Source organism: Dermacentor andersoni, chromosome 4, assembly GCF_023375885.2.
Source record: "Dermacentor andersoni chromosome 4, qqDerAnde1_hic_scaffold, whole genome shotgun sequence".
NCBI classification, from domain to species: Eukaryota; Metazoa; Arthropoda; class Arachnida; order Ixodida; family Ixodidae; genus Dermacentor; species Dermacentor andersoni.
This window is the reverse complement of record NC_092817.1, coordinates 138,514,989-138,659,167: the sequence shown is the minus strand read 5'-3', so window position 1 is coordinate 138,659,167 and position 144,179 is coordinate 138,514,989. Positions and strand designations below refer to the sequence as shown.

The 144,179-nt window shown below is 44.8% G+C and overlaps 1 protein-coding gene and 1 non-coding gene across 2 annotated transcripts; both read right to left on the bottom strand.

The window, feature by feature from the left end:
* Positions 1-39,059: 39,059 nt before the first annotated feature.
* On the bottom strand, positions 39,060-131,941 carry LOC129386474 (venom metalloproteinase BumaMPs1-like). Its single transcript, XM_055074473.2, has 14 exons — positions 131,835-131,941; positions 131,231-131,394; positions 119,447-119,536; positions 107,429-107,561; positions 105,044-105,103; positions 104,624-104,745; positions 97,320-97,394; positions 88,333-88,478; positions 77,077-77,126; positions 64,175-64,283; positions 50,291-50,458; positions 50,071-50,215; positions 48,236-48,337; positions 39,060-39,188 (listed from the first exon to the last, which is right to left on the bottom strand). Exons 1-14 carry the CDS (start codon positions 131,908-131,910, stop codon positions 39,126-39,128), a joined length of 1,503 nt encoding a protein of 500 aa, XP_054930448.1. The 5' UTR covers positions 131,911-131,941; the 3' UTR covers positions 39,060-39,125.
* Positions 100,921-100,995, bottom strand: TRNAR-UCG (transfer RNA arginine (anticodon UCG)). The gene has a single exon. It is a non-coding gene; the product is annotated as a tRNA-Arg (tRNA).
* Positions 131,942-144,179: the final 12,238 nt, after the last annotated feature.

Here is a 144,179-nt window from a genome sequence, read left to right as displayed (position 1 = left end):
GGCTCTCTTCACTGTACTACACGCAGAGACAAAGAAACAGCGCGCGCATGCGATCCCATAGATGAGATGAATATATATATATATATATATATAGGGAGAGAGAGAGAGAGAAAACTATCAGTCATAGCTCTCGTAGTATAGCCCTCTGGGCCGTTTCCTTTTTTTTCGAAAGTAGTCCTATTAGGGTTATTATAATTACACGAAGGTATTTCGCCCTCATCAGCAGCAGTCCTTGGTATAGCTATTCTGGCGGCTAGCTTCCCACGCTATGCGTGCCGCCATCGCACCTGGTTAAGCTTTTCCTAGACGCTAGAGTTAGGCTTTGTCCGCGCAACCTTGAGCGATCGGAAAGCGCGTTTCCCCCTCTTGGCCGGCGGAGAAGGGAAGCTTCGTTCCGGCCGCGAAGCTCTCCACATCTCTGTAAGGTGCCTTGGGGATGTCTCGTGCCGAAGATGCCCTCTCGGTGAGCGCATATTTCACCCCTCATCTTTTAAGAGGTTCAATACATACAAGCATTTGCCTAGCAAACCAGATTTTTTTTTTTTCAAGGGAATTTTCCACGTCTCAGTAATTTCTCTCGTCGTACTCGAGTGCTGATTGCCGTGTTATAGTTTGTTAACGAAGCTTTCCCTCAAGTCTAAATATTTTAAGGCAGTTTTCCTAGCCTCTAAAGCCGCTCGAGTTGGCTCTTCTCCTTGAGCGGCCATTTTTCCTAGAAAGTATGCCTTCCAACTACTCCGCCCTTAAACTGGCTCTCTCAACTACTACACGCAGAGACAAAGCAACAGCGCGCGCATTAGATCCCATAGATGAGATGAATATTTACAATTAGTATTAGGGTTATAATTATATTCGAGTGCTGATTGCCGTGCTATCGTTTGCTAACGAAGCTTTCCCTCAAGTCTAAATATATTAAGGCAGTTTGTCGTGTGCGTATCATGGCTACGCACGCTTATATCGCATTCCGTTTCTCTACCACGGGTGCGCTTTAAAACCACGGCGCTGCAGTTTTTGCTTTTCTCTTCTTTCTTCTTCTCCGCCCTTAAACTGGCTCTCTTCACTGTACTACACGCAGAGACAAAGAAACAGCGCGCGCATGCGATCCCATAGATGAGATGAATATATATATATATATATATATATAGAGAGAGAGAGAGAGAAAACTATCAGTCATAGCTCTCGTAGTATAGCCCTCTGGGCCGTTTCCTTTTTTTTCGAAAGTAGTCCTATTAGGGTTATTATAATTACACGAAGGTATTTCGCCCTCATCAGCAGCAGTCCTTGGTATAGCTATTCTGGCGGCTAGCTTCCCACGCTATGCGTGCCGCCATCGCACCTGGTTAAGCTTTTCCTAGACGCTAGAGTTAGGCTTTGTCCGCGCAACCTTGAGCGATCGGAAAGCGCGTTTCCCCCTCTTGGCCGGCGGAGAAGGGAAGCTTCGTTCCGGCCGCGAAGCTCTCCACATCTCTGTAAGGTGCCTTGGGGATGTCTCGTGCCGAAGATGCCCTCTCGGTGAGCGCATATTTCACCCCTCATCTTTTAAGAGGTTCAATACATACAAGCATTTGCCTAGCAAACCAGAATTTTTTTTTTTCAAGGGAATTTTCCACGTCTCAGTAATTTCTCTCGTCGTATTCGAGTGCTGATTGCCGTGTTATAGTTTGTTAACGAAGCTTTCCCTCAAGTCTAAATATTTTAAGGCAGTTTTCCTAGCCTCTAAAGCCGCTCGAGTTGGCTCTTCTCCTTGAGCGGCCATTTTTCCTAGAAAGTATGCCTTCCAACTACTCGGAATCAGCATAAACCGACTATCGCGGACAACATGAGTCTCTTTCCACGTAAGTGTGAGGCTCGGAGCAGGAGCTGTGTCGCTTGAAAGTAGCCTGGGACCTGACGAACCAACCGACTGAGCTATCTTTCTGGGCAACATCGAAGGGTCACGAGTTCAAATCACCTGTTATGTTCCTTTTTTTTCTGCCCCTTTTTCTTTCTTTTTTTTCTTTTTTTTTCTTTCTTTTAATGTCTTTTCCTTTATTTTATCACTGTACGGGAACCCTCCTAAAAAAAAATATATATATTTATATAGATCTTCAAATATTTATGGCCTCACACTCACATGTGCAGGTCATAAATACCAGGTTCTCTAGCCGGGTGCCATCCATGCGGTATAACCGAGCTCAGATTGGTCCACCTTGACTGACCAAGTAGGGCACCACTGTAGGTTAAATGAGGCGTACAACTCCTGCGGGACCCGCCGTGGTTGCTCAGTGGTTATGGTGTTAGACTGCTGAGCACGAGGTCGCGGGATCGGACCCCGACCACGGCGGCCGCATTTCGATGGGGGCGAAATGCGAAAACACCCGTGTACTTAGAATTAGGTGCACGTTAAAGAACCCCAGGTGGTCGAAATTTTCGGAGTCCTCCACTACGGCGTGCATAATAAGAAAGTGGTTTTGTCACGTAAAACCCCATAAATTAATTTTTAATTTAACTCCTACGGGGACGGTAGAGTATCCGTCTCCAGTGCAAGAGGACCGTGATTCAAATCCCGGTGCCGCGCTATTCTCCACCGGAAAATACAAAAAAAAAAAAAAAAACGTGTGTTGAGAAAATTGCACAAACAGGCCTGGAGTGCGGCCTGATCCCGGTGACCAGAACCGGTAACGCACTCTCTCACCAGAGCAGGATTGGCCACCCTGGTGCAGTACTTGGCCACAACCTCCTATATGAATACAACAATCAAACCCCGGCCCTCAGTCCCCAGCAGCCGCGAAGCAACTGACCACGGCGGCGGTCAGATCTGTGACGCTGCAGAGGGTGCTAAGAATACCTGGCTCCGGACAGGCCGCCATTGGAATCTGAACCTGGCAACGTTTAACGTTAGAACGCTATCTAGTGAGGCGAGTCTAGCAGTGTTATTGGAGGAATTAGAGGGTAGTAAATGGGATATAATAGGGCTCAGTGAGGTTAGGAGGACAAAAGAAGCATATACAGTGCTAAAAAGCGGGCATGTACTGTGCTACCGGGGCTTAGCGGAGAGACGAGAACTAGGAGTCGGATTCCTGATTAATAAGGAAATAGCTGGTAACATACAGAAATTCTATAGCATTAACGAGAGGGTGGCATGTCTTGTTGTGAAACTTAATAAGAGGTACAAAATGAAGGTTGTTCAGGTCTACGCTCCTACATCTAGTCATGATGACCAGGAAGTCGAAAGCTTTTATGAAGACGTAGAATCGGCGATGGGTAAAGTCAAAACAAAATACACTATACTGATGGGCGACTTCAATGCCAGGGTAGGCAAGAAGCAGGCTGGAGACAAGTCAGTGGGGGAATATGGCATAGGCTCTAGGAATAGCAGAGGAGAATTATTAGTAGAGTTTGCAGAACAGAATAATATGCGTATAATGAATACCTTTTTCCGCAAGCGGGTTAGCCGAAAGTGGACGTGGAGGAGCCCGAATGGTGAGACTAGAAATGAAATCGACTTCATACTCTGCGCGAACCCTGGCATCATTCAAGATGTAGACGTGCTCGGCAAGGTACGCTGCAGTGACCACAGGATGGTAAGAACTCGAATTAGCCTAGACTTGAGGAGGGAACGAAAGAAACTGGTACACAAGAAGCCAATCAATGAGTTAGCGGTAAGAGGGAAACTAGAGGAATTCCGGATCAAACTACAGAACAGGTATTCGGCTTTAACTCAGGAAGAGGACCTTAGTGTTGAAGCAATGAACGACAATCTCATGGGCATCATTAAGGAGTGCGCAATAGAAGTCGGTGGTAACGCCGTTAGACAGGAAACCAGTAAGCTATCGCAGGAGACGAAAGATCTGATCAAGAAACGCCAATGTATGAAAGCCTCTAATCCTACAGCTAGAATAGAACTGGCAGAACTTTCTAAGATAATCAACAAGCGTAAGACAGCGGACATCAGGAACTATAATATGGATAGAATTGAACAGGCTCTCAGGAACGGAGGAAGCCTAAAAACAGTGAAGAAGAAACTAGGAATAGGCAAAAATCAGATGTGTGCGTTAAGAGACAAAGCCGGCAATATCGTTACTAATATGGACGAGATAGTTCAAGTGGCTGAGGAGTTCTATAGAGATTTATACAGTACCAGTGGCACCCACGACGATAGTGGAAGAGAGAATAGCCTAGAGGAATTCGAAATCCCACAGGTAACGCCAGAAGAAGTAAAGAAAGCCTTAGGAGCTATGCAAAAGGGGAAGGCAGCTGGGGAGGATCAGGTAACAGCAGATTTGTTGAAGGATGGTGGTCAGATTGTTCTAGAGAAACTGGCCACCCTGTATACGCAATGCCTCATAACCTCGAGCGTACCGGAATCTTGGAAGAACGCTAACATAATCCTAATCCATAAGAAAGGGGACGCCAAAGACTTGAAAAATTATAGACCGATCAGCTTACTGTCCGTTGCCTACAAAGTATTTACTAAGGTAATCGCAAATAGAATCAGGAACACCTTAGACTTCTGTCAGCCAAAGGACCAGGCAGGATTCCGTAAAGGCTACTCAACAATAGACCATATTCACACTATCAATCAAGTGATAGAGAAATGTGCAGAATATAACCAACCCTTATATATAGCTTTCATTGATTACGAGAAAGCGTTTGATTCAGTCGAAACCTCAGCAGTCATGGAGGCATTACGGAATCAGGGTGTAGATGAGCCATATGTAAAAATACTGGAAGATATCTATAGCGGCTCCACAGCCACCGTAGTCCTCCACAAAGAAAGCAACAAAATCCCTATAAAGAAAGGCGTCAGACAGGGAGATACGATATCTCCAATGCTATTCACAGCATGTTTACAGGAGGTATTCAGAGGCCTGGAGTGGGAAGAATTGGGGATAAAAGTCGATGGAGAATACCTTAGCAACTTGCGATTCGCTGATGATATTGCCTTGCTTAGTAACTCAGGAGACCAATTGCAATGCATGCTCACTGACCTGGAGAGGCAAAGCAGAAGGGTGGGTCTGAAAATTAATCTGCAGAAAACTAAAGTACTGTTTAACAGTCTCGGAAGAGAACAGCAGTTTACGATAGGTAGCGAAACACTGGAAGTGGTAAGGGAATACATCTACTTAGGGCAGGTAGTGACCACGGATCCGGATCATGAGACTGAAATAACCAGAAGAATAAGAATGGGTTGGGGTGCGTTTGGCAGGCATTCTCAAATCATGAACAGTAGGTTGCCACTATCCCTCAAAAGGAAAGTGTACAACAGCTGTGTGTTACCAGTACTCACATATGGGGCAGAAACCTGGAGGCTTACGAAAAGGGTTCTGCTGAAATTGAGAACGACGCAACGAGCTATGGAAAGAAGAATGATGGGTGTAACGTTAAGGGATAAGAAAATAGCAGATTGGGTGAGGCAACAAACGCGGGTAAACGACATCTTAGTTGAAATCAAGAAAAAGAAATGGGCATGGGCCGGACATGTAATGAGGAGGGAAGATAACCGATGGTCACTAAGAGCTACGGACTGGATTCCAAGAGAAGGGAAGCGTAGCAGGGGGCGGCAGAGAGTTAGGTGGGCAGATGACATTAAGACGTTTGCAGGGACAACATGGCCACAATTAGTACATGACCGGGGTAGTTGGAGAAGTATGGGAGAGGCCTTTGCCCTGCAGTGGGCGTAACTAGGCTGATGATGATGATGATGATGATGAGCATGACTGCTTGTTTCTAAGTGTTGCAAAGCAATTAGACTCGTAATGGCAATTCTGAGAGAGCAGCGGAAGCATATAGACTGACCTCAGCGAAAACTGGACGGTGGAGTGCCTCTCACCAGTGCTAGCGTTTGAATTTGCTTACATCGATACTGCGCACATGATGCCTCACCTCCCGAGCTCAGAAATCTGAGGTCACCTAAGCACTGCTCATCAATTGCGGATGCGGAAACATTATTGTCCAAATCAATGCCTCTGATCGGGACATCGAGTTACGTACTCCTCGCGGGCAAGCGAGCCTGTTGAGACACTTGGCCAACGCCTCCGAGATCGCACAAAGCGGGTGCACTTCGATCCCTGACGTTATGCTACCTTGCACGACTGCCATAGGGTCTAATGGCGACGCTCCTGAGCAAACGGCTGTGATTCTGACGGCACCACTTTCGTCCCGCCGGGCATGGCAACGGAAATTTCTGTGCAAATAGCATGATGCCATAAAGGAAAGTGCACAGGCCTGGTATCTTGGAGGCGCAGGTTTAGCTCAGTTGGTAAGACACGCGACTTCTGCGCGTAGGGTCATACGTTTGAAACTTACCACTTCAATCTTTCGAGTTTGTTCTTTATATACCTATTGATTTCCTGATAGTAATTATCAATGTGAAGGTAAAGCGCAGGTGACAGCTTACGCGGACAACGCATGCTTGGCGCGCCAACCTCTGGCGCGCCAGCCAAGCGGCTATTGTTTCGTTTTGGCCGCTCTGCTGCTGCCATGTGCGCCTCCGCACTGCGGAGGCGCACATGCGACCTGGCGTCGCAGGAGATGTGAATTGAGGTGCCGTTTCGCTGCTGCGGACGAGGGCGTTTACACTCAATGGGCAATTTATTGTTTTCGCATGAATAAGCCACAACGGACTGAATTCTTTTCTTATCAATTCTGTTTCGAATGTGCAAGGAATGACAGCTGCTATTGAAGTCTGAAATGGGAGAAACGATGGGAGTGAGCAAATTTTCGAATTATTATGGTGCAAGGGTGCTTCAGTACTGGCCACAGTTCCCGGTTGAGTGCACGTGACAGAGAAATTTATGCTGCAGCTTTATCGCGGTCCCACAAGCTTTGTCGATTTTTCGCTGTCGTAATTCTCTTACCCCTAATAGGTCTACCCAGCCTTCATATGCATTATATGTTGCAGTTGGGTTCAACTGACTGTCACAAACCAAGCTCTGAACTCAGGATGGCTTGCTGTTTACACGTGAGATTTTACAGTCTTTCTCGCTTTTGGCAAAAGGTACGTGATATTTCTTGGCGACTGCATACCGTGTACGGTTATGCAGCCATCCCTCATATCTCGTTCTTAGCTGTCAGGGTTGTAAGTGCTCAGATGGAGGTCCAAGTGCATGATTGGGGATATGATGAGTTTATCAGTCCGTTTTAACCGCCTTAATGACTGTAACGCTACATCCTACGACCATTGCGTTTATTATTAATCATGCTCGTGATAAATACGTAATTTTTTGCATTTACTTACCTTACGTACGTAGTTGCTGGGGTACCACGAGTGCTCAGCTTTCACATTTCTATCTCTAACATGCACTCCTTTACATAGGGCCGCAGAGCCAAAGAGACAAGCGAGCTGAGGATAATAAGCAATGTATTACGCAATACACTGTGGCTTGAAGTTTCCTTATTATTACACAAGTATGGGGTACCATCGTGGAAAGTAGGACCCTAATGGTGCAGCATAGCATGGTTGGTATGTCGCGCGTGATTATAATAGTTCGTTGCTCGTCATAAACCATGACACATTTTTCTTTCTCATTTGTTGTAGCGAGCGTCCGTTTTTGTTACTGTGGCTTGAGAAAATGGATTTACATAGATGCTTCATGAAGCACCCCAGCCTAGATGCTCGAAAGGCACGCAGGCAGCATAAACTTAGAAGCGTCAGCCTTTTTCTGTGCAACGTGTCCAAATTGTGTATTGCAGACATGGTAGCTCAGGCCCACTGTGAAGGTTCTCAGCCAGACAGCCTAAAGGCTTCGAGCCAACAATGCCTGATCTTTGATGGAGCCAGTGTCGGAACTTCTTTATTTGCCACTTAAGCGGAAGAAAATATCAAGTGCAAAAATCCTCATATATGAGATATTACCCTTGCATTAAAATAATAATTGGAGGAATTTCGTTTGTAGTTCTTTCAGATTCTGTCTTTACTGATAAACTAACATTTCGTAGTGCTGTTTTTTGTATTGGAGAAGAGCGCGAAATGTCGTGATAATTTATTTATTCTCATTTATCTTAACTACTGATTGTCGCCAAAGCTTACAGGACTGAAGAGCATGCTTAAATTTTACTTGAGTTTTTTGTGGTAGCTTTTTATTTCTTGGTGATTTATTTATGCCTCTTTCCTTACGTGTTAATGCGTGTTGCTTGCGGTGGGACATTAACAAGTAATTATACAATGTTAACATTACCATCAGCTTGTTGTAGGCTACACAAACCAGGAAGGAGATCAGGGAAATCAGCTACTTATACACTGACCACCAACAGACACAATTGTGCTCGCAACAAGCATTCCGTTGAAAGTCTAAATCTTCAATATATTGGTGATTGAACATATTGTACTGGAATGTTCAATATTTTGGTGTATTTGCAAGTTTACTTTTGCTGCTGTGGAAAATTGTGTTATGAAGGAGCGCAGTGTTGAAACGACTTTTCACTAGTTCTTGATGGCCACGTTTAATAAAGGAAACAGATTTAGGGAAGTCAGACAGAGCAACGCAATATGAACTTTTTTTAAGAATATCTATTTCGGTGTTGTAGTTGTTTGAAAGAAAAATGTAGGGCTGCCTTGTATTGTGTTTGCAAATAGAGTAATAAGAGTATTTTCTCTTAAGGTTTTCTATCAGCTTCTCTTCTCACAGCTGCTGGCCACATCATTTCACTTGATTTCACGCGACCGTGTGTAATGCCTTAGCGTTAAGAAATGTATCCCTTTGTACTATGAGATTCCGAGCTTACAGCTATGAGATATGACGTATCATACCATAAATACTGATCAGTGGAGAATTCCGCACTGTCAAAGTAACTACGGCACACAAGTGCCCAAAATTGTTTTTCTAGAATGCTTTCTCATTGCGTGAAGTCTGAATTTGATTTTGAAAACATCAATTTCACACAAATAGCCATCCATACTGGTAAATAAAACAATCGGCACGAGTGAAATGTTTCTTATCACTGACATTTTTAATTTACTAACAAATCTCGCCTGCAATGTTACTTCATGCACTTGCGCGATAAGATTGTGGTTATCATCATCATTATATTTTTCACGTTGCCTCAATGTATCGTACGTTCCAGAAGAGTGCTTGCCTTTCTCTTTTTCTTTTCGTTTATTGACAACATTGTTGTTGATTTGCCGTAGCTGTCCAAGGAAAACAAAATGAAACAAGGATTTCCTCAAACCATGAAGTAGTGCCTTATGTCTTTGGGGCCTTCAGAATAAGTAATTGTGAAGCACAAATAAAATGAATGAGTGAATGACTGAATAATTATGGAAGCCGCCGCCTCATATGGCCATAAAATTAGTCTCTATACAAGCAATGTTGCATGCGAAACGCGTAGTGAATCTCACAATGCTACTTTTTCTGAAGTCATTTGCCCGGCTACTACAAAGTATAATTATTAGTATTCTGACTGTACTGTTATGATTGCGCAGGATCCTGTTTGCGGAAAACTATCAACTCATGGTCCGTTGGTAAGCACTATACATCGCGCCAAACTTGCGCACGCTGTAGGCGCCTCTCCAAAAGCAGCTTACTGTACATTTAATCAATTACACTGTTTTGCACATTTTATACAAAATTGCTACGTGGCAACTTATTTCAAAAGTAATATGTTTTATGAATCGGGTCTTCTATACTAGTCACTTCACGCTGTGTTGTGTAAACGTGAGTAGGCGACCTGCAATATAGAATGTTAAGGCAGAGAAGCAATTTATACGGTGCAAGTTGCATTGTCTTTGTATATTAAAAATAACTACTTTCAGACAAAATGTTTAACTTGGCTGAACATAACGTATAGCAAGCTCAACAAAAGAATATCAACTATAAACATTTGTACGAAGGTTGGCAATATTTCACTGACTAGCGTGTAAAGTATCAGTTGTCATAATGTAATGTCAGAAATGTAGTCTTTCAGCACTACGAGCATAGTTGCTTTGCAGGAAGCATTCCACATACTGCAAACCACATACTGCAAAGCGTTGCATAAAAAGCATTGTTGTGTCAGGTGAAATATTTTATAGAGAATTTATCTACAGGCGATGCACGTACAATGCCTGAAACAGCAATGCATTTCACTGCACATTCTGGCTACGAGTTTTCTTTTTTTTTACGTACTGTTGCTAGGCACAGTTTATAGAAAATGCATATGCTTTGGGCTCTGGCTGGGCATTCAATCTATCGATGACATGTCTCATTACTCTATGAAGTAGCTAAAGAAGAAAATGTTCTATTTAAATAATCGCGTTGATGATTTCCTGGAAATTCTGACTTCTGCCGCTCCTACGGAGAATTTGGATCAATCAAATATAATTTTCTGGTGAGTTCTTCAGTTTCAATATTTTACACAACTATCTATGTTCAAGAATTTTGGGCCCACCGCCCTTCTGGCCATCTTTTAGAACCTTTTTTGTATTGCAACCTTTCGTCTAGGCATTCAGTCGTACGTATTTTTACTAGCGCGTCCTTCTAGTTATGCGCATCAAAATTGCACATAGTTCCTTAGGCCGCCATTCAAACTTCACCGCGCTGCACTAGCGAAACACAGACAGTCGCGCCTGAAAAAAAAAAAAAAAAAACATTTCACAATATCGGCCGAATTTCAACAACTTCAGTTCGCGATGTCCGAAGGACAACGTTTTCAGCATATGTTTTCACCGCATTTATTGGTGACTTTCCTGCTGTGTTCAAGCAGCGTTTTATTCCTGACCAGAACATTGCTATACCACAGCAGAAAAAAAGAACGACTAAGTGTCGCCAATGGATATGTTATCAGAAGAAAGCACCTTTCCGAAATTGCTAACAGAAGGTTGTTAGAATATTGGGACGATCTTTTGAAATACTATTTTCATAAAGTGCTGGTCAGTAAGTTACGCTCTTGCATTGCGGTGAACTTTGAGGGATGGCCCAAGGAGAAATGGTTGAAACTCATGGTCATTCACAAAAGGACCCACAGGTGATGACTTGCCAGTTTCTTGCTGAGCGAAAGGTTATTATATAGAAAGGTTATGGGAACCTCTAAGTAAAAAGAAATAAATATACGTGCAGTAAATGTTACTATATGTCTTTTAATCTACACGTGCATAAAACAGTGAGGATATGTCCCTGTAGTAACGGTTACTTGAGTTAAGATTACTACGTAATTGTTAAATATATGTGCACAGATTTGTGAGAAGATGCCCCTTTAATAAACGTTGCCATGCTAACAGTGTAATGTCAACGTCTTTTCCGCGTCGGTATTATCTGCCTAGTATGACCGGGCCTGAGCAAATATAAGCCGTTATGATGTGCAACTTATACATATGCGAAAATTATTGCGCGAAGTGAAGCCTGGTTACCTGCGCTTCTCACCAATCCTAAATATTTGACGATGTCGCACAGATTTTTACTTATTCCTGCAAAGGTAGTGCGCGCACAAATGACCATGATGTAGAAACTGTCTTGGGTGCCGCTAGTTTTGGCCATAAATAAGTTATCACAGATGAATTCCTATAGTTTTTCCCGTGTAGTAGCAACATTTAATAAGTAGATGCATGAAGACATCAATTTCGTTCGCACAAAACTCACTTCATCACCTCTCTCACTATCGGGACTGTTTTGTTTTCTATTCGAAGCTCGGAGCATTCAAGGTCATTTACTTTCACTCTGTTCGTAACAATGCAGTGATCTTTTTTATTAGTTTACAGTTTTTTTTTTTACATTGGGGCCGGTCTGCGTATCGTGTAACATACCGAAGCCCTCTTATCTGGTCTTCACAACTCGGCCTGATATTATTTCAGTTGTTACTTACCCTTCTAGTATAAGTGATCGTGGCTTGCGTGCACTTTGTCTGAAGAGCCGCGCTTCCAACACAAATAATATGAAAAAATTAACACAAAGATTGAAAGGTAATACTTATTGCTATATATACCGAATACACAGTATCTTTTGATATATTCTGATATATTTCCGCAAACTTTCAATCAAACGAAACTGGTGCATGGGCGGTACGCATTTAGCTGTGGCGTTCGTACGCGATTTTCTCGCAAAAATGTTTTTGAGCTCAGATAAAGCAGAAACCGAAGTGGAAGCGCGCTTAAAAACGGCGTCTTATGAGAGCGAGGAGGAAACGAAGCTTCGCTAAACTGATAGCATAAATGCACATTAGGCGGGTATAGTTGGGGTTATCTTCTAACAGATAATCACTGTACACTTCTGTTAGACAGCTTCGTTTATAGTGTCCATAGTACAAAATCACTAAATGTCTTAAGTTCATTACTAATCAGGGAAACGCAACGAAAAAAAAAAACGAACTCAGAACATAAATTTCATGTAGCCTCGAGGCAAGACCAGCGATACCCGAACATACATCAGGATGGTATGTAACCGCGCTGCCCATAATTAGAGATGCATTTCCAATGTCACGCATAGGCTCAATATCAGCTCCCTTGGTAGCCGGCGCCATTGCAGGTGCTGGTCGATGACGTCATCAGGCAGAACCTAAGGACGAAATGTACAAGCTGTTTGCATACGATCCCTGTAAAGGGCACAGAAACCTGTGAAAGCCGCCATGAAATGCAGCTACAGAAGGAACCAGTGGCTACCCACACTGCCAAATTTATGATAAAAAACTTCGCTACCTAACATTCGTAGGTGAAAATTTCCCTGTACATCGCATCTCCTTGGATTCTCTGCAGCTGATTAAACATGACGATGACTCGCACAAAGTCAAGAGTTCGTTTTACAGGTTCAGGCAGCCGAACTCCGACGGAGGCGACATGCACAAAGGTGCGTATACTGCAATTTTTTGAGCGGAGTAACACGCCTAGATCGTTGTTGATGCCAATGCTTGGAGCCTCTAACTACAGGTGTCTGTTCTAGCCCCGTGGAAGGTTTGGAAGTAAAGAATAATCATAGTGCGTCAACACCAACTTTTCTACAAGTTTACCGGCTTAATATAAGAACTCATTCAAGTGTACGTCGGAATACTGCGCCAGCACCGTGCACAAAGTACACTATGGTTGAACAATTGAGGTGGTCTCGGATCAAATCAGTCCAAGTCGGCAATCTTGCTGCACTGACACACTTTGTCAGGAGCCGTCCCTGCACATATAACATGTTGCCATGGTGGGGATTGTGGTATTGAAGCGGCGGAAAATGGAAGCGACGGCGGCATGCAATCATGCGAATGCGGTTTCGCATAAAAAGTGCGTTGCTGTTCGAGAGAAACAATGCCTTAAAATTATGGACGAATTTTCCGTACTGTAAAAAATAAGCAGATACTTTTTATGTTCATTGCAGTAGGCAGGCCCCTGCCAGAGATCCATATGACCTGCGCTAGCTCATTCCATGTTGTGCCGGCCAACTTTTGAATTTTATCACCGTGCCTGCTTTTCGATCGTCCTAAACAGTGCATGCTCTTCCTTAGCAGGCACTCTGTAATTCAAATGGACTGCAATTCACTTTTCTAACAAAACACGTGGCTTGACCAGCTTCACTTTTGTCGCCCTAATGTCAAGTAAAATATTGGCAATCCCCGTTTGAACTCTGATCAACACCGCTCTCTTCCTGTCTCAGAACGTTACTCCTAACATTTTCGTTCTCTCACTCATTGCGCAATCCTTGACTTGATCTCATTCCTTTTTGTTAACCTCCAAGTTTATGCCCCATATGTTAGTACCGGCCGAATGCAATTATTGTGAATTTTTCTTTTGAATATTTGGCATGATTTGAATAGTGGCATGATTTCGCCACGCCTCCTATATCAGCTACAGCTCACGTTTACTCTTCTGCATATGTTTCTTGTTATGATCTGCATCCCCAATGGGTAATTAACCTACGTAAACGTAGTCGTGTACTGATTTTAGAGGCTGACTGCCGATCAATATTTCTGATGTGCTTGACAAGCTTATTTGCATTACTTTGGTTCCTGGTTATTAATCCTCAACCTTACTCCTTCACTTTGTCGGTTTCTGTTATCAAAAATATCTTGCCGTGTATCCAAAATTTTCTTGAAGAAGAAATCGCAGTTCGTTCTCACTTCTAATTCTTCCCAGTCTCTCGCGGACGCGCTAAAAGACTCCATTATTCTGTTATCGGTATTGCGCGTGATGACATTGGTGAAGAAGTTTATGCTTGTATATGTGTTGTTGAAGCCCCCTTTACTTAAATGTAGTTCATTTCTATCTCAGTATGTTACTGTACAAATATGTATACCCACCTGTAATTATCTTGTGTTCAGGGCCGCCGTAATAATAAATAAATAAGTAAATAAATAAATAAATAAATGAATAAATAAATAGTTTCTTACGTATAAGAGTATTCGTACGCTTTTTTTGCAGACGATGGGCTCCATGATGACACATGCCCCGATTATTCCCTCCCCTCATGTGATGTGCCTTATTTCCCAGCGTCACGCTTGTTCAAGCAGTCCATATGATTTTTTTGTATCAATGATCACACGTGATTTTATTCGCTATTCTAGTTGTTTTATGTGTCAGCGTAATGACGTCCCGACTCGTATCATAGAGATGATCGCCGTTCGTCGTACGTATACTTTGACTCCCACAGTAAGTTGCACGCAAAACAGGGGACACAAACACTATGGAACTTCCACTTATTGCCGAATTGAAACGATCTGCAACATAACAGAGCGCTGAGGCACGCAAGGCCGCAAATTGTCTAATAATAACAAGTTTTGACAGCAAGAGATGCTTAGGCGTATTTTCGCTGTTTTGTCTTCCAGGCTAATGATAGCCTGAGAAGCGCCTGGAAAAATGATCATCCGCCACCCTTTGAGTAAGGGCAAGCTAAAATTAAAAAATAGTAATGCTGAATACACATAAAAGACAAACTTGGCGTTTGAAATCACGAGGAAGGCGGCAGATGGAAACTTGAAACGATGAGCGGCATAACACATTAAGGAGTTAATTTCATTATTTGCAGTTTTCGGTAATGGGTTCGCCACGGTCACTACACCGTGACAGTATCGCGAGAATGGGATAACGTGGGTTCAGCATGAACGCACCTTGTCGTCGAAACTATGAGCGCATTTTTGAAATTGAAGCGTTGTTATCTACGCGCCAAAGTATTGCGAAACCCCAGGAACCTGAACTTCGATCTGCAGCACCTATGCTTTGTCCGTCGCCAATCCGACGTTCATTTTCTATTTCCCTAAGGCATCGCTCACCATGTTCGCAAAGGCTAAAGTTAGTGACGAAGGGAACATTTGAGGTAGTGGTGGTAAGGAATCTGACTCCCCAAAAAGCGAAGACCCTCTATGGTTAATGCGGAGAAAAAACTGCCGTGACCCAGCGACGAGCAAGCGCTGCGATGGTGACGTTACTTTTGAGATGGCGAATTGGCTGCGTCGGTAGTCACTGGCGCGGTGTGCTCAGTAATTACTGGCGTAGCCGCTAGCAAATTCAGAAAGGTGTTGAGCCATGTTGCTGCATCTCAGATATGTAGCGCTAGGCAACGCTTACTCAACGCCGATGGAATATGCCCAGGATAAATCAGAAACAGGCATGCCATGTAGATCAGCAATGGAAAGTTCTTCCGGAGAGTTTCGATGATCTACTGTTACTTTTTGTAAGCGTAAGGTGCAATCATGGATTTGCGAGAATGCGCCGTGCCGTTTTCTAAGAGAAATGATGCTCCGATTGTCGATACGGAACAGCCACCTATTTCATCTATCCGTGTTGTGGGCGAACATGCGATGGTGCCGCCATGGTGCAGTATGACTGCCGTCTTGAAGGGACACTATAGGCAAATACTCAGTTGACGTGGACTGCTTAAGTACCATTCCAGAAACCTCGCACCGCTTGTTTCGGGCCAAGAAAAGACATAGCTTACGGGAAAATTGTACCTGAAGGGTCCGAATACCTATTTCGAAATTCAAGTCTCCCGCCAGTCATGCGGGGGAGTGGTGAAGTTGCATACGCCATCACCGTCCTTTGCTGCCGTCGGTGAGTAAAACGGTGCCCGACAGACGGCGGCACCGAGCCAAGACAGAGCGACGGATTCGCCGCTGCAGCTGCTTTTTGGTCAAGTGGCGTAGACCGTTCGGGACCCGCAACATCATATCTAGGTTGAATTCTCTGCTACTTGCAGTTTGTGCGAGTTTCCCGAGCCAGCAAAACCAGCGCAGCACTACGCCATCATCAAAGTACTGAAACGCGAAAGCCTTTCCGGCGCTGTGTCGAGTGAAAACGAAACCTTTCGACCACCCGCGTTGTTGTGAATGGTAACTTCAATGGGTTCTTTTTTGGGAACGTGAAATAGACCTGGACAAGTAGAATTTCATTTCATCTTACAATACGATGATGTTTTTTCAACGAGTAGTTGATTACTAATGACAGAATTGAACTGAGGAGTGCTTTCGTCATCTGACAAGTACTCCAATCTCCCGGGGGTGTCTATAAACATGTCCTGCATTTTCATTGATTTCGCGATTATTAAAGGGACAATAAAGTAAAACAACAAATCAGCTCAGACTAAGAAATCTTTGTTTGAGAACAATGCAGGCTGTCATTTCGAAATAATTGTTTAATAATTAGATGAGAAAATGAAGATCGAATTGTCAGTATTCAAATTTCGCACGGAAACTCTGACGCCGTTAAGTCAGTGTGTCGTCAGGGATTCCAAAGTATGCTTACGCATTTGGGCCGCATTGGCTGAGTAAATGTTTCCGAAACTTGCCATGTTTAATTTTTGGTTCATTTAGAACACAATGTAGTCAATCTGGACAGCTATATAATTAAGTAGGCCCTAGAAGTTGCCATGGTTTTAAAGCGCAGCCGTGGTAGAGAAACGGAATGCGATATAAGCGTGCGTAGCCACGATACGCACACGACAAACTGCCTTAAAATATTTAGACTTGAGGGAAAGCTTCGTTAGCAAACGATAGCATGGCAATCAGCACTCGAATATAATTTTAACCCTAATACTAATTGTAAATATTCATCTCATCTATGGGATCTAATGCGCGCGCTGTTGCTTTGTCTCTGCGTGTAGTAGTTGAGAGAGCCAGTTTAAGGGCAGAGTAGTTGGAAGGCATACTTTCTAGGAAAAATGGCCGCTCAAGGAGAAGAGCGAACTCGAGCGGCTTTAGAGGCTAGGAAAACTGCCTTAAAATATTTAGACTTGAGGGAAAGCTTCGTTAACAAACTATAACACGGCAATCAGCACTCGAATACGACGAGAGAAATTACTGAGACGTGGAAAATTCCCTTGAAAAAAATCTGGTTTGCTAGACAAATGCTCGTATGTATTGAACCTCTTAAAAGATGAGGGGTGAAATATGCGCTCACCGAGAGGGCATCTTCAGCGCGAGACATCCACAAGGCACCTTACAGAGATGTGGAGAGCTTCGCGGCCGGAACGAAGCATCCCTTCTCCGCCGGCCAAGAGGGGGAAACGTGCTTTCCGATCGCTCAAGGTTGCGCGGACAACGCATAGCTCTAGCGTCTAGGAAAAGCTTAACCAGGTGCGATGGCGGCACGCATAGCGTGGGAAGCTAGCCGCCAGAATAACTATACCAAGGACTGCTGCTGATGAGGGCGAAGTACCTTCGTGTAATTATAATAACCCTAATAGGACTACTTTCGAAAAAAAAAAAGGAAACGGCCCAGAGGGCTATACTACGAGAGCTATGACTGATAGTTTTCTATATATATATATATATATATATATATATATATTCATCTCATCTATGGGATCGCATTCGCGCGCTGTTTCTTTGTCTCTGCGTGTAGTACAGTTAAGAGAGCCAGTTTAAGGGCGGAGAAGAAGAAAGAAGAGAAAAGCAAAAACTGCAGCGCCGTGGTTTTAAAGCGCACCCGTGGTAGAGAAACGGAATGTGATATAAGCGTGCGTAGCCATGATACGCACACGACAAACTGCCTTAAAATATTTAGACTTGAGGGAAAGCTTCGTTAGCAAACGATAGCACGGCAATCAGCACTCGAATATAATTATAACCCTAATACTAATTGTAAATATTCATCTCATCTATGGGATCTAATGCGCGCGCTGTTTCTTTGTCTCTGCGTGTAGTAGTTGAGAGAGCCAGTTTAAGGGCGGAGGAGAAGAAAGAAAAGAAAAGCAAAAACTGCAGCGCCGTGGTTTTAAAGCGCAGCCGTGGTAGAGAAACGGAATGCGATATAAGCGTGCGTAGCCACGATACGCACACGACAAACTGCCTTAAAATATTTAGACTTGAGGGAAAGCTTCGTTAGCAAACGATAGCACGGCAATCAGCACTCGAATATAATTTTAACCCTAATACTAATTGTAAATATTCATCTCATCTATGGGATCTAATGCGCGCGCTGTTGCTTTGTCTCTGCGTGTAGTAGTTGAGAGAGCCAGTTTAAGGGCAGAGTAGTTGGAAGGCATACTTTCTAGGAAAAATGGCCGCTCAAGGAGAAGAGCGAACTCGAGCGGCTTTAGAGGCTAGGAAAACTGCCTTAAAATATTTAGACTTGAGGGAAAGCTTCGTTAACAAACTATAACACGGCAATCAGCACTCGAATACGACGAGAGAAATTACTGAGACGTGGAAAATTCCCTTGAAAAAAATCTGGTTTGCTAGACAAATGCTCGTATGTATTGAACCTCTTAAAAGATGAGGGGTGAAATATGCGCTCACCGAGAGGGCATCTTCAGCGCGAGACATCCACAAGGCACCTTACAGAGATGTGGAGAGCTTCGCGGCCGGAACGAAGCATCCCTTCTCCGCCGGCCAAGAGGGGGAAACGTGCTTTCCGATCGCTCAAGGTTGCGCGGACAACGCATAGCTCTAGCGTCTAGGAAAAGCTTAACCAGGTGCGATGGCGGCACGCATAGCGTGGGAAGCTAGCCGCCAGAATAACTATACCAAGGACTGCTGCTGATGAGGGCGAAGTACCTTCGTGTAATTATAATAACCCTAATAGGACTACTTTCGAAAAAAAAAAAAGGAAACGGCCCAGAGGGCTATACTACGAGAGCTATGACTGATAGTTTTCTATATATATATATATATATATATATATATATATTCATCTCATCTATGGGATCGCATTCGCGCGCTGTTTCTTTGTCTCTGCGTGTAGTACAGTTAAGAGAGCCAGTTTAAGGGCGGAGAAGAAGAAAGAAGAGAAAAGCAAAAACTGCAGCGCCGTGGTTTTAAAGCGCACCCGTGGTAGAGAAACGGAATGCGATATAAGCGTGCGTAGCCATGATACGCACACGACAAACTGCCTTAAAATATTTAGACTTGAGGGAAAGCTTCGTTAGCAAACGATAGCACGGCAATCAGCACTCGAATATAATTATAACCCTAATACTAATTGTAAATATTCATCTCATCTATGGGATCTAATGCGCGCGCTGTTTCTTTGTCTCTGCGTGTAGTAGTTGAGAGAGCCAGTTTAAGGGCGGAGAAGAAGAAAGAAAAGAAAAGCAAAAACTGCAGCGCCGTGGTTTTAAAGCGCAGCCGTGGTAGAGAAACGGAATGCGATATAAGCGTGCGTAGCCACGATACGCACACGACAAACTGCCTTAAAATATTTAGACTTGAGGGAAAGCTTCGTTAGCAAACGATAGCACGGCAATCAGCACTCGAATATAATTTTAACCCTAATACTAATTGTAAATATTCATCTCATCTATGGGATCTAATGCGCGCGCTGTTGCTTTGTCTCTGCGTGTAGTAGTTGAGAGAGCCAGTTTAAGGGCAGAGTAGTTGGAAGGCATACTTTCTAGGAAAAATGGCCGCTCAAGGAGAAGAGCGAACTCGAGCGGCTTTAGAGGCTAGGAAAACTGCCTTAAAATATTTAGACTTGAGGGAAAGCTTCGTTAACAAACTATAACACGGCAATCAGCACTCGAATACGACGAGAGAAATTACTGAGACGTGGAAAATTCCCTTGAAAAAAATCTGGTTTGCTAGACAAATGCTCGTATGTATTGAACCTCTTAAAAGATGAGGGGTGAAATATGCGCTCACCGAGAGGGCATCTTCAGCGCGAGACATCCACAAGGCACCTTACAGAGATGTGAAGAGCTTCGCGGCCGGAACGAAGCATCCCTTCTCCGCCGGCCAAGAGGGGGAAACGTGCTTTCCGATCGCTCAAGGTTGCGCGGACAACGCATAGCTCTAGCGTCTAGGAAAAGCTTAACCAGGTGCGATGGCGGCACGCATAGCGTGGGAAGCTAGCCGCCAGAATAACTATACCAAGGACTGCTGCTGATGAGGGCGAAGTACCTTCGTGTAATTATAATAACCCTAATAGGACTACTTTCGAAAAAAAAAAAGGAAACGGCCCAGAGGGCTATACTACGAGAGCTATGACTGATAGTTTTCTATATATATATATATATATATATATATATATATATATATTCATCTCATCTATGGGATCGCATTCGCGCGCTGTTTCTTTGTCTCTGCGTGTAGTACAGTTAAGAGAGCCAGTTTAAGGGCGGAGAAGAAGAAAGAAGAGAAAAGCAAAAACTGCAGCGCCGTGGTTTTAAAGCGCACCCGTGGTAGAGAAACGGAATGCGATATAAGCGTGCGTAGCCATGATACGCACACGACAAACTGCCGTAAAATATTTAGACTTGAGGGAAAGCTTCGTTAGCAAACGATAGCACGGCAATCAGCACTCGAATATAATTATAACCCTAATACTAATTGTAAATATTCATCTCATCTATGGGATCTAATGCGCGCGCTGTTTCTTTGTCTCTGCGTGTAGTAGTTGAGAGAGCCAGTTTAAGGGCGGAGAAGAAGAAAGAAAAGAAAAGCAAAAACTGCAGCGCCGTGGTTTTAAAGCGCAGCCGTGGTAGAGAAACGGAATGCGATATAAGCGTGCGTAGCCACGATACGCACACGACAAACTGCCTTAAAATATTTAGACTTGAGGGAAAGCTTCGTTAGCAACGATAGCACGGCAATCAGCACTCGAATATAATTTTAACCCTAATACTAATTGTAAATATTCATCTCATCTATGGGATCTAATGCGCGCGCTGTTGCTTTGTCTCTGCGTGTAGTAGTTGAGAGAGCCAGTTTAAGGGCAGAGTAGTTGGAAGGCATACTTTCTAGGAAAAATGGCCGCTCAAGGAGAAGAGCGAACTCGAGCGGCTTTAGAGGCTAGGAAAACTGCCTTAAAATATTTAGACTTGAGGGAAAGCTTCGTTAACAAACTATAACACGGCAATCAGCACTCGAATACGACGAGAGAAATTACTGAGACGTGGAAAATTCCCTTGAAAAAAATCTGGTTTGCTAGACAAATGCTCGTATGTATTGAACCTCTTAAAAGATGAGGGGTGAAATATGCGCTCACCGAGAGGGCATCTTCAGCGCGAGACATCCACAAGGCACCTTACAGAGATGTGGAGAGCTTCGCGGCCGGAACGAAGCATCCCTTCTCCGCCGGCCAAGAGGGGGAAACGTGCTTTCCGATCGCTCAAGGTTGCGCGGACAACGCATAGCTCTAGCGTCTAGGAAAAGCTTAACCAGGTGCGATGGCGGCACGCATAGCGTGGGAAGCTAGCCGCCAGAATAACTATACCAAGGACTGCTGCTGATGAGGGCGAAGTACCTTCGTGTAATTATAATAACCCTAATAGGACTACTTTCGAAAAAAAAAAAGGAAACGGCCCAGAGGGCTATACTACGAGAGCTATGACTGATAGTTTTCTATATATATATATATATATATATATATATATATATATATATATATATATATATATATATATATATATATATATTCATCTCATCTATGGGATCGCATTCGCGCGCTGTTTCTTTGTCTCTGCGTGTAGTACAGTTAAGAGAGCCAGTTTAAGGGCGGAGAAGAAGAAAGAAGAGAAAAGCAAAAACTGCAGCGCCGTGGTTTTAAAGCGCACCCGTGGTAGAGAAACGGAATGCGATATAAGCGTGCGTAGCCATGATACGCACACGACAAACTGCCGTAAAATATTTAGACTTGAGGGAAAGCTTCGTTAGCAAACGATAGCACGGCAATCAGCACTCGAATATAATGATAACCCTAATACTAATTGTAAATATTCATCTCATCTATGGGATCTAATGCGCGCGCTGTTTCTTTGTCTCTGCGTGTAGTAGTTGAGAGAGCCAGTTTAAGGGCGGAGAAGAAGAAAGAAAAGAAAAGCAAAAACTGCAGCGCCGTGGTTTTAAAGCGCAGCCGTGGTAGAGAAACGGAATGCGATATAAGCGTGCGTAGCCACGATACGCACACGACAAACTGCCTTAAAATATTTAGACTTGAGGGAAAGCTTCGTTAGCAAACGATAGCACGGCAATCAGCACTCGAATATAATTTTAACCCTAATACTAATTGTAAATATTCATCTCATCTATGGGATCTAATGCGCGCGCTGTTGCTTTGTCTCTGCGTGTAGTAGTTGAGAGAGCCAGTTTAAGGGCAGAGTAGTTGGAAGGCATACTTTCTAGGAAAAATGGCCGCTCAAGGAGAAGAGCGAACTCGAGCGGCTTTAGAGGCTAGGAAAACTGCCTTAAAATATTTAGACTTGAGGGAAAGCTTCGTTAACAAACTATAACACGGCAATCAGCACTCGAATACGACGAGAGAAATTACTGAGACGTGGAAAATTCCCTTGAAAAAAATCTGGTTTGCTAGACAAATGCTCGTATGTATTGAACCTCTTAAAAGATGAGGGGTGAAATATGCGCTCACCGAGAGGGCATCTTCAGCGCGAGACATCCACAAGGCACCTTACAGAGATGTGGAGAGCTTCGCGGCCGGAACGAAGCATCCCTTCTCCGCCGGCCAAGAGGGGGAAACGTGCTTTCCGATCGCTCAAGGTTGCGCGGACAACGCATAGCTCTAGCGTCTAGGAAAAGCTTAACCAGGTGCGATGGCGGCACGCATAGCGTGGGAAGCTAGCCGCCAGAATAACTATACCAAGGACTGCTGCTGATGAGGGCGAAGTACCTTCGTGTAATTATAATAACCCTAATAGGACTACTTTCGAAAAAAAAAAGGAAACGGCCCAGAGGGCTATACTACGAGAGCTATGACTGATAGTTTTCTATATATATATATATATATATATATATATATATATATATATATATATTCATCTCATCTATGGGATCGCATTCGCGCGCTGTTTCTTTGTCTCTGCGTGTAGTACAGTTAAGAGAGCCAGTTTAAGGGCGGAGAAGAAGAAAGAAGAGAAAAGCAAAAACTGCAGCGCCGTGGTTTTAAAGCGCACCCGTGGTAGAGAAACGGAATGCGATATAAGCGTGCGTAGCCATGATACGCACACGACAAACTGCCTTAAAATATTTAGACTTGAGGGAAAGCTTCGTTAGCAAACGATAGCACGGCAATCAGCACTCGAATATAATTATAACCCTAATACTAATTGTAAATATTCATCTCATCTATGGGATCTAATGCGCGCGCTGTTTCTTTGTCTCTGCGTGTAGTAGTTGAGAGAGCCAGTTTAAGGGCGGAGAAGAAGAAAGAAAAGAAAAGCAAAAACTGCAGCGCCGTGGTTTTAAAGCGCAGCCGTGGTAGAGAAACGGAATGCGATATAAGCGTGCGTAGCCACGATACGCACACGACAAACTGCCTTAAAATATTTAGACTTGAGGGAAAGCTTCGTTAGCAAACGATAGCACGGCAATCAGCACTCGAATATAATTTTAACCCTAATACTAATTGTAAATATTCATCTCATCTATGGGATCTAATGCGCGCGCTGTTGCTTTGTCTCTGCGTGTAGTAGTTGAGAGAGCCAGTTTAAGGGCAGAGTAGTTGGAAGGCATACTTTCTAGGAAAAATGGCCGCTCAAGGAGAAGAGCGAACTCGAGCGGCTTTAGAGGCTAGGAAAACTGCCTTAAAATATTTAGACTTGAGGGAAAGCTTCGTTAACAAACTATAACACGGCAATCAGCACTCGAATACGACGAGAGAAATTACTGAGACGTGGAAAATTCCCTTGAAAAAAAATCTGGTTTGCTAGACAAATGCTCGTATGTATTGAACCTCTTAAAAGATGAGGGGTGAAATATGCGCTCACCGAGAGGGCATCTTCAGCGCGAGACATCCACAAGGCACCTTACAGAGATGTGGAGAGCTTCGCGGCCGGAACGAAGCATCCCTTCTCCGCCGGCCAAGAGGGGGAAACGTGCTTTCCGATCGCTCAAGGTTGCGCGGACAACGCATAGCTCTAGCGTCTAGGAAAAGCTTAACCAGGTGCGATGGCGGCACGCATAGCGTGGGAAGCTAGCCGCCAGAATAACTATACCAAGGACTGCTGCTGATGAGGGCGAAGTACCTTCGTGTAATTATAATAACCCTAATAGGACTACTTTCGAAAAAAAAAAAGGAAACGGCCCAGAGGGCTATACTACGAGAGCTATGACTGATAGTTTTCTATATATATATATATATATATATATATATATATATATATATATATATATATATATATATATATATTCATCTCATCTATGGGATGCTTTTCTTTTCTTTCTTCTTCTCCGCCCTTAAACTGGCTCTCTCAACTACTACACGCAGAGACAAAGAAACAGCGCGCGCATTAGATCCCATAGATGAGATGAATATTTACAATTAGTATTAGGGTTATAATTATATTCGAGTGCTGATTGCCGTGCTATCGTTTGCTAACGAAGCTTTCCCTCAAGTCTAAATATTTTAAGGCAGTTTGTCGTGTGCGTATCATGGCTACGCACGCTTATATCGCATTCCGTTTCTCTACCACGGGTGCGCTTTAAAACCACGGCGCTGCAGTTTTTGCTTTTCTCTTCTTTCTTCTTCTCCGCCCTTAAACTGGCTCTCTTAACTGTACTACACGCAGAGACAAAGAAACAGCGCGCGAATGCGATCCCATAGATGAGATGAATATATATATATATATATATATATATATATATATATATATATATATATATATATAGAAAACTATCAGTCATAGCTCTCGTAGTATAGCCCTCTGGGCCGTTTCCTTTTTTTTTTCGAAAGTAGTCCTATTAGGGTTATTATAATTACACGAAGGTACTTCGCCCTCATCAGCAGCAGTCCTTGGTATAGTTATTCTGGCGGCTAGCTTCCCACGCTATGCGTGCCGCCATCGCACCTGGTCGCACCATCGCACCTGGACTATCGCGGACAACATGAGTCTCTTTCCACGTAAGTGTGAGGCTCGGAGGAGGAGCTGTGGCGCTTGAAAGTAGCCTGGGGCATGACGAACCAACCGACTGAGCTATCTTTCCGGGCAACATCGAAGGGTCGCGAGTTCAAATCACCTGTTATGTTCCGTTTTTTTTTTTTTTTCGCCCCTTTTTCTTTCTTTTTTTTTCTTTCTTTTTATGTCTTTTCCTTTATTTTATCACTGTACGGGAACCCTCCTAAAAAAAAAAAAAAAAAAAAAAACCAGAATAGATATATATCTTCAAATATGTATACGAGGTTCTCTAGCCGAGTGCCATCCATGCGGTATAACCGAGCTCAGATTGGTCCACCTTGACTGACCAAGTAGGGCACCACTGTAGGTTAAATGAGGCGTACAACTCCTGCGGGACCCGCCGTGGTTGCTCAGTGGTTATGGTGTTAGACTGCTGAGCACGAGGTCGCGGGATCGGACCCCGACCACGGCGGCCGCATTTCGATGGGGGCGAAATGCGAAAACACCCGTGTACTTAGAATTAAGTGCACGTTAAAGAACCCCAGGTGGTCGAAATTTTCGGAGTCCTCCACTACGGCGTGCATAATCAGAAAGTGGTTTTGTCACGTAAAACCCCATAAATTAATTTTTAATTTAACTCCTACGGGGACGGTAGAGTATCCGTCTCCAGTGCAAGAGGACCGTGATTCAAATCCCGGTGCCGCGCTATTCTCCACCGGAAAATACAAAAAAAAAAAACCGTGTGTTGAGAAAATTGCACAAACAGGCCTGGAGTGCGGCCTGATCCCGGTGACCAGAACCGGTAACGCACTCTCTCACCAGAGCAGGATTGGCCACCCTGGTGCAGTACTTGGCCACAACCTCCTATATGAATACAACAATCGAACCCCGGCCCTCAGTCCCCAGCAGCCGCGAAGCAACTGACCACGGCGGCGGTCAGATCTGTGACGCTGCAGAGGGTGCTAAGAATACCTGGCTCCGGACAGGCCGCCATTGGAATCTGAACCTGGCAACGTTCAACGTTAGAACGCTATCTAGTGAGGCGAGTCTAGCAGTGTTATTGGAGGAATTAGAGGGTAGTAAATGGGATATAATAGGACTCAGTGAGGTTAGGAGGACAAAAGAAGTATATACAGTGCTAAAAAGCGGGCATGTACTGTGTTACCGGGGCTTAGCGGAGAGACGAGAACTAGGAGTCGGATTCCTGATTAATAAGGAAATAGCTGGTAACATACAGGAATTCTATAGCATTAACGAGAGGGTGGCATGTCTTGTTGTGAAACTTAATAAGAGGTGCAAAATGAAGGTTGTACAGGTCTACGCTCCTACATCTAGTCATGATGACCAGGAAGTCGAAAGCTTTTATGAAGACGTAGAATCGGCGATGGGTAAAGTCAAAACAAAATACACTATACTGATGGGCGACTTCAATGCCAGGGTAGGCAAGAAGCAGGCTGGAGACAAGTCAGTGGGGGAATATGGCATAGGCTCTAGGAATAGCAGAGGAGAATTATTAGTAGAGTTTGCAGAACAGAATAATATGCGTATAATGAATACCTTTTTCCGCAAGCGGGTTAGCCGAAAGTGGACGTGGAGGAGCCCGAATGGTGAGACTAGAAATGAAATCGACTTCATACTCTGCGCGAACCCTGGCATCATTCAAGATGTAGACGTGCTCGGCAAGGTACGCTGCAGTGACCACAGGATGGTAAGAACTCGAATTAGCCTAGACTTGAGGAGGGAACGAAAGAAACTGGTACACAAGAAGCCAATCAATGAGTTAGCGGTAAGAGGGAAACTAGAGGAATTCCGGATCAAACTACAGAACAGGTATTCGGCTTTAACTCAGGAAGAGGACCTTAGTGTTGAAGCAATGAACGACAATCTCATGGGCATCATCAAGGAGTGCGCAATAGAAGTCGGTGGTAACGCCGTTAGACAGGAAACCAGTAAGCTATCGCAGGAGACGAAAGATCTGATCTAGAAACGCCAATGTATGAAAGCCTCTAATCCTACAGCTAGAATAGAACTGGCAGAACTTTCTAAGTTAATCAACAAGCGTAAGACAGCGGACATCAGGAACTATAATATGGATAGAATTGAACAGGCTCTCAGGAAAGGAGGAAGCCTAAAAACAGTGAAGAAGAAACTAGGAATAGGCAAGAATCAGATGTGTGCGTTAAGAGACAAAGCCGGCAATATCGTTACTAATATGGACGAGATAGTTCAAGTGGCTGAGGAGTTCTATAGAGATTTATACAGTACCAGTGGCACCCACGACGATAGTGGAAGAGAGAATAGCCTAGAGGAATTCGAAATCCCACAGGTAACGCCAGAAGAAGTGAAGAAAGCCTTAGGAGCTATGCAAAGGGGGAAGGCAGCTGGGGAGGATCAGGTAACAGCAGATTTGTTGAAGGATGGTGGTCAGATTGTTCTAGAGAAACTGGCCACCCTGTATACGCAATGCCTCATAACCTCGAGCGTACCGGAATCTTGGAAGAACGCTAACATAATCCTAATCCATAAGAAAGGGGACGCCAAAGACTTGAAAAATTATAGACCGATCAGCTTACTGTCCGTTGCCTACAAAGTATTTACTAAGGTAATCGCAAATAGAATCAGGAACACCTTAGACTTCTGTCAACCAAAGGACCAGGCAGGATTCCGTAAAGGCTACTCAACAATAGACCATATTCACACTATCAATCAAGTGATAGAGAAATGTGCAGAATATAACCAACCCTTATATATAGCTTTCATTGATTACGAGAAAGCGTTTGATTCAGTCGAAACCTCAGCAGTCATGGAGGCATTACGGAATCAGGGTGTAGATGAGCCATATGTAAAAATACTGGAAGATATCTATAGCGGCTCCACAGCCACCGTAGTCCTCCACAAAGAAAGCAACAAAATCCCTATAAAGAAAGGCGTCAGACAGGGAGGTACGATATCTCCAATGCTATTCACAGCATGTTTACAAGAGGTATTCAGAGGCCTGGAGTGGGAAGAAATGGGGATAAAAGTTGATGGAGAATACCTTAGTAACTTGCGATTCGCTGATGATATTGCCTTGCTTAGTAACTCAGGAGACCAATTGCAATGCATGCTCACTGACCTAGAGAGACAAAGCAGAAGGGTGGGTCTGAAAATTAATCTGCAGAAAACTAAAGTACTGTTTAACAGTCTCGGAAGAGAACAGCAGTTTACGATAGGTAGCGAAACACTGGAAGTGGTGAGGGAATACATCTACTTAGGGCAGGTAGTGACCACGGATCCGGATCATGAGACTGAAATAACCAGAAGAATAAGAATGGGTTGGGGTGCGTTTGGCAGGCATTCTCAAATCATGAACAGTAGGTTGCCACTATCCCTCAAAAGGAAAGTGTACAACAGCTGTGTGTTACCAGTACTCACATATGGGGCAGAAACCTGGAGGCTTACGAAAAGGGTTCTGCTGAAATTGAGAACGACGCAACGAGCTATGGAAAGAAGAATGATGGGTGTAACGTTAAGGGATAAGAAAAGAGCAGATTGGGTGAGGCAACAAACGCGGGTAAACGACATCTTAGTTGAAATCAAGAAAAAGAAATGGGCATGGGCCGGACATGTAATGAGGAGGGAAGATAACCGATGGTCACTAAGAGCTACGGACTGGATTCCAAGAGAAGGGAAGCGTAGCAGGGGGCGGCAGAAAGTTAGGTGGGCAGATGACATTAAGACGTTTGCAGGGACAACATGGCCACAATTAGTACATGACCGGGGCAGTTGGAGAAGTATGGGAGAGGCCTTTGCCCTGCAGTGGGCGTAACTAGGCTGATGATGATGATGATGAGAAGTTGCCATCAAAATTCATGGCGTCACAGCGACCAGGTGCGGGACTTCAAGGAGGCGTGGGCACCCGTCTTTCGTTCTTGAGCTTTTTTTGCTGTACCAAGCGTCTTATCGTAGTAAGAGGGGTGTTTTTGATGTCTAGAGAAGTAATTTATTGCTGCAGAAGGAATCATCTTTCTCTTTAGTGTCCCTTTAAGCTACTGTTCGCTATAATATTTGCGCCTTAGAGATTCTGGAGCACTAATCTATTACTTTAGCTTGACTTAGTATTTGCCTTAAGTGTTCCCTTAAGAAGGTATGTATTTCGTGGCTATAAGGGACTTGAATATGGTAATATAGGGCTAATAGCCGAAAAGCAAATCTCCGTGCCAAGAAGTCTAGTTCACCTCCATAACCAATGTGCAGTGATTCTTTCGACTAACATTGGCAATACTGCATCCAAGTTAGGAGGACGCTCAAGCTTCGCCTTTAACAGTGGAAAGCGATAGCATTCAAAGATCTCTGACTCATTCTGACGCTTCCAGGCAACTGCCGCTTATGCAAGCATAATGTTTACGGGGAAACGCTGGCCTTGAACTCTATGCAGGAAGGCGGCCATTCTAGTAGAAATGCGGCGTCTTGTGTCGGCCGCATGCGGCGGAGGCGAGCGCCATCTGGAGATGTTGCAAGGAACTATGAGTGCCGCTCTGTGGCCTCCAAGATTTGCGTGCGCAAGCATGCTAAAATCGCAGACGCCGTGGCCGGTATACGAATTGTTAGAGACGCAAGAAAAGGAGTTTGTTTGGGTTTCCGCGCAAAATAATTCTGTTTTCTCGTATATTTAAGTTACAATCCGACGCTACCATGTCTGTATATTCGATTTTAGTCGTACATTACGATTTTTCTCTGGTATTTTATTTTGAGAAAATCAATTAAATAACTTCATTGCACTACACAGAGGGTCGGCGCGGTTGGGTATGCGTAGTTGGGTTTGCATTGTTCGGAATGAGGTTTGCCGGAAGGATGGTGGACGCCGACGCCGGATTGTCAGCGACACGTGGCACCTAACCCTATTGTGCAAATACATGACGAAGAGAACAGCCACAGCGTATATCCACGACTATGTACAAATACCGCAGGACTCCACTCTCAGTGCACCTTTTATGACTGAAGACGGCGTCCTTGCCGCTATCAATATTGGATGAGAGGTAGAGCTGTTAGCAACACAGATATCACTGTGAGGTTCGTTAGATAGCTCGCTGAATGCTTCTTGCCTTCTTCGTAAAATCGTTGCACTCGCGTTCTGAAATGCTGCATTGTTGTTGAATAACTGGTAAGACTTGGCCGCAACTACCAGTAACGAGTGGCCCTCTTAGCTACGGCAGCGTTTGCGGTGTCCTCTTACACCTGCTGATTTTGATGACGTTGAGGAAGCAGACATCAACTCTCAACCAAGTAACTTTGGTCTTGGTGCCATACTTACTCAGCGGCAGAATGGAGAAGAAAAGAACAGTGCATGGGCAAGCCGTACTCTATCGAAAGCCTAGACGAGTTACTGAGGTACGGAAACGTAATCTCTAGCGGGTATATTAGTCATCAGAAATTTTGAGGCATTCTTACACGACAGACCGTTTCCAGCCATCAGTATTTACCATTCATTCTGCTGGCAGGCGAACTTTAATAGACCCTTTTGAGTGACTCGCTAGATGAAGCTTGTGCTAGAACGAATATGATATCACGCTCATTTGCACGTCCTGTCGAAAGTAAGATGATGATGATTGCTCATCACAAGCACCTTTTGAATCTGCTTCTGCTAAAAACAAGCAAGGTATGCTGTTACTTGTAGCTGTGAACTTATGGTAAATGGTTTATCACCATCGTGCTAAACAAACGTTATTCCTGCTCACCCAAACCCTGCATAGTATACGAGTTAAAATTCATCGCGTTAAGTTTGTATTTCCTTTGGAATAACGGCCTCTAAGAACGAAACTTCTAGCCGAGTAGTGGGACGTTTCTACTTGCCGTGATGACCCTTTAGCTGGTCACTTAGGCCTGAGTGGAACTCTGGGGAGAATCCAACAAAAGTATTGCTCACTGAAATTGCTAAATCCCGTTAAGCATTATGCCTAATCATGCCTGATTTCCCAAAGCATAAAACAACGCCACTCAAACCAGCAGGTTTTCTATAACCGATACAGCTACCAACAGCTCCAGTTGAACAGTTAGGAGTATATATGCTTGATCCATTTTTCATTCCATCATCAGCAAACCAGTGGTATGTGGCAGGAAAAAGTTGTCTGATCCCGTATGCTCATCTCTCACAAAAGGAAACCATCGTTCAAGTGGCCCAGTTATTCATGTTAAACATAGCATTCCGCCATGGCACACATGATGCATGGCTGTCATAAAAGGCAAAGGAACAACGCTTATGGCTTATTTGATGCATTCTGTTACTAAGCTAACTCATATTGATCATAGAACAATGACAGCGTACGATCTACAAACAAATCACAGCGCTGTACAATGCTCGCGGACATGGTCCCAGTGTAGGTGGACCTAGAATATCGGACATGGGACAGTATTATACCATTGCGCATAATACTGCGATAGAAAAACGACACATTTCACTCTCTTTGAACTTGTTTACCGTCGAACAGTAAGGACACCAGAGAAGATGTTACCTGTAAACCAGGGAAGCGAATACAACCCTGATGTCAATGAATCTGTAGAAAGGGTGGAAGAATCATGGCGTCCGGCGACGCACCTTATTATGCGACCGCAATACGTCGACACAAACCTGTACAAACTATGGCGAAGAGACGTGTAGTACAAAAGCGGGGAAAAAGTGGCGGAGGGGGGGGTCCATACGTGCGGTGTCTCGGAAAGGTTGCTACGTCCTTATTTTCATCCCTACGGCGTACTTTACCGGCTAAGGCTCTCAAATTGCGAGATGACTTCAGAAGGTGTACTGTGCTCAACCGATACTACGACTCGTGCAGGAGGCGTACACGTAGTACAAATGGAGCTTTGCTACGATACGCATTCACTAACAGAACTGGCCTATATGCTCAAAGTCAACGTCGATCATATTGGGAGCAGTGTACTTTTAAAAATGTTGGCCTCTGCAGGTATTTCTACGCATCGGGACGATTGTTCCTTGGAGGAGGTTTAATGCTGCTATGAGTCCGAGAACCGCAAGACGCCCGCTGTGTCCTGCCCCGAAAAGAGCTGCCCCACTACAAGCGCCAAACAAGACACCACAAAGTGACGGTGAATGTCACGGCTCCTGCCTAAGGGCCGGACGGTTGGCACACGACAAGAACGAGGCGGCGTTCTAAGGAGCAAAGGAAGGGAGACAGTTCGAGTGCTGAGCGTCTCGCGCAAGCCCACTTGAGGAACTAAGGAATATAACTTGCCCAACTTCAATTACCATTTTGATACAGTGGTTATATATTCTTGCAGTTTGCGTTTCCATTTGCTGTAAGACTTATGAACAAGCAAATCCAGCTGTCAGTAAAGGCCCACGCACCACTAATAAGGGTCTATAAAGCATACGGTGCGCCAATACGAAATAGGACGCCACATTTCCTCCTAGTACTCTGTCATCATTTGTGACCACATAAGCGAACATTCAGCTTGAAACACCTAGACGTACTTTATCTTAGAAGAGAAACACAGGCAAGGAAACTCGCGTAACGTTCTGCTAGCGTCGGATGTTTAAAGCTCTCTCCAAGTTGCAAACAGGCACTGGAACTACAGCCGGGCTCTGTTCGGTGAAAAATGTCTAAGCCGTCGAAATATTGCAGCTAAACACACAACTCACTTTGATGATTTACGGGCGACCAAGCACGAAGTGTTTCTGCAGAGGCTTGTGGAATGCCTTCTTTTGTGATATCAAAGCGCAATAGCGAGACTGTTGCCTTCGAGATCGCGAATGCGTCGAGAACCTTGGAGTATAACGTCATACGTTTTAGCGTCGGAAAGCATGAGGGAGCAGTAAAAAATGACCGATGCATGATATCAGTGGGAGGAAAACAGGGTATATGACAGGGCGCAATGTATGCAGCAAGAGATAAGAAGGGTAATGTCATCTGCAATTTTGATGATAATGTAAATGTAGCAGACGAATTCGACATTGACCTGTACTGCACCCACAGCTGCCGGGTTACCATCATTAGAAGTAGTGATGAACAGTATACGGACGCTCCTCGTAAACCTAAAGATGAAGTTAAAAGGGTTTTGACGACATGACCGAAAAAGACGTGGCAGGAAAAGAAATAACAGTTCATTTATTCAAATATGGAGTAGATGCTCAAGAAGCTTGCAGCATTCTATGCGCAATGCCTCGTGTCTTCAAGTGTAGCAAAGACGAAGAGAAATGCCAGTAATATATTATTTCATAAAAACGCATACATTAAGGAATTGAAGAATTATTGGCCGATCAGCTTGCTTTCAGTAACGTACGAAATACTCACAAAAATATTTTCCCAAAGAATGAGATAACCGCCGACTACAATCGACCAAGCGAACAGGTTGTCTGCAGCAAGGGATATTCTGTAATGCATCTCATCTATGTAATGAGTAATGTGCACAAAAAATCTGAAAAATGCCATGAACCTCTTTATATGGCTTTTATAGATTATGAAAATGCGTTTGATTCAGTAGAGATACCAGCAGCCATATGGGTTTTCTGTAATCAAGGAAACATCTTGGGAAATATTGAAAGGTTGTCCACAAGAAAAGTAGAAAATCACACATGAAGAAAGCGGTAGGCAAGGAGACGCAATATCTCCAGTGCTATTCGCGATATGCTAAGAACTATTCAAGCTGTTAGACTAGGAAGACTTAGCAGTGAGGATTAATAGTGAATCTCTCAGCAATCTTCGGTTTGCAGATGACATTGCCCTGTTCAGCAACACTTCAGAAATATAGCAACGAATGATTGAGGGCCCTAACCAAAAAAGTGTAACAATGGGGCTTAAGCTTATTACGCAGAAGACAACGGCAATGTTCAATAGCCTCGCAAGTCAGTCTCTAGGGTCTGTGCAGGGGTACGTTTATCTACCTAAATTAGTCACAGGTAATCCTGCTCATAAGAAAGAAACCTACCGGAGGATAAAAGTGGGTTGGAGTACACATGGTACGCAATACCGAATCCTGACTAGGAGCTTATCACTGTCATTTAAAGTAAAGGTGCATAATCATTGCAATGTACTGGTGCTAACATAATGGTTTGAAACTGAGAATAGGAAATACCTATCTGTTTTTGCTCCTTTGCTCTTCTCTAAATTTTTCCTATTTCTTCAAAGCCCTGGAAGTGCATCAAATGTCGATTTTCCAACTAGCCAGCTATCGGCTTCATGAAATTAGGCAACTTGCAGGAACAAGCCGAAATCAGTAATCGCATGACACCGGTAACAGGCGATCGCTGGGAGAGGCCTTTGTCTTGCATTTCCTGGTATACTTGATTGTGGCGCGAAGTACATTTACAGAGAAGGGACACAAAAAGGAAGACAGCGAAAACAGTTTTTTGTCCCTTTTCACGAAATTTACTTCGCGCCATAATCAAGTAAACGTAGGAAATCTAAGAACCACCTTGCCCAAGAAAAAGTCCTTTTCCAAGGTATTCCTCTTGCAGTCCACATAAATAGAAGCTGATAACGATGGTGGAGGTTCTAACAAAATTCTGTGGTGAAGCAAGGGAGCATAAAGAAGACATACGTAGCCTAAATAAAGGGCAACACGAGTGATTACACTCAACGAACAGTTTATTAAAGAAAAGCACGAATAGAGTGGAAGCAGATCTAACTGTGAATCGGCAAGCTGGACATTATATGATCTGCTGTTCACAAAAATAGATGAAACTTTGCAGTAAGCGTCATAGCGAGGAAAGTAAGAATTGCCCTTTTATGTACCACAATTTTTTCTCAGGGTGTTAGTGGTGTAGTTTACCAAATTGATGAGGCTAGGCGATGTTTAGATGTATAACTAAGGCAGCATAAGAATAATTTAGGGGTAAATCATTTTTTGTATTTGGTCGCACATTCTAAGTTCTAAGTCCTGCAATTGTATGGCTGTATTTGATGAGACCGTTGTTTTGTTTCAACATAAGAGCAATTTGGCGTCCGAAATGATACAAACACTTATGTTTTTTTTCGTTTTAAATGCCGGCAGTACGTGCATTAGTGTTAAATATGTAGCTTTACTGAGGAATGAGATATTTTTGTTCACGCCGGTTGAAGCCTGCATTTGTAATTTGGTTATAAATTTTAACCTTGTAACGTCTGCGCCATCTGTCCTGTTTCGTTTTAATTGAGCTTCATTTTTTTTATATATTTGTGCACAGAGCAGCCTTTATTAATCTTAGCGATTGCGAACTTAGTTCTACTTACTTTCTCTAGGTATTTTTTTTTTCTTTTATAAAACTGTTAGTTGAGTGTAAGCGCACGTGTTGTCCTTTCCTACGACGTTGTATGTGGTGTTTGTGTTCTGCTACTTCACCATATAATGATATTATCTCGATAAAATGTCCACCTTCTTACAGGAATGTCTATGAAGTATTCAGGCGGGAAAATCTGTACCAAAAAAACAGCCTGACAGCGGCGTAAAATCAAGTTCATACCGGATCAAACGTTTTCAACAGCACGAGGCATGCGTCTGATGCCGGAAAAAGCGGGAGACGACTCAGAAAATTCTAATGGAAGGCCAACATATTGGCAAGCGAAACACGTACGTACCGTCTACCTTCAATAAGCGCCGTGATTTCGAAAGGCTGGAAGCATTAACCTTTCAGCAGTCGAGATAAGCAAGAAAGCTTAGAATACTGGTGGCAAAAAAATGCAAGCAAGAGATTTATAGCATCCTGTATGTTACAGGTATGGGCAAGGACACAAGAAAGGTATTGAAGTTTTAAGGAAGAAAAAAAATTGCGCCAAAGCCCACCTCACGATCACTGCTGATAGCAATGCGTTAGAATTGAATAAATACAGCCACAGGATGACAAGACTACTGTTTTGCACTTCCCAAAGAACAATCGGTTACATCTAGGGCTGCCACCGTGAAGCGTGCACGGGGACTCCGAAACGTGTGGCGGGCCGGCGCGTTGCAAACGCCGAGACATGCGTCATGCGGCAACAATATAATACTGCTTCAGCGACACATTTTAGGGAGCTCGTAACTAAGTTACCAAGGCCTCGCAGGCCAATTTGTCGGCGTACTAGCCTATTCGTATTCCAACGCTTCCTATCCTTATCACACTTAATCTTTAAATTGCAAGGGCGTCTCATTTTTATTATCATATAGCATCAGGTGATCTTGAAGTCAACGTTAAGTGTTCAAGCACGTGAAGAAATGTTCGAAACACATCGACAAACATTTTAGCAGAATTTTAAGACTTTAAGATATAAGAGACTACCCGTTTTGCGACCTTCTACAGGTCACGCTGGAGTACCGCGACTAGGCAAATCAGCCAGAGCTGCGCAGAACTGTATTGTTCATCGGAGTAAAAACGTGCGCTGATGCCAGTAGCTATTTCATTTGTTTGGTAAAAACTCCTTTTAAGAAGGTAGGAAATATATATGACAAGGTTTTGAAACTGGAATTACTCTTTACGATGTTCTGAGTCTGTGATTAAGCATATTTTTCCTTCAGTCTTGATAGAGCGAAGTGAAATTGCCACACATGCTGGAGTAAGCCGAGAATGACACAATATTGCCCTTCTGCAAGCAAAATGTTCCAACATTTGCCGCTAAAGTTTAGTCCATGTGGCTCCCAGAGAAATTGTTCTGGCCCTTGCTCGTTGTCAGCTGCACAGCCCTGGGTCACACAATATGCGTTGAAAGTATGTCAAAGCTGCGGTTAATGTCTGCGGTAAAAGGCGCCATCTCTGAAGGTCACAACACTACTGCAGCACATTCAACCACGTCACAGGCTATTCGACCAAGTCAAGCTACTGATATTCTGCTTTCCATCACCTAGGTCAAGAGGCAGAACAAATACTGCTCAAAGTTTTTAATAGATTATTGGAAGATGGCGGTGCTCCACAGGAATGAAATCCCAGCTACCTGGCGCCGCAGCCCGAAACAAGAAAGTAACCACTGGAACAGACATTATGTCGGCCTAAAGGACTCGTAAGTAATGTCGGGAAGCTCTTCAAATATATCACCCACATTTGTCTTGCATGGTACCTTCAACAACACAAAATTTATCCTAGCTCCATGGTTGCATACTGAGTTGGCCGTTCATCAATTAACACCTGCAGCGGTCTATCGTCATCTGTAGAGCGGAAAAAACCTGCGAAGCAACAACCATTAGTACTATTTCTCAACATGAAAGGTGCTTTCGTCCTCCTTAACCATCAAGCCATCCAACACATGGATTAGACAATTGAACTAGGAGGGTCAATAAAATGATGGATCCGAAGCTACTTTACAAGAAGGTCGTCCTTTGTACGTACTGTATATGGCCCGACTACCAACCACTTAACGTGCCGTGGCATTCCCCAAGGGGGTGTTCTAAACCATATTATTTTCGACCTCACCCTTGCTGCTGTTTATTAAATTCTAATGGAAATGGTCAGTGTCTAAATCTACGCTGATTATATCTGCACTTCGGCATCAGCAGTTACTCGCCTGCAGATTCATGCAAGACTACAGAAAGCAGCAACACAGGCATCTCGCTAACATCGACCACAGGGCCCAATCACCTCGAAAGAAAGCTTGCATTTTTGGTTTTACGCGAAAAGCGGTCACAGGTTATCCAGTGTGTTTCAATGGCCAGCCTATCTCCTGCAAGTCAAATCATCTGTCTTTTTAATGTCATTGTTGACCAGCCCTCTCCAGGTGCCCTCAGGTTGCCCGCTTGAAAAGAAGCTCGCGTCTAGTTTCTAAGCCTTCAACTTCATCACTGGCAATACCTGGGGAACATGAATGGACTCCATGCTACATTACGATGTGCACATTACGACGTGGATTACATCGCTCGCCAGCACTGTACACATCATAATGTAACAACAACTAGCCCAGTTTTACACCTTGCTTCATGGTACAGATGTAACGAGCACTTTTTATCACCTGCTTACGCTATAGATCTCCTATTGCACCGACAACTTTAAAGTCAAACCTTCGAGCACTCCAGAGCGTGCAAGCACAGGGCGCTACGCAATTGCCTCGGCCTGCCGCTCAGTGCCTCAACAGCATGAAAACTTGCAATGCCCTGAATTCATCCAACCACGACCTGCATTACCACAGACACGCTGAAGGCGTACATTCGCAACATTTCACGGATGCGAGCAAAGTATCTTGTTTGCCTTTCTGAACAACGAGCACATGTATCATTCACCAAATGATAGTGTGCTCCTATCTGTTGTTTGTACTGTCGCCGAGCCTGTTATCACATTGCATTCGTGATTAGAAGAGTGGTGTACATTCTTTTGCTTACGTGAGCACCGGCGATTACGCTGGAAGGTTCAATTGAGTCATGCACAAAAGCTGTACGCTTCTCAACCACAAATTAGATTTCTAGTAACGACAAGGATGCTACGGACTGTTTTTTTGTGCTGAGGGCTGCTTCTTTTGCCGGGCGCCGGTTCACCCGATAAGAAACTAGTTTCGGGACCTTGGCGTTGGTTAGCGTCGTGACGGCGGGACAGTACATATCAAAAATATTATGCTGACGCGTTTGGGGGGGGGAGGGGGGATCTTCTCGTGTGATCCTATTATTTGTTTGCGTGCTGAAATATGAAACACACAAATCAAGTAGTTTTGGGGAAGCAGAAAGCAAGTTCTCGTTTTTTTTTCTTTTCGTATGAATGCGCCCTCCATCGTTCCCAAGTACGCAAAGATACGCGAATCGATATATGAGCCGTATGTTTCAACGCGGCATGTAGCGCAAAAATAAATACAAAATTGTACAAAAAATTTCCTGCACACTCAGAGCAGCTTTTATCCTATCAAATAATTACAATATTGTACATACAATTTTCGTTGATAGCGAGAGTATTCAGAGGCTGCTCTACCTTTGCTGCGAAAATGAATCTGCTGTATAAGGCAGTAAGCGCCCTGCCAAAGTACTAGTAGATTTTATTATTCAATGAAGAGAAACAGGTGCTATATGTGTTTTTATTACCTCAAATGCACCAGGTCCAGAGTAACCCGATATGTAATTGATTCTTTATTCGTTCCTTAACAATTTCTTCAATTTGGCTTTAGAAGTGCAATTACCAAGAACGCACACCTGCAAAAGAAGCAAAATGTCAAAATATGTAAATTTGAACAAAAATGCTCAATATATTTCACCAGCATGTTTATCCTAAGCGTTGATAAACATTACGTATGAGAGAACACACAAAATTCCGCACGACGTATAAATGGGGCTAGTACTATAGAAATAAAGTACACGGGCTTTTCGTATTTTGCAGTATATAATAGATGTTTCTAGACAACTAATTATTATTCGAGCCCCCCCCCCCCCTCCCCTGGTACTTGCACTAATATGTGCTCTACAACAAAACGTGGGCGAGACATACACGCTGTTTCTGCTGGGGCTTTTCTGTACCCTTGTCACAAGGTCAGTTTCTGCATAAGAATTATATTTAAGTTTTTAAATGAAAGTTCGTTTCACTCGTTTCAATTGTTCACAATGCACATGCGTTAAAGGCCTCATCGATGTGCCCTTAAATTAAAATTTATTCTTTTCACAACACTGTAAATTGATTTATTACAAAGGTAAAATTCTAGAGAGCAAAATATATTGGATGCTCTTTGGCGCATGTCTGTAACACATGCAAGCCATTATATTTAGCAAATCCATTACCAGACAAGGCAACAAGTTTCACGCAGAAGCCATTTTAAGATTATTGTTCTTCTCGGAGAGCAATTGGCGAGTGGTACAAGTCTTATTTTATATCGTTGTTATGTCGAAAAATGTGTTTTTTAAAGCTAAGCAGGCTATGTCTCACCGATTCGTCCGTCAGCGCCAAAAACGCTCTTCAGGAAAGCCAACCTACACACACCATCTGCGTAGAACATTACAGTTCACATTCGCAGTTGTAGTGATAAGAACAATGGGAACAATGCCATGCTCTTGACCAACATATATATGTATATATCTACACTGTTCAAGTGCAGAGTCTTCCGTGAAAGCATGAGTCTGTGCTTGTAATCAGCGGCTACAAGTTCTCAAGTAAAGGCTATGTAAATTAATGAAATGTGTCTCCATTAAACTTCATTGTTAAAAAAATACAATCCAAATTAAGCAATCAAATGACATATGCATAGTATGGGGTCACTCAGTTATTCTTGGGTTCGTTGACTTTGATTCAGTTAGGTTTGGGGAAAATTTCGCATTCAACCATCTTTCTTCACGGAAAAAAGGGCTGTGATTTTTTATGTCACATGCTCTTATGCTCGAGTGCAATTCATTATAACCGAGTGAAATCGTATATTCGCTTGGTATCTTTACACTGTCCGTACTTTCCATTACTGTTTAGTAATTTTATTAACTTCTTACATATCTTTAGTTTGTTCTGAACGCGTGAGCTTTTTGGTGTGGTGCTTCGGTCGCGTTGGTCTTTTGTAATGGCTCTATCTATTACACACAGGTCTTTAACAACGTTAGAACGCTCCCATAAAATAACAAAGCTAAAAAAAGATAAAAGGCTCGTTAAGATACGGCATCCCGAACTCCAAACTCAGACACTCGAATTAGCTCGCATGCGACAACCTCAGATCGCATCTAAACGACAATTTTCGGCGCCTGCTCCCGGCAACGCCAACACGCTATCTTATATTACTTCCATTTCAGCTATTGCATGTCGCGGGCTTTGTGTACTTGGTACCGCTAAGCTGTTCCACTTGTTTATAAGTGACGACGAACTTAGGGACTGGATGCGCGACGATGACGGCAACAGCAGCGGTTTACTTTTATCAAGGAAGGTGTTCGCAGAGCTATAAGAGGTACGGCACCGCATCAACTGTTTCTGCTCCGCAACATACCAACTGCAGTAATTTATTGCTGGCTGCCGCAGGACGGAGGGCTTAATGATTTGAGGTATTCAGAATTATGCGGTAAACCAAAGAGTTGGCGAACAACGATTATGTTATTACGTTCCAGTGCTACTGAGAAAAGATGGGGCAGCCATTTCCCCCGTTCGTGTAAAACTACAACGCGAATGTGAAACCAAACCACATGCCAGCTGAGCCTCGAGAGGGTGAGAGTGCAAAGAATGTTAAAACCAGAACATCAGCTGGCCGGAAGCCAACACGGCCATGAGCACCCGTGCAACACCTCCTAGGATGGAGACCTTACGGCGCACTTCCTCATCACGCACCGTAAGCCACTTTCAGGCCTTATGTTTATTTAGAGCACGCTATACCGACGAATTAGGTCTAGAGGGCTATCGACTAGATCACCTGCCTCAAGCCATTTGGTTCATATTTGCATTGGGGTAATGTGAACGACAGCACAAAAGTGCAATTAGAATATGGCATTGCCGATAACTAGTTAGTATGAGGCCGCGATTACAGGCCTTCTTATTTATAAATGGGCAGAGACTCACAGAACATTTATTAGTCTATTGAGATAAGAGGATTTTACGACGGGTGTTGAGTAATGAAGGGAACAAACACCGTTACATAATCTGTGCTATCATGGGATATGCGGACTATACTTCCCGTATATTAACATATTCGCGTACGCGAAAAGAAGATAATGATTATACATAAAGTGAATGACGAATAAAATAATACTACAAAAGCTAGGTTACATAAACATATATAAGGAACACAATCGACTAGAGCATTCTTGAGTGTTACAATGTGCCCTGGGACTAGGCAGATAGCTTGTGCTTAGTGATGTGAAGCTTTACCAGAATACAGGGAGGCGGAAGGGACATGAGCCAAGTTAAGTAATGAGTAACTCGAACTTTTATTACATCGTTATGTAGGGGAGACCTGTACAAGCTTGGTGACGGGAAGTGACAGACAAGCACTCGCCTGTGCTGAAGGCTTAAGTCCTTTGGCAAATTTATAGGGTATTCGGAATGCCGTTGTTCCGAAGTAGAACGTGAATGCTCTCCATGCTTGCGGCTGCCTCTATGTACAAGACAGTCAGTTCAAGGGATTTTCTAATTGCCACTCGCGCTGCCGAAAGAAAAGCACTGGCGCTCACACACGCATACACGGACAGCGCCAGCGTCTTCCGCCCCGAGGAGGGAATGCGGACATGAAGCTTAACCCTTTCACTCGCGGAAGGGAGACAGCGCTGGCGAGCCCTCATAGGCAGCAGGTTGTCGCGCGCAAAAACGTTAACAAAGGAAAATGCATTTTTGCAGTGGCTGCCTCCGAGGCGTTTCTAAACGGTTCCGGGCTGCTCAGCGTTCTTGAAACATCTGGGCTTTTTGGCTTTGGTGGTGTCACACAAATTGTTCATCACACACGCCAGTCGTAATCGACTGCTCCACCGGGAGACGGAGATACCCATGGGCAGCACACAGCTTCCGCTGTTTCGAGACTGCGCTGGTAGTCGTGCCGGCGAGTGGTTTCTCCACAGCTTGTTTCAAGTAGGTGGTCGGCGAACTTCTTCCTGATAGGTGTTTCGTTCCCCGTCAGAATTACCACTCCAAGTCTCGTGAGATCGAACCGCAGCCTCCGATACAGGCCACCGGCATCATTTACAACCACAGCGGAACGTAACTGCTCAGCTGAGGAACGCGAGAGATTCCCTTACTAAGGGCCACTACGCTTACTTTCATACTTAAATCTCACGCTAATCTACCAAAAATAAAACAAAAGCACTGATATCTTGCCAATTAATTTTTCCCACTACAAAACAATTTCTTGCGGAAAATAGCAAACAAAAGCAAAAGTTCAAGAAACAAAGTCGGGAATGGAAATCAAGAAGTTCATTCGAAATTTATTCTTGTGTTAAGGAGTGTGTTGAGCCATGCGCTTTGCCTTTGAGACAGCCCTTTTCGTACGTTCCTTAAAATAACTTTTCTACAAAGCAAGGCTCCAGCGCAGGATTGGGTGATTTTTGGAGAACGTTTAGAGTAGCTGTTGCAGAATGTTGAGGGCAGCATCCAACATCATGATCTAGCTCAAACTTTCAAGGTTGCTTGACTATTCACGAACAGCTTATACAAGGCACGAGCACTCTTTCTCGATGGCGCTGTACGCCTTCTCGCGACTGTCCCATTTCAGATATCCATAGAGAACAGGGTGTTCCACCTTTCCACCTTTGATCTGGCACATCGCAACTGCCGTGCTGCACTCATGAGCGTCTCCGTGGTCTATGTAATTAGTTTAATCTTGTGAGCTTGGTACTGGCTCACACTGCTTTTCACATTATAGGGCATGAGAGGCGCAGTCACTTTTTCTTCACGGAAAATTATGTTTCCTGGTGCCATCAGAAACAGCGGAATTTTGAATGTCAAGCCTGGTAGGCGTAGGCGATTTAGCCCTGGATCGCCCAGCTCAACGTGACGCATTCCTGCTGTAGAGCCGTAGTGGTTATTGGCTATGTGCTTAGCATCCGACCTTGCCTCAGCTGACGAGTCCTGTGGCATGACCTCTCTGCGGCAGGAGCATCGCATCTCTGCGGCAGGACCGAACCAAATATCCCAGATCTCAGCATCACTGACCACAAGACCCAACAATGCCTAGATGACACAGGAAGCCTGCAGGCCGACAGAACAGCTCGATGATTCGTGCACAATCGAGCACTCATCACACCGACTGCAGATAACAGGGACTCTGTCGACCTCGAGTACTCAGCCATTGTGAACTACCACAGAGAGAGTCACTTCCGTTATCCACGGCCCCATCAAAAACCAAAGAGGGAGGACATTGCTGCCCGGCGTAGGCTCCAGACAGGCACCTACACTACCCTACGCATATTACATCGCATGCACCCCACAGCCTACAGGGACTAATACACGTGGTGGGGACCACACCAACCCTATACCACAATACGTGGGAGTGCACGCTACACAACATAGAACACAACAACACGGACACCGCTATAGAGAAAAGCTTGCTGTATGTAAAGCTACCACTGGGTGGTCCTCGACCCACCAAAAAGGCTCTGCAGGGACGCCTAATAGCCTTACTGGCGCTTCCGCTTAATCAGCTGGCTTGACTACACATTCACGTATGCCGCATATCCACACAACATGCCCTGTCTCGCGAAAACAACCAGTTTCCCTTCAACCTCGTTCCTTGTAGCACAGACTTGAGTGCGACACGTGCAGCATGTATTCTGGCGATACGGCTGAGGCAGGAACAGGTCATCGGAATCTGTTCCCCTGCTATATCGCAACGCCTCGCTTGAAAGCCTACATTATTTCCTGCTGCACCTTCGCTTACATCACCCTATATGTTTGGTACGCTAGCATCATCGTTTTCCTCGGGGCCTAAGGCCGAACTGCTAGTCTCTAGCCTCGTTCGCCTCTCTGATGTGGGCGTCACATGACTGTCTGTGTTGACTTAGGTATCCAATTAGTTCAAATGACCTCTCTGGTGTTCGATGCACTTGCGTCGCATCATGTTCACGCCTCTTCGCGATAGCGAAGGCGTGTAGCTCCATGTCGTGGTGTGAATTATCTACAACGTGGTCTATTGCAGAAGTGCTGCGGATCTCGGAATGCGGCACATCTGATGAAGCGCCTGAATTTTGTAGACACTCGTACTTCTGTATACGCGCCGTTGTCATTCCGCTCTAACGTGGCCGTGCTTTCAAAGTAAGGGGTCTCATCGGTGTGCGCCTTTGACTGGCGCTCGCAATTTGAACCACCTTTCCCGAACTACCGCTTTTGCAGCGTGGTTATTCATGATTTGTCTATTCAACTCTGACGAGGAAGCGCTTGCGATCTCAGAGCGCAGCGCTTGTGACTCGTGCTTGCGGCTTGGAACTGTTCGTTCTTGAAGTAGTAGTGCTTTTCCAGTGAGATATTTCGGTTTTAACACGGAGGCTTTCACAACCTTCGAAATTATTATGGAGCATAAATTTCCTAATAGCTATAGAAATAGCATTGAATAGCGCAGAATTACCTGTTAAATAAGATCAGGAAGGTCATATTGAATGAGTAATAATTAAGTTAAAAGTAAAAACAAAAAGAAAGGAATTTAGCAGGGCATTCGTTTAGATTCTGTAAGGAGTGTTCGGACAGCGAAGCATGCATCCCTGTGGCTGAATCCCTAAGTGGACGCTCCGAACGCAAGAATTGCCGGTTCTGTCAAGTCCAGGCCAATTCTTCGAAAAGGTATTTCCAACCATCTTTTTCTCACCGCAGTAAAGTGGCGCAAGATATAAGAAAGTGGTGTATCGTCTCTTCCTCATTACAAAAAGAACAGAGGGGGGAGGGAACCAAACCCGACCTGTGTAAATAGAAATTCAGCGAGGGTATGCGGCAGCGTAATTTGGTGAAGCAGACCTCAAGCATCTTTGTGTCACAGGGTTCGCTATGCCAAGGAAATGCCAGGTGCTTATACTCTGGAGAAACAGTCAAATGTGGGTTTGATAAGTCTAATCTTATTGATCGCATCCGAAATCTTGCCGCCGCGATCTGTGCTGTCACTCGTAGAATTGGAAGAACAGGGCCGGATAGTGATGCATTTGCCAGAGAATCAGCAGTTTCATTAAAAAAAAAAAAAAAACTTTATGCCCTGGCACCCAAATCAAATGAACACATTGCACATGGGATGGAACTAGTAAGTGAAAGAGTTGTAGCATGCGTGACTCATTAGTAGCGGTAAGGCAAGAGCATACAGAAAGGGAGTCAGTCAGAATGACAGCCATTGTATTCATTCGGTCTAATTTACGTAAAGCTAGGATTACTGCTAACAACTCGGCCAGAAAAATAGGCACAAAATCAGGCAACTTTAAGAAAAACACCAGTCGAGTGCAGGACAAAATATTCCAATGCCAGCTTTTTCCTCGCACTGTGAGGCATCTGTTGCAATGATAACGTTTGTTTCTATGGTGCTTAGGTGGTCTTGCAACAACATGGCGTTTAAGATGCCGCAAGGGAGTAGTTTCGCGTGGTTTGGTAAAATGTCATCCAACCTGATCTCTGGGTAATTTGAATGCGTATTATCATGAAGCACCTCGCGAGCTTGCACATTTAGTGGTTCAAGTAATGTTTGCACAAATATAATCTGTGCTCTATGAAACCTGGGCCAATGAATAGGAAAAAATAATTCTGGATCAGAGAGGAAAATAATTTGAAGGCGGTTTAATGGGGGTTCATACAGCCTTAAGAAAGTCTGAACGGTCAGAAGGTGAAATCGGCATAATATGGGTGGGATTCTTCCCTCCAGGTATAATACGGCATTCGAAACGTATTTTGGGAGGCCTAAGCACAGACGTAGCGCCTCTCGTTGCAACAAAAGTAGCGGCCGAAGCTTGTATGCTGCAACACCTGAGAATAAAACGCATCCAAATTCTAACACCGGACGAACATACATCTTATATACCATCAAGAGGGATTTTCTTCGCATACCTGTTCTTCGGTTGCTCAACTTGCGCAAAATGCCCATTGAACGAGCTCCTTTTGTCGCAATATATTCAATATGCGGCCGCCAGTTAAGATTTCCGTTGTAAATAACTCCAACGTATTTTAGTGACTCTACTTCTGGGATATCTTCGAGACGATAGTTAAGCGATATGTATACTGGGTCTTTAACGGGAAAAACAAGGATAGCACACTTATTAGCATTCAGGTTTAAGTGTACGCTATCCAGCCAGCCTTCCAGTTCCCTTAGATACGACTGCAGTATTTCGTAAAGAGAGTATATGTCGCTAGCCATACCAAAAAAGGCAATGTCATCAGCATAAACGTATGTACTGACACCTGGGTGAACGGGGATTCTGCTCAGTAAAATTTTAAATTATACTGTTTTTGCACAGCAGCGTCATTTCACGCGCGAATTCGCACTGTCTTCGTTTTTTGCCATCTCTTTGCCTTTGAAGTTCGCGCTCTTTTCTTTCATATGCACGCTCGCGGTCTGCTATATCATGTGAACGTTTTGTTCGTTCACCTGCAGGCTGGCACTTTTCTGCCTGTCTTTTTGGTCTCTCACGGATTGTCTCAAGGCATTCCGAAAACTCGACATAAAACGCTTCCCACGCTATAATAGGTTCGACCAACGCTGTTTCTTTTATTGCGTTTGATACATCGATAGATAACTCTTTCGCGAGCTCCATCAGCTCTGGTTTAAGCAACTGCTTCAATTTCATGACTGATTGCAGCTTTTTCTACTGGACAGACTGCTGCCTTGACGCTCCCACAATCTAGGTGACGACAGCTTTTACCTGCTTTGTTACCTACACTGAAAAAAGCGCGGTAAAATTCAATAGATGAAGGCTCCCATTCACCAAACCTCGCAGCGAAGAATTCGGCGTAGACAATCCCGCCGCAGTTATGCATCTACTGGGCACAACCAACAGATGTGGGATCGCACTGCTCACACCAGCTGTTACAAATGGGCACTACTTGACAGGGGCGTGCCTCTGACTTGACATTCCAGCGGCTCACGAGGTCAGGTAGAAACACGAGACGAATTAACGTAATCAGTAACAAGAACTTTTCAATACATCGTTACGCAGTGGCCAGTTCTACAAGCTTCTTGGCGCAGAGACACGCATGTTGTCGATTGGGCTGAAGGCAGAGGTCCTTGACGGGAGCGTCCTTTATAGAGTCTTCGGAATGTCCCCGATCAGATGAAGTTGAGAGCGAACACCCTCCCCGTTTGCGGCCACTTCTCGGTACATGACAGTCAGTTCAACAGATTTTCCCACCGCCACTCGCGGAGCAGAGGTAGAGGCACTGGCGCTCACTCACGCACACACACACACCGCCGGTCTATTCCACGCCGAGGCGGAGGAGAAAAAGAGAATGCGCACATGAAGCTTAACCGTCTCATCGGTCAAGGTTGACACACTGACGCGTCTACGCAGACATCAGCGCTGCGCGCGGGCCGTGGGTAAGAATGGAAGAATGCGTTAAGGAAAGCTAACGTTTTTTCGGCGTCGGGGCCTTCTAGGCGTTTTTTATGTATACGGCGGCATGGGAATAGTTCATTTTCTGGCGCAAACATGTTTTAATGTGTCATAGCTTAATTTTTGGCCTCCCCCATTGCAATTAACTTCTTTGGATGCTGGTGGCGAAGTTCATTTCTCTCTGTATTGCTCCTTTATCTAAATCCCAATATATAGACCCGTGAACGCAGAACGATACACATTAATAAAGGGCGGAAAAAAAGACAATGCGCATGCTTTCTGACCTTTTTCTTGCCACATTTTACGCCGTCGACTGCACCAATCAGCATGTTGTCCAATTTTTTGCTTATATAGCACTTCACGATGCACCCTTGCGTCGGGTAACCCTGCAAAAAGCAAATATACCGAAATAACTTCGCATCTTATATAGAAGTATCTCCAATAAGGTTAAATAAACGCACAGTCGTGGTGAGGCCAGTTTAAGACAGAAACGAATGGTTTACTACAACCGACGGGTTGACACTAAATTAAATTCTTCATCCGCATGTTGCATTATGGCAGCTTTTCAAAATTCTTTATTTCTGCCTTGTATGGCTCACAAAGCAAAAAAATCCGCGCCCATTTGTCCACACAACTATGGTCTCAAGTAGAGTGAATATCGGTGCTTCGCCACGTTCATTTCGTGCGATAGTTCTAACAGCGAATACTGAGAGGTCCGTGACGGCCGCTGATTGCTGATTGCTGGGTACCTCTCTGAGTTCGCATTGAGACCGTTGTAGAAGCCCATTTCTAAGACCATAACCAGTTGAACCTTGTAGGAACTTTTTTCTGAACGAGTTCTTACATGGCAAGTGTCCGCGAGGCCAAAATACCTCATTCGTAGCTGCCTTTGACTTATGGCCGGCAATTACTACGGTCCTACGCTATCGGATTTTCCAAAGAGGGCACGCAGGTACGAATGGGGGACGGCGCGACTGAACACAGGTCAATCACCCTGTCTCCTTAGCTTCCAGGTGCTACCTGTTTGTTAGTATTTTATTTGGCCCATTGTGTTGGGCTCTGTGGATGTGCGCGGGATACAACTGCTATGCAGTTGTGACCCCCTCCCTTGTTTTTTAGGCTGTTTTTAGGCAGAGATAAAAAACAAACAACGTTAACTGACGTAGAGAAAGGGGCGTAGACTGAGTCGAATGTAAGATAACCGACGGACCACTGTCAGGATGATCCTCGTACGCGATTGTTTTTTTTTCTTTTTTGTACCATCGGATTGTGCACAAAACCATACGGTGGCGATGGGGCTCAATATGCTTGGGGCGGTGCACTGATGGGTAGAAAACTTGGCCCCGTTACCCCGAGCAAGCGTTCTTGGCTCAACTTGCGGTGATGTGCGTAATCGGCTCTGCCGATTAAGGGTCGCCCTTGCTTTTCCAGTTTTAGCTTGTATTTCTATGTGTAATTTCCTGTAAAATGTTGTATATACATGTTGTCTCCAAGTTTCCACTATGTCTGCTTCCACCGTCCTCTCCCGAAATGGCAGTATTCCTGACTTGCGTACACCGTCTCTGGCGGTGCGTCTCGGACGGCCAGTTGGAGAAGTAACGCCTCTAGCCTCCAGATGAAGGAAGAATAACCTGCACCGTACTGAGTGCCTAATTAAAATAGATTTGAACATCGGAACCACGAGCAAATAGAAATACTCTATGAAGAGCATGCAATAAAAAAAATCTTATTAATATATGACCAAACATAGTTCCATCAGACCTGAAAGAACGATCGCATTGGTCACATATTAGCCAGCGGCACACAGAATTGTTCCCAGGGTCTCAATACCCACTGCATCCCACCGTGCGATACATTTCAACAACAATGTGAATTAATCTATGCCCAAGTCAGCATATTCCAACCAATGCCATCACCTTAAATGTCGACGGCTGCCACATACCGAGATATCTGCTTCCATGAACCTGCGACTGGCCAGCGATCTGTATCATTTGGTGTCAAGTATGCCAGGTGCATGCGCATTCGTGCGCCAGTGACCGCGGAAGTATGAGTTAGAGCACCTCTACTTCTAATGCCTATAATATTCACCCCTTTTCCAGGAACATAGTTGGTAGCTTACCCTGTCTACTTTAACGTAACTGCTGTACTTCCCGTAAATTTTTTCGCAATATGTTTGACGACTTGACACGGCACCAGGGAGCTTGGAAGAATATATCCGGGTTTGTAGGCTGTTCTTCTCAAGAAGACAATGGTATTCCGGGCGGCTGTGAGGGCAATAATTTCGGTTTAGTACCGTAAATGAGAAACGCAGTAGGTTATTGAAATGCAAAACTTCTTACTTGTACGTATTCGTAATTTCTCGTTGGCAGCACTTAGAAAACCTGTACATGTTCGGCTTTACAAACTTATAACTCATCATGTACCCAAGATCCCAATCACAGTCTTTTGACCCAATATGTCCCTTATGCCAGGTGCTCGCACCATCCCCGTCGTGGGCACAGCCAAGACTGAAAGTAAGGAAGTGAAAATTAGAACACTCGCAGCTTGTAGTTAAAGAGGCACATACAAAACAAAGAACACTTATCCTAAGTAAACAAAAAAAAACTAAGTGCCCTTCCCCTCTTTGAAGAAGGATTACCAAAAGTTGTGTATGTGGGCCCCTTATTGGCGAATTGCACCTCCACCGCAGGTTCACCCACATCTCACTATCTTCGGGATCGGCCCACGTATGCGGAGTGCTTAACGCCTTGGTAACCTCCGTGGGTCGGCGCAGCATTGTACTATCTTCGGAATTTTTTCTACACGCGGACACGATAGTGTGGAAAGCAGCCCTTAACAACTTCGCTGTAACTGTCGAGTAGATCTTACGCCGGACTTCCTTTTTATTTCATAAGTAGGTTTGGTTTAATTGCTTTACTGCCTGCTCCATCTATAAAAGTATATTTCTGCAGAAGTTATATTTTAACGTCCACTGCAGGCGCCCCTCTTCCCATAAAGAAGAGTAGCAAAAAATTAGATATTTTAAATAACGGTATTGGCTATATCAGGTGTAACTCGAGATAAGAGGGACATCAGGCGACTCGTTCTGTGCGGGAATTCGGCAAACGCGACACATATTTCAGATTTTGCAGTGGCGCTTCGTTATGCAAGAGAGGCGACGAGACTAACAACTGCTATTACAGTAGAGGTGTAGTAAAACTGGCAATGCCATTTAGGCGCCAGCAGAGATTTTGACGAACATCGGCTAGTTACACTTTGCACTCAGAACAACTCAAGTGATATTGCGCAAAAAAAAAAAAAAACGATGCGGGCGTAAGAGAAGAAGAGACAGCAAGCGCAATCTTTCAACTATGTTTATTGCACCACTGAATCGGTTTCAGTGGTACCATAAACTTATTCGAAAGCTTGCGCTTGGTTTGTCTTCTCTTACGTTCGCGTCGTTTTTTGTAGCGCAATATCACTTGAGTAATGGATTACCAACTTGCCCGGAAGGCTGCTCTCATTAGGTTCATTTCTAGTTCAACGGGCCCATTTCTAAAAACCGATTCAGTGGTGCAATAAATTTAGTTGAAAGTTGGCGCTTGGTGTGTCTTCTTCTCTTACCTCCGTGTCCTTTTTTGTTAGGCAATATCACTTGAGTAATGAATTACCAACTTGCCCGAAATGCTGCTCTCTTAGAATAAGCTTGCACACGATTAATGATCGTTACGCTTTATTTCGCTAAAGCAATGGTCACAGCTGCTGGGTATTAGAAAGGGTGAGTAGGCTGTAGTGCTGGAAATGAAGAGCCGACTTAGCAGAATGCAACAAACACGCCAAGCCCTCTGTGCTTGTTGTGCGTTGTACTTCACTGTTCGTTGTGGTGGATACAAAACCGGTTTCGCAGTTGAGCTCTGGCAATAGCAAACACTGGGATCAATACTGGGCCAGCATAGCAGAGCGCATACCGTCGTAAGGCCGCGCGATTGTGTACACGACGGCAAAAAGCCTACTGATTTCAACCGGGAGTGCGTCAAGAAGAATCGCACATTACACTGGTTGCGCCACGCTGACCATCAACTTCGATCTGGGCAAAGAATGCTTCTGGAGGCGGCCGAAACGGTGGAAGTGGCGGGATGAGCTGGGGAACGCCCATGCCTGTGGGTCGCTCGGCGTAATGCACGTTCTCTCGGGTGACCACAGTAGGCAGACGCTATGGTGGCTGATTTGCCGTGCCGTCGTTCTATAATAATTTGTGAATGCAAATCGGAGGCTGCGCCATAGTTGATATGAGAGCGCGTTCTTTTATGATCGTGACAAACAATGCGATATGCGCGGTGCGATGATGGCAGATGATGATTCGCAGTAATGACGATGCTACAGAAGCTTCTCGTGATCCTGGGTCACCGGCTAACATACTAAGAAGCCTTCCTTGGCCTCATTATAAACAGTATTGCCAGGACAAAGTAACCATTCCGTCATTCGTTTCAACATTTACTGTAAGTCACCGCGCAGTTCTTAGCACTCTAAGCATGGTCCTGACTACAGCAGGGCTGAGGTTCCAGCAACTAAGGATGACCTTGAACGTTTCATGACTTCAATCTTCTAATCATTTTAGGTCCAATCTGTGTCTGTGAACTGGGGTCTTATCACATAAAACTATTCCAAAATGTTTTTATTCGAAGCTCCTGGCGTCAAATTTGCGTAACCGCCGACGCAAGCACCGGGCGGTAACCCGCAGGGCTGTCTCAACAAACCAATCAAACGCTCTCCTCGTTCATAGGAGATCGCTTTTGTTTGCTTGAAAAACGAATAACATTACCTACACTGAGTGGCTTATCTTATCTAATTGGCTGACAAGAGGCGAGGAGCACCCTGAAGTGGAGAGGGATTCGACAGGGCCTAGCCACTGCACTGAATGTCGATAACCGGGTGAAGAAGGTAGTACCGGCGTCTGCGATTGGTCCGCAGACGCCGGTACCACGCCGGTACCGGTGCCAAGAAGCACCTCGTCCATCATTGCCTGAAAAATAGTGGGTGCACCTGCCACCCCGTGAGAAAAGCGCTGAAATTTGAACCCCATACTAGTGTTTACTGTCAAAAATGGTTGTGATTCCCGAGTAAGTGGTAGCTGCTGGTACGCCGAAAAAAGCTGTACTACACAGAAAAAATTTCCTCCTCGAAGGCAGTGCACAAGTCTTCTGCTCTGGGAAGAGGGTGGTGATATGTTTTGAGGCAGCGGTTTCCTTTTGTCTTGAAGTCCACAGAAAAGCGTACGCTGCTGTTTTCCTTCATAACTGTGACAAGTGGCGTAGCCTAGTAACTTTGCATTACAGGACGCAGCATGCCCGTTTTCACATGTTGACGCAGCTACCGCTCCACTATTTCCTTCAATGGAAACGAAAGGGTCCTAGCTCGCCAAAATTCAGGAACCGTACCCGGTTTTATGACAGTCTTTGATTCAAAGCTTTGTATTGTCATCGTAATTTTAGAAAGCGCTGCAGGGTACTTCTGTTTTAGCACCGTAACTCTGTGTTTAATTGCAGTCTGCCCAAGTTCTAGCCAGTGAAGTTTCAGACGTTCCAAGTAACTTCGCCCCGTTAGTTCTGGTAACTTTCTGTCTTTGTCTTTTACAGCAATCACGGGTGGAGTCATGCTCGAATTTTTTGTACTTAACAACGACGTCATATTGGCCTTGTAGCTGTATTTGCTCCCCAGTATAAGTGTGAAGCGACATTTTTTCATGGTTCACATTTTAGATGTGGCAATTCAAACAAGTAAAATTACTCCTGACAATTGTGAGAGCCTCTCCCGTGTCATATTGCAGATTCAGTGCACCCCCTTATTTGCCACAAACACTTCATAACATACATAATTGGATGGTGTTAATGACATGGTGCAGTTCCTGCTCCGAGTCCTCATCAGAACACTCGAGTGCATGCAGGCATTTTATTTTCGTTCTAACAACTAGGGGCATGATTTTCAAATGGCCTACAGCCGAACACGTGCGACAAACAAAGTTCTTGTACCAATACACTTCCGCCTAGTGTCCCCTGCTGCACTTTCCACGGTGGCCGCTCTTGCGGCTTTAAACATGCTTGGGAATAGCCGGTCTTTTTTTTTTGTTGGCGCTGTTGGCTTTTCCCTACTAGCACAGATGCCTCTAGTTCTATTGAGTACTAATGTTCTGTGTCTCGCGCCGCTAGTTCTCTACCCAGGGTCCTTTTGCAAGCGCCATCAAATGTCCACTCTTGTTCAGCAAATAAATCACGCTGGGTCTCTTCGTTGCGTAAGCCAGCAACGAGTCTAGTTCCGAGGACGTCTTGCAAGAAGTCACTGTAGTTACACTTTCTCACTAAATCTTGAAGTTCTACAACAATTCCTTCCACGCTTTTGCCCTCCTGTTGTACGCGCCGGTTGATCTTGCATCATTCTGCTTTCTCGGAACTCCTGGGCGCTGTTGTGCTCTTTCAGGAGGCGTTAAACGTGTTCGTACGACTTTTCTCCCGGGGTTTTCCCTGCGCAAAAGGACTTCTCAGTACTTCATAGGTCTCTGGACCTATACGGTCAAAAAGACAGGGGGGTGCTTTGCATCGGCGATATCATTAGGCGTTAAGAATTGTTCAAAATGCTCCAAGTACGACACGAAGTTTTGCGCTTTTGAGGAGAACTCTGATATCTTTCCCAGTGGCGGCATTTCATTAGAAATACATATATTCGCTACTCGCTGGCTTGGCGTTTCCTTGCCTGGGCGTGCATCGAGCTCTAATCCCTGTTGTCGATCCTTGTGGTCGAGTACCTCCGCCTGGAGTGCTCGGTATACCGCGGCTGTTGCGTCCCGCTGTTGTTCCTTATGGCGGAGCGCCTCAGCACAGGTGCGTTCGGTGGGCGGTGCTGTATTCCGGGAGCACGTACAGCACCTTGAAACTGAACAAAATCTCGGCTCGCTTGCTTCCTTTCGTGTCTGTCCACCCGCCCAGCCACAAGGCCGTCGCTTAGGCGGGTGCGTCAGACCCTCGTCGCCAGTTGTTATAACGTCCTCGGTCAGCCAAACTGGGAATGCAAATCAGTTTATTCAGCGCCAGCGTACATATATACATGTATGTCTATGTGACGTCACATGAATAATCTGCAGGTAGTCAGCAAGGTAGGCATACTGCATGACGTGCTGCGCTTTCACACATTTATTACCTGCAAACTTCTTCGTTAAGTAATCTTTAGTGGTTTATTTACCTTTCTTAAGTTGCAGCATTTTATACAAAAACGCGGGTTCCATAAATATTACTTTTGGTGCACCCTGCTAGTAATGCTCACCAACGGCTCGCTTTTATTGCGATAGCTACTATATGGACACTAGAAGGGCATTTGCGACATCGCATTGTGGTTGCGTGCGCCATATGCTGTGGGTGCCAGTGGAAGCATGCGAGGTTGAGCCGACGGTGGTGGCGAGCGAGCCGCCTTCCATCACGTGCATGGCGCCGGGTTGAGGCGTATTTTACTGTGGCGACGGCTGCATATGGCGTGGCTGAGCCCGGGCACGCAAGCCCTACCTTAACAGTGGTCTGCCATGCGTACTAAGTCAAGGTGCACGGAGAGCTGATAGCATCATCTCCGCTGTGTTCTCGACGTTTAGCTCACGTTGAAGCGAGAAGCATCAAGAAGGCAGCAAGAAAGAAAAGGAAGAGTGGCAGCAGCAGCGAGCATATTTGAAATAGCCGATTCCTTAGCACGAGCTTCTTTAGCAGGTCCTGTGCTATTTGTGCTGCCGGCAACTGCGCACATTACTGCAGCCAGATATCGGCAATTTTCTTTGAGCGAGGACAAAAAAGCTCTGTCATTAGCAAAATCTTCATATTTTTTACACTTAAATTATTCTTGGAACCGGGAATGGTGTCCTAACCGGAAGTTTGAAGTTTCATTTACCAGGCTGCGTTGCCGTATTCCAACACTTAATTTTTACTTGCACAGATGTGGTCTGGCGGTGTCCCCTCTATGCTACCTCTGCGATGAACCAGAAACTATAGATCATTTTTTATTATCATGTCGGCGGTTCTCTACTCATCGAAAACTATGTCTAGAAATTCCACTTCAAAATTTAGGATTACCTTTAAGTAGCACTGTTATACTCTCCCTTGAAGCAACAGTTTTAGGATATAGCCACAGGAACATTTGCCTAGCCATTCATAATTTTCTATGTAGCACAAAAATAATGCCTTGTTAATAGTTTTTAGTTTCAAGAATTGATTTACTTCTACTGCATTTTAGAAAATTCAAAAAGTAAAAGCACAAATTCACAGTTTAAATCTTACTATTATTATTCATAATTTACCTTACTCAAGCTTAAGTATATCCTTTTTTCTTCTTTTTTAACATTGCTATCAATGCAAGGCTTACTTAGAATTGATCAATACTTTATCTCATGTATTCATAGTTTATTTTGCATCTTGGATTATTTGTTTTCTTTTATTTCGGGTTATTTATTTTTAACCATTTTATTTTATTTTATTTATTGAATCATGTTACCACCCGATTCGTGGCCTATCCCCCTCAGTGGGTTTGTGCCATTGACTGAGGCTTCATCATCATCATCATCATTGCTCGCAGCTGCTGCCGCTTTTCCTCTCGCCTGTGTTTCGGCAGTGACTGTGCGCGGTCATCAACTGATATGTGTTCATGCATGCCTGTGCGCGCGTGACTTAATGCTTGATAAGTTAGGGTACTAAGCGAATGTTTTCATACGAGAGAAAAATATTATTTTTGTATAGTTGTCTAATCATATTCTATGGCAATGGACGCTTCACTTTCAGGCGAAATTGCTGCTATATCTATTTGAGATCGTTGCTTTATGGCTTATTGTATCCTTATTAACTTAGGTAAACATTTGATCCTGTTTCTCAACGGCTGAGACTTTTTAAACTTAGCAAACTCAACTTAGATGTGAGTGTGCTTAAGTGAATTGTGCGTTTCCTTTTACGAAATCACAGATGGTACGTCACTGCTAATGAACATGACTCGTGATTGGCCTGCTAAAAGAGATATCCCCAAAGGCTTAGGGCTCGGTCTTTTACTTTCTCTTGTGTACAAAAATGGATTTATGGATTCAATGGTCTGTCGGCTTCACCTAAATTATGTATAATACATTTTTTCAGAGGACTGCGTTGTAAAGGAGAAAACTATTGCTGCCATTATACGTCAATCCTCTTTTATCTAATCTTAACTATATCTTTGCCTTGTTCGCAACGTTGTTAAAGAAACATAATGTTAGCTGCTGTAAGTCAATGAGAATAAGTTGAAAGAGAGATACTTTTTTCTCCATAAATAATTGCTACATGAGTGCGATGCCTTTGGCGCCTCATTACTCTCGGAAATACCTCGCCATTTACATTACTGTAAACCCTGCATAGAATGCGCACGTTGACCAAGATAACAAAAAAAGAAGGCAACCGCACTCTTGCCATAAAGGGAAGCTGAAGAGTCTGTCGAATTCAATAAGATGCTCATATACGGATGCGGGAACCTTATAAACCATGTAGGTAAAATTTTGGGTTTTTTTTTTCAATTAGGAGCGACGTAATCGTCGGTTGAAATTGCGCTGTAGCTCTGCCCCCCGTCGAATGCCGCGCGCTGCTGCTGACGTTGACGATGCGAGCGGAGACCGGAAACCGCGGTGTTGTGACGTCAACTCTAGTGTTTAGTTCCTTCGCAGCGTCCGCGACCGTGCCTGACCGCGCTTGTTTCTGCGTGCGTGCCATCGTAATCTGCTTCGATCGACCCTGCAATTCTTTTTTGGTGCGTCTGCGTGTATGTAGAGTGGTAGTCAACGTGCGTGGTAGTCAACGTGAGTGGTAATCAACGTGAGTGGTAGTCAGCGTGGTAGTCAACAGATGAACGTCACTACACGTACTGCATGAACCGGGAAGCTTTTCACGCGTTTAAACCGCCTTTGTAGATTGCCGACAGCTTTGGACAGCGCACAAAAGCCGATGACCGCATCCCCGCTTACGTTCCACGAGGAGGCATGCAGGAACACAACACTACAGCTGTTTCACCGGAAACGAGCTCACTAGATCGGCGAAAGATTGGTGAGATCATTAGATCCCTTTGCAAAAAACATACTCACCAAAGAGCATTTCCAACACGAGGAGATCCCAAGACTTTGCTTTCGTTCGCGTCGAAAGCACTGCTCGCACCAGCATCCTTTGCTTCTTCGAGAAGCCGCGTCTTCGCAATCGGCTCGTACATTTAGGGAGTAAAGCCGAACTCCTCAGAAAAACGCAGTCTCTTTAAATTTTTTATTACCGTCTCAGAAAAACAGCACCAAACTACCTGGCACCGCGCTTCATGTGTAGCGGCAGCGGTCGGTTACTAGTGTTGACGTCACGAGGCGCCCGACCAATCACAGGCGGAAACGAGACGCGCGAGCTGGGCGTGTCCACTGCTGCACTTTTCGTCGAAGTAAAATATATTTGCGCTTTCTTTCGCTCAATTTCGATACGATATTCGGATTCGGAGGGTTGAAAACCATTATGTACAGATGTTCACTCATTTTTTCTGGAAAACCTTTCAGCTTCCCTTTAATGGAACAATGCTCCTCAATTGCCCACCCGCCGTGGTTGCTTAGGGGTGCTGTTGCACTGCTAAGCACGAGGTCGCAGGAACGAATCCTTGCCACGGAGCCGCATTTTGATAGGGAAATGTGAAAAAACCCGTGCACTTAGATTTAGGTGCACGTTAAAGAACCTGAGCTGGTCAAAATTTCTGGAGTCCCCCACTATGGCGTGACTCTTATTGAGAATGTAGCATTGCAACGTAAAACACCGTAATCTACTTTTCTCACCTGCCCCTACCTTTTTTTATTATTTTAGTTTAGAACGAAGGTGTTAGCCTCTAGCTAGTCAGAATTATCTGTAGTGGGCCGCCACGAAAAAACAATTAGGTGGTTGAAGCGATGAGTGCATACGTTTATTGGTATCGCGCAATACAACTTACAACAGAACATTCATTTCTATCAAGACCAAGTGCAAAACAAGAATCCAAACCGCATAATTGACTCAGGTCCACCTGATAACAATGCGAAGCACGCAGAGCTCCCTTCATACCTTTCTTGTTAAAGGCTACTGTTGCTCAAATCCTTTTATTTTAGACACCTTCATCTCACGAAGAATAAACCACTACTTAAAAGTCGGCATGCGAGGTGCTCAAATAAATAGTATCACACGTCATTGGTACCCCTAACCAGCCTGTATTGGAATCACCTGCTGCCTATATGGTCTAAATCAGACAGTCTTCGTTGTTCAGATCATCACTATGTGAAAACCTGTTATAACCAGGGCGAGGAGCCAAACTGCAAACGATAACTGTGCCGGAACCGTAATTCTAGCCGGTACTGAATCCCAACCCAAAGCGATATTCCTTGCACGAGCGCGAACCAAACCGAACCTCAATAACAACAATTAATGAATATTTTCGCTACGTAAGAAAACGGTTCAAGCACTCAGTCCATCGCGATTCTTCAAAATAATTACTCTTGGGTCGGCTCTACCAGTGACAACATTGTTACGCCTCATTAGTCGCGTCGTGTGAAAATAGGGATATGCCATAGATATGTGCTGGCCGAGACGCTTGCCAGTCGGAGTTTGGCGATGCCAATTTTGAAAAGCTTTTTCATGGAAACCACAGAAGTGCCATGTCTGTTGAGGCGCCCGCTCAGCTCATTCCTATTACTCTTTGGATTTATGAATAAAGACTGCGAGCGACGCTTTGGAAGTTTGACTTTTCAAAACTATTATTGTGCCCTTTTATCTCAGGACCGTCAATAAAGTTTTTCTATACATCCATCCATCCATCCAGTCCGTGAAGATGAACGGACAGTGAAGCTTTGTTAGCGACACCGAGAGTTATGCATACAAGTCAAACTTCAGAGGCAGTGCATATTGTAAATCTTTTTTTCAGCATTCTTTCACATCATTTTTCCTTTTGCGTGCTTCGCGTGCTGAGCTTGAGCAGTGCTTTTTTTCGGTTCTTCTGGTGTATATTTGCGCGTGAGGCTGGCCCTACGATGGCGAGCCTGTACACGAGCCATGGTGTTTCTTAATGAGCCTACGTACACGTTCGGCTGCGACGACGATAATGACGTGAGTGACAGTATGTGCGCAGTCCGCCATTGTCGCCTGCGTTCGATGTCTCGAGTTTGCTCGGTGACGTAGTTTGCAGCAGCCGCCCGCAATCGCCGCTTGCGATTCTTCAAAATTAAATACTCCAAAATAAAATTTGCCCGTCACATAAGACCATGAATGGCTATACCCCTTAAGTAATGACTCATACCACTGTGAGGCGGCCTCCCCATTACGAGTTCAGAAGCGGGGGTGGGATAACTTTTATTTTAGAACCAGCACTTTATGATGGCCAGACTTAAGCCTCCCATGAGGGGACGTCGAGGGCTTGCCTCGCCACTGCCTCACGGGGGGGGGGGGGGGGGGGCTGGGTCACCCAGGTTTGGTCGTCGAGGGCGGAGATTCGCAGAGCCTCCCACAACCTCGACGAGAGGGTTGTGGTGTTAACGTGTGTGTACTGTGTTGGGGACCCCCACAGCATATACGGAAGCGTAGCCGGGTGAGTGTCACAACAATGGCAGTTGAGGGTAGTGCAAACGTCTGCGAATATAAGGTGGAGGCGGGTGGGTGAAGGGTACGTGTTTGTTTGTAGCAGAAGCAGGGTGGTAGCCTGAGCCCGGCTGAACTTGGAGTGAGGGGGGGGGGGGGGGAAGCAGGGAATCCGCCGCGGTTGACTAGGCCTCACGCAATGAAGTGGATGACCTCGTTGAGGTGGGAGAGGTGTGGGTGGACAGGGCCCGCAGGGACCGGGATCCATGTCAGGGAGATCATGCTATCTTTAGACTGTGGTGCCTGGCAGAGGATGCGAAGAGCTTGAGGAGAAATACGGCTAATGCTCTGGTGCAACTGCTCCTGCGTTCGTCGTCATCGTTGTCTTCTTCCACAACTGACTCCGTTGCCGCTTGCCATTCCAGCGAAAAATTTCACTTCCCTTCTGAAGTTAGGGTGCCTCTCGCTCAGCCATCACTAACTTCAGAAGGCAAGTGAAATTTTACGCGGGAATAACTAGCCGCAGCGCAATTTGTTGTGGAAGAAGACGACGAAGACGACGAACGTTGGAGCAGTGCCACGAGCGCATTCGCGCGGCAGCGCCGAGGGATGTCAACGAGCCAGCTGTGGAAGAAGACGAGGTCGCTCGAGCCATTGCTGATGATGATAGTCTTAGAGAACGCCGAGAACGAAGCCACATGGTATGCATAGGCAGCTTAGTTGTAAGAAAGCGCTCCCGTAAACACGCGAGAACAGACGAGCAGGTCCAGCAATGCTCGTAGAGCCCGCAGCGGACGCTACGCCGCTTTTGAAAAGCTGCGGGTGCATGGTGCAGGCTTTGCGAGCTTTGCGGGATGTTCTCGCGTGTTCTCGCGTGCCCTCCAGAGCGCCTTTTAGAGCACGGCTGCATACCTACACCATCCAAGCATATTTTTGTCTAGTGAGCAAAAAAAAAAAACTCCGCATACGTGGGCCATTCGCGGAGATAGTGCAATACCGGCCCGACACGCGGCGCAAGAGAAGCAGGCGCTAAGCACACCCCTTACGTCGGCCGATCTGGAGGATAGTGCAAAAGCGGCCCAACCCGCGGCGGAGGTGAAGCACTCCCCACACGTGGGCCGATCATGAAGATAGTGCAACGCTAGGCCAAATCGCGGCGAAGTTGGGGCAGGCATTATGTACCCTCCATACGTGGGCCGATCACTAGGATAGTGCAATACAGGCCCGACCCGCGGCGGAGGTGACGCAGGCGTTAGACCCTACCCATAAGTGGGCCGATCCCGAAGATAGTGCGACGCCGTGCCGTCCCGCAGCGGAGGTGCAGTTTGCCATTAAGGAGCCCACATACACAGCTTCGCTGGTCATCCTTCTTCGCAGAGTGTAGGGGCACTGAGCCTTTTTCGATGTGGCTCTTGCCGAAGATATGACATCCCGGTGAAGGTTCAGGGACTTCGGGAAAAAAGGGTGGTGGAAGCCTCGATAGTGACTGTCAAGCAAAAGTACCAGGCGAGTAGTGCCTGACATGGAAACTTTACCCTCTACTCACGTGACAAAGGTCAAATATGGCAAGACCGTAGGGCGTGGGTTGGTCATCGGAATGTAGATAGATCGGCGACATATGGAGCACCGAGTTTCGTTAGTTCAGTTATTAGTTGGAGCTTCTGCTCAACGCTTGGTGAAACTTTCCTTACACTTTATTGTTTCCCTCTAACCTACGTGGTTCTCCGACTGACCGTCAATGCTGTTCGTTTCACTTTGATGCCACCGCTGGCACTAGCCTTGATGCGTATGCAAACGCTTCTCGCAATTAGCTTTATGAATGGTACTGTTTTCATCTGCGAAGCGTCCTGTCCTTCGAAATGCTCAGTGTGCAGTGGTACCTTCGGGAACAGCGACGTGAGCCGACCACTTATTGTTGCTGTCTTTTATCATAGTACACCATGTCCTCATGCTAACTTTGGTTTTTCTTATGCAGCATTCAGGCCGCATCTTATATCTCACAACTAGGCACAACTTGGGAGCACAGCCTCAGCAAGATATTTGCAACAACGAGTCAGAAAAAATATTTCCATCGCGAATCTTCTTTTTTTGCTTCTTTTGCACACAAATATTCTCATTCTGCGAGGTACATTTAGCTGTGCACTTGATCGCGCTGCAGGCTCACTATATATGCTCATTGTTTAGATCCTTTGCAGAGATTAGAATGCAAAAGAAATAAGATGCACAGTTGTATGTGCGATACTACGTCATTCTATTTCAAGATCGTGGCTTGTAATCCGTGTGCGTGTGGCCCACAATATATTACGCCTAATAACATCCGTAATTTTTTGTATACTCATTAAGAAGCTTTCCTCTTAAGAAATATCCATAAACATGTCACGAAATTGCAATTCGCCATTTACGAAGAAAACAGAATCTTACAATGTTTCGGCTCTGTGCGTGAAAACTTTCGTTTGCAAATCCGCGAGTTTCGACGTAAGGGAACGCTAAAATTTTCAACTGAGTGCGTGGGAACATTGAAAATTTTTCTATCATTTGAATAATCTCGATTCTAGATTTCATTACTCGAACTTGTCAAATAGTCATACGGTTCGAATACTACAAGGAAGAAGAACAGTTCTTGCAATCCAGGCACATATATTGTGTTCGCTTCGACACAACAAGGATTTTCCTTTTTTTTTTTAACACCACCTGTTCTCCCTAAGGCTGAAGGGCATTGATAGTAAATCAATGAAATGAAGCCAAAAAGACACGTGTGGTGGTATTCTCTCGCAGAGAATTTGCGCTAATACAAATTTCCACTCGAAGGTATGGTCACTGCACACTGTTTTCTTCTCCTTACAACATGAATTTTCATATAGATTCTTCGGTAGATCTTCTGAAGCCCGAAACATTACACGTCAACTGACGTCGCAAACTACATGCTCATCTAACGGGCTCAAACATTTTCTTCCTGTGCGCGACACCGCTACATAAAATGTGCCCAATAAGCACAGTCTTTTAAGAAAGCATGTCGTGTGTAGCGGAGCGGGACAATGTGTATTAGGCTCAGCAAATTAGAAAATAAAGAAAGAATAGCGATGCAGCCAGAGCGGAATATCAGGAGAAGGGTTATCGTCCAAGAGGCTGCTTGTAAGCCTTGAGACACACACCACAGCATTACGGTCTCTTGTGAACTACACAATTCGCAATACGCTAGTTCCAAATGATCCTGCGTCAGGCCGACAGCCGGCGCACTAGGGAAAACGTATTTTGCCTTAGTGGTATAGTTTTATCAGATTCGTGATACATTTTGTAGGTGTGCTTTACGATATAGAACGCGCAGATGACTATAAAAACTGACTTAGGTTCTTTAGACTTGCATTTTGGCGATGCTACTTCTTGTGGCAACTTCAAGCCTTCTGTTTTATTTCAGAGATGAATTGCATTCCGAGGGCACTATCTTCGTAAACAATGACGACTTTTCAAAAATGCACACACCGGCTGTTGTCGCAAAAGTTATCGGAAAAACACTCAGGGCACGAATTGCGCTAAATGACTGTTCTGTAGCTTTCACTTGCTTATTTTCTCATAGAACCTAATAGAAGCAACGAGCCAGCATTTAGATGCAATGGAAATATGAGTGCGAGGACTGTCACTCACCTGTGTGCAAGCTCATGCGCGAAGACGTACACACCATAATAACTGCCAACTCTTTCTTCAGATAGGCCCACCTTCCACTCTAGGCACACTCCTCCAAGGAACGCTGATCCTTTATAAAAATATAGGTAGAACATTCGCGTGAACAAAAGGCTTGCCTGGTCATTCGTTATGACTTCAGTACAGATGGAAGTGGCAGCACGGTTTTCGACTTTGAAAGCAAGATATTGCTGTTGCCTTCATGAAAACCGTACTACAAGGTATTTCTTGTTCCTGTTTAAAAGTGACGAAATATCTTATATAGAAACAATAGACCGAACCATCCCACCAGGATAGTGCTCTATGAAATAGATAGTATTTTTTGCGTATAACACAAAGTACACATTTAGATTACTCTTACACACAGTCATACTACTGTCTACCACACCCTGAATTGCAGAACTTCAAGGCTGTTTTACAGCGTAAGCTGTGATGGGCTCATTCGAATAGCCGTTTCAGTTGGCGATGTTGTCCGCCGCCGCTTTTGTCCGTCGCAGCAATTACGAGGTTCCTACCCGCTACGGGGGATTGTCGAAGAAATGGTTGGATTGTCTTAAATGAACAATAAAGCTAAATAGGAAGTCGGCTTGGACTGTTTAAATACCATTCCAGGAACCTTCCAACGCTTGTTTTGGGCCAAGAAAGCACTTAGTTTACGAGAAAAGACACTATACGAAACTAAGAGAAGCATACCCACAACCCCACAAACAACTCAACAGGTCTGAAGAAACAGATTGGAGAAGGTTGCAAACCAGAACGTTCCGCAACACAGTATATTTAAGCAGAGTAGTTTCAACACAATACCAAGACGCGAGCTGCAAGCTCTGCAAGCACGAGCACGCAGAAATGGCACACATCTTATGGAAGTGCAAAAATATCAGATGAATGTATGTAGAGGACAACACAGAACCGCACCTTCTCGAGGAGCGATGGCTAAGTGCTCTGACTAGCTCGGAACTACACGAGCATCCATGGGCTATCCAGCGGGCCCGGGCAGCGGTGGAAACGCTATGCACATAATGCCCGGGTGGAAATGCACCGCTGGTGAGGCACGGTGGAAAGGCAGCGGTGGAAAGGCACCGCACATAATGCCCGGGTGCAACCTCACATAAAGCCCAGGCTGGCAACCTCACAATTCCTTTTCTCGTTAATGTTTTTTTTTCCGTCCGTCCGTCCGAATACCTTTTTCGGAATTCAAATGTCCCGCCACCCAACCGGAGGAGTGGTGACGTTGCATGCGCCATCACCGAACTTTGCTGCTATAGGTGAGTAAAACGGCCCCCGACAGACGGCGGCAACGAGCCAAGACAGAGCGGTGGATTCGCCGGCGCAGCTGCTTTTTAGTCAAGTCGCGTAGATCGTTCGGGCATAATATGGAAGTTGAATTCCCTGCTACTTGCAGTTTGTGCGAGTTTCGCTAGCCAGCAAAACCAAGACGGCACTGCGCAATCAGGAAAGTACTGAAACGCGAAAACGTGGGCGGCGCAGAGTCGAGAGAAAACGAAACATTTGGTCCGCCCGCGTCGTTGTCAAGGGTAATTTTAATTGGTTCTTTTTTCTAAAAATTAAATAAACTGCGTAAGTAGCATTTTTTTTCGTCTTCTAATACAATTATATTTTTTGCAACAGGTGGTTGAGTACTAGTGACAGAATTTAACTGAGGAGTGCTTTCACCATGGGGCATATGCTTGAATGTCCCAGGGGAGTCTCTAATCATGTCCTGCATTTACCTCAGTTCCTGGATTACTAAGTCCATGTTCAATATTATTGTCGCCTTAGAGTTTCCCAAGAACTAATTTATCATTTTAGCTTGACTTAATATTTGCCTTGAGTTTCCCTTAAGGAAAAAAAAAGATTACGGAGATGTAAAAAAATTGTTAGGATGAAAAACGTGTAGAGCATTCCTGAATCAATCGAACAAGATAGGTGTCTGTTTGTCAGCGCCCTGTTTCAATGGGGTTGTCAATTAATCACCATATTAATAGTGATCATTACCATCGTATCCTGCCACCTGTCACACGATGTGAGATTAGCGCCGCATAGCGTCGATATTCGCGAACTCCCCATTGCAGTTACACATTCTTACAGCAAGTGGCATGCCAGGTAGCAGTTGCATAAGCAGTTGTACAATTTAGCATGTATATTCTATGAAGTATGTGGCACCTTCCACCCCCAGGAAATTGGCCGAGAATGGAAAGATTGTCTTAAGGAATAAGAGCAAGTTTGAGATGTATGTAAGGATGCTAAAATTTAAAAAGAAATCATGTTTAGGATGCCTGATTAAACAAGCAGGCTTATTATCCCCGCCTGGTTTCAAAGACCATGCCAGCAAATCATCATCGTCATCATCAGCACAGAATCGTGCCACTTGTCACGTGATGTGACATGTGCGCCGCGTAGGATCGATACATGCAACTTTCTGATGCAGTCGGGTTCTCTTCAACTACTTGTTCAGACATGTAGCAGTTGCATGTAGAGGTTCCATGTAACTAGACCTGCTTTCGTCAAGTAGGCAAGGAGAATATTTGTCACTGCCCGTATCAAAGTGTATGCCAAAAACCATAATAGTCGTCGTCATCATCATCAATATCATTACCATTACCAATAAATCATATACACTCTCACTACTCTCCTGCAAACTTTATGGCGCTTCCTCGCAAGGTACGAATCGTTGTTAAGCGAATCGTAGACCTGGGCACGCAGCTAGAACCAGGCAACGTCGGGGTCAGCAGACCACTGTGCAGAGTGGAGCACAAGCCGTCGCTCGCCGTCTACGTCGGACGGGCAGTTCAGATCATACTCGTGAAAACGACGGAAAGAGAGTTCACTGCCAATACCCCCTAGTGCGGTCTCGCGAAAATGGCGCTGCTATGGAGCCACTCCTCTAGCTTACGCTGCGACTGTATCGGGTGAGCCGTGCAGCCCTTTAACGTTCTTTAGGTTTACCGCACACGCTGTGTCACCTTTCTTAGAGTAGCTCTTTGGAAGGTTCCAGATTTTCTGCAAGATATCCTATCTAAATGTCGCGAAAAGTAAAAAGGAACGATAAGCATTAGGGGAGCGACAATAGCTGTATGTGCATAAACGATCGTCGAGATAGTCATTAGTAAACTTAGAGCGCAGTTCTCAGGCGCCCGTTCCTGTGGCGAGCGTCGGCTTTGTCCCTCGTAACCCACCGAACGAAAACAGCAAGGGATGAAAGCGAACTCGGAGTGCAGCGAAAGACGAAAGACGACAATATAGAAGGTACTGCGAGGAGGAAAGGCGATGCTGAGGGTGCAGCGGAACCATGAATCGGAAGGCAAAAAAGAAGGGCCTGGCGAAAGCGTGAGCAGAAAAAAGGTAGTGCCGCGCTTTGCGGCAGCGATCGATACGAGATGGCACAAGAGTAGCGCACGTCGTCACTGTGGAAACAAAGCGCTGCATGAGCGAAGGTTTGTCTGCGGTGGCTGCTGTGAAACGCGCCCACGTGTCACCCACGTACTACCTCTCGCGATCTTCCGATTTCCCAGGCAGCGGTGCCACGTCTCACTCCGTTTGCAACGTGGCGCACGAGACGGATTGTCTGCACCAGCGAATATATCGTAAAATAAAAACCATAAAACAGCTTTCACGCAAATTACACATTAGGGAGTATCGTAATCATCAATGAATTTTTCTTTTATTTTACACAAATGGATACATTCTTCAACAATTAGTCCGTTTCATTTAACCCATTAGGGACCGGTTTCTTTTTTTTTTCTCGCTATGTTGAAATAAATCTAATATATTAACTTACCTTTGTACTAATAATTCACTTGCAAAAAATTATTACTCTTGCCTAATTAGATTTTGAAATATAGCCCGTAACCATATGGTCACACTGGGCCCTTACGCTACAGCAAAATACGCGAATTGAAAAACATTTATTTCAAGCTATGAAACATCACAAAAAACATACATTGCGAATAGTCGAGCACTCATTTAGTGTGATATGGTCTAAAACATGGAATACACATGCGTCGTCATACTTTGTGCATTACTTCTGAACACGAGAGTACCTGTCTGCAGATTACATTGGTTCTACGCCGTGAATGGTGCTTACGATCGTTACTACAGAATTGTCCATCCAGCTGACAGCAATTACCCCATTGTCGCTCAGCACGGGCTCTTCGTGCCCGCGAGGTTGGTGCTTGACGAATTGTGGTCGAGCGATAGGGCACTCTTCGGGAACACGGTTCTGCTTCACTGTGCCCGGTGCCTTCGTAGCCCTATGCCTTGAGATTATGAATAATTAGATGTGAATAAATTATCCAAATAGAAAAAGAAAGGAAGGTCGTGCGTCTGTGCTGCGAGTTTATCCACCATTTGAAGAAGTGGCGCCGCTGCTTTTTCGACGTTGTTTTCATATTTTTCAGATGTTCCGGGATCCCCTGCTTGCCTTGATTCACTTTGAAGTTTACAAGGTATCCGTTCTTGGCATTTAGGCACCATACTTTATACCCGGAGCGGATAGGCTTTCCGCGTATAAACTGTTTACAGCCATGACGACCATAATACTCAATCGTACTTTCGTCATAGCTCACGTGGCGCACAGATTAAAAGTGCTCCAGAAACCTTGCTTTCAATAGTGCCATCAATAGTGCCATCGCATTATCTGTACGAAGCGATTTCTTCGCATAGCTTTGTAGGCCATCGTGTTGCTCATATCCAAGCCGCTGTCCCAGTGGCACTTGTTTCCTGGCAAGAGGTTTTAGCCGGACAAAACGAGCACTCCAAGAAAACCTAATTCTTCTTGGTAACCTCCGGATCGGGCATATTGAAAAATAACGCATACTTTCTTGTTTGTTCGTCTAGCAGCTCCACGACGGCTTCGTCAAAAAAGATTTCGAACAACTCAAGAGGTGAAAAGTCCCTGTAAGCAGCAAAGTTTGGGTAGGGAAATATGCCAAGGCTTTTCTGGAGATCACCGTTCGTCCACTTAGAAGCAGTAGATAATTTCGCAGGAATGGCCGCATCAACTGCAGCAGAAGAAACCTCTCATGTTCCGTCACCTAGCCCGCCTGGGTCGTCATCGTCCGAGTCGGATCCACCAATGCGGCGTCCTTCAGAAAAAACAGTTTCAGTGCCGGCTCATAGCTGCCGCCCGATTAGATTGTCAATGAGCCCGTCTGAGTCTTCATCGGCCGACTCTTCATCCAAATAGGTGCTAGCGTCTCGCGGTCGATATAAATCACCGACATGTCGTCATCGTCTTCTACGAGTATCTTCGCTATTTATTCCAACATCAATCTATTCAGACAATAAAATAAGAAATAACTACTGCGGGAACATGCCAGCAGCCGTGCAAGAGATGAGAATGCAGTTTTAAAAAAAATAAAAAGTTAGGTCGCCTAAAGGCCCAGCGTGACCATATGGCAACGCGCAAGATAACACGCTCGTTCATGGATAAATCAAACATTAATCTTTCACAAATGCTCATCGAAGGTCACTTATTCAAAGAGCAATATGGAGGTAAGGATATCCGACTATTGCTGAAACAAGTAGTGAAAGAAAAAAACATTATCCCTTGGAGTGATGCATGGCGATGCTACTCGCACAGCAACACTTATTCCCGCCCTTGCGAGGGGCTCCCACAAAACGACGGACACCTGCTGCCACTTGGTATCCATAAAGGGAACCCTAATCTATCTAAGGACATGTCAAAGGCGATTTTGGTGCCGTTTTGTTGATCTTAATTAATTGGAATCCACTGTGCAGACTAACGTGACCATATGGTCACGCTGGTCTTTAATGGGTTAACATACCTCATCACTAAAGCGCGAATAGAAACTTTGAGGCAAATGCCGATAAATGATTGATAACCACTTCAAAGGACCTTGTCTTGTGTGGCCATATTTTTCTCAACAACGAAAAGAAGTGATATGTAACTATTGCATCATGTCAACGAGATGTGACGCCAGAAAATATCGTTTTTTCGAATGTTAACTTCATCTAAAACTGACCTTGAATGTCCCACTGGGAAGAAGAGGGTATGCTCTCTCTTCGAAGCGTCAGAACCTTTCGGCACGCCTCTTTGGTCCTTATCAAACTTGAACATACGTCAAAAACCCTCTGAAATGATGTGAGGTTCCAAGTAAGATGGAAGCCTTACGTTTCAGAATACTGATATCGCTGACGCGCAAAACCTCTTTTATCCTTCCCCGATTCGCTCAATGCCACATAGATTTTCCTCTAAGTAGTTTTGCTTGGTCGCGCTCTCAGCGCGCTTCTTCATACTTTTTCCAGCATGCGATTCTCTTCTCCACGTTCACGCGCCTTCCTTCTCCGGCGCTCGCTCCCTACGCGGCTTCAAACTGTCTCTCACCGTTTTCGCTTGCGGGCCACTTACGCTTGCGCGGAAAACGATAGCGTAAGGACGACGGTGTGGCGATGATGGTATAATGACAGCATGACGAGCGTCGGATCACCAAGCTGAAATGAGGGGGATGCAACGTACACAACGGCATCATGACTATGAGCCCTAGTGGCACAAGCTCCTAGCAGACTATTCAGCGGCAGCCCACTCGTTCTCCACGTTCCAGGCAGCGGCCATTAGCCATATAACTTCTAAACCTGCCCCTGTGCAATCTGTAATGCCTTGGGGCTCTGTACGGGTGCCATTATTTCTTACATTTATAAATGATTTGGTTAAGGATCTTACTGTTGAAGCACGGCTTTTCGCTGGTAAGTGTATTCTTTAGAAAGAAATTTGCACTCCGACAGATGCTAAATTATTAAATAACATGGTAAATTGCATGCACACATTGTGTTGAGCGTGGTAAATGAGTATTAACTATAAAAAAACAGTGGCAATACAAAAAACGGGTAGAGATCAACCTTTTAAGTTCTCTTAGGTCCTCAATCGTACCAGCCTATTTGCACTATCAAGTTACAAGGATTTAGGACTACCAATTACTCACGATCTGTGACCTGTACAGTTAAGAGAACTATGAAACGTTTAGGATACTTGCGCTGATCTCTAGGTAAATCAATGACAGAAATTCTTGGGCTATAAAATTTATGTAAGACATATCCTTAAATACTCCGCTATAGTGTGAACGAAACAACCTCCAAAAACTCGAGAAAGTGCAGAGTAAATCTGCCAGATTTATTTATAACTCTCATAGCTAGAAATCCCACCCGCGACCCTGTTACAGACAGTCAACTTGCGGAGCTTCGAGACAGGGCGACACCGTGATAGAATAAAAATATTGTTTTTACTGTATCATCATAAATTAGGAATCGATTAGTATTTATGCTTCCAACCAGTACAGCGACAGAAACTCCGTCCTTCTACTGAATGAATATCTGCCTAAAACAAATGCTTCTAAAAACTCATTTTCCCGAGTAAAATCCGTAACTGAAATGACCTGACCGCTGAAGTGGTTGAAAGCCTAACTATTTCGTCTTTCGTGCGCGCACTTGATTGTTTTGCGATAATTGGTTTCAGGGCGTTCCTTATATCTGCCATGCGTATTCACCATGCATTGTCCTTTATTTGTTCTTTTTTTCTTTCCCATTCTTGTTTTCGATTATTTAGCTGCTATATAAAATGCTCACATGGCGGTGCAGAGTGCTGTCACTCGCAGCGCTAAGATGCTGTTGATACGGAATTTTTGAATCCTGCTAGTTTTCCACTTATTCTTGTATTGTTTTATACCCATTCCTGCTCAAGACTTGAGATTAAGCCCGGCAATATGCACCAAATAAATAAATGAGAAAGCTGCGGTCAGTTAGTTGGCGTAAGAGGCTAGACAGACAGACAGACAGACAGACAGACAGACTAGATAGATAGATAGATAGATAGATAGATAGATAGATAGATAGATAGATAGATAGATAGATAGATAGATAGATAGATAGATAGATAGATAGATAGATAGATAGATAGATAGATAGATAGATTCAAAATGGCTGAAGTAGACAAAGAATGCTATTCGCATTAAAACGATTCTCGCCCACCTGCCGCCTTCGCTCAGTTGTTATAGATATATGAATTGATGCAATGAGCACAATGCGTTGGCGGGCTAGTTGGTGCGAATCCATGAATAATTTGTTTAGCGCAAAACGACAGAGACAAGAAAGACGACAGGACAAGGCGCTACTCTCAACTGACATCATTTTATTGCGTCACTCCTTTATAGACCGCTCAAACCAGAGGAACATGCGCAGTGAGCACCATGCGGTGGAGCCACCAACATCCGATTCCAAGAGCGCACTCATGCGACAGAATCCAAAAAACCAAATTCAGCGCTGTACAAGGTTAAGGAAGGCACACTAATGCACTGTGACCCCAATGACTGAATGAAAAAAGCTTCCGATAACTCTCGGGCGGTTTGCAAACCCATGTTTCGTGATACCACGATTTTGAAAAAGAGCCGTGACACCACCGCCCGAGAGTTATCGGAAGCTTTTTTCATTCAGTCATTGGGGTCACAGTGCATTAGTGTGCCTTCCTTAACCTTGTACAGCGCTGAATTTGGTTTTTTGGATTCTGTCGCATGAGTGCGCTCTTGGAATCGGATGTTGGTGGCTCCACCGCATGGTGCTCACTGCGCATGTTCCTCTGGTTTGAGCGGTCTATAAAGGAGTGACGCAATAAAATGATGTCAGTTGAGAGTAGCGCCTTGTCCTGTCGTCTTTCTTGTCTCTGTCGTTTTGCGCTAAACAAATTATTCATGGATGTAATGAGCGTCCCCTTTGAAACAGGGCAGTGGGCTACGCCTCGAAGCTCTTGGTTTTATTTTGTCTAGTGCCCTATTTACATTTAAAAAAAACGCAGGCAAAGTATTACCAGTATCGAACTTCCTCAAGAACTATTGGGAACTTTGTTTTTTTAGTACTCCATTGTTTGTGGTCTCTCTATGTTTCTGCTACCAATCCTCCAATTGCCTTCTCGTACTCTCTTCTGTAGGCATGTTGACTTTCCCTAGCTATCCCTCAACCCAAGGGCTTCAAGGAGGCCAGAGGGGCCTAGGCCTACATCTGGTGATATATCTTCACATTCGTAGCAAGCACATGCTTCTTCCTCCATCGTTTACCTCGCTTTATATTGTTTGAATAGAACGGACGCTTAAGATACATAACGTAATAAAAGACGACGATGGACATCGGGGTTTGGCATGAACTCGCTTCCATCTTGTTCTCTGGCTGCGTTATTCTTTTAAATACAAATAATTTGGTTGCTTCGTTTGTGTGAATCTGCATGTAACTTTTCAGTGGAGAATCCAGACTGCTAATCAGGCTAGTTGGAATGTTTGATTCATGGTTACGATACTTCAACACAAACACAAGGGCCTTCACTTACTTACACTTACTTTCACTCACATGCGCAATTCCTTCCCTTGTTTCTTGTGTTCGGACTGAAGTATCGTAACCATGGAATTTTGGTGGAGGTTTCCGAACCAAGTACTCGCCCTGGAGCTCTGAAGCAGTCGCTACATCGAGATCGCTGCCATGCTTTCTGGAGATGAGACGCCATTAGCGTCGGCTACGACTCGCCAAAGTGCTCCAATCCTGACGCTTTCCCACGCTTTCTATCTTGGCCTGTTTTAGGCTTGGATGGCTATCACATACAACAGTGTATTAACCTTTGTCAACGCGTCAGCATTAATAACAAGTGGGAGCCAGCAATCATGCTCGCTAACGTTGTGAGAAACACCGCACGCGTATCATACCGATTTCAGGAAGACGAATGAACAAACTTGTACAATTCCAAAGAAAAACTTCGCGAACTATTCGGCGATCCATTCGGGTACACGTTCGCAACCAAAAAGGCTTTTGCGACGCTTGCTCAACGCCAAACAGAGCGCTACACCTCATGTTTACAAGACGCCCTGGTTCTTTGGCGCAAAGCCGACGACAAGATGCCTGAAACCTGCGCACATGCTAAAGGATATTATCGCAGACGATGCCTTCAACTCGGTGGTTGTGAGGTGAAGGTGTCCTTATATGGACGCCTTCATCAAAGAATGTCGCTGGTTCGGACAAGCCAAGAGTCTACGTCACAGTCCACATCGTGCGGCTGCCAAATCCGGCTGCTACGCCGATTTGTAAGGAGCGTCCGCGCCAGGCAATCCCATGTGACAACCTAACTATCATCGTTCACAGCGAGTTCGAGGCCGCCTATGAGCCGATTTCATCCATGACGCTCACTGATTAATCAGCAGCCACGATTGCTACGATCCAAGGCTTTGTCCAGCAAGAATTTGAAAACATTGGCCTCAAGTCTATATGCTCGTTGAGCCACGTACTCAGTGTGCTACAGTTCTTTCGCGGCCTTCCTGATCACCGACAATTCCATCTTGCGACATCCCGCAACGCATCTGAATGACATGCCTCTAACGATAGGCCCACTTACTTCCGCTGCTGCCGCATTGCCCACATCGCTCGTCACTGCCGCAACCGGTGGCCAACTCTGTCGCAAAAATACAACAGTGCATATTTCCACAATTCTGCACCTACGGCTCCGCATGATTCTCGCCAGGATCTTGTTGCCACTGAAGCCTCTGCTCCGAATCTTCGAAACCGTCGATTGCTGTCACCCTGACGTCGTCATTCTCCTACGCCTCAGCCCCGTCGCCGTCCATTTTCGCCCTCGACTGGCCAGAAAACTAGCAACAGCATCTTCTGGAGGTGAAGCTGTGATGTCGACATTGGCCGCAAGTCCTCTGCCTACCTTGCTCGCGATCCACAACCTTCTTGAAGTTTACGTTCAAGGCACTGCAGTCACTGCGCTGATCAACACAGGTGCCCACCTTTTCATTATGAGCGCTACCTAACGACGACGAATTAAAAAGCTCCTTACCCCTGCACCAACACATGTCATCCGCGTTGTGGATGACAGTACTGTTCTTGTCGTTGGTATGTGTACAGCCCCTGTAAAGATCACCGGCCGCCGCCCTGCTGTATTTTTTTACCGTGAGTGGCCATTGCCCGCATGACCTAATTCTTGGCCTTGATTGCCTCTCAGTACACTCGGATCTTACTGACTGCTCCACCAGCATCATCTGCCTAGAGCTGAGAATTTTGAAACTTTGGATGCAAACCCCAGCCGCTTTAGCCTACTAGCTTTGTTCGACTGCTACCCAAATCCTTATTACATATCCAACTGTCGCCTTCCCCGCCTGTTCCTGATAGAGAGTGATTACGCTGCCGGACATTCCAGTGCAGTAACATGACACCTTATCTTTCACATTTAAGACTATCATGGTCAACAGGACTGGTATTCTTGTTGCAGACTTCGGTTTAACCAAGCAAACTGTGCCTCTAGGAATTTGCCTTGCCAAACTTGAGCGTTTAAATGACCATCACGTGGCGGCTTTCTAACCAGACGTTTTGTCTGAGCCTACCAGTTCTGGAGAGCTTGCCTTTTGGGCTGGTCCCAAGATTCAGAAAATTATTGCGACGAACCTTTTAGCTACACAAGCGGAGAACCTCTGCAGCGTTTTGTTTTCCTTCATGGACTTTTAAAATCGTCCCTAAGGCCAGACACTTGCTGTAAAGCATGACATTAATACTGGCTATGTGTTACTTTTCACCGGAGACCATACCAAGTATCTATGTAGGAATGATGGGTAACTGAAACAGAGATTACCAAGATGCTCGATAAAACATCAATTAGCCTTCAACTTCCAGCCTTCGTTCGTAGTAATTTTCTGCGTGACTCAGACTTGACACGGGGCACTGACTGCATCGTTCCTCCTTTACTTTCGTGGTAGCTTCGAGCCAGGTGGATCTCTTTCCAGCTGCCCGAACCGCACATTCCACGCGTTTCACGCGTTCCCTGAGCTTTGTTGGCACTCCCGGTCTAGTTACGCCAGGAGTCGGCTTTCCATCGTCAACATCATTTTTGTTCATGGCGAGAGCCCTGTTCTGTTTTTCATTGACACTTGCAAGACTTTCTTCGTGCATATCGCCCCGTCTTGAGCTCATTTTTGAGCTTTTCCACCTGTTTGACAAGCTGACTCTGGACATCCTCCATTTTCTTTAGTTTACAATGGACTTCACAGTCTCTGCCGAGCTACTCGATTTCCTCCCCATTCCCATCCTGACGCTAGGTTACCTTGAGGGAATCCCCTCACGCCGCACGGTTTACCGCGTTTCCTGAAAGATGTTGCGCATAGACTGATCGAATGTTCACACCAAAAGCTTTCAGAGAACGTACCTACAAGCAAAGGGATATACGAGCAGAACCTAAATGCTTAAAATGCCGAAAGTCAGTTATCTTCAAAGTTTTAAAAAGCAATAAAGGCTGAACTGACCCAACATATGACACATGGTCGCACGTGTTCAAACATATGGCCCTACTTTCTTTGTCCTACAAAAGCAATATGAAAAATGTATATACGGTCGCGAATCCTGTGCGGACTACCGTTTTTGAGAGCTGTGAGAGTCGTAGAAGTCTACAATAACTAGCATAGCTGTCAATAGAGCAACACTTTTATTCAAACGATATACACCACAAAGCCACAAAGTGCAAAATCGTTAGTTCCTAATAGTAATAATACATTGCTACAGTGGCTGTACTCGCGCTTCTCCGCAGGTGGGCGACAGCGCGCATGCGCAAGCAAACCTCACGTGGTTAAGCAGTGAGGTGAAGGCCTCCTTCAGGGCCAGGAGCCGCGTAAGGACGCATGAAGGTAGCTTTGGAGCTACCTTATGCTGAGGAAGCACCAAGGAAGGCTTCACCGAGGTCCCCTCAGTAAGAAAGCTTTCAGAGTGACATAAGGTAGCCTCACCGCAATGAAGGCTTCCTTACTGAGGTAAGGAAGATTTCATTGTTGGCCCTAAGTGAACAGTGTTGCTCAAGTAGTGCTTTCCGTAGTGCGTAGAATAGTACATACCTCCGATCCAATGCTGTAAGGTGCCACCTTCCCATTCGGATAGATTCTTCCTGAGAGGATGCAAACGAATGAATTAAATAATTGTTTCAGAGAGTGCACTATAGCATCACAGCCTAGTGAAGCATGAATGACCCCTAAAGAATATATATATATATATATATATATGTGTGTGTGTGTGTGTGTGTGACGCGAGCAGGATGTTTCCGGCGTACACGAACACGGTCGCCCGAACACTTTGCTTTTTTCTTCGTCTTCCTTCACTTCCAGCTATGGGAATTCTGTATACTACTACATATGCTACGTATAGAACGTTACATATAATTCGTTACATATGGTCGTATACACCATAACAGCACGTGCTCTCTCCCTGGAAGAGCACGTGCTGCAAACAATATTAGATACAGCAGAGACTGATCAATAAACAGCATAAGAAGCGCAGTTAGTCTAATGTTCCAAGATGATTATGCAAATCTTGACAACTTCGTGGAGTGGTGTGTCCGGTGATGATTAGCATATGCTCTGGTGTGCGCAACTGATTGTTGTCCTCCGGGCGACGTCTACAAGTAGTATCGTTAGGGAACACTGAACGTAGCAGTGCACGCTCATCTCATTATAGAGCTTAGTACCATTCAAGTGCCTTGAAGTAGAAGAAGTGGTGGTCGCTCTTGAAATTAGTGCGCTAGAAAGGATGCACGTAATGAGTCTTTTTCCAGATATTGTGAGCCTGCTGTGAGATGTACCGACGGTGCATGAGTCGTCTCGTTTTTTAGGCTTGGCAATACGCGTATCCTGAAATGTCTGCTTATTGCTTGGGACTGCTGAGGCCAGAAAATGGCACTCGGCCTTTTGGTCATCGCATGTGGTGTCGTCACGGTCGTCCTCGCACTAGGTAGTCTTCACTTGAGGTGTTGATAAGGTCCTTGGGAATTTGTTTTTCTCGAAAAATGAGGTACTTGGTTTCGCTTTCGATTTAGTTCGCTTGCAGGTTCACGCCTTTTTTGTCGCGTCTGTGTTTTTGGTGATACTCTTTGCCTTCGTTGGTGTCCAAGACGTCGTTGTGGTCACTCAAGTTGTTGGTGGAGTTGATATTGATATTTTTTGTGTTTATGAGGGACTTGTCGATGTAGCGTGTCCATCAAAATGAGACTTTTATTTGTTTTGGAAACTGACGTAGTTGTCGGCGGGTATCCGGTACACTGCTCGCTGTTGAGACATGTCTGGTGACAAAAACATTCTGCCAAGCTTCAGAGAAGGCTGTTCTGAGGCTGTACTCATATGGTAGGGTCCGACGCGTGATGCCTGCGTCACTTCTGCAGAGACAGAGGCTCGTTAGGCAGCTGTACTCGAAAGAAAGTTTGTGTATTGCCAAGCAGTTTGGTATCCAAACGTACCTAGCTCACCCGTAGCTGCTGCAAGTGAATTGTCTTCTTTGTAAAAGTTGTCTTCCTTGTAAACCACCAACGCACGCCGTTGGTGGTTTCCTTTTGTTGTATTGGTAAGAAGACAGCCTGTTTCATGTCACCGCGGGAAGTAACAGCGGCACTCTTTCCGTGGCTTTTGTGTTGGGTACCGCAGACTGAGTTAATGCATCTTGAAATTCTGAATGCTCGATGACTGGGCGGTGTCGCAGTAGACGTGCTTTCAGCGCGCGTTTCCAGTGATAAGTGTGTCTTATGAAAACTCTGAGCGCCATGCGTGGACGTAACAATTCTGTGAAACAAGGGCTGCGGAATTAGCTTCATAGAGGAATCGCGTGACTTAAAATCACGCGGAGGGCTGCGCGTCCAAGAACAAGTGAACACATTACGTTTTTCAACGATGACAGGTGTTTAATGGCCTGATAAAGACGCGCAGAGCGGCAGTTTCTGCTTGGAAGAGAAATGTGGTGGAATGTTTGATCTAGAAGAAAAGAAACGTGGATATCGATCACTGAGCGCAGGCTTTACTTTGTCCATTGTGCGTGGTGAAATAAAAGTAGGCGTGCGATTACGTTTCGTCTTTACGGGAGGATCACTTCATGAGAAAAGTCAAAGGCCTGTGCGGCACACGACGCGCAGGAGAAGTGGCTTAATAGAAGCTCAATTTTTGGCACCACGCATTACAAGTTTGTTGGGGCGAAGTGTTTTCGCATCGATTTCACGAGAAAGATCTGAACTCTCCGCCCAGCATTGACGGCAACGTGCGGCTTACGCTGTGGTCCTGCTCTCTGCACAGCGGTCTGCTGAGCCTGACTTTGCTTTGTTGCAGCTGTGTGCGTAGCTCAGGGATTTGCTCCTTCAGGTTCGTCCCTTAACACGTACCATAACGCGTACCGAAGAGTAAACGCTGGTGTCCCGAAAACGTGGCGCACATGTCACATCCGTTGAACCACGGTATGGTACGATGCTGTTCATGATTTTGATGATAATTTTCACATCCAGTTCGAAACAGGTTGGTGATAAATAGTCACCTAGCCTGCTTCATCCAGGGTCACCTACATGCAGCATGCAACTGCTGCATACAACTGCTACATGTGGAGAAACCTTGTGGATCATAACGCAGCTTCAATGCAAAGTTTGCAGGTAACGATGCTGCGCAGCGCACATGTCGAATGGTACAATACGATGGTAGTGATGATGATGATCAGTTAAGGGCATGTTACGTTTGAAATGGGACAGCGAAATACAGTCACCTCGCCTGCCTGAATTATTCAGATATGCTATACATGTTTTTCATTACGTCAATATTTATACATCTTGGTAACTTTCCTTCCCTCCTGAGGACTCCTCTATTTACTTTGCACCGCTACCTACGCAGCTGCTACATGGCTTGCCATCTGGCGTAATACGCGACTGCATTGCAAAGGGCGCAAGTATAGACGCTACATGGCACAAATCTCATTTCGATGGCTGATCCGGCGGGCACGCGGAGTGGCGCGAGCCAATGGGGCCCTGAACTAAGGGCTCCACCCTGCGAGGAAGTCGCCCAAACTCCTGATAAATAAATGTTTTCTCTCTCTCTCTCTCATTTCGATATGATGCTGATGATCATCATGATTAACTGGCATCTCCTTTGATACGCGGCGGCGACATAGTCACCTAGCCAGCTTGATTTAATCAGGTACAGAATGGTTATTTTTCTAGTATTCGTGTATACATCTCCGTAAACTTGTTTTCCTTTCACAAACTTTCTTTGACTTTTTGTACCGCTATATGTTCACATGCTAGATCTCGTTCTACCTGGTGTAATGCAAGTGCAATTCAAAACGCGCACATATCGACGCTACGCATCGTTGTCGTATTGCGTGTGTCCTTGCGCACTAGGGCTCATTTAGAGGGCATTTATTCCGCTGCATTTTATCAAGTGCCGCCGTGGACCAGCGGCAGAGTAGCTGTCTCCGAGACAGCGGACCCAGGTTGCATCCCGGCGTGAACTGGGTCTTTTTTGCTCATTCTCGGCCGTACCTTCTACGTACACTAGCGCGGAGGCCGCAGCGTGCACCACCGTTAGCCGGAACTGGTATTGGAAGGAGTCCATCACAGCTTACGCTGCAAAAGCTGTCAACGATGGAGTCATACGTGGCTTTGGTTGGCATTCATGACGATTGCTACGTGGCGACTGCCCGTGACTGGGCGACCCATGTGCAACGCTGTTGAATGAAGAGGGGGCGTGCAGCGTATTTTTTTAAATCGACTGATCATCTCTTCCTCCACTTTCTCCATGATTCGTCGTTTTCAAAGAGTTTAGTGAGGTATAATCGAAATAGCTCAACGGTGACGTAATTCTTGAAGTTGGCCACCATATCCCTTTCCGATCATGATGCAGCATATGCGTAGAACTCCAAGAGGCGGAACCAATCTTCCACCGGCCCGTTTTCTAGTGATCCCGTCTACTTGGGTATGTCCAAAGCTTCAGATGACGTCGTCACGGCGCCTGTAGGAGTACATTGTGGATCTCTGCACTTGGGGTTCACGGCGTGCTTTTGAATGCTTGCATGATGCGTCGAGGCCGATTATGTGGCAGCCAGTTTTTTATCCTGCCCACTACTTTGACGTGAGCAGTAGCTTACGGACGCAGAAGATTGCTGTCGCCCGAATACTGAGTTTATTCTTCTTCTTCCTTCCCCACTATTCCACCGCTTTTTCCTTGTGCGGTTCTTGTGCCGCACGCACCACACGCACACCGCACTGACCACCGAGTCAATTTGCAAAACAAATCAAAGCTCTGATTGAAGACATACCTCAACAACTCCGGCAGAGATATGAGAAAGATCAATGTCAAATCTATCAGAAACATCAGTGACCATGTTGTTCTACATCCGCAACCTCCTGCTTGCATCATACAAACACCTTTACACACACGCACGCATGTACACACGCACACAAACAACCAAACAGACGTGGGGGACGAATGCTATTCAAATTACAAATTCAAGATTATAGCCGACGAAAGCAAGAGGCATCGCGTTTCGAATTTCACTAACGCACTTACGATTTATGCTCCCTCCAACCAGAACACATGTTTCTGTTGTCGCCTTACCGTGGCAGCTGGCAGCCCCTATTTCTTATGCACTTCATTATTATGTGTTATGTTTACAACAGGGGTAGACGAATGTTCATGTGTTCGGCTACATGTTCCTATTTGAACTATTGCTTATTTTGGAATATCAAAACAAATCCGAATATTTTACAGGAACACACTGTTAAAATATGGTTGCGGTTTCCCGTCTGCTAAACACAGCATCGCAAGTAATCGTAAGTGAAACAACGAGAAAGGTTTTCAAAGCAATGCAGAAACTAAATGGGAATAATGCAAGTTCTGTTATCGGTTTCGCGACTGAAGCATTCATGACAACCTGTAAGCTTCGCTTGAAGTCTTTTATTTATTGTTGATGCCAGCCTAGTCATGTACAAGTTTTATCCTTTAGGATAGAATTAGGGATTTTTTTTTCATTGTAACGGGCCCTTTTAGATGTGTACATGGTGTTCGTGTGCTTAGGCAGCTTTCTTGTGTAGTTTCCCTGCAACTTCTGATATTTTTTTTTCGGCAACAAAATAATTTAGTGATTTGGCGAAGCTAGTTATGTAACAGCCATTCATTTCTGTAAAGCTTTCTTACAAACAGCCTATGAAGAGCCTAAAAAGCAATTGGTGCAGCTTTTTAGCGGGAAATATTCATCTTGTGTTTAAGCTAACCGCTCAAGATTGTTGGTTGTCCTTTTTATCGCTAATCAGTACAAATGTGTACCTAACTACACAGAAATCAGATTTCTGTTGTTAATATGTGTCTGCATTTCACCACAGTCGAACATCGATATAACAAAGTTGTACTTGGAGAAAAAAAAAAACATTCATCAAGTCGCGAATTTCGTTAACTAGATGTTTCAAAGTTTCAGCATTGCAAACAGCTTCACAAATTCCCAGACCATTCTAGGTGGATAATATCTTGTTACTAAGCAATTATAAACACATTGTAGGAAAGTAGGGCAGTTGTGAGCACCAGCGCGCACAGTGAAGATCGCACCGAGAGCAATTGCATTGACGTAGCTCACGGCGTCCTAGATTTGCGTTTGTTGCGCCACACGGCACCGTAAATCTTGGACACCGTAGCTGACCACGCTTAGTGGCCGCAGCCGGCGCCCACTAAAACATGTGCAAAGAGATACTGAGCCCCTCACCCCCCCCCCCCCCCCCCGCCCCCCACGAAAAAAATGCAGTTTCGCCAGAGAGGGGCAGCAATGATGGAGATAGCAAAGAGACTACACAAAGTAAGGTTCGTAGTTCTATTGTTGTCATGCGCGCTCAGGTAAACATTAACATATATGACTCAATGACCACCAACATGCAGTCACAACGCGAGGGGGCGCTTCGTGTTGCTTCTCGGAAAATTGAGATAACGCGGCCATTAACACTAGACGCGCAGGAGCAACATAAAGCCCGCGAAAGCACCATCCATTTCGGCTTGCCGCGGAGAGGTTACATAGATACGGCGCGTGGCCCGCGCACAGATGGGGGCGAGGAGGAGAAGGCACATAAGCGCACGTTCCTTCCCCCCCTCTTCCCCCCCGCCCTACCGTGTGCTTGATCACGCTACCGCGCGTTCACTCCCTTTCCTTCCCTTTTGCGTAGCAGTAGTCATCAGCTCTCGTGTTTGAGTTGCTTAACAACGCGACCAATGGCGGAGCGGCTTCTCCACGTCCCGGCGCGCGCTTTGACACGTCTTTTTCCCGCTCAAACTTTTCATGCATATGGACGGTTGAACTAACTTTCGTCTCGGTCGACATATTTCTTTTCCTGGAGGTAAAAGCAATACAGGCTCCATGTACATTATTGAAACGGCCAAAAACTTCGTTAACAAGAAACTGCGTCACGAAATTACCTTGTTAAATTGCGAAAAAAAAAACAAGCTCTTGTCAATACAGCTAATATCTGGAAATGGAAATAGTTTGTTACAACGCGAATGTCGTAAAATCGAGGTTTGTTATATCGAGGTTTGAATATTCTGTATTAGGTTGGACATTTGATACTTTCAAGTTGTGCGCGATTCGCATTCGAAATAGTTTTAATATAAGCATGTGTACCACACGTTAGCAAAGCGCTGCTATCGGCACCTTCTAAAAATTTTCAACCACGACACCTGAGAATCATTCGTGCTGAGTTATTGTTCACGACAAATAGTAAAAGCAGAGAAAGAAAAGCCTTTACACTATATGCCGCTATACATGGTGGCTCAAATTGTAGTTCTACACGCTGTAAATGACTTCAATATATTGAGATGGGGCCCCATCAATGCTGCTATCCACGCATGTCTAGAGCCTTACGGGAAACATCTGCAATTCGTTTATGGGCAAGTTAAAATAATGTACAGGCTACCCTCATACGAAGAAATTAAAATATCTAAATAGTCGATATTTTGAAAATTCTGCAAATTTGACGGTACTCGGGGCTTCTATACGTATGCACACGTTGTGCTAAATGGGTATGAGAGTAGCGCTAGGACACGGATGGCTGACGCGTCTTGCCTACTACATTTTCAGGGATTTACAGGCCTTGTTTGCTGCCTCCTCAGCAATGCTCTTGGAGGGTAGGCCGCAGTTTCTTCGCCAGCTGAATCCCCGGTCGTCACATGCCTGGTTCGGATTCTGCCGATTCCCCACGTTCCGGGAAAATTTCTCAAATTTCTCAAAATCCAATCCTTCTAACACAAGTAGGGGCCTGCTTCTGCGATAACTTGCACCGCCAGCGCGACAGGTCCTTCGACAATGTTTAACACGCGTTTATTGAGCGTGCTAGAAATCAGCCGCTGAGATCACCTCTTGTGGTGGAGTTAAAGATACCTATCAGGGGGCTGGGGCCGCTTCAGTGGGTATCGGAACCTGAGTTTTATACCATTACTAGAGGGAATACTGGTGCTGCAATGGTTCAGCCAGCATGGCCTTCAGGGGAACCACATGAATTTGTCTTATCTTTCAGCATGTGAATTCAAAGGATTTTGTGGCTTTGATCATTGCGCTTTATGTGCTTTCAATTTCGTAAATTCCGGAGCAATCTACCATTATTCAAGTGCAGAAGACGCTACGAACACACAGAATCGATACCAATTGTGACGGTTCAGCTGGTCGAAGTGGCGAAATTTATTGAAGCTTATTATTTGCACTAATAAGTTCGGTGTCGTAGGATTGGCTATACAATACATTTCTCAACACAATATGACTACAAAAAATAAAGGCATTTTTTTTTTGCTTCATTCAAGTATTTTAACTGGTCTCAAGCTACTTCTCCTAAGCAGAATAAGGTAATGCAGTGCTTTTGTCAGAAATAACCAGGTATGTTCTCCGTTGCGACAAATAGGGAAAAACCATGCGCGTGAAACGTACTCGAAGCTTTTCGATGGATGTCTAAAGCTTTCACCTACTACGGCAGACTTGCTGCAGCAGCAATTCGAAGACTGTTTAAGCGCCACCTCCAGTGTTTCATAAGCACTTTGAAAGACAACTCTTAAGCTTCTGGAAGAGGCCGCATACAGCGGGCGAATTTTTTCGCACGTCAATTTAGAAGGTAGAATATCATTGATTGGACGAAACTCTCAGCAGAGGTCATGGCTATATTGAAACAACTGCTCACCAAGACTACTCCCTTACGCATATGACGAGCCGAGATCACGGATTTGCCCGCCTTCCGAAAATTCATCCTTCCCAGCCATCTCGAGGAGATGGAAACATGGATGAAACGAGTCACGAGCACGGCTGAGAAACACTTCAAGGCGGTGCCTATCAACGCGGACACGCGCGTCGTTGACATAATTTTCTCCAGCTGTGGATGGTACATCGCAATCGGCAAAAAAAATGGAGGGAACAGAAACATGAGCCCAACCTCGGGCTTCGCACTGCAGAGCTGATAAAACATGCCAGAGTACGCGGAGAATTCGGGCAAGAAGAACTGAAATAACCTCTGACACTACCTTCAAAGCATGCTCAGCGACTGCCACACGTACCCGCGGTTTTGGGCCCCCCTTTCCACGGCAAATACGAGAACAACGATTATCGACATCACTCGAGTCACGCACCTGCACCATGGGACAGGACAAGACATCTTCAATGCCCTCAAGCAGAAGGTCGTAGGGACTCCTCCGAAAATCAAGGCCACGCACTCCGATTACTTGAACACACTCAGCCCCAAATCCCGCCAGCCTTTCACAAAGGCGGAAATAGTGACAGTCCTTTGTAAGCTGATATGCAATACGGCCCTGCCCGAGGACAAGATAGATAACAAGCACGATACAACTTAGATTATAAAAATAGAGCCTACTCATACCTAACAGGAAATAGGACATGGACAAGATGGCCACCCTGTGGAAGCATGCCGCATTGACAATTATCTCAAACTCAACAAACTACTGGAGATCGGAAACATTTGCCCCGTGTCCCTCACTTCTTGCACAGGCAAGCTGTTCGAGGGCATCACACCTTAAAAAAATTAACACTTGTCCATCACGATTTGTCGATTCAGATCACACCTCTCGGCGCTCGACGTCCTCCTTAGGTCTAATGAAGAAGTCATTGTCAATCGCATGAGAGTGTCTTGAGATTGGCTTGTTGAGCTATTTGGTACGCCGTTATAGTAAGTAAGAGAATGCCAGCAAACTTGAAAGTAGAAAAAATCGAGAAGCAGACATTGACAAAGTGACAGGAACGTGGCTGCACTAACAACTTCTCAGTTGTGAATCTTTGTGAATCTCAGTTCACAAAGTGAAATTGTGATCCCAGCTCTGGACGTGAAAGCAGCCTTTAAAAACGTGTCTCACCCAGCAAACCTTAACAGCCCGCAAACCAACTGATGCCAGACGACGCAAAACTACCACCGCGATTACTTACTGTTAGAATGGGCCCAGTCAACATCCGGACAGTCCGCACCAGCAAGATCTACGCACCAAGTAGGCGAACAGCACAAGGTTTGGCAATATTCTCCATATTTTTCAGCGTTGTAATGACAGGTACACCCCCTATCCTAGAACGCATCGCTGACACCAGGCATGCGCTATATGCCAGTAAGCTGATTATAAGGACGATGACAGGCTTGGGCGCAAAACACCAAGATATTTTCAAGGCTGAACAATACATCTACGAGGGTGGCCTTTCCTGCTCACCGAAGAAATCAGAAATCCTCGTCTGGCACCGACGAACGTGATGAAGACAATCTCAAGCAAGGTCTGATCCCGAAGTAACGCTGAATGAAGCGATGATGCAAACGTGTCGACTCTACACATCCTTACATTTACGCCTCCTACAGAGATACGGAGCTGACCTGTCGGGCTTCCAGAAATTTCAAGGGGCCAACACGCAATTCATGCACTTGCTGAAGAGAATGGCCAATAGAGGACACGGCTTGAAGAAAGATGACATGCTCCGTTACACGTTCATACTGGTCATCAGCAACCTCATGTGCAGCACGCCTCTGCTCAGCCTAAAGAACTGCGAGGGAAGCTGAAGATCTTCTGGCGCGAAATACACAATATTGTCTTAGGCCTGCCCACGCTCACGGAGAATCTCCTTCAATTTGGCGTACATAACGCGCGGTTTGGAACTCACCAAAACGCAATACACCAACCAATTAGAATGCCCGCAACCCTCGAGGGTCTACCTTATGACGGCTGTGATACCACATAGAAGGCAAACCCAGCAGTAAGCAGCTAATGGCAATGCAAATCAGGAACCACATAGACGCTTCTGCTTTCTCAGGAAACTACACCCAGAACACCACAAAGGAAAGCGAGAGCCGAGAGTGCTCGCATTTCAGGGCTTCTACGGCAAAGACGAAACGGCCAGATACACCGATCCAGCCAAGTACAGAGGCAGGCAATCATACACCATGAGTGTAATAAATTACCAAAATGAAGAGCTTGCAGGGTGCATGCAGCATACACAAATGCTGCTGAAAAAACAGCAGTAGCCTTAGCAATCACTACGGGTAATTCAGCAGACTACCTCACGATCTTGAAATAGTTGTAAACAGCGTGCCAGAATCAAATGATAGGCGAAATATCGACAGCTGCCTTACGCATCCTTGAACGCATCAATCTCTTACCTGAACTCTACATCGTCCGAACACCGGGACACTCATGCCAAGCAGGCAACGAGGCCGCCCACGCTGCTGCTGGAGAACATATTCGCCAGGCAGCATCGCTAGGATACAGAGTAATCGTTCGCCCAGGGGAACCTGTACTGAACAAATACACGGGCGCGCTGGCTCATCACAGAGTGGTCAAAAGAAATTACAGGCCTCCACAGCTAAAGCTCTCTGACGAAGACGCAATAAATGGCGGAGAACGACAAATCACCACTTTCCCGCGCACCATGAAAAAGCCTTTCAATTACGCAACAGTTCAAGAATACCATTTCAAATACTGCCACCTGCCAAACACCCCGTACTACATGACATGGGAATCCAACCCGAAACAACGACCTCCCCCCTATGCCCCACCCCACACTGGAGCAGTGGGAGACCAAGCTCGCGCCGTGGAACAGGGCAAAGCAGGCCGTCAGGTTACATAACAGCCTGGATTTAGGAGGCCCCCAAAAGGAAGGCGACCAAGAAGCTTTGTCTGCTGCCAATAAAGTTCGCTCCACTACTTGATGTGACTTTTATCAGTTTCTGTATTCACTGAAAGCGCACATGGCACATAAGACACGTATATTAAACTGCATCTCGAAAGGGTAGAAAAAATTGGAATATCGTAAATATGTTTCGGTAAGCGTGGCAAGTAAACTATGCTACTTACCCTGTAAGCAGGAAAATAATGTCAGACCTCTTAAAATATGATTGCTTCATTGCGTATTCCTTAAAATTATATCTTGTTTTCTCATCAAGAATATTGTTCGTAGCCTCATAGCCAGGTACATTAGCCATATATGGCTCCTCTTCGGGCTAAAAGAAATAAAAAAAATGATGTGCATTCACAAAAGGACATATTTTTGACACGAATAGATGTTCACTGCTCAAATAAGATGAACCGCCGTAGTAGATACAGCACGTGATGGCTGCTAAATCATAAAGCTGCTGTTCTGCTTGCCACTTATCGATGCAATATTCTTGTTATCATTCGTAGCCGACTAATAAGTTTTTGTCAAGTCGTTGTTTTATATAAGAGTTCCATAAAAGTGAAATACGCACAGTATTATCTGTTCTTTCATTTCACCGCATCCTTTCTACTACTTCAAACACAGATTGAGGTAATCGTAGTGGCACATGACACAGCCCCAGCAACTACCGCAGAATACTCAGTCGGATGCTTTATGATAATGCAAAAATGAAAGACGCGTGACAGTCTTCGCAAAAACTTTCCTGAAGTCTGTAGCGGTAACTCTGCGACTCAACTCAAGCATAGATTGATGCGGTAGCATATGTGCCGTTCTCGATGTTGCGATGTTCATAACACGTTAAAGAGAGAGAGAGAGAGCCATTCGATGACAGAGAAGAGGAAAGCCTGATTACTGCAACGTAACTATCCAACAAGCTGTTGACACCCGAACATTGGTCAGCATTGTTGGCCATGCGAAGGGACGTGCATTGTGCCTATCAATTTCCATTTCTAAACAACATTAACACGGAACGCTTGGTCATTAGCAAATTGTGGAGGTAGCCGAGGAGAGCGAGCTACCGCTACCACGATTTATTAGAGCCGGCCAGCCGAGATTGCGAGTAAACCGGGATGCAGAAAGCGAAGGCTGACGCTCGGGTTCGTCGCGCTACACGCGAAAGAAATTTGCACCCTTAAGTGTATTATCTTTTGTCTGTACCTCACCTGCTTACACGCATAGGAAGTCTTTCAGCAAACTAGTGCACCTACATCAAAATTGAATTACACCCTTTCCAGGAATAGATGTTTTGACAGAATTTAACCCTACATTTCGAACCGGAAGGGTTAGCTCTTAGCCAGTTCATTTTCATCCCTTTATTTATTGTGTCCATTCCTAAACACTAGATTATCAATAAAATGATGACGTGAAAGAGCAAATTTCATGCTGAGCATAAGAAAACTAATAAATTAGACCTCAATGCTGCAGCGTGATTCTCGAAAGGGGGACCACACACTTATTTTTAGATCACCAAAGAATGCAAAAGATTTGTTGAAAAACAAAGAGATTTTCAATCATATTCATTACATCTAACGATATCAGTGACCGGGAGTTTTTTTTTAACGAACAGCTGGATGCGATAAATAGTTATGATAAACGCAAAATATTCTCATGTGTACTTATTTATCCCTTCCTCGGAGACTGTCTTTCACCCGCTAACAGTTTAAAGTTATCGCACAGTGCAAGAGGCGCCGGCATTATTTAGAAGTTACGTGAATGTTATCGCTGTTCTACCTCGTATATATGTGCTTGCCGAACCTTCTACAAGCAGAGTGCATGCGCGAGATGAATCGTGTAGTAGCTTTTGGAAACCACCCGGCCACCAGTGATCATACTGGAACTTTCCACCAGTGATGTATAAAAGCCGATATGCTTGACTCACTGATCAAATTTCGATAATCGCTGACTGTGTTCGCTGCTGTCGTTGCACTTGCACTTGCGTTTTGGACACTGGTTCGCCGAACAAAATGATAGTTTGGTAATTAATAGTTTCGCAACCGTTTTCTTCACCGTCACTGCTACGTGACATCCGCTAGAGGTGCTATTGCGTTCTTGTACCGAACGCGCCCTCAAAGCAGCGATCTGAACGCGAAGATAACAGCAGCATGACCACGGACCATCAGGCTAGCCGAAGGCTACAAAACGCGCCTCCGTAACATGGACTACTACCTGAGACGACCAGGAAGATCGTGGCCAAGTCAACAACCATAATGGCAGCCCGGGCGTAAAATGTGCGTAAATAACCCAGGGAGCCCGCTACATTCCATGGAAATTTGTCGGCGGAACCGGAGACCTGGCTTGAGACACATGAGAGAGCGTCAACTATAAAAAGTGCAACGCTGAGGACAAAGTGCGCCGCGTCTATTTTTCTCTTGAAGAAACAGCCAGAACATTGTTTGAAAGTTGAGTCATCGTTAACGAATTTGGACATGCTCTGCAGCGAGTTCCTAAAGACGTTCACAAGCGTCGTCAGAGGAGAAAGGGCTGAACATGCAATGCATGCACGAGTGAAACTGCCCAATGAGAACATCACAGTTTTTACGGAAAGTGGACCCAACTTTTCCTGCACACCGGCCCGAATATGCCTGAGAAGGAAATTCCTAGGGTGGCTGTTTGAGCTAGTTGGTAATTCATGATCAAAAATAACGTACAGCGCGAAGGACAAGGACTGCGATAGACGACATACACCGCGCTGACTTCCAACAATATTTTATTGCGTTGCCACATCGTGTGTATATATACAAGAAAGGGCATGCGGAAAAAATGAAAGGCAATCACATGGCGTGTTCTAACAGCAAGTCACTGATCTAAGAGCATGGTCACCTGAAAAAACAAGTGAAAAGAATAAAAAATATAAAGAAGACATTACCATTTCTATCTGTTTAGATACGTGACTTCACCAGGGGTCAGCGCGATAGAGAGGGAGCTAACGCAAATACTACCAAGTTTTCTGATGAAATCAGCTTCCACAATTTCCCGGGTGAGCTGTGTCTACGTGTACATATCTGTGAATAAACAATTATGGGGTTTTACGTGCAAAAACCACTTTTTGATTATGAGGCATGCCGTAGTCCGGGACTCCGGAAATTTCGACCGCCTGGGATTTTTTAACGTGCACTTAAATCTAAATACACGGGTGTATTCGCGTTTCGCCCCCATCGAAATGCGGCCGCCGTGGACGGGATTTTTATCACGCGAACTCGTGCTCAGAAGCCCAACACCATAGCCTCTGAGCAACCACGGCGGCTCATGTCGGTGAATACGTGAGGCAGACAACTGGTTACGTGTGGTTCTCTGTTTATATTTTTTTTTGCTGATTTGTACGAAATTTTACCCTTGCTGTAGGACGTTTCGAGGGTGTATATATAGCGACGACTACAGGATGTAAATCTGTTTTTGAAAGTTAGCTTTGCGTTTGTCAGGTGGGCCTTTCGGTTGTGCTTCTTCAGCTTGCGCTACAACAAAATAAGGGGTTGTACGTCCGTTTAACCAATGAAGACATTTTAGAAATGTTTTTCGTGGCTGGAATCACCTCCGTTTACCGGTGTAGCCGCATTATTGATAATAATATTATAAATGAGCCAGTCACAGTTACATGTGCTGGGACGATACGTCCGACAGAAGGTAAGGTCGTGCCCCTAATTAATAAGGTTAAAGCTGTGGGTACACGCATTCTACAATGTGCCTAACGTTAGCGATTCGGTGACAGCGTGAGGGGCTGCAAATATGCTCCCCACTGCCATGCTTGCGGTGCAGCCAAAATTCAGTCATTGTCCGCAGTGCTGTCCGCAGGGTGGTATGACGTCCAAGAGATGACGCTACTTAAGTCAGGGCAATGGAAAGATGATAGCTTGATAATGACGGAATGAGGACAACAGCATGTCATATGGCACCACGAAAGTCGAATGATGGATCGGAACTGCAGACCAGGAACGAACGCACCGGCATGACAACAGCTGCGTGACAACGAGTGCCTGACGATTGTATGACGACGATGGCTTGACAATGACGGCGTGACGAGTGTCGTATGATAAAGCTGCAATGACTATGACGAAATCACGTTTGTGAGCCTATTCCTAGCGGTCCACGGTATTAGACAACTTGGGGCACTGGCTCAGGATAGAGGGCGTAACAACGACGGCACAACAAGTGTAAGATGACGAAGTTAGAATAGCATCAATGGAACGACCACGACGGCATCTTGACAAGGAGCATACACCTTGGGGCGGAAGCAGGGGACAACGTGGGTCAATGGGTTGGCGTAAGAGGATAGATAGATAGATAGATAGATAGATAGATAGATAGATAGATAGATAGATAGATAGATAGATAGATAGATAGATAGATAGATAGATAGATAGATAGATAGATAGATAGATAGATAGATAGATAGATAGATAGATAGATAGATAGATAGATAGATAGATAGATAGATAGATAGATAGATAGATAGATAGATAGATGGCGGAGTCAGCAATATTTTAGACCACCACACCAGGGGCTCTTCAACGTGCACCAATGCACGGGATGCGGGGGTTTTTGCATTTGACCACCATCGAAATGCGGCCGGCGCGCCCTGGATTTGGTCCGGTGACCTCGTATTCAGCAGCGCAACACCTGTTCGAGTTGAGGATGATCCCGCCGCTGTCAACCAGTTGTCGGAGTTGAGGAGGACTTTGAGGTGAAAACTGGAGGTTTATTTACATTATTTACAGTGAGAGTACCAAGAAATTACTAGTCATAAAGTCATTACGGGCCGGCAGCAACTCGGACGCTGCGGCCCGTGGCAAGAAGCTCGAAAGAGATGATTGAAGGAAATGCTCCCTTCCTGCTCCCGGTCGCTGGCTTTTAACCCTTTCTGTGTCTCGAAGTCACATCACGTTCGGCCAATCGGCGAGTCCGCTCAGGTGGCGTCATTTTTGGCCAATTGGAGAGCCCGCTCAGGTGGCGTCATTTTCAGCCAATGGTAGGCGCCCGTGCGATTGTGTCACACCCGGTGCAGAGGCTCGCTCCTTGGGCCCCAATTGTCCGTGTGCTAACTTCTCTCTGCGGTATTGCCTTCGCGATCTGCAACTGCCTTCACAAAGGCAATGGGGGGATTGCTGCCAGGGCTTCACGGTGCATTACAGCCGTCTTGCCTCGGGGCCCACGTTACCTGGAACAGTGCCAGGCTCTCGCTACACTTTCGGGAAGAGTCAAGCCATGAATAGCTCCACCTGCGGCGCACGAGGTGGGGGGCGCCAACTCGTTTGCACGTGCCGCGCCTCGGGAACGGGGTAGATGTGCTTCTGCGCTCCTTAATTAGCTGTGACGCGATTCGATGTAGTTTGGTGAAATCGAAGGAGGCTCAGAAAAATGTTCCATATCTAACACACCATACATAGCCGCTAAGCTACCGCGACAGGCTTCACTATTGTTCAACGTATCATCCTGTGCTTGTGCAGTTAGCTCGTCACATCATATACATATATATATATATATATATATATATATTACGTGAACAGCTAGCTGCACACACACTTGTGTTTTACACAAGAAATTTCCCTTTTCTTTTTTTTGTATGCAGGGATGACTATCTTATATTTGTTATTCACACTGGTTGTTCTGCTTATGGGTAGCTGGCATGTTGCCACGCATTCATTTGCTCTTTCGCCAGCGTCCTCAACAATTTGTACATGATTTTTCGAGTAAACACATCGTATTATATCATAGAAAGTATGCCTCATTTAAAGTATGTTAATTAAAAAACAAACCTACTGCTAAACATGGAAGCAGTTGTGAACACACTGTTGAAATCTATGTTCAAGATAAGCTGCAGCACGTTTTCCTTTTAATGAAAAACATGTTGGCCTTTAAGAGTGGAATGCTTAAAATAAGAATATTCGTGCCTCCTTCCAGCGCTTCCCGTAAACTGCAACTTACGCAACCTTAAAGTTTACTGGGAAACGATGGCAGTGACTGCTATGCACGAAGTTGAAATTTCGAGTAGAAACGCGGCCTCCCGCTTGGGCTGATGCTTAAGGTAGTGCACTGCCACAATAAAAACAAGATGGCGTTATCTTCAGGTTTCTGTGATTGTGTCGAAGTTTGAATATTTCAGTCTGAGAAGAATTAACGTAAAAAGGCATGCGCTGTGGGTGTTTTCTTTGATGACATTTGTGTGTAGGGTGTCACTCTCAATATTCCGAGAAATAACTTTGTTTGTAATGTAAGACAAGGTATGAGCAGTATTAGTGTAAGAATGGTGCGGCCATATAACCCGCATATACGGCATGTCATATAGCATGTCATATTTTCTGCGACAGTTGTTCAAACAAACTCAGTAGAAATTTTACTTTACAAAGGGGACAATTGGTGGAGGATGTGGCCTAACAAAGCCGCAGTCAGCTACTGCAATGCGAAGACGACGCTACACTACAGGCCGTCTAGCAGATCATCGCGTATGCCAGAATGCCACACGAAGTGTGATGAAATGACAGCCTTAACTTCTCAACTGGTTACAAAGAATGGCGCGCAACGACGCTTCAAGCAAACAGGTCACACTGTAGACTTCCTATACCAGCTGAATTGGTACACGCAAGCTAAAATTTAAAGGGACACAAAGGCAAATACTAAGTGAAGCTAAAGTGATAGAGTGGTGCTCGATAATTTCCAAGGGGTCAATATTATCGCGAATAGAGCCTTAATGATGGAGAAATCGACGTAAATGCAGGACATGATTAGAGACTCCCTCAGAACATTCAAGCAGTTGCGCGATGACGAAAGCACTCCTCAATTAACCTCTGTCTTTAGTATTCAACTACTCCTTGCAAAAACATCCTCGTATTGTATTATGACATGAAATAAAATGCTACTGGTCCCATTCCTTTTGATGTTTAGAAGAAAGAACTCATTGAAATTGCCGTTGACAATGACGCGACTGGTCAAAAGGTTTCGTTTTCGCTCGACTCTGCGCCGCCTGCGCTTTCCTGTTTCAGTACTTTCCAGATCGCGTAGTGCTGCGCTGGTTTTGCTGGCTCGCGAAAACTTCAAGTAGCAGAGAATTCAACTTCCATGTGATATTGCAGGATGCCCAAATGGTCAAGGCCACTTGACCAAAAAGCAGCTGCAGCGGCGCATCCACCGCTCTGTTTTGGTTCGATGCCTCCGCCTGTCGGGTGCCGTTTTACTCACCGACGGCAGCAAATGATGGTGATGGCTTATGCAACGTCTCCACAGCCCCGGTTGTGTGGCGAGAGAGTTGAATTTGGAAAAAGGTATTCGAACCCTTCAGGTACATTTTCTCGTAAACTAAGTCTTTTCATGACACGAAACAAGCGCTGCAAGGTTTCTGGAAAGGTATTTAAACAGTCCACGTCGACTTAGTATTTGCCTTTAGTTTCCGTTTAACATTACCTTGCCCGTCTCGTAATAAACCAAGTGTGGAATAACCTATATTTGTCGTCAACATCACCGCTAATTATCGTCAACCAACGCTACCACTACAAAAGCTTCGCTCACCCTTATTCCGCATTGCTTGATATCTATTTATTTATTTCTTGCTTACTGCGAACACACGAACGATCTTAAATTACAATCAAATGTGAACGCCATGGTCTCGAAGGAACAAGCTTGGTTGAGGCTTACGGTAGGATTTAAATTTTTCTGCGCAGGCAGACTGCCTAATAATGCTGCAAAAGAAGCAAGAAAGAAAGAATATGTGCTCGCAGAAAGCAGGGTGGAAGACGGTTGAGTCAGTCTTCCGTTGCTAGGTGGCACTTGGGCTGCAAGTGCATGCGCAAAGCAGGACCCATGCGGAACTCCCTGTACGGTGACGGTTTTCTTAAACTTAGTCCCGCACATGGTGTGCCTAGTATTTGGCCCTGACAGTTGCTTCTTGTGGTTGAGACTAACGAAAATCTGGGCCCTCAGTTTCCCGTCCTTGTGGTCACACTAATGTATGTAATTCAATATGGCGCACACATGCGTGCTTTCCTATGCAGAATGGCAAAAATGACTCTCGCTATACACTCATACATATCAAATTGACCGCTCTACAAACGATAATAAACTGCAAAGCACTAACTCATTGGCAATAGGCAAGTTTCATGTTCAAGACTATTAGTAAAGAGATCAGTATATTTTTAATGTTTTCCATAAAAATTTACAGCTCATTTACTCTGAGAATATGTGATCCAGGAAGCGTAGAAATTTGCATTCTTATATTTTTGTTCTCCGTCTATCCAGAAAATGGTTGTATTACGTTATTTAGTACTGAGTGCAATAAAAGTGAAACTTTTAATAAAAGTAATTTTTTATTCCATGCGTATGTTCATCTTGAAAATATGGCTTGCGAACCTATTTATATGAAAATCTTGTCTTAGAAAATTGGCATTACAATCTTCTATGAATAATACAGCTCTGAACCCGGCTGCGATGTGATGTCTTACAACGAATGCTCTCCACCTTTACCTCCTGCGCTTTTCTAGAACTATATGAATGAAAAATCATATGCATAATTTCAAAAAGCTTACTTAAGTTTGGATGCACTTGGCTCCCACCTTTCTTCAGAATTATTCCGCAGCCATCAAACACTTTCATCTCAATCACGATTGTATTTAAAAGGATACTACAATCACCTGGTAGACAGTAAAACGCTGCTAACGAATGTTTGGCACACCTAGATTAGCACCTTCCTGTCAGGTAACGCCAAAAGGACAAATTGGACAACAATTTTATGTTGCCGCAATAACGCAAAATGCGCAATATTTTGTCACTTATTACACAAAATACGCACGCAGGTAGATGATTAAGATATCTGCAATACATTTCAAACAACAAACAATTTCCATGGTCGTCAGCAATTTGAGCAAACAACTTGGCTGCCGGAGGAATGTACTGGGATATTTATACTAGCAGCTCTGTTTATACTACAGAGTGCCTATTTCTACTACTTCGCCAAGCACAACTATGTTGAAAACGTTTGTATGTACGTCCCCAAAGTATAACCTTGGCATTGGAATAATAAAAAATATTTCTTACTTGCTTGTATGTTTTACAGCTAAAGCTTTCAAGAATACAAATTGAACTCTCATGCACATGCAGTCTGGGATATCACATGTATAGAAGAGATGAAATAAACCAGTTTTACCGTTTTCGTAACGCTGACGCCAACAATCACCAGCTGAACCCTTGGCTGAATAAAGCTTCGATACCGTAAATTGGCCTATTGAAAAAAAAAAGAAAAAAGAAAGCGTTCACTTTCATCCATGTCAGCAATATGCACAGCACAAGCTAATACTCGTAACGTACAGACTACTAATGTGAAATGTTGGGGTGTGATGGTAAATTACGATGTGGTGAAGAATATCGATAAACTAAGCCGGTAAAGGATTTTGCAGTGTTACGGTTGCTGCTCCCAGGCATACAATTTCGAAAGAGACAACATCAATAATATTACATGTAAAACAAATTAGGTGCCTACAACACGAGACGATTTTTTGCCATTTACTCTGCGGCTGTTTCGGAAAGCATGTTTTGCAAGCATTTGCAACATTACGCCTATATGAAGCATGCGAAACACAGTACATTTTATGGAGTCGTATATCTCTTGACACACACTAGCCGGGTGCGCGAGAAGTTTGCGTCCTCCGCGGACCTGAAATAAAGTTTCTTCACTCACTCACTGACACACACGCGCACGTATATATATATATATATATATATATATATATATATATATATATATATATATATATATATATATATAGAAGGGGTGTTAGGGTTTATATTTTGTATTTATATATTAGGGGTATTCGGGTTTCTTAGGGGTGTGCAGGAGCACAGCCGCATCTGTCCCTAATGTTCTAAACTCACTCTCGAGGCTGCCTGTACAATGTGAAAACGAAGGCTGCCCTACGAACGGCCTGTGTGTTACACACCGTATTTTCTTTTCTGGTAAATTATGCGGTGGCACTAACGAGATTTTAACCCCACACGCGCATGCTGCAGTATGACAGCATGACAGCATGACAGCAAGGGGATGACGATTATATAATTACCACCAGATGTTATAATTACCATCTTAATGCCCCCCTTACACTATGCTCCGATAAGGAGCCTACAAGGTACTGAGAGTAAATAAAACAACAGCATGACTTCTACGGCATGACGACGTCGTGGGACGAAGACGGCATGGCAAGAACTGGATCACGAAACAAAATTACGACAGTGGAACGACCGCGATGGTATCACGATGGTGGTATGAAAAGTAAGCTCATAAAGACGACTCTATAACGACGATAGTTCAGAACTGTACCAGAACAATCTTATTATGACGATTGTATGACGACAACGGCGTGACGACTGGTGTATCACGAAGCCTGCATGAGGACGATTGCATGACGAGAGTGTAATGACGAAGCAGGAGGAAGGACAATGGAACGAGCATGACGGCATAACCACCACAAGCACACACATCATTGTTCAACCTATTAGACGAATGTGGCGACAGGGTTGGCGTAGCAGTCCTGACAATCATGGTATGATTAAGACATTCCTAGTTACCCAACTGATTGGAAACTTCGTCTACTAGTCGACTGGGTCGGCATGAGAGGTCAGACAGACAGACAGACAGACAGACAGACAGACAGACAGACAGACAGACAGACAGACAGACAGACAGACAGACAGACAGACAGACAGACAGACAGAGAGACAGACAGACAGACAGACAGACAGACAGACAGACAGACAGACAGACAGACAGACAGACAGACAGACAGACAGACAGACAGACAGACAGACAGACAGGATAGATAGATAGATAGATAGATAGATAGATAGATAGATAGATAGATAGATAGATAGATAGATAGATAGATAGATAGATAGATAGATAGATAGATAGATAGATAGATAGATAGATAGATAGATAGATAGATTGTTTGATTGAATAATAAATAATTAATTGTTTGATTTACTGACTGACTGATTCATTGATACACAGGCTTAAAACAGATGTATGCACATAATGTTAATCACATTAAAAAAAAGACATATCAATGAAACAGTAGATGTAGTCGGGACAGGCGATGAGGAAATCGCTAAAAGGTTTGAACACATTGAAACTCGAGAAAAATGGGAGGCAGGACGCGAAAGACATGCACAAGACATTACCTGCTCAGAATTTAGGCAAAAATCAAGTGGAATACTGTTGATATTCAAATTAAACATCTTGACATTGCGCGAAACAAGCTCAACAGAGGAGGTGAACAAGCGCAATACCGAGTCAAGGCAACCGCAATGCGTTTAGGGTGGACTTCATGCCGGCTCACAGAAAAGAAGAAAATAAAGGCATCTCCTCATAAAATTTTCAATGCGCATGTGAGATAGCGGTACTGAAAAACGAAACATGACTGCTGCACCTGCTGATATTGCATAGTGAGCTAGTGTACGTCATGGCGTGCTTCAAAAAACATTACGACTTAACTAATCCCACGATGACTATCAATAGCATTGCGATTATCACTCAAGAATAATAGCGACACACCTTATTCATGAAGTGATGTTTACTAAACATCTGTAGGTTTAATTGTGATATCTCCATTGCTTCAGTATCGTGCAACTTTCCTATTGCTCTTTCTCGCCAAGGTCGCCCACGAGCACTGCGCCGTGACGGCGACTGTATTACGCGACGCAGAGACAACGACAGAATGACGCAGAAGGAATGGCGTTGCTGGCACAAAGCAAGTAGTATGACCACAACGACAACATGACAATGTATAGACTATTCGTAAGACTTGAAAATAGCATAACTATGGCAGAATGGCTATGACGAGATATGGCCAATGGGATGTCGAAGGGTGTATGACGACAACTGTGTTGTGTCTAGGCTATGACGACAGCCGGTGAGGAAGCAGAAAGCTTCCGAGTTTTTGTACCAAAATACCAAGCGTTTATACATTTGCTAGGGCAGAAAAATTAGCGGTAGATTTACTGTGACTTTCAGCTCGGGAAGTCAGATTTTTTGAATTACCGAATGAAGAACCGCTGACGTGAAAGGCAGATTAGCACGTTTCTCGAGTGAGAGACAGCACCCACAATCATGAGAAGCAGGTACGAGTCACTAAAGGCGTTGAGGACAAACGACTCTGAAATCTGAGTGTCACCAAAAACATTGAGGAAACTAATTCACCTGTCTATTTGAACTACTAAACGCAAGATCACGCTGTGTCAGGTCGCAGGAAGACACAAGCTCTGATCGAGACGAGTGTCTCTTGTAGCATTGTGAGTAAACGAACTGACAGTTAACGTAAAAGCATATCACGAAGAAATAATGGCTTGTGCTGGCACAAAAAAGGTGGTATGGCCACAACGGCACGACGGCAATGTAAAGACTATTTGTAAGACTTGAAAATAGCATAACTATGACAGAATGGCTATAACGACATAAGGCAATGGGATGTCGAAGAGTGTATCACGATGACTGTGTGGTGAAAGGCTATGACGACAGCCGGTGACGAAGCTGAAAGGAAGGCAACAGCCACACTACGATGGCATGACGGCGTCGTGGACAAATCAATCAATCTATCTATCTTTCTAACCTCTCATGCCGACCCAGTTGACAAATAGCTTGGGTTAGTAGAAATTATTAAAGGGAAAATGAGACATCCACCCAAACGTAGCTAAGTGCTACAAAGGAAACCCATACGGGTTCCTCGAAAGAAAAGCTTCGCAGGTGAAGAAAAATTCGTCCTGGTCCGGGACTCGAACCCGGGACCATCGACTTTCCGAGGCAGCCGCTCTACCAACTGAGCTAACCAGGCGGCTAGCAGATAGCAGGGCGAAATCAAATTTATCAACAACTCAGAAGCAAAGGCAAGAGTTTGGTGTAATAGTTCTGCGGAAACCCGCAAGGTGGATAGAAGTAATTAATGAAGTGAAAATGAGACATACACCCAAACGTAGCTAAGTGCCACAAAAGAATCTCTACGGGTTCCTCGAAAGACAAGCTTCGCCGTTGAAGAAAAATTCGTCCTGGTCGGGGACTCGAACAAGGCACCCCCGCCCTTCCGGGGCAGCCGCTCTACCAACTGAGCTGGATAGATCTTCAACTGCGAAGCTTTTCTTTCGAGAAACGCATATTGGTTTCCTTTGTAGCACTTAGCTACGTTTGGAGGGGGACAACTTGAACTCATCAATGTCGCCGGTGGGTGACGTGATCACTTCCAAGAGGCATCTTCGAGCAATCGTTTTCGGGGATACAATTACTTACGCGCGATCTTGCATCTTGGCATCGCACATGCCGAAGGCTGTCTGTTACGCTGCGCAAAGTGAGGGTGGTCAGTGCGCTTTCAGCGCCGACTCGCACGAAATCTCGCAACATTGCTGGTATTCCTGAATGCAACTATGCGTTTTCAAGCTGGCAACGCACAAATGGCCCGACGACTTCGCCGAGCGCACGCATGGTTCGCCAGGCGCTGCTGTGTTGGTAGCATGTTTACATTTAACCAGCGGCTAGCTACCCCAGTGATCCTGGCCATGGCGGCCGCATTTCGATGGGGACGAAATGCGAAAACACCCATGTACTTAGATTTAGGTGCATGTTAAGGAACCCTAGGTGGTAGAAATTTCTGGAGTCCTCCACTACGGTGTGCCTCATAATCAGAAAGTGGTTTTGGCACGTAAAATACCATAATTTTGTTTTTTAGCTGCCCCGGTGTTGGATTTGGCAAACTTCGAGCAGCTTTGGGTTGTCTTGGGATCCCAGACCCCGTGACTTCCTGTTTGGACTGGAACTAGCTTGCTGCCGTTTGGCTGCCAGCAGATCGCCAGAACTTCGAAAATCGAAGAGGCTCATTGTTGTCATGCTACCTTCATTATTACGTCATCGTCATACAAACGCCTTCATGTATTCGTTGTCCTAATCTAACAGTGGCGCCATCGCGTCTGTTGCATTTTCTCTATTCTAACTCTAACATCTAAATATGTTATGGAGTCATCATCACGCGATAACAGTCATGCCGTCATGGAGATACCACATTTTTCAATTCATCGATGTCATTCAGTCTTCGTCTTTCTATGCCATAATTGTCATGCCACAGTTGTAATTGCGTCATGGTGCGAAAGTGGTATAATGCATCTGTTGTCATTGTATCATTGTCATCAGTATGATGCCGCGTTAATTCCGTTGTTATACCATAATCGTCATGCCACTTTGGTTGTGCTATCTTTGTCATTCCATCCTTGTCATGTGCTGGTTGTCATACCACGGTAGTCAAGCCAGCGTCATTACACTGTTAGTGTCATACACGTTTTTTTTCTCATCGTCCTAATGTTGTCGTCACGGCCTCATTCGCCATTGTCGTCTCATTATCGACATGCCTTCGTGGTTATACGGCAAATAGATACATGGTGTTCTTGAAGAGCATCTGCCGCGGCGGTGGGTGGTAAGTGCTGCCGCTGGGTGCCTACTGCTAATGTGCGTACGAGCTCTCCCGGCCTGCTGTTCAGCCATTATGCGACCTCAAGGCTTGGAAACGTTTGTTTGTCCCTAACCCGAAGGCGTTCCTGCCTCAATAGGTGATTTCGCCCCCACATGGGAAATTGTCGCCATGGGAGCGGCCCATTTCTCTGTCACAGCGAAGCTTTTTGTGTCCTGGTTCTGGCGAATGTCATCTCCGCGGACATAGACCAACAATGTTTTATACGTGGGCCAATCCCGAAGACAGTATAAAGCCAGGTCTACCTGCGGCCGAGGTGAAGCAGGCGTTAAGCACTCCCCCTAGGTTGGTGATCCCGAAGATAGTGCACCAACCAGACGACCTGCAGCGGAGGCGAAGCAGGTGTTAAGCACTGCCGATATGCGGGCCTATCCCGAAGACTGCACTGCCGGGCCGACCCGCGGTAGAAGTTAAGCAGGCCTTAAGCACTCCCATACGTGGATGATCCCGAAGATTGTGCAATGTCGGGCTCATCCGCGGCGGCGGTGAATCAGACGTTGCGCGCTGCCCATACGTGAGCCGATTCCTAAATACAATGAAAGTACATACAAGTCTGCTCCAAAGAATCCGAACCGCCTTCAGATCCGGACCTTCAATATTTCTTAAGACTATATAGGTGGTGCTATAGCAACAGAACGTCAAGAATGGAAATAAAGAAAACAACGAATGGTAAAAAGTCCTTTTCAACCTTCCAAAAACGATCCTTGGAACAACGAGACATTTTGGTGAAAGATTTATAATGTATAGTGAAGTTTGTGCGCTAGTGAACACTGTAAGAAGTAGCACGGGCCAATATTCACATCGAACATCATATTGGCATAGGTGGCTGATCAATGAGAAGTAGTTCCTACAAATTAAAATTTTTGCGTATCCGAAACCAGTTGTCATAGTGTTATCAATGCATTACACTAAAGGATAAAGTCCACCTTCAGCAAGACTTCTTTTTGTCCACATTATTTTCCATTATATTTATTTCTACGCTTAAAAAAGCATAACTAGCCTCCTCTGCGTTCTTTCTGGCTTCATCGTCTGTTACATCGCATGGTTGTTAAAGAGTTCGAGAAAAGCAAGTCTTTTCTAGTAGGATGCTAAACCAAAGTGAGCACTTGGGGCCACTGACAAAGGGAAAAGTGACGTTTCGGAACCCGCACCTGTTCCTATTTCGCATAGTAGATGGAAGTAGTGTCCTAGTCAGTTGACATTCCAAGCAAGTGACTTACGCCTTTCTCCATGTTTATCGCTGGCTACTGCATCATGTGGTATGGAAATATGCACCTGAACACTTTGTCTACTCCACCCTGACCAAGAAATCAGTACAGCTTCCGAAATGCCAAATAACAATTTTTACCTTGCTGAGTGGGAGTGCGTCATTTTTGTGGGAATATTTTATGCTTATGAAATATATTTCCATAACGCTCCGGAGATATAAGTAAATATAAAGCAGCGCTGTGGAGCGTTATAGTTGCTATTCGTTAACAGTAGTTAAATTTGCTGCATACTCATTCAATAGAAGGAAGGAGCATTTGGGTCTTAAAATGCATTCGGTCGGGACAGATGTTATTTGAATCTTGAAAACTGGACCATAGTCGAAAATCGCTGCCATCAAATTTTATACGAAAAACAAAAGGGACGGAATGCTGCACTAATAATACTGGTCATTGCTGATATGACTTTTGCAGGCATTATATATGAGCAAGGTGATATGTCTGGCCCCTTGAATACTTGTTGCTTTGATAATATTATTTTCTCCGATACATTATTCTGACTACGCGTTCATACTTTACTGTCTTATGGTGATTTTCAACATAAATTAAGTTTGCTCTTATCAGGAGTCTATGGGGCGTAAGCGTGATGACCTTCCCTTTAGTTTTATTTATTACATAAGAATAAAATGTGGCACCCGCGAACTTCTCTCAATCATTTCGAACTAGCAGAAAAATCGGATACTTACCGAAGCAGTCATAATAGCAACGTATCTTGCAATTTTCCTTGCCTCAAATTTTAGTGCTTTGGAGATCAAGAAGTCAACGACGACGTGTACTTCAGGCGTTATTAACACAGGCAAACGTGGTGCTGTTGAAAGGGTAAGGAATGTATTGTCTCTTTGTAATGTCTGTGAAATATGTACACGTAATTGGGGGTGGGAAGCAATAGAAAACAATGAGAAATGTGTTAAGAATGAAATAAGCCCATTACTGAGTGAGCTTGTGCCAACAATACAGACCAAAATTGCAAGTAGAACTATAGAGGAGAAAACAATCGTCAGTGATCGAATTAGTTGTCATGCATCAAGTCTGTCAACTGTCTCTATATTCCTATAGGTGTGGTGGACCAATGAGCGGAGGAGACGATGATACTTGAGAAATCTTACCTTTGTACCAATCAAATCGAGATTCCACGTATCGCTCCTCCATGCTGGTATTTGGTGATGCTGCAGAATGAAAATAGTATAAAACTTTTTCACACGTAGTATTTAAATAACTCGATGCTCTTTATTCGATTTGTGCGAGAAGGTAGCGTTATCGCAATTACCACATTCTTGCCTTCACAAACATGGCGTTCTATTGCATCTGTTGTACGGGCACGTATAAATTATCTTTACGTATGAAGTAGTGGGACTGACGTTTTGGGGAGGAAAAAATATTGTTATAAGTTTTTATGTAGGTTGTTTCAGCTAATTTTTGCCAAGCTTTAAAAACGACTAGTGGTGACTTCAGAAACGCAGGCAACATAATACTGGTAAATGTATTCTTGAGCAAAATAAATATTTTTGTTAACATAATTCTTTAATGGGGCCCCGAACCACTTTTTATCGAAATCGTGAAATGCGAATTAAAATGTACTATTTTAGAAATACATTGCAGCAAAAGAAATTCACTGCGTTCAGCAATAGCGCAGTCGTTGGAAATCACAGGTCTACATTGCGATGCTCTCACTCCTTCTTCAATTCTTTGCACTGCGAAGGCTGCGTTGGAAAGGGGCGTGCCGACAGCGCTCCGCCTACTGAGCGTCACCGCAGCGCACAGTTCTAACTTGATTTTGGGTGCTCACGTAGACGCCCCCATTGGGGATCTTGGGGTCAACGGCGTGCCAAACGCGATTATCCTCAGCCAACCGCAGTGCGCTTAGCCACTGTACTCGTCGCGACACCCCACGGCGGCCCCGATGCCTACGCAACGTAGAAGACCGCAGCGACCTGCAAATATAGCGCATGTGCGCAGTGTTTGTTTTGCACACGACAGCCCTCGAGTGCGCGCTCACGCTCATGTGCTCCTCTCTGGCCATGCTACATTGTTCAAACTGGTTTTGTCCTTCACAAGCTTGCCCGGTGGATAGTAGCCACATCCAAGTGGCGCATTTTTAAGCATTGTCAACAGCTCAATTAGAAGCCAAGTCTGCCATGGCGTCTAGCCTGGGAGCGGTCAGGAGTGAGCGCGCGCTGGCAAGTTTGTGTGGTGTGACCTTAGGTACCGCGTAGTTCGAGGTTAGTCGAGTGTTCAAAACTTGGGCTTGGTCACCAATAAAGAGTCTAGGCAAAGCTTACTACCTGCCCGGGCGGCCGCGGCCAAGGGTGAGCTGACAATAGCTGGATTGTTCCGGAAATATATAACTCTTATGAAAATTAGAAAGAAAAGTTTCTCTTTCCACAGTCAGTTTAATAAATTGCGTCATTAAACATACACAGTAATAGTTGGATGGAGCGCAGTCATTCAAACGTCCTTCTTCAAGGTGTCAGCTATTGGCCACTTGCAGTCGCGTACGCAAGATGCTGAATGGCGAAATGGAGTGCCCGAAAAGAGGGAGAACAAGGATTCTGTTGAAAACGGAGCATTTAAGTAAAAGGTGATTTCACGCTCCGCTTTTGAGCTCCACGTGGCGCGTAAGACTGCAAAGTGTAGCTGACATGTTCAGAACTGCGTATTCTATGCGCGCACTGTGTTTTTTCGCCAAGCGCGAAGGTGGTTCAGGACACCATTACATATCTTATATAACCGACACAATTACAAGCCAGCAATTCCAAAGCGGAAACGCAGCCCTTTGAGTATTGTATTGGGAAATAATAAATTATATTATTTCCGATATCACGGCTGTTGAGTTTTGATAATTTCTAGAATGCTTTCGATAAGAGAAATTTTCAAAATCAGCCATGTGACCCGGTTCCACCGCGTATTCATATTACCGCCTTCATCATGCCCCAAAAGTACGATATAAGCTGTCTGCAAGCAGACCAAACCTAATCAATCAACCGTAAGCAAAATAGTATGAATGGCCATAACCGCCTTCTGTGATGGGTCACATTTAGTCATCGCAACCCCCTCCCGCATGCAGGCTTTGAAAAGCAAGAAATCTCGCAGTGCCACAATACCTTACATGCACTATTATATACTAGATCACCTGCCTTCATTGGCTTTACCGCTTCGGCGCACAAATTAAATTTGCAAAATAGGCTGCTGAAGTCACTGTCTTTGAGACGCCTCGATTCCTTCTGGTGTATATTTTGGTTTTGCCTGAGTGGCGCAGCGCGATCATTTGTTCAAAGCTTCTGTGCAACACCATATGCTCCAACGCACCAATACCGAATATCCTGGTATTTTAGGTGAATCCAATAGAAGTTCTTAAACGCAATGCGTTGCTCAACTTCAAATATGCCACAATAAAATGGATTTCTTCTTTTTGAGTATTTAGGATAGTCTGCCCGTTGTTCGCGTGCCATGGCGTGAATTGTTAAAGCAATAAGCCAGCGACGTCTCCTTACAGTAATCGTCTCTTCGATGTTCTTCATTGCTCGGCTCAGGGATCTCGTAGAGTTGATGAGGTCTTTCACCACTTGACGATCTCTCCATCCCTTCCAATGGTTTTATGCGCAGAGTGTGGCCAAGTACACCTTCCTAAAAATATTTGCAGTGATGAGTAACAGCAAAGTATGGGAAAGAAACCCTACTTCACTGGGGAAAATACACTACGGGCCGCTGGTTAATTACTGTCTTACTTGCTGTTTGATAATAATCTACACACTTCGACGTTAGTTCATTGCAATGAAATACAAATTGGCAACAATAGACACAGAACCGAACCGCAGCAGATATTGACTGGGTACACGCTTAATATGGTGGTAAACTACAGTTTTATGTCTGTAGGCGGCAACTGTGAAGCACTGAGTGCTATAGCAAATGCGTGGTCACTGACCAATGTGTTTATTGCTGACGACAGCGAACGGTGCCTCCTTCAGCGAGAACTATTTGAAATGTGTTGACAGCGAATGCGAATCAACTTTACGGGCATAACATTGGAGCTAGGTGACTGAAGGGACAGCAGCAGATGGCAAGACTAGGGGTGAATGACGAGATGTGCGGCGACACCAAATAAACTCAACGTTGCTAAGCTTTAGTATGAAATACTATGTTGTCAGACGCACAGAGTTTGTTGGGTTGAGGTCTGAGATTGCAAGAATCTAAGAAGTACGCAGGTTTAGTTATAGCCAGTTGTAACAAAAGTAGGATAGATTGCCGGAATTTGCATGAGAACCACGTCAAGAACCGGGAATAAAGTATAATCGCCGACGAGTGGGTAATCAGGCGAATGTGCATGTGTGGAGGCTTGACGCTCAGGTTAAAATATCCGAGTGTACAGTTGTCTTCCAACAACGGAGATGTCGAGGTCATAAAAAGAGGTCTGTTGGGGTATTCTGTAAGCGTCCGTCTAGTGGAAAGACCATTTCGTGTGCTGCTGAATTGCTGACTGGCTGGGGGCCCCTGGTTATTGCTCACGCGTAGCCCAGCAAAGTCAATAAGAACTTCAGCAGTAAACATAATTGACATGCTCAATAGGTGAACAATTACAGAATAAGCCTCCTGCATTACAGAATAAACCTACCGAGCAACAGGTAATGCAGTGTCCATGTAGAGCAAGCCTTTACCGATAATCACATCATCAGGACACTGCAGAAGCACGGCGTACAAAGTAGTTATCTGATGCTCAGCAATACTCGCATAAGTGCAAATTCCATGAAGCAAAAGCGCGGTGCCAACACTGAACACTGCAGCGCACTGAGCGACTGGAATAATAATTTTGCGGTGCCTAGTCCAGGCGCAGCAGCTCATGACTATCTGCGCTCTGCGCTCTTTAAAGGCTGTAATAGTAACATCATCGGCATGAACATCCATTTGGTTTCGTCACGTACAATTCGATAATGCAGAATCCTTGTTCAAGGTACTGGATGCAGCATCGCGTCTAATATCTCCGAAACTTCGGTTTGCAAACGGCAGTTGCCAGAATTTTGTTAAAGCACGAGAAGCAGCACGTGTGCAATCTTAAGAGTAGGCTACACGGCTGAACATCGAATTTTGTACTATGAAAATTTTATTGTTCGCGGTGAGGGGAAAAATGTCCAGTGTTCTTGTCACGTCAACAGAATTCACTGTTTTAGTTTGGAGGGAATGACCAGCGACATCTAGGATGGCGGTAAACGCGTCCGACGAGAATGACATTGACTGAGACAGGTTGTTTTTCTGTCTGAAGTGGGGCAATTTTCATTACTTGAGCTCTTTCTCGCCTTCTTTCTTTCTCTGGTTTATTTAGGTAACCAAACCGCTTTCACCAACTGCTAAGCACGACTGTGCAGCTTCTCCCTTCAGCGCTCCGCCTTTTCTGTTGTCCCTTTGTCTCTACTCGTCTTTACATTTTTCTTATTCTGCTGGAACATGTCCTTTGTTTTCTGTCCACTTTCATCAGCTCGATTTCGTTATCGGATATAGTATAGTGTGCCAGTGGTAGTAGAATGACTCGCTTCACGCCACTTCTCTAGCTCCACTTGACCACTAGTTGTATATTGTCCGCAACCTGGCTTGCGGAAATTCATTTCTTTCGCTGATTATCAACTAGGATGTTGGCATTTCCCGTTTTTCGATCTAATGTACACGGGCTATTTACTTTTTTTATTAGTGTGGCAAAAATATACATTTTTCTTTTGTTCTTTTGCGTGCTGCTTTATTTCTACTGATGCTTTCTTCAAGGGTACAAAGTGTTAGTAGTAGATGAATGCAATGATTCTCCACTGTGCTTGTTTGTTCAAAGGCACGACACTTGTCTGCGTCACTCACAGGTGCTCCTACCCTTTTATTTTGGAGCGATAGCTTTGTGTAGCTATTCCAGCCACTTTAAGGTATGCATGTTTCTGGCCGTTTATGGGAGCAGCGTCAATATAGGCCACTACGTATTAGAGACTTGTCTTGCCGCAGAAATAGCATAGGCCACTGGCATTTTCCCCGAAGAGACAACTTCGTCACTGAGTATGCGATATGAGAACGTGCCTATTCATGGACACTTTTCGTATCGATGTGCCAATATGCCACAAGGGGTCCGTAGCCTAAAAAAATGCGGCAGCACCCGTCTTATGTTGGCTGTCGACAATACTGTGTTAGAATTGAATCAATATTGCCACCAACAAAACGACTTTTGTACGAGGCGTGTGCTGCAGTTTGATTCATCTTTGAAGTTTCCTCAAGAACACTTTGGGAAATCTAACGCCGCCGTCGCAAAGTCTGCCACTCTCACCGCGCATCCACCACAACAAACACAACTGCCCCCCTCCCCCCAAAACACCGCCAAAGCAGCCTCAGGCGCATTCACCGTCTCAGAGCAACCTGGTAACCGAGGACCAATTGCAACAAGCACTGCAACAATCACAACAAATAATACAAAAAATAGAGCAACAATATCAACAGTTTTTTGCGCAATTCCAAGGAAATAAAGAAACTCGTTAACGAATCCCTAACTAAGGAGCCCACGCTTAAACGTAAATGTAGTAAAATACGCTCTCAGGCAGAGGACGGTAGCATTCTAAATTCCGACACAGACAGCACAATACCACCTAAGTTCCATCATGGCCCGTAAAACTCATGGAAAGCGAAAGCATCACGATCTGTCCTGGAACTGTAGGTACATTAAAAGCCAGCACGCATCCCGCTCGTTATACGTACAGGCGGCGCTAGTACCACCGGACATTATCTGCCTGCAAGAGGCGGGGGAGCAAACGAAGCCAATTATGGGGTATAATATACAGTACGACCCGAGCTACCGTAGGGTTACCACGCTCGTCCGCAAAGATTTGGCAACAACACTGGCAGTGCTCCCCAGTGAGGAAATCCCACATCTCATCACCACGATATGGCCTGTCAAGAAGGGGAGACCTAAACAATTCGTATGCAACGTAAACAGTCCCCCCCCCCCCCACGACAGAAAATCTGACTTCGCGTCATTGTTCCGGCACCTCAGGGAATCCAGGAACACCGTGATCGCCTAATTATAACCGGGGATTTCAATGCAAAGAACAACACGTGGGCCTACTCGAACGCAGACACGAAGAACATCAAGGTCCTCGAAGCCACAGAGGGCCACGAATGCACACTAATTACTGTACCAGGCACGCATACTCATATAGGGAACAGCGCCAGCAGGGGCACGACCCCTGATCGCACCATCACCAACGATACCGTGGCAACAAGCAGGAGGGTCCTAGACGACTCGCTTGGTCTACATTATCGAAATTACCAGCGCCTCGGCGAAACTACGCCGACCCCTAGGGAAGGCCAAAGTTACAAATGGGCCTAAGTTTAGGGAGAGACAACAGTCCGACTTAGATACGAGTCCGCCCTTCCCGGAACATCAAGATCGCTTAACCACGATCAAGTAGTGGGCCCAGCGCATCAAAGAACTATATGATGCCAACACTAAAGTGTACCAAACCGATACCGACACGCCGGCAATCGACAAACCCCTAATACACTTATGGGAAGCATGCAGAGGCCTCACAAGAAGATGGGGCAAACAGAAGTTAAATCGCTAACTTAGACTTAGGATTTCAAACGTCACTAAACAGGCCAGCAATTATGCCCTGAAAGTTCACAGGGACAATTGACGCACGTTCTGTGATTCACTTAAATGCACGCTAAGCACCAAAAAGACGTGGAACATACTCCGCAGCATCATCGATCCTTCAAGTGCCAAAACAGAAAGAAACAACCCCCTACAAAAACTCGTTGACGAATATCCGGGAACCCAGGATGAACTTACACAGGAACTCCAGCAAACATACACGGGAATCCGTACCGGGCATCCGAAACCATCCCGTCAGTATCCGGGACCTCCGAACGAGAGACTTGATGCACCCATCACGTATGCGGAGGTATACGCGGCAGCAGAGAGCTTCAAGAAAAACACGGCACCGGGCCCCGTCGGGATAACCAACGCCATCTCCAGAAACCTGAGCGATAAACACCTCCGAGCCTTTACACCGCAGCTCAACAAAGAAATATGGACACCGGGCGGAGCGTTACCCGAGGAATGGACTACCGCTCATATAGTCCCTATACCCAAACCGGCAAAACCGTGCAGGCTCGGTCAATTACGACCAATCTCGCTCCCGTCTTGCCTGGGAAAATTTTTTGAACGAATTGTACTCACTCGAATAGAACAACACATGCAAGAGCATGGTCTACACACCAATTGCATGTGAGGATTGCGGAAAGGCATGTCAGCAAAGGATGTCTTCCTACTCCACAAGGAAGAAGTCCTCAACCAACAACCGGGTAGCCATAATAACATACTCCTAGCCCTGGACGTGGAAAAGGGATTTCATAATATAGCACACGAAACCATCCTAGATGGTCTCGCCACCATGTGATGCGGAGAGCGAGTATATCAGTATACCATGGATTTTCTCAGTCACCGCAAAGCCCGCATCGGCATAGCCGGCGTACAATCAGATATATATGACCTACCGCCGAAGGGTGCTCCGCAAGGATCAATAATATCTTCTTTCCTCTTCAACATCGGACTTAGAGAACTTGCTTTACAACTGGAAAGCATCCCAAAACTTGGATGTGCCTTCTATTCCGACGATATCACTCTATTGGCAACCAAGGGCTCATACGACGACAGAAAAAAAACATTACTCACAGATATCGGACACATTGAGTGGTACCTAACCACAGCAGGAATGACGTGCGCCCCACACAAGTCGGAGTACCTTCAAGTTCAGCGCGAGCAAGCTAGGAAACGTCGAGCCCCGCCAATACATATCGAGATGGCCGGGCAACCTATAAAGCGGGTCCCGACAGCATGCTTACTTTATATGGACGTCCAGCAGAACAAATGCACAAAAGTAGCTTCAGAGAAATTAAATCACGTTATAAGAAGCATCGCATCACTCATCGCCAGAATAGCGCGCCGCAAAGATGATTTCACAGATGACGAAACCTTAAGACTGGTACAAGCCCTCGTCATCAGCCGTGTCACGTACGCTCTCCCGTATCAAGTCAAGCGCAAAAGCGAGACAGAGCGCATGCACACTCTTATAAGAACTGCGTACAAAACAGCCTTACAGCTGCGTTCAAGCACATGCACAAAGAAATTACTAGTGCTAGTGGTATAGAACACATTTGAGGAGCTACCAAGTGCCACGGTAATAGCGCAGAGGGAACGCCTCAACAAGACACAACAGGAACGCCATTTTCATCAACAGCTAGGGTACCCACTGACACCTCAGTACTGCAAAGAAGAAACACAACTCCTGCCTAATCACATTAGAGAGAATATTGTAGGAGACCCAACCCCAAGAACACGCAACCCACCCCCAATCAAGAGAGAAGAGCAGCGCGTGCCCGCATGTAGCACAAACGCTGTTTCAGAGACCCAGATACATACTACACGGACGCTAGCCCGTATCCTTTGTTGCCACGTCGTGGGCCCAAATACACACTCGCCGTCGTCAATCAGGGGAACCTGGTAGGCTCTGCCTCCATCCGCGCCACATGCAGCGCAGCAGCAGAAGCAGCAGCGATTGCTCTCGCATTTCGCGACGCCGAGAGCAAGGGAATGTCTGCCCACGCCCTTACGGACTCACAAGCGGCTTGTCGTTTATACATGAATGGAACACTCCCTATACAATCCATTCGAATCCTTGGGCGTGCACTAGAATAGACCCACGGTATCGCCTGGTGCCCCGGGCACGAAGGCCTGTGGTGGAACGAAGAGGCGGACGGCGCAGCTCGAGGTCTCACTAGCCGAGTGGCAGACTTCACTGTACTTCAACCCCCGACAGACCGACGAGCGGCCCACGACTTATTAACCACAAGTCAATAAATACTGCAGGACCAACGCTTCGAAAGAACACTATATGCTCCCCCACAGAAAGCTCTCAGCAAACTTCAGGCAAGGGAGTGGCGCCGCCTGCAAACGAACACATACCCACATTTGTCTCATCTACAAGCAATCTCCCCAGAGAGATATACGTCGCGGACATGTCCCTGGTGTAGCAACCACAGAGACACTCGCGCACATAACACACGAATGCACCGACCGTCCGGGTCGCTCAATTTCGCCACGAGTCACAACACAAACACTCAATACGTGGTCTTGGGAGGCGAGACCACCCGAACTGGACCTGGGAAGCAAACTGGCGACCCTCGACCAGGCCCGGCGAGCCGCGATCGCCAGTGGAGCCCTGTCAGAGGGAACCACCCAGGAATAAACCGCGCAACGGTGTCTGCCATAATAAAGTTCTATCCTCCTCCTCCTGCCCTGGGCTTCCGAAATTTATGGCACATCAATATCTAAGAACGCTGAGAAACGCGTCATGCGGCAACCGGGCTTGTATATCGCGCTTCTTTGTTGACACGCTGTGCCATTAAGTCACGGTGTTTAGAAGTCCGCTCGAGGCTCCTGAGGAGAGAACCGTGGCACACCTGCGAACACTCAGAATTGTTCCCTCGAGTGCCGCACGTTCAGTGGAAAGTACTCAGTGCCCAAGTTAGCGAAAAATTAATTGAAGAGTGTCACGCACCTAGGGCATTCATGGCGCAGCTCGCTAAACTGTTGGCGTTTACTGAAAGCGGCACAACCCAGGCATTCGTGGCGCACCCTACCATTCAATTGGTTTGCTGTCCTTGAGGAGCCCTTGAGATTTCACTTCGATTGCGTTCAGCATCACAGCGATTTAAGTGATTTTTGGTCATTGCAGAGCTGCGAATTCCCAGGGTCCACACCTGGTTAGCTGAAATGGCGTCAGAATGTTTATTGAGAAACGCCACTCACCTACTGGCACATAACCATCGGTGCTACTTGGCGTCAAGAGTGGTTCATTGAAGGTTCCAGTGCTCCTCGCCCTTGTAAGAGTTTCTTCAAACAGCGGTGCGTACCGAGTCTCGCATTTACAGTGTCCCATGCAGGCGTAATGCACAGTCGTTGAAGAGCGACGCGTACGTACACATTAGCACGCACTTATTGACCCAAGCTGGTAGGACGGTGAATTTTGAAATACCATGCATACCATGCGATCACAGACTACCCAGTGACACAGGTAGGCGGGGAAGCAGTTGCATACAAACACAGACAGACAGACAGACAGACAGACAGACAGACAGACAGACAGACAGACAGACAGACAGACAGACAGACAGACAGACAGACAGACAGACACCCAAAATGTGCGAGAAGTACTAAAGAATGCTATCCCAATAAAGTACTGCAGAACCTATGTTACGATAAATGGCGAGGTTAATGCGATTACTAGTGAACCAACACACCGTATTGCCACCGAAGAGACGCGTCATGTATGCAGTGTGCATCCCACCTTACTCCCACCTTATGCTCATGCTCTACCTGTGTCATGCAGCGGAGCTTCCGCGAAGTCCGCGCGTGCCGATTGTTTCAAGATAACCCCGATACAACGTTGATTATATATGAGGCAGGTTTGATTCCGATGATCACCGTATAAATTTAAATAATGCTTAGCCCTTGTGGCGTTGTCTTCTCGTCTCGTGTCATGTATACGTTTTGAGCTGTTAACACAAGCATGGAAAACCAAGCACAAGCTGCTATCTTAAATAATTGTTTTGCCATTGATGAGTCGTACTTATTGTGGTGCGGAAAACTGCCCAAGTAGGCGTCAACTAAGTTTGTGGCAAGCAGCAGATACCCAATGACGCATACACAATGGCACATGCACTGTTGCCCATGTTGATGCCACGGATGTTCCCCTAAGAACGGCATATACGGCTTGTACCTCGTCCCCTAATTTGGCCTAAAGTAGGTTCATTGAAAACTGGCACATAGCTAATGGCACAGTTTGGCATCAGAATCATTGAAGAGAAGTACAGGTCAAATCGGGAGATATCCAGCGCTACAAGTAGACGTCCAAGTGGTTGCCGCAGCAGCGGCACGTATTGAAATTCACATAACCAGTGAACCAAGTTGGTCCGACATTTGGTTTCAAACCCTGTTTAATGGGAACAACAGACCTATCCACTACCAATTAGACCACAGACTACCAACCCACAGTAACGTAGGTTGACGTGAAACGTGGTAACTGATTTAATGTCACATACCCACGACCAAGTTCGCGCGATGGTTTATTTCGTGCCATGTTGACTGATCACGGAAGCCGTTTGCTCTAAACACAAGACCATTGACTACACAGCGAATCAAGCTGGCGGGAAATCTATCTATCTATCTATCTATCTATCTATCTATCTATCTATCTATCTATCTATCTATCTATCTATCTATCTATCTATCTATCTATCTATCTATCTATCTATCTATCTATCTATCTATCTATCTATCTATCTATCTATCTATCTATCTATCTATCTATCTATCTATCTATCTATGCAGTGAGTTTTTCTGAGTTTGATGGTGAGTATTTTAGATGCATGGCTGTTTCTCTTTATTAATCATTAAACCTTCGTTTCGCTCAAAACAAAACAAGAGTGACCGCTGAGAAGAATGACTTCTGAGTTTATCACGCACCATATGCTGGCGCTGCGCGCACGAATTTAAAGTGGGCGGCTGGGCCACGGCAACTGGACATCCCCCCTGAATACACACAGGCCGGGCATGAACCACTGTGCATGTGCCGCATCTTAAATGAAAAAAAAAAGATCATCTCGATTTCTCCGCTGCTGAGCGCGGCCGAAGCCACGTAATATTCATTCACACAAATGTATTTCAGTGTATTCACACGCGCCGTTTTCAGGGAGTGTACTGCGACGACGCTAGCTTGCGCAGCCTGTCCGCAGAGGAGCGTGACAGAGCGGCCGAACTGCATACGCGCCTCATGCGTGACGCGTTTCGGGGGCTACAGTACCGTGTCTCGATTCATTGCTCCAATTGCAATCGCACTAACGACTGGATACGTCGTTAAATAGGTACTGTTATTTTTTCACGTAGTCCTCTCGGTTTTGAATGGGCAACAGCCCCCTCTGCTAAATGTTTTAAAAGCAAGTAGAGAATCCTTTGTGTAGTGCGCTCTTGCGCACAATAGTCAAAGCATATCAGATTCCTGCAAAATATTCACAACTTTTCGTATTCGCCGGCAAATTCACATGGAGAATATGGAAGAAAAAATCTGATGGTGATCGATGTCACGCATAGGAGGGATGTGGTTAAGTAGGAATAAGCGATTTTCGATGCAGTCACGTACCGATACTGCAGTGCATGGCCGCCTGTTACCGTACAGAAAGAATCACTATCCAGAAAACAAGTAAATCAGGGCGTTGCACGATAATCCCAAGAAGACAACGGTTGTGCACGTCACATACTTGAAATTTTTAAGACGCAAACCAGATTGTAAAAAAACTTCAGGACAGGAAAGATGCCCTTCTCTGTCCTGAACTATTTTCCACCCTCGGTTCCGAACCTCTTAACATTGCACTATAAGACAAACCAACTTGTGTTGCAACAAGTATTGATACGATACTTCAAATACTTGCCTTGTAATGCCCCACGCTTCAGTAGCCTGATTGAAGTTTTTCGTAATATATTTTAGAAATAAAGAAAAATTATGAAGATACCACCCACTGTGGGAATCTATATAAGCGAAGTTTTCGGTGCTGTTTCTTCTGATTGACGATAATTAGCAGTGATGTAGACGGAGAAAGTTTAATTTATTCAACGTTTACTCGAATACAAGAGCGGTGAGTTGATGTTGAATGTTATCTTGCGTGCGCCACTGCAATTTGTGTGCGTAATACACCGACGACACACAGAGATGTGTTTCTTGAGGCGTAGTACGCCATTTTTAATTGCCTCGGAGAGGGTTGAACATTGTTACTGGCTGACATGGCAGGTCGCATCGAAGCAGAAGATTAAACTTTAATTGAATGATTTTGCTGTATGTACCAAAACCACAATCGGATTATGAGGCCTGCCGTAGTGGAGCGCTCCGGATTGATTTTGACACCGCAGTCCCTACATATAAATGCCGGAGCTAATCTTTCTTTGCCTCCTGCAGAAATGCGGCTACCGTGCCTTTCTACTTCTGCTTCGGCCCGCCCTGCGTAATGTGTCCGCTCGACATACTTGCGTGGTGCTTATTGTTCAGGAATAGAAGAAACGTACCGTTCCATACCTTGAACTTAAGATTGTCACCACTCAGAAGCCAAGGTCTGTGAGTGGTGGTGCTGGCTAACACTCCTAGGGTTCTACTAGGAAACATAAATACGCAAGAAAGTGGATGGGGAAATGGCGCCGCTGTAGCTAATTTAGTAGAGCATCGCACCCGAAATGCGAAGGTTGTGGGATCGGTTTTTCATCCACTTTCATTTCCATTATTATATCGTTTCTTTATTTCATTTATAAAGCACAAATATTTTCCCCTATGTTGCCCTTGGTGTCAGTGTTTGTTGGCTTCTTATGACATGACTAATTAAAGTAGGCCCCTCGGTTAACCCCCTTTATTCTTCTTTATTACATAACGAGGATCTCGAATCCGGCAACATTGATGCATTCAGGTAGCATGTGTGGGTTTATTGACCAGTTGCCGTCACCCAAAAAGATCACGTTCTCGCGACGCCTGCGGCAGAAATGATGTTCTACATGCGCCGCCAAGGTTTTTGAGTGGTGGCGCTGGTTAACATTCCCAGGGTTCTACTAAGGAAACATAAATATCCAAGAAAGTTGATGGGGAAGCGGCGCCGCGGAAGCTGAATTGATAGAGCATCGCACGCGTAATGCGAAGGTTGTGGGATTGTTCCCAACCTGCGGCAAGTTTTTTCATTCGCATTCATTTCCCATAATTTATCGTTTCTTTATTTCATTTATTAGGCACAAATGATTCCCCTTATCTTGTCCTTAGTGTCAGTGTTTCTTGGCTTCTTAATATATGGCTAATAAAAATCGGGCCGCTCAGTTAACCCCCTTTCTTCTTGTTTATAAATTAAATAGGTAGCATCTATTTGTTGAGGCTGAAAAGCATACGAATATTGCATCAATTTGAGTCCTGAAAATGTCCTCACAAACGGCACATAAACCTACAGGAGAGTTGTAAAACATATTTATGCTTTTCTTCATTGAAGCATGCTTTACATTAGATCAAGCTCACGATTAAGCACTCAACCAGTTTATTTCATTGTTCCAGCCGAATAGCAACCTATAATTAATTTAAATAATCGCAAAATAAAAAATATATAATTACATTAAACCTTATTTCAGCAAGCGATCATCGTAAGTGGGAAATTAAAGCAAGGTTTTCCTACAGCCTAATGAACTTTTGTGACTGGCAAGTCAAGATTACCCGCTTAAGTGTTGCCCAAGGAATTGCAGTTCTGTGAATAGGCAAAACAAAAGCTGGCCGGCTAATGCTGGCTTTTTACTGCAGCTTTAGAACCCACGCTACTGCTTACGTAACTGAGCGGCAGGCAGCCAGCGCTAGGTTAACAAACACGCAGTGATCACGCTGCATGCCGCACTGCATTGACATGGAAGTGATACGTACAACGCTCACACCATCCTCGTCGGTGACATGTACAGTTGCCATCTTTTCCTCGTCATCATATAGATTCTTTTCCATTTCAGCACCAAGCATCTGAAACAAGAGCACTTATAATTAAAAAAAAATGCACAAAGCATATATCACGATGGCCGTCAACGGTAAAGTAATTATCATTCATGCCGCGTCGCCGAATACCGTATTGGTGAAATCACGCCTGATTATAATGTGTAGCGGGCACTCTGACACCTCCGTTTGTACAGCTATATGAGACATATATTGTCTCTAGTGTAGGTTCACTTCGTTACGACAGTCGCTTTCAAAGGACCTCCACGAACATGACGGCATAACGACCATTGTATGACGATGACGCAGTGAAGACGATGAAATTACAGAGAAGAAAGGATGTAGCTACCATCACAACGATGCAAGATCACGGCAGCATGACAACCTGGAGATGACGATCTTGAAATGGTGAGGATGGTATAACAACAGCTTGACAGCGAAGACATGAAGACAATAGTATGAAGACAACCAGATTACGAAGCTCGACTGATTATGATGGCATGGCAAGGAATCCGTGAACACGACTGTCTGATGATTATGTAATGTTGGCGACGGCATAAGAACGGAAGGGTAATCACTATTTAATGAAGACAGCATGATCATACTAGGCTAATCTAGAATGATTTGCTAAGGCTATATGAGGACGACGGCATGACGGCAACGGAATAGCGGTACAGACGTGATGATGGCGTTATAACGACAGTGTGAGACGACGACATGAGGACAGTGGGATCAAGATGATAGATTGAGGAAGATGTAATGACCACGATGTCCACACGGTGACGCTATGGCAATGCATGCATGACGACGGTGGTATGTGCACGATGCACTGTCGTCGCAAGCATGGTAATAATATGACGACAATGGGAAGGTAAAAACAGCGTGACGGCACTTGTATAATGGAAAATATATGATGATGCTGGCGTGACTACGGCGCACGACGAATATGGCAGGACGAGAGCTGGATGACGAAGCTGAAGTGACGGTTATACAAGGTATGCTGCATCACGACAATGACATCACAACGATACGACCACATCACGATGGTGCCGTGACAGCGATATGAGGACAATGAGGTGCATAAAGTGTGCAACAACCACGGCGTAACAATGAAGGCTTGAAGAAAGTCGGATTACGAAGCTAGAACGGCGGCGATACAACGGCCAATTTGGCACCATGAATTCCAGCACATGCGAATTGGTCCATGCTGCTAGACGACTTGGGTTACTGGGATGTCGCAGGATGTCGGCATAACGCGAGTCAGATGGTGATGCTGTAATGCACCAATGAAACAATCAGGACGTCATCACGACAATGAACGAGTACCTGTTCGGTCAATTTGTTAGAGAACTTGCGCCGCTAGGTGGGCGCAACCAGTTAGACATATATATATATATATATATATATATATATATATATATATATATATATATATATATATATATATATATATATATATGTGTGTGTGTAGAAGGAAAATCCCATGATATTATTGACAACACTACTTTGAAGCCATTACATGGGGCTCTTCCGATAGGTAGTCAGCATTGAGTGTATACAGAAACCGTTGGTTTCTTTGTTTATCCCGTGTTGGCTGCTCCTCTGTTTGAGAAGTTGCATATTGGCTGAATCTCGGTGCTTTATACCTAATATATTTATTGGTGTACATAAATATTCAGTTTTTCGGTAAGGTTATTTCGTATAGAAAATACTTTAGGTTTTGAAATTTCCCATATTTTGAGGAGTGGTAACAGACACATCGCACCTTTACACTGGAATATGGAGAAGCATGGATTAGTTCCAACGTCCCTTTTCTTTTACATGTGCCGGTACATTTCGCGTAAGTTGTCGCGGCTTTTTCATAGTATGCCGTGATATATATATATATATATATATATATATTATCACAGTCGGTAATGTGGAAAGAAGACGACGCTGACGGTGGTCTTTTGCGACGACGGAGTGTTTAGCAGTAGCGATGCTCTTCGCTTGTTGGCTCTGCCATTCAAAGCCACTTGCAAATAGGCGAACGCTTCTTCCTGCCCGTAACATCGTATATATATATATATATATATATATATATATATATATGTGTGCAAATATAATCGACTGTGTTCTGATAGCTGGAGACAGAATAAATTTTATTACGCTCACTCGCTGACACCTTTTGGGTTCTTTCGGAAAGATATCTTGTTTCTCTTCACATAATTGACAAGTTTCCCCTGGGCAAAGGCTTAGACATTCTAGACATTCGTTTGTTTTCAAAATCATGATGAACATGTTTGTTGAGAATGCACAACAGGATTTGATTTGATCCTTGTAATCTTCAGCTCATTACACTCTACGCTGGTACATAAGAAATGACAACTTATTTCTCAAATTTAAATAAGCGGCGGTTACGTTGACGTCGCATGTGTATCTTTGTCAAAATTCAGTCCAACACGAGGTGGTGAGTCGATGTTAAAAGCGTTACATTGCGTGCACCGCCGATGTTTGCTTGCGTCGTACACAGAACACACAGGGAGAGGTGTTGGCCTAATGCGTTGTTGTGCGCCATATTTCATAATGTTTGAGAGGAGTGAGCATTTTCATTGCCTCACATGACAGATACCACCGTGGCAGAAGTATTAAACTTGAATTCGATTATGGGGCTGTACGTGCCAAACTACAATCGGATTATGAGCCACGCCGTAGCGGCGGACTCTGGATTAATTTTAAACCGTGGTGTTCTCTAACGCGTCGCTAAATGTAAGTGCATGAACGTTTTTTTTTTCTTTCTTGTTCGCCTCCGTCGTAATGCGGCTGCTGCGGCCAGGATCAAACTCGTGACCTCGAGCAATGCCATAGCCACAAAGCGACCGCGGAGCCCACAGAACTGTTGATTTGACGTGTGACCGCTTCCGTGGTATCGCCTATACCCAACGACATGGCTTATGCGTATATTCTTCTACACGCTCTGCATAAGTTGTCCGCTTGACATTATTGCATGGTGTTCATTTTTCAGAAAAAGCACACACGTACTGTATCGAACCTTGAACTGAAATTTATCCAGTTTGTCTGCAACGGCTGTCGTAATATAGCAGCGTTTTCTTCCATTCTCAAGTCACATTTTCCCTGTCGCCCCATCCCCCATACCTTGCATGGGGACTGCGAGCGAAGAGTGGCAAGGCTGTTATTCATTCGTCTCGCGATTGCTTTGGTTTTACCCATTCTCTGCCTCATCTCCCCTCTTCTCTACCACTCTGAACTTGCACGTTAGCAGAAAGGTTAGGGCGGCAATCTCTGCAATCTTCGCAAGAGGCTAACGTGGCGATGCCCAGAGAGTTTCAGAGCGCATTGTGCACATTCCGCGCTGTGTAAAGGTCCAAACGAGTTTCTCGCGTTGCGTTGCCGCGCTCCTGTCATGTATGCACACGGTCTCCCCCCCCCCCCCCAAGGTGGGGTGCCAAACAGCAACAGCACTGAGAAAGTCGAGGGAAGAGAGAAAGGAAACATCGCTTGAAAAACATAGGTGCATATGCAGGTGGGAGCACAGCACAAAATATCTTAGAAGTGCTTCCGTAATTTCCGTAGCCTTATTATAGACGGTGAGAAGATGTCGGTCCCATTTGTCTCTTTTGTAATTTTATACATAAACCTGCTTGAGGCTCTGATAGTAGCAGCCGGGCTCACCCTCGTCTGCAAGATCCTGTAAACACGTTCTTGTTAGTTTACCAACCAATAGATTCCACGTGATATCGCCTCTCACCGAATCTGTTGAGCTATTAAACAAGGAGATGCTGCTCAACTCCGCCATAAAGATCGGTTTATGCACCATGATACGTATATTGATGCCAGCATTAATAAATGATTCTGCCCCGCTGGTTGAAGATGCACGCAGTGCAGCTACGATGCCGTTTTAGAGAGGTAAACTGCGGCTAGCAGGCGCTGCATCTTGGCCTAGGTGCCTACAGAGAAAACTGACTGTGCTCACATTCTATGTAGCGCGCTGGAAATATTGCTTGCTTACTTAAAGTTAGTTGGTTCCGCGTCGCTGGCGTATATGTTTTCGGTCCTCCTTAGTGCAATTAACTGATCTAAACGCGTAAGTGGTTGCTTGTATTTACTCTCTAGTTCGTATGCAACGCGTAAGCTGTTCCAATACCTCAGGGAATGCACTTCTATAACAACACCGCCGTTATCTTGCTTTCTGTGTGCTGTAGAGACATGCACTGTTTTTCACCAACAATGAAGGAACAAGCAGTGCAGCACAGTATTAGGAAAGAAGGTAGGAATGAAACAACCAGAGTGAAAGAAAATATGCAAGGCTACATTTGTCGCGCACTGTCACTCCGTAGTTGGTGTCTGCGTGAAGCCAGAGTAAAAGTTTCTTATGGCCGCCGCAAACGCTCTCAAATGTCCAAGCATTCGGCATTGTCTTTGCAATCAGGTTTCCCTTTTTCCAAGCCCGGATACGTCCCGCACAGATAGGGGCAGGAGTGTCCATCTGCCCGGTGCTCTAGTGCATGGTACAGCACCACACCAAATAGCGTATCTAAAACGCACAACTGGCGTTTCAAATTGCCAGGTACGAGAAAATACGCATCCTTGAATGTAGCAGGCTGCGCGGGTTGGTTGCTAACCTATATTTTTAACCTAATACTTTAGAAACCTATTCGCAGCGTAGAACAGACGGAGCAGGGCGGATTACACATTGCAGGTGCTCCATAGAACTTGCGCCATGCTACTACATGTATTTTTAAGCAGGTTCTAATTCGCGTACCTCTTCATGCTTCGGCAGTGGAGGCCATATTTTTTTAACTATCAAGGTAGCTACTAAGTATCACCATTGAGAACGCCTTCCACTATCGCAACACGTTCTTGTTAGTTTACCAACCAATAGTTTCCACGTGATATTGCCTCTCACCGAATCTATTGAGCTATTAAATAAGGAGGTGCGGCTCAACTCCGCCATAAAGATAGGTTTATGCACCATGATACGTAATTTAATCACAGCGAGCAGCAGTGACTGCGGACCATGTCACCGTGGGAACAGCTGGCTCTGATCTAGTATTGAAAGTACCTGTGCAAAAAGGCAACATTTCCTTGCTGTGGTCGTTTCAAAAACTCATCACTCTGCTATGAAATAGCGTGGAGCATTCTGATAGTATATGTAAATTTTTAGCTAGAATGCGCGAAGCAGCGGTAAGTGTGGCCGGTAACAGTTTCGCAGTACTAGCATAAATTTGTGCTGTCAGATAATTCACATGGTTTTCACGCTACATATGTTGCGAATATTATAACTACTCAAGCAGACGCTCATTTCCTTTCAAGAAGACGGAAAGCTTTGCTGCAGAGAAGCGACAATATACATAAAGGGAAAATGTTGCTCTTTGTTGGAAACAACGGCATGATTTGTTGCAACATTCAACGGTGAAAATAATTATTTTACAGCGAAAGCTGTATATGACAAACCTTCCGTAGATTTTTCGGCGTCGCGCAACAGAAGCGGACATACGGATTTGTAACAAAGCCTTACATGTGCAGTGCGGTGGCGCAGGTGTCAAAATGCATAACAGATTAGAACGCTCGCCTTGAACGATAATGTGACGTCAAGCTTATAACACTATATATGCAGGACAGGTATCGGTCCTAAAAACGGCTGCGTTATCGACGAGGCGTACACGAATAGTTCGTCCTCCCGAAGAACAGCATGTGTACGAAGAGCGCCGGAGAAAATAGCAACGAGAACGTAAACGGCACCGGCGCGAAACGACCACCGACGAAGAACGTTCCCGCGATGCTAATCGAAAACGACAATGATGAGCCCAGGCACCTCCGAACGAGTAAGAACGCCAGACTCGCAGCGCAAAAAATGACAACAATTCCACTCTGTGAAGATAGAATGGCAGCGAGAGCACTTTGCTTTTCGTTTGAGAGTTTTGGATGTCTTGAGCTTTGAACTCCATCGTCAAAGAGTGGAATGGTTGTCATTCTTTTTCTTCTCCACTAAAGGTCAGAAAAACTATACGATACTAAATATGAAAAATAACCAAAGTACTCCGCGTAGCTAACAGAAGCGCAGTGCCATTTAGTGACGCTAAAACATCCTCAGCATTTGTCGACTTAGGAACGGTCACCACTTCTATTAAAATATTTGGATTTATCAAACGAAGCTTGGCAGAGGTAAAGAAATAATTTTGAGGGTGCGCTACTAAGAGATTTTGGCAGAATTTATAACGGTCCTGAAATGATGTTATTTGATAAAATAGGTTCTCGGTCCCCTCAAAGCCGAAAATGCTCTGCCAAGACTTATATTTCACTTACGGCAGCGCCATTAGGTAGGAAACAGGAAAGTGTTCACCTTTAGTGCGCAGGCTCCATGAAACTTAGCAAACTAGAACGCCGAACTTCAACAGAGAGGTCTGCTAATGCCCAAGGTTCTGCGAACAGCTGGAGACGTTCGCGGATGAATGCCAAAGTCCTGGTAACGGTAAACATTATCAGTACTGGCATACCCTTTTACCTGGAAGTAGCTGCTACATCCATCAATAGTTTTCAGGCACAAGTGAATGCGTGTACTGCGCTGTCCACGTCGCAACGAAACGCTTTGGTGGCACTGATCGTAAATACCAAATGCATTCTGCAGTTAATGAATGCAGATCGGCGAATTCTCTGTCTTGTATACCATGTTCAATGGCCCTCATTACCAACTGACCAAAGGGACAATAATCACCCCTTCTTCTTTGTAGCGGCGCAGCTAGTGACCACAATGCGGGAGAACGAATTAAGGGCAGGCTGCCTCCCTGACAGAACTTGAGCAACGCGGTGGGCAAACAAAAAGCAGAACGCCCGGCCGCCCCGCGACCTACGCAGTATGCGGGTGTCGCCTTCACTGGCGCCCTACACATATTGGTTACGTCCGACGTGGACCATCATTGAAACTGCGCCCTGGCCTCCTTTTGAAGACAACTTGTGAATGCCACTGCTATTTTTTTGTTCGTTTACGAAAGCAGCCGAGCGGTATAGCTCTTAGAGCAAGTAAAGTGCTACCTGGCTCTCCAGTCTCTGGGCATCAATCTTCGCAGAGAACTGCCGGAACATGGTAACAGGCCATAAGATGGGCTCAAAGCTTTTCTTGGCCAGCCCGTCCAGCCATCCCCACGACCAAACAAAACATACTGGCCTAACCGTCAGGCACTACCTCGCACGTAGCCGTGAGCTCTGTGGTGGAGACATCTATCATCACCCCGACGTAGTGTTGCCACATTATCTCTTCTTTTCCATGTCCGTAACCCATGCACTGTGTCCTTAACCAACTGTTCAACCGACTGTTCAACCACTGTTCACGTAACCCACTGTTCAACCCTCTTCTTCACCATTTAGAGCCTCGCTACGTGGAAGCAAAGTTCATCAGGTTTGAGACAGCCATGACAACTTCATACCCATTTAGACTCTCAAATGTGAGGTTCTACTACATGGTCTCCCGTTTTACATAGCAATTATTCAAGCCTTCTTGTCACCCTGTAACACACCGTACGATGGCTTCAAAGCAAAAGTTTTGCGTCATTTCGGTGTCCAGCAATCAGTGTCATGCCTGTCACCCGATCCACCAACTGTCTTAGACGACACCTCGACCCGGACCTGACCCCATTCCGCGATCGCAGCACCTACGACGACAACCTCTATTGACGTGCATGTCGACGTCCAGCTTTCACAAAAGGCCGCATGCACCGTACCGAATTGTCTACTGCGCGACAAGCCCCTTTTGCCGTTCGTTAACGTGGCACACGCTCTTCCAACCGAGCAGTCATCTGCAGTGCCATGCACGCCACTCGACGGCACCTGCTTAAGTGCACACCATAAAAAGGCGTTTCTTCGTTCTCACAACCCACCACTGGGCCAGACTCCTCTGCCGCCCCCTGTTTAGCCAGCAACCAACAGACAAAAAAACATGTTGCAATGTCCACGCAGTATTGCATGATTCAACTCTACGGACAAAAATGGAAGACACAAGCGCAATTCCCGGTTTAAAAGTAACAAGGAGAAACTGCCTCTTTCACATTTCAGCGATTTCGTCTTTGTTTTTCAGCCGTGGCATCAGAACAGCGCATAGGCACATGCTGTGTAAAGACACCATATTACCTTTCTTGTCTACTCAATGTTTGTATATCCTGCATTGAATGACTGCAACTATATTGTGATAGCGACAAGAGTTACACAAATTGTTGATTTAAAATAACAACAAGTGGTTTTGTTTTCAAAACTATTTAAAAGTAACTAAATTTACTGCAAACAATATTTGCAGGACAGTAGAAATGTTTTGCGTTGTGAAACTCATACAAAATCGGCAATCACGTAACTACGGAAACATAAATTAGCTAGTCTATGGACATAATTTAAAAACATATTAGACATACTCATGTGGAACGCCACGACAGTACCACCGAGAATTGGGTCTTACTGCAAGCAAGCTACTAGTTGTTGCTCATTGTGCCCACAGGAGCAACGATTCCTCTTATAGGTTCTGGACAAGCATTCTGACTACCAAATTCCGTTTGGCTATGAGGGGCCTTTTATGATGAGTGGTTGTGACGAGGTGCATATGCAGGCGCCTCGAAAGAACATCTACAACATGAAGTCGACGAAGACAGGCGCGTGATATTGCAACTACAAAAAAAAGAGCATCAGAGAAAAAAGAAGCAAGAATCGCTGGCGAGCACCGAGGCGCGAGCGTAGACCAGGGGGGCAAGCGGTTCCACTGGAACCGGAGAAGACAAGAAAGGAAGGCAGCAGCGGCAGAAATAGTATCCCGAGAGGCGGCCGGTTCCTGTTGATGCCTGGTGCCCTTGAGGCTGCAGCTCAACGTCTCAAACAACCGGGGCGTCCAGCGGAGCACCGAACGTAGTCTTTCTTCACTTGGCTTTTGTTCCCGGCGTCCTGTCGCGAGTGATTCGTCTTGTAGCATCACATGGCCATCCGTCTGCGGTTGGAATGATTCAGCCACAAGAGACAAGCGACGCCTGCGTCCCTTCGGCCATGGAACCTCCCCGACGCAATCACGCATGGTGATGTGTGAACATTCGAATTATAGGTACATAGTTTGAGGAACTTATTTATTTGCATGTACTGCAGCCCTATATAAGGCTATAACAGGAGTGGAAACATTACACATTAGTATAGATTACACATTAAAAACACAGACATACACAAAAAGAAGAATGAACAAAAATAAGCGCTTTGCATGTTAACGAAGTGCTTACCAGTGCTAGCGATAACATATTTTAATGATAGCGAACAAATGTACGTTACTGCGTAGAGAATCCTAAAGTTATATTTTACGTGGAAAAAACTGTATTTGAATGCGTTAGTACAAGCATAAATATTCATCACGTTATGCCGTTTGAACTACCGGTACAACTTGTGTTAGCAAATCTGATATATTTACAGTCAGAAAGACAAGAGGTGGAGTTATGAAGTGCATGTAAAAGTTTTGCGACTTGAATGCGATAACCTGGAAGTAATGGCTCAATGTTCAAAGATTGCTGAGTCTGTCTTGGGGAAAAACTGCGGCTCTAATTTTGGCAAATGAAATGGATCGATTTTCGTTGAACGTTATTGAGCGAGCTGGTGGTGGCTTATTTCACATTGTTTGTAGGGGAGCCAAGCGACAGATGCATATTCTAGAATAGGGCAAATTAACGCTTTATATAATAACAGTTTAGTATTGCGGGGGGTATTATCTAAAGTGCGGCGCAAATAAACTATTTTTAGTGCTTTCCCGTTTGTATATTCGATGTGTTTAGACCCAGAACGAAGTTCAATTAGAATGACTCTTACGTATTTATATTGACACACTCTATTAAGTTGCGTAGCATCCAGGAAATAATCGAACGAGAGGGGCTCTGTCTATTGTCAAATGGCATTGCAACTGTTTTACTGCAGTTGATATTCATTTGCCACGTTTGCACCAAGCGCAGAAAAGCGTAAGAGGTTGCGCAACACGGTGATGGTCCTCAGTGGAGTTAACAGTTTAGCATATTATACAGTCATCTACATAAAGTTAGTTTTTAGTAGATTTACAACCAGTTAAATCATTATTATATATTACAAGTAATAAAAGGCGTAATACGGCTCCCTTAGGAACGCCTGGCCTAATGTCGACAGGAGTTAAATTCACTGAGTTAAAAGAAACAAAATATGAGTGACAATGAAGAAAGATAGCTATCCAAGAAACAACACAGGGATTATTGAAAATGGCGTTTAATTTTACCAGTGGTCAATAGCTTTAGAGAAGTCAATAAAGAAATCATCCACTTCATTACGTATGCCTAGGCTAGAAGCGATATCATGAACAAAATCGAGTAATTGCGTCACAGGGCTATGGCAATGATGGTAACCAGCCTGGGCAGATGTCAGAACGTTATTAGAGTTAAGGAATTCGATTATATGATTCTGAACAATGTGCTCTAACATCTTGCGTGAATGGGATGTGAGATATCGGCATGTAATTAGAAAGAAGTTGTTTATCACCTCATTTATACAATGGTAGGACTTTCGCTTTTTTTCGTTTAGTTGGTACTTGACCAGACTCTAAGGTTATCTGGAAGGTTACAGTATGGTACTCAGCTGTGCATAGGCAGTATCTTACAAGGAAAGAATTCGGGATACTAGCTGAACCGGTACACTTTTCAGTGCAGAGATTCAAGATTGGGTTAAAGGCACCATCAGAACATGTTACGATATCGCCTGGTTTATTGGTTTGTTAATTATAACTAAACGTTGGAACAACATGGTTGTGGAGAGTGAAAACAGATTGGAAGTAGGAGTTAAAAGCATTAGGAATTACGATGGGCTCTTTAGTAATAGCGTCGACAATTTTGATAATCTTGAAAGAGGTACTGCACGTTACACTAAGTAAAACTGATGTCGAGAACCTGCGAGATTTTTATTTAAGCAGTATATGGAGTTGCACTGAAAAATAGAAATCTTCAGCAAGTTTAGTACAAGTACGAAGTTCCTCTATGGCTTCTTCAAAAGGAGCGCGAAGCGCAAGATTAGAATGCTTTGATTTACGTAGTCTACCGACACGGCGTGACAGCCTTTGTCCCGAAGCAATAAGATAGGAATTTATAGATAACTTTCTACTTTATACTTTATACTAGTTTCTACTTAGTTTCTACTTTGTATCTTAAGGGCGTATTGTGCTTTTCTGAGATTTATATAGGTGTGCGACCCAGTGCAACAGGAAACTTCCGCGTCGTCTTCATTTAGTCAATTCTGTTCGTGTTGAACAAATTGATTACCGGCTACGGTGAATATGTCTAAATAGTGACAGTGGTGCACTCACAAAAGCGGTAACGTGTTTCACGGAAAAACGCCATGGCTACCACAGTTCCATAATCTCCTAAAATATGTCTTCGTGCAAAACGCTGTTGTCAAGCTGAAGGTAGTCTGCAATTTGTGTTTAGGGACCGGGTAAACAGAAATTTACCGAGATTCACAGCAAAGGCAGGAATCATCCGTACACACCCGCGACGTCTAAATTCACTAATGTATTTTTTTTCGGGAATGGGGCGGAAATGGGGCTCTGTTTGTCTTTTTATTCTCATCAGAAGATAATTTTGAGCAGACTAAAAGCTCAGCTGTTATATGACCGAAGTAACGTTATCAAAGCACGCACGTGAGTAGGCATACTTCATAACTTCACCTCACGTACTTGCAACCATGGTAAATTTTACTTACGTGGTATGCTATGGGTTTGCCATCCATGGTTGTGTGAATTAGAAATTCTTCCGAGAACACAGAGGCTTTTCGTAAGTTGAGTGTCAAATCGTCATTTATCATCAAGACCTTCGTGCCATCTTCAGATCGACTTTCCAGCATTCTTGGGTAGACAATTGTAGACTCTGGAAGAGTATTTTCTGTGCTGCAGACCACTCGTTAATCTACTTATTCAGTGTAAAATCACCGTAATAAATGGTTTCTACACGATATGCCATAAAAAGCTGCTCCAACACCATTCATTCCAAGCACGCAATCCACACACAAGTACTACGTACTGCAATCAATACTTGGTACAACGTGTAATTTTTGATGGCGTATACAGCCCAAAATATTCTTTCTCAGATAATTGTGGGGAGTGTTTTTCTTTATGTTTTACCGGAATCTGCATCACAATATCTTTTATCCAGAAAACCCAGAGAGAGGATTAACCAAATCATTATTAGCATCGCCAATAAATACGACTCTTGCGAGATAAACATGTCCCGAAATTTCGGGGCATAAGGAAGTGGTCTCAAGGAACAAAGAATTAGTTATGAATAGGGTCTAATTGTTATAAAATTACCTTCTATGGCATTGACGCACGCGATGAATAGAAGCAACGACCACGGAGTGGCATGATTCATGGCGATATTAAACATAGCGTCAGCGCTAGAAGGTAGTCGCTTAGGATTTTATAGCGCTCATAGGAGAAACATTATATCAAAAAAATGTCAGAGGGCTTCTCGTATGCGGATACCAATATCTGCGTTGATCTGCACGGACGTTGGCATATTTAAATATTGCCGTTTAACGTTATTTGACACTAAATGACACGAGCTGCCATATGAGTTACATATAAGGGCATGACAACGGTACACACAAAAGTAAGTAAATGTTTCTCATAAAAGAACATAGCTAGAATAAATGACTGAAACGTGAAAAAGGACATATATGTAAGTATTTATTTTGCTCACAATCAGACCCTAATGCAGCCACTTCGTTATTCATTTCAATTCTTCAAAAAAAAAAAAAAACATGCACATTGAAGTGTTTGGGCTTAATTTTGATGCATATACGGCATTTATAGCTCAGGGGCCGATAGCAGCTAAGGAACGGACCAAATATATAAGGGGCGAGAAAGTTTTATTTATATGGTAGTACGTGTTTTAGAACTCGCGGACAGCAGTTTGTGTTGCTTTATTCTAGCACATGGACAATGTCAAAATATAAACACTCCTCGGAAAATTTTTCTTCTGATACATTAAACACATGAATTCTTCCTTCACTTTTAGTTCATAAAAACGCAATGAAGATGTCAGCATAGATGAACAACATTCATTAATACAGAGGAACCAATATCTCCATATCCGCGGCTTCGCACTCGGCCGTGGAGGTCGCGCTTCAAGGGGGGTTACTTGCAAAAATTTCGCGTACTAACACTTAGTTGCATGTAAAGGAAGCCCAAGTGGTCGAAGTTATTCCGTAGTTTATGAGTATGGCCAGTGTAATAATCAGATCGCTGTTTAGTCCAGAGAATGCCAAAGATTATTTTTTCTACGAACTTAAGATTTTGTACATATTATTCACAATAAACTCCCGAGTATATTTCCTGCGACATGGATAACTGGAGGGAATCACTTGCTCTTCACTTAAGTCGAGATATCGGGAACATACATACCACCATCGTTGGTACAGTATACCAACGATCTTTGTGGCAATAAAAAGAAGTGGTAAAATACAGCTTGCTTGTTTTCTTTCACGCTATAGTAAATGTGGCATGCATATATATCACGTCATCCAATGCCACGACGACAAGTAATCCTGCTTGGAAAAAGTGGAATTCACGAACATCATTCACTGAAGTGCTGAGGTGGTTCACAAGATATCGCTCCGGTGCGACAAATGCTGTATAGTAATTTTGCAGGGAACAGTCTGCGCGCCGCGCACCAGAGGCCGCCGCAAGCCTACCGCCATGAATAGCCTTCTCACTCGAGACCGAAAGGCACCAGCGGCAGGTGGCCGCTTCAGATAAGTTCGACAGATAGTTGGGGAATCACGTAGAAGTATCAGTATAAAATGCGGATGAGTAGATAAATGACGTGTTCTGCCATGAACTGCCAGAACTACGACAAGAGGCTTTAATGTGTCGGATAAGAATGTGTGCCAGCTTCATACGTCACAGTTGCACAAGCAGTTCGAGTGTTTACGATCCTTCCTGGCAGGGACGTAGCAAGGGGGGGGGGGGGGGCGGTATGGGGAATTATGGGGCTTCAGCCCCTTCCCGAAATGTTTTCGTGCTGTCATGCAGCGGAGAATAATACAACACCCGCCACCGGAAATCATTCTGGATTTTGTCTAGAATGTCTTTTTTATGCTCACAAAAATATTTAGGCGCAATCATTGCGAACTTTGGCTGGATTTCGTGGCAAGCCCCCTGCACCGGGTGTCACATAACGCAAGGAGCCCCATCCAAGCACAAAGTTTCAAGGGCGTTTCGATGGCGAGCGGGCTCGCCGTGCCATCTCGCGGAGGCCGCAGAATCCACGGAGCGCAAGGATTTCAATTCCTAAACGTTATAGTTATAAAAATTCAATTCAAATTTCAAAAGTCGTGCTTTAGATTTTAAATTCCGCAACTTTGTGGGTTTAGTGCTGTTAGAAACATTTCACACCAAAGGTGCTTTGATTTTTCTTAAGTCGTACATCGGGCTCAAGTCGTACACGAGAAAAGCCAAAACAACACACTATCAGGCAAGTAGCCTAGAATGTGCTACTCTAATGTTGACAAAGTACGCAGGGAAGTCTGATAAGGCGAAGCGTTGTGGTAGTTCATTTGAGCCGTCATGTCACAGAAAAGAATATGAACGTTTTATGCACCTGCGCCAACGCATCCATGTGAAGACGCGTAAGCCAGCAAACCTTAATACGTACTTATTTATTCTCCTAGTCTGACTTTTATTCGCGAGAACACATTGAGCCACTTTAATTTTTTTGTTCTCGCTAGCCGCGTGCTGCCACAGCCCGCCAGAGCGCATGCGTTTTTCGCGTTTTGCAACGACCCCAGCGGGGCGCACGTCGGTGCGCGTTCGTTTTTTTTCTGGCCGAATGGATTTTCGCCCGTTAGAGTTTTGGGTGATTTCTGGCTAGCAGACAAGAAAAGGAAACAATGGTCGCTGACCACCACCGCTGTTGCGACTCGACGAATTTCAACGCGTTCGCTTGAGCGCAACTTCTACGGAAAGTCTTTTCTCGCCAGTGTAGGATACCGAGCGGTATATATGCGTAGTGTCTCTGGAAACAAACTTCATTGCACGTTCTAAGGTTCTTGGTGGATCAAGCTTTTTAAAATTCGCTCTCTGCAAAGCTCTCGTCAGGTCAAACATCGAATATCGCTCAGCTATTTGGGGTCCCAGTTCTACCCTATATTCTTCCCTTAAATTATGTCTTGACAGTGCGTAGAGTTCAAGAATTTGTTTGGAGCATCTTTGGCAATGACAATGCAGTTATAATGCATGTATTTGATCCCTTGATGAATTCAATATGGAGGAGGCCGAGCTGCAACAAAATCCACCACCATTTAGCACGCACAACCTCGAGGAGTTGTGTCAGGTTCAAGTACTGTAACACCATCAACAAAGCTGAGGCGAAAAAAATTATCGGTAGGCATAGACAGAAAACGTTCAGCAGCATGTTATACTCCTGTAATGCGTCAAGGCAAAAGCCTGCAGCAGGCTTCGTAAAGCGTTAGCTTATAGTAACTGAGTGGTCAAACTGCTTGCAAGTCACAACGAGCGGCAGTGTCAAGTGCACGTGTGGCCCTCTCTAGGTCAACCTACTCCACGCCACTTGCGAGCTCTTAATGCAGTGCATATAGGTGCAGCTTACTTGTTGCCAGTAAGTGTTACAAATGTGCAACACAACTCGAACACACTGAAGGACACATATGATTGTTGTACCGCATGACTGTATATTTGCCAAAAGCCGTTTTCAGCGTCGTCGAGTGGGCAGACATCCGCCAATCACACACTGTCACTGGGGCTCCATGGAGGCTTCTCAGCGTTCAGAGACATAATCATTGCCTTATGGTCTGTAAAGTAGCAGGAGACGCACTGTAACTCTTTATTGGCATCTTAATTGTGGAACACCAAGTCTCTGCACGCTCCCCAGTTTTGTAATGACATTCCTGTTGGGATTGACCGAGTCCAGTCCTAGCTCTCGCTCGACTTTAGTTAGGAACGTCGCATTAGTGTCGGCGTTCTGGTTGAAGCCACCAACTAGGAGCACGTGTCGCTGTCTGAGCGTAAGCGGAAGGTTGCATATCAGAAAGCGATTTTCATTTGCTTCTGAGACATTTGAAACGGCGATGGAATGCGAGCACGGCTTCTGTTTATTTCCCCGCAAGACACACCGTTTCTGTACATCATCATCGTCATCAGCCTGGTTACGCCCAGTGCAAGGCAAAGGCCTCTCCCATACTTCTCCAACTACCGCGGTCATGTACTAATTGTGGCCATGTCTTCCCTGCAAAGTTCGTCATCTTATCCGCCCACCTAACTTTTTGCCGCTCCCTGCTACGCTTCCCTTCCCCAGGAATCCAGTACGTAAGCCTTAATGGCCATCGGTTATCTTCCCTCCTCATTACATGTCCTGCTCATGGCCATTTCTTTTTCCTGATTTCAACTAAGATGTCATTAACTCGCGTTTGTTCCCTCACCCAATGTGAGGGAACAAACGTTACACGCATCATTCTTCTTTCCATAGCTCGTTGCGTCGTCCTCAATTTAAGTAGAACCCTTTTCGTAAGCCTCTAGATTTCTTCCCCGTACGTGAGTACTGGTAAGACATAGCTGTTATACACCTTTCGCTTAAGGGATAATGGCAACCTGCTGTGCATGACCTAAGAATGCCTGCCAACCGCACCGCAGCCCATTCTTATTCTTATGATTATTTCACTCTCATGATGCGGATCCGCTCTCACTACCTGCCCTAAGTAGATGTATTTCCTTATCACATCCAGTGCCTCGCTACCTATCGTAAACTGCTGTTCTCATCCCGAGACTGTAAAAAATTAGTTTCCTGCAGATTAATTTTTAGACCCACTCTTCTGCTTTGCCTCTCCAGGTCAGTTAGCATGCATTGCAATTGGTCCCCTGAGTTGCTAAACAAGGCAATATCATCAGGAAATCGCAAGTTACTAAGGTATCGCCCATTACCTCTTATCCCCAATTCTTCCCAATCGAGGTCTCTGAATACCTCCTGTAAACACGCTGTGAATAGCATTGCAGAGATCGTATCTCCCTGCCTGACGCCTTCTTTTATTGGGATTTTGTTGCTTTATTTATGGAGGACTATGGTGGCTGTGGAGCCGTTATAGATATATTTCAGTATTTTTACATACGACTCGTCTACACTCTGATTCCCTAATGCCTCCACGACTGCTGAGGTTTCGACAGAATCAAACGCTTTCTCGTAATCAATGAAAGCTATATATCAGGGTTGGTTATGTTGCGCACATTTCTCTATCACCTGATTGATAATGTGAATATGGTCTGATGTTGAGTAGCCTTTATGGAATCCTGCCTGGTCCTTTGCTTACATGAAGTCTAAGGTGTTCCTGATTCTATTTGCGATTACCTTAGTAAATAGTTTGTAGGCAACGGACAGTAAGCTCATCGGTCTGTAATTTTTGAAGTCATTGGCCTCTCCTTTCTTATGGATTAGGATTATGTTTGTGTTTTGCCAAGATTCCGGTACGCTCGACATCATGAGTCACTGCGTATACAGGGTGGCCAGTTTTTCTGGAACTAATCTGCCCACCATCCTTCAACAAATCTGCTGTTACCTGATCCTCCCCAGCTGCCTACCCCCTTTGCATATCTTCCAAGGCTTTCTTTACTTCTTCCGGAGTTACTTGTGGGATTTCGAATTCCTCTAGCCTATTCTCTCTTCCATTATCGTCGTGGGTGCCGCTGGTACTGTATAAATCTCTATAGAAGTCCTCAGCCACTTGAACTGTCTCATCCATATTAGTAATGATATTGCCGGCTTTGTCTTTTAACGCATACATCTGATTCTTGTCAATTCCTAGTTTCTTCTTCACTGCTTTTAGGCTTCCTCCGTTCCTGAGAGCATGTTCAATTCTATCCATATTATACTTCCTTATGTCAGCTGTCTTACGCTTGTGATTAACTTGGAAACTTCTGCCAGCTCTATTCTAGTTGTAGGGTTAGAGGCTTTCATACTTCATGGGTTTTCATGGGCATCATTAAGATGTGTGCAATAGAAGTCGGTGGTAACTCCGTTAGACAGGATACCAGTAAGCTATCGCAGGAGTTGAAAGATCTGATCAAGAAACGTTTCTGTACGTTGTAGCATAATTTTAACGAATGTGTGCACTGCACGCTTCACTTTGCCGAGGGCTTGTGGCGCTCGGCAAAGTGAAACGGTTGAGCCTTGTATATTTTGCTGGCTTGGGCGGTATGAGTCATTGCTAATAGTTATAGCTTTTGTTCCATTGGGGGAGACTAGGCGTTTTTTCTGTATGAGAGTTTCGTACCATTGGACCGGGCGACGCGTTTTTTAGACATAAGTCATTGCAATGAGCCAATTAAGACTTCCACCTTAAAAAGGAAAGAGAGGGACGTTAACGACACTATTCAACTAACTATTAACGCGAGTTAGAACATGTCGGATCTAATGAGCGAGAGAAAAAATAAAAGACCGAAACTCGTTTAATTCACGTGGCTATGACGAAGTATAGCTTTTCTAAAGTCGGGGATTCTGTATGTTGCCTCGGTGTGCTACCAAGCGCTCGTGTATCTTTCTGAGCATTATCAGTGTGGCTCTGCACCAACAACGTTAGCTTCGGTAAAATTTATAAGAGCCAGTTGCCTTGCTAATGCACAATAAAGTGAATCTAGCGCAGATAAGTCGAAGGACCAAGCACAGGCGTACAAAGAAGCCTTGACATCGACGGAAACATTTATTTCCACTTTCTCGATTCTATATGCCGAACTTCCTGAGCATATGACTGCAGATGGCAGGACACGCTGTCAGCAAAGGAAGAATGGCGAAAATTGCCCTACACAAAGGTAAAGGAAGCCATCGACAGTACAAGACGTGCTATTCTCGATTTCGTGGTGACAGGATTTCTTAGGCGCGTACCATGAACAAGTGTGCGAAATAGATCGCTTTCAAAAGTTGCTGTTGACAGATGCATGCGACAATGGCGTTTTTTTTTTATTTTTGCCAGAGAAATGTCCACTTCTGCGCATGTCCAGCTTGATTTGAAAATTGCGTACTACTAAAATTTTATTCTAAACCTGAAATATAGAGTGGTGTTTTCCTATTGAGGTTTCGCTAGTGTAGTGTACAAATGCTACATTTTAAATAAAAGTTCACTTCAAAACTGCAATATGTATCGGACGAATGGCGTAGGGCGAATATACGGAACAACATTTTAGCACCTTTGTTTCCTTGACGTGCACCTAATGCACAGTTCACGAGAGTTTTTTTAATTCTGCCCGTTTCAGAATGCGGCCGGCTCGGCCATTATTAACCCCCAACACCTGGTCCAACACATTATTGCAATGAGGTAGCCACTGATCTAGCGGTGTTGTTTACTAGGCTTTTTGTATAGTCCTTTAATATTAGTGCTGTTTGCGAAATATTTGTTTGTACATCAGGAGAGAACTCATTGTGTTATTTATTTTCTTTATCAGTGCAAAAGATTAAGGGAGCATTATGAGAGGAGTCTGAGTGCATCTGCGTGTGAGGGTAATAATTTGTTATTGAAAACAGCCAAAGTGGATCTAAATCTCAGGAATGTTTCAGAGAACGTGCAGACCTGCGTGGATCTAGAGCTTGAAAGGCAGCTGCGTCAAAGTCGATGGGCATGGGCTGGAACAAAGGGAGAAATTTGGAACCTATACTCTCGGACAACCTTCTGTGGCAATGAAGGGAAAGCTACGAGCGCGTTGCTGTTGCACATGTGTTACCGCACCAAGTAGTCCGCCAGCGTTTGGAAGTGCTTTTGTTTGCTCGGAACAGAGACTGAATCGATGCAGCTTCACGTGTGACGCTTTCGCATTTGTCCAGACGCGGAAGCGAAAAGCCGCAAATTAAGTAAACTTTTACACTCAGTGGTGTGTTTCATCTTATTCAACTCTTACGAATAAGCTGTTTATGTTTTCTGTTTCCCAGCTTAAACAAGCGTGCATGAAAACACGGCATTCTTTTTAGAAGCGCTTTCACTTGTCCGCCCTTCGCCTCTGTAGCCTTCCCGTCATTGCCACAGAAACTTGTCCGCGAGTATAGCTAAAACAAGGAATTTACGGTGATTAGCATGAAGCTAAATGTACACCCAGGGGCATTGACAACACTTTCCTGCATCACAGGATACATTTAGCGAAAAAGTAGCTGCTCCATCAGGGGGATGTCGATTCGCGGTAAGGGCAGTAGTTATTGTGCGTAGACACCAAATTAAATTTAAATAAATAATATGAAGGAAAATAACTCAAACAATACAATTATTAGACACAATAAATATTTAATGTAGCGACACAATAGTGAGGAGCAAAATTAAATCAAGAGTTAGAAAACGATGACGCACAAAGAACAATTATATAGACCGCACAATTTGCTACATGAACATGCATGGTGGTTGCAAGATGATTAAATGGCTCAATGTTTAAACGCGCGTGAATGACAAAACTATTAGTGTGTTTGCCTTGACTAAAGCATATCTGAGAGACAGGAGGAGCAGCCCTTTATTGGCGATTTGCGTGCGAAATGTGCAACTACTCGATGGGATGGAGGACGTGGGTAGGCGCAGGTTTGCTTCTCAGGCAGTGTATTAAGTGAGAACGGGTTGAAATACATGTAGGAAATTTGGGTTAATAAGTGCTAAGCGGGTTGTAAAAAAGGCGTTGTTGAGGATACCTCAACTACGGACAGGTAGTAATTGGGGAGAACAAACATAAAGAGCTTGTCGACGGCATGAGTAACGAGTGGCGCCAGAAGGTAGCAGTAAATATAAATACGCACATGGAAGATCTGGACGCATGTACAGATAAGAATGATTCTATAGTGCTTTATCCATGCCAGGAAGAGAACCTTGCTGTAGGTAAAAGGGAAAAGTATCATTGACACGTTAGGTGAGAATGCGGAAATAGGCGGTGGCGTATCGCTTGCACCTTAGCTGTGAAACGGATTGTGAATGTCTCGAACGAATGGCAATATATGAACATGGTAAAGTTAAGTCGGGTAGTGATCATAAATCTGCAACAATGTTTAACTTTGGAAACGCTAGTTACGCAAGAGAGGAAACAGTAGCAGCATATTTTTATGCAATATATTAAAGCAGATATCAAAGAATAGGGGATACGAGAATAGCGGGTATTTAGGCCACACTCACCGATTAGAAGAGGCTGGTTGATTTCATGCAGCAGAAGATAAATAAAACATGGCTGAAAAAATGTTGAATTGGAAAGAGATAACTACATTAGGGGTTAGAAGAAAGAAATAAGGCAACTATCAAAAATACAAATGTGAGTTTATGGAAACTATTCAAGGCAAAACAGCGTAACTACGACAAGAAGAGGCACTGATTAGTTTTAATAAATACCGCAAAAAATGAATTGGCGATTGTAATAAAATAATAGGCAAATTACGATCTCCATGCATGATATTTACACGACAGATAAAGGTGGACAAAAGGATGGTGCAACCAAGTAAGGGCATTAAGGGCACCGTCTGGAAATTCATTAGATAGTATATGTTGTTCTGGCTATGGTTGAACAGTGTTTCTTCACAGGAAGAGGCCGATGGTCGGGTAAAGATGGCGTGAATATGCTGCGCCAGCTTACGCATTGTACCCCTTCTCCTTGCTCTGATCCTACCTTAGCAATCCCCGGTTCCCCGATGAAGCTTGCTGGGAAAGTACAAATCACTGGGAAAGTGAAGGGTGAAACTGCTTAGGCTAGAGGGACAGCCAGCTGACTTAAAGCATGCCACCACGCAAGTCAACTCGCTCAGGCGATCAACAAGACGTATGAGCGGGTGTATTGGGGTAAAAGCGTTTCGCATAAGCAACGTTTAGGTTGTGGTGTCCACAACTACACCAAGCCTCCTTTAGCGTACGAGACAGACTGACGTTGGCTGTCGTAGCGCTCTTTCGGTCGGTGTTGCGATGCCACAGTACAAAGACGAGCAATGCGGCGGGCTTAGTCGGCAAGACACAGGGTCTTGGCAACAGAGTACTGGCTGTGAAACTCGAACGGTAGTATGATGTCAGTGCAGCTTTGCGGTGGACGTGAATAAAGGAGGTAAAAATGGCTATAATCATTCGTCTCATGCTTTGCAGTATTATAAGCATAGATGATGAAGAGGAGACCGTCATCCCATTTTTTTGTGATGGGAACATACCTACACGGGCAGCATTTTAGTTTGGCTCGTACGTTGTGCAAGTAAATTTGTCTGAGGGTGATAAAGTGTTGAATGGCGGAACTGCGAAGGGCAGAGATGAAGGGTGTGGCGTCTGCAACAAACTGACGACCGCGACAGTAATGATGACGCCAGGGGAACCATGCCGAAGAATTATGAATTGAAGCAAAAACGTTGCAACGCACGCAACTGTTGAAGATGGTATGGCGACCGTTTCTCCGTAACAGGTCAGCTAGTCGACACATACGATCATCCATCCATCAAAAGACTAACATTGTGGGTATTACCGAATGAGTGCATGCCAGGCCAAGGTTAATTATTCTATAAAATCAGAGATCTTCGAGGTGGTAACGAAATGTCGGCGTGGATATGGGGCTCCTGCTTTGCCCAGGGGGCGCTAAAATGTGGTGTTCGAAAGCGCTTTCTGTCCTGAACTGGGCAGTACCAAGCTCGGTCGTCTGCTTCGGAAAGCACGTTTACAATATGAACCTGCCACTTTCGGTTGTGTTGTACCACGGCTTGCGGCGAATATCGGGCGCTGAGGATGTTTTCAGGGGTGGCACGCTGCGTAAAAGCAAGAAACTATGCAACGCCGTATACGTGTACGCCGATCGAGAAATAAGCGGCGAAGTTATAGTGTGGTGTCAATCGCAAGCGAAGCGAGTTGCGTACGAAGTTGAACTTCATGTAAGGTTTGCACGCTGCTAGATACCAGGCGAACAAACGCTAGGAAATGCTTGCTATAAATGAATTCACAGCAGCGATAAGCAGACATCATGTGTACAGAACTGCTCGAGCGCATGGCGGTACGCGCCGCGACGGCAGCCGTCTTTCAGCATGCGGCGAAACGGCGGGCTTCCTGCAATCTTGGTTGACTGCATGCGCTAGACAAGTAGTTTCCCTGCGCTGTAATAGTGGCCATCTGTTCCTTTAGCAACTAATAAATACCTGATGCAATGCATATGAGCTCGCAGTAATGTACGTGCGAATCGTGCTGCAGGGCGAGCTCATGCGCTGCTCGCTTCATGTAGCTTTTAATGACAGCGCTCGAACGTCAATGTCATATAATCAATACTACCTTACTGCGTTGCCTGAACGTGCTGGCTTGAGGTCAAGGATGAGCACATTTAGCTAACCTGTGCTGCTCGTAGTGGGGTACCGAATTATCACCGAATCAGCCCGACCATTTGCGGTCATTTGCACAGACACCTGGTCACTTCACCGCTTCGCACCGGTGGAATTGTTAATTGTCGCTGTGGCCGCCTCTGGAATCGTGAATCACCAGCCATGCCTGCTGAGATTTCGGTCTGCCAGTTATTAGTCACTATCTAAAGTGAGATGTTGGACTTGACTTGTAAATTATATACTGCACGTCTAATTTTTGCTACTTGCTGTGTTTTGCATTCCCCAGACATGCTCTGTAAATTCTGCTATGCATCTCTCTGGTCACTGCTTGCTGTGTTGCGCATTACCTAGACATTATCTGTGAATTATGCTATGCATCTCTCACTTTTTGCTGCTTGCTGTAGCAAACGAATTGTAACGAACTGCAGTTATCCAGCGCGCCCGACGCTCCGCTTCGTGAAGCCTTGAAGGAAAACGGTAGAATCTGATGCTGGGATTCAGGCCTTCTTGTTCATGGCAGCCCGCGACGCAGCAGTAACGACGGTGACGTTTTTTCGAAGGTGAGGGACCTCGACGCCGATCCGGAGCGACCTAGCTCCAGATCGGCGTCGCCGATTCCTTCTGCTTCCAGCCTTACGGCCCACGGAGAGTCCGTTTTCGTTAAACTATATGCTGCGGCCAGCTTGCAGCGTGGTCGGCATGGTCTGTGAGAAGTGACGACACTTTTCGCACTCGCAACAGGGCAGAAAAAGAAGTGCGAATCGGTGCAAGAACTGGGCTAGAAACGTGCTTCGCCGAAACCAGGGCTCAGTACTACCCAAGCAGGTACGACCCAGATAACGTTTCTCACCGCCATCAGAAGCCGCTACTATACCTCAAACTCCAGATGAAGACGCCCGTTGTCATTTGAGACCCACTGTAAAACCGCAGATAATGCAGACTGAAATGGGTTGGGCCTCTTTCAAATTCAAATAAGCGCACAACAATATTTACTCTGAAGAAAGGCACATGAATGCAGAGGAAAATAAATGGTGTACAAAACGGGCATATACGTATGCACGTCTAGACCATCGGCAATAAATTGATAAAGAGGTCATGAATGTACAGTACAAGGTAATTCAAAAAGCAAGAAGTTAGCATGTTGTAATAAAAAGAAATCGTAGTTTCGAGCAAATGACGGAGTACTTAAGAGATGGGAAACAACAATAAACGCTGAAATGATGAAAAAATTTACAATTGAGAATGAAGCATGTGACTAGCGAGCTCTTAAGGCTATTGATGAAACTGTAACATAAACATATCTTAACAACCAATGCAAACGAAAATCCTTATACATCACATAAGCACGCCAACAAATTAGA

What these genes read in the sequence shown, in the direction of transcription:
- LOC129386474 (XM_055074473.2), bottom strand. Translation starts at nt 131,910, where the DNA reads ATGTTTAATATCGCCATGAATCATGCCACTCCGTGGTCGTTGCTTCTA. An exon ending in GCAAACCCATAGCATACCAC is followed by an intron (nt 119,537 to 131,230) that starts GTAAGTAAAATT and finishes CTCTTGTTTCAG; the next exon opens with ATGCTTGGTGCTGAAATGGA. An exon ending in TTGCTATTATGACTGCTTCG is followed by an intron (nt 97,395 to 104,623) that starts GTAAGTATCCGA and finishes TTTTTTCAATAG; the next exon opens with GCCAATTTACGGTATCGAAG.